Source organism: Lycium ferocissimum, chromosome 2 (genome assembly GCF_029784015.1).
Source record: "Lycium ferocissimum isolate CSIRO_LF1 chromosome 2, AGI_CSIRO_Lferr_CH_V1, whole genome shotgun sequence".
NCBI lineage: Eukaryota > Viridiplantae > Streptophyta > Magnoliopsida > Solanales > Solanaceae > Lycium > Lycium ferocissimum.
Window position 1 is genome coordinate 54378365 of NC_081343.1, and position 144179 is coordinate 54522543.

Sequence of the window (144179 nt, forward strand, 5' to 3'; positions counted from 1 at the left end):
GGGTTTAGTTATGCAGGATTTAGTTATGTATAAATTATTTCTTTGGATGTTGGTTTGTTATATTATTAGTTAATAAATATTATATATTTCTTAAAATTAAAATATTTGTTTAGAATTAAAATTAAAATAGTATTTATTTAAAAAAAATGTAAAGATTATATTAAAAATTATATAAAATATAGTTTAGAAAAGGAAAGTATTTAAGTGGAAGCGATAAGGGTTTATTGTCATTTTAACTTTTTATTCATGTATTAGTTATTTCATCTTCTACCCCGCATAAAATAATACATAGATTTCATAATAACTTATACATTGTTAGCTTTCAGAGTAATATTTTGTATGTTTTAATGATGACATATTTACGTGTAGGAAACTCAAAAAGGAAGATGATGAAAACAAGTAAAACCCCTCGGAGTCACAGGGTGCAAATCAACTATAAAAGGAAACAAGTTGGTATTAACCCTACAACAGAATAAGAAGACCGCTAGGATTTTCTCTACAAGGAAAGACGATTGATCAAGTATACAAAGCAATTAATCAAGCCTTTCCACAAGAAAAGCAGATCAATCAAGTTCAACTCAAATTACACAGCGATAAATCAGAGCTCCACAAGGAAAGAAAGTAAAATACAACAGAAGATACAAACAGAGTAAAATACAATGGAAGATACAAACAGACAGCCAAGCAGATTCGTACATCTTCCACAGCAAAGGAAAGAAGATACAACAAAGTCCAGCACACCGAAGTTAAGACCATGAAGTAACGAAGAATCAAGATCAATCAGTGGTTACTCACAAGATTCCTGATTGAGACAAACTCCCTTGGATTTGCTTAGAGCAAGCAAATCAGAATCAATCAAATGGAACAATTGATTCCGCAGCATTTGTCAAGATCACAAAGCAGGACTGACACAAGTATAAATATAGTCCTCACAAGCCAGTGACACTTACAACTTCACTTGAGCAAAATAGCTATTTACTCTTCATCTTGTAAAAGCATTATAGTCTGAGTATTATAGTGTTAAAAAAAGAGAAGAGAGAATAGTTAGCTATACAGGTCGAGGCTGTCATCAGAACAAAGATTGGAAACTGTCATAGTTGAAGTCACGGTTCACATTGAACCATCCTTGTAATCAAGTTACAACAAGAGCTTTAAGGAAACCCTTGTAACCCAAGGGGACTGGATTAGGCACCGCACCGGTGACCCGAACCAGTATAAAAACTCTCTGTGTTCATTTACTTTTTGCATTACATTTACTTGGGGCATTTAATTATTAGTCACTCTTTAGTTTTTTTATTTTAGGATAGGTGACTCAAGTTTTAATTATTAGGTAGAGGTGATAATTTTCTATTAGTGATTAAGGGGTTTTGAAGTTGCCCAAAAGTTTCTATTTTGACACTTTAACCCTTAATTTTATTTTTAACACTTTGCACTCAAGTTTTATTTTTAACACTTTGACCCACCCTCGCCCGGACCCCGCCCCCGACCCCGTGCCCCCACCCCCTCCCCCGCCCCCACCCCCACTTTAAATTTTTTTTTTTTTTTCTTTATTTTTTTTCACCCCCCCTCTTCCTCCCAACCCCTAACCCCCCACCCCCCCAAAAAAAAAAAAAAAAAAAAAAAAAAAAAAAAAAAATAATTAATTTTTTTAATTTTCTTTATTTATTTTTTCACCCCTCCTCCTCCTCCTCCTCGCAACCCCTCGCCCCACCCCCTCCCCCCGCCCCCCGTCCCCACCCCACTTTGACCGCCCAATTTTTTTTTTTAATTTTCTATATTTTTTTCACCCTCCTCCTCCCAACCCCCTAACCCCCCCCCCGCCCCCCCCCCCAAAAAAATAATTAATTTTTTTTAATTTTCTTTATTTATTTTTTCACCCCCCCTCATATCCTCCTCGCAACCCCTCACCCCCACCCCCACCCCTCCAAAAAAAATTAATTTTTTTTTATTTTCTTTATTTATTTTTTCACCCCCCCTCCTCCCCTCACTCTCCTCCCCCACCCCAAAAAAAAATTTAAAAAAAAAATTAATTTTTTCTTACTAGTCTCCCTCCTCCTCTTCCCATCCCCCCCCCCCCTCCACCCCCCCCAAATATTTAAAAAATTTGATATTTTTTTTTTAATTTTTTGACCCCCCTCCTCCTACCACCCCTCACTACCCCCCCCCCCCCCCCCCCAATTGCTTTTTTTAAAAAAGTTTTGAATTTTTTTTTTTTTGCACCACCCCTCTCCTTCACTCAAAAAGAATATTGAAAATAAGTTTTGATTTTTTTTTTTTTTTTTTGGGTTTAGAAAAAGTTTGGATAAAATTCAGGTTGTTGTTGTAGTGTGTTTGTAGTGAAATAGATGGTTTTTCTGTTGTTGTCCTGATATGGTTCAGGGTTTAGGAAAAGATATCCAATAGATGTTTTTTTTGTTCTTGTCCTGGTATTTATTTGGTTATGTTTATAGAAGATATCCAACAGATTTGTAGTTGTTGCAACAAGTTCTTCACTTATGGAAACAAGTAGACAATGCATTACAACAACTACAAATCTGTTGGATATAGCTTCGATTATTTGGTTAAACGTTTGTAGAAAATATCCAACATTTGTAGTTATTGTCCAAGCCGAAATGCTCCATAGTTGTTAATTGCACCGTGTTGTAATAACGGTTATTTGTTGGAACTTTATGACATTTTAATGTTATTCTTTTTAGAATGTTAATTTACATTTCTTGGTGCTTGTGAACTTGGTTTATATGATATGTTGATTGTGTTCAAATCACAACGTGTGTGTGTTAATAAATTTGCCGGTTTCAACAAGCAATGAATGCATTTGCAACGGCAGAACATGTTGGGTTTTATCAACAAGTAACGGACTTGTTGCAACAGCTAAGTAACTTGTGTTTTATCCAATTTGCTAAAGATTTTCAACAAATAAATCTGTTGCAACAGCGGACAGGTCTTGTTGTTAACTAAGTTACATGTTGGGGTTTTCCAACAAGTGGAGTGACTTGTTGCGAGAAAGTTGGTAACTTGTTATTTTTTATCCGACAAGAGAGTAAGGACTTGTTCAACAACTATGTCTTTTGCGCAGTCTGATACTACGGTTGTTGCGACGAATACTACACTTGTTGCAACGAATATTACGGTTATTAACGACGGATCTTACTTGATTCGCCGTATTTAGTGATCAACAAAGGGAATCAATTATATTTAGTGATAAACAAAGAAAATCAATGATAAGTAGTGATCAATATATAATACTTAATCAATTTGATGGTAATTTGAGTCGGGAATATGCCTTAAATCCAATGATCATTAGAGTGAATTGATGTGAACTACTTGATTCTATTTAGTGATAAGCAAATGAAATCAAACGATATTTAGTGATCAATATATAATACTTAATCAATTTGATAGTATTTTGAGTCGGGGAAAAATGATCTACTAAGATCGGTATGCACTAAATCGAGTGATTATTATAGTGAATTGATGTGAACTACTTGATTCACTCCATATTTAGTGATAAACAAATGAAATCAAAAGATATTTAGTAATCAATATATAATACTTAATCAATTTGATAGTATTTTGAGTCAGGAAAGATGATCTACTAAGTCGATATGCCTTAAAACGAGTGATTATTAGAGTGAATTGATGTGAACTACTTGATTCACCCATATCTAGTGTTAAACAAATGAAATCAACGATATTTAGTGATGAATATATATATATATATATATATATATATATATATATATATATATATATATATATATACACACGCTAACATCCTTAATGGATTAGATAGTAATTGTGCCGGATTAGATGGGCAATTCTAAGTGTATTCTTAGAACGGATATTACGATTCTTTTGCCAACGGATACCACCAGTTGTTACAAAGGATACTACGCTGTTCCAATAGATACTACGCTTGTTTCAACGGTATACTACACTTATTACGACGATACTACACTTTTATAACAGATACTACTGTACTTTACCCATATTTAGTGATCAGAAGAAATCCATATTTAGTGATAAATAATGGAAATCAACCATATTTAGTGATAAACAATGGAGATCAACCATATTTATTGATCAATATATATGTAAACAATTTGATGGTGTTTTGGGTGGGATAGATGATCAACTAAGTCCGTATGCACTAAACGGAGTGATCATGGAGTGAATTGATGGAACTACTTGATTCACCCATATTTAGTGATAAACAACGGAAATCAACCATATTTATTGATCAATATATATACTTAAGCGATTTGATGGTGTTTTGGGTCGGGATGGTAGATCAACTAAGTCCAATTCGCACTAAACGGAGTGATCATAGGAGTGAATTGATGGGAACTACTTGATTCACCCATATTTAGTGATAAACAATGGAAATCAACCATATTTATTGATCAATATATATACTTAAACAATTTGATGGTGTTTTGAGTCAGGATAGATAATCAACTAAGTCCAATACGCATTAAACGGAGTGATCATGGGAGTGAATCGGTGTGAACTACTTGATTCACCCATATTTAGTGATAAACAATGGAAATCAACCATATTTAGTGATCAATATATATATCTACTAAAATCATTAGTAATTTGTTGCAACTTATTCCCTGTTGTGTGATCTTGCGGCCAGTTAGTAACTTGTTTAAGCAGTTAGTTACTTGTTGGAGCGGATTGGTAACTTGTTCAAATGCATTAGTAATTTTTGCAACTTCTTCCACCCCAGTACTATCTGTTCTTGTATTGATTAATGCTTGTTTAAATAGATTAGTTACTTGTTGGAGCAGATTAGTAACTTGTTGAAGCAGTTAGTAATTTGTTGCAACTTCTTCCACAAGCTTGTACTATTTGTTGCAACAGATTAATAACTTGTTTAAGCAGATTAGTTACTTGTTGGAGCGATTAGTAACTTGTTGAAGCAGTTAGTGATTTGTTGCAACTTCTTCAACAATTGTGTGATCTGTTGCAATCATTTAGGCAATTTGTCTAAGCAGATTAGTAACTTGTTTAAATAGATTAGCAATATCGTGAATATGTTGCAATAATAGAGTTGTTGCAACGTTGTTGCTGAATATATGAGTAAGTTGTTGGAATACGTGAGATCTTTGTTACAACATATGAGTAAGTTGTTGCAATAATTCAAACAAGGTGATTAATGTTTTTCAACAATTAGTCAACTTGCTTAAACAAGCCGATCCATCTGTTGAAGCAGTTAGTAACTTGTTGCCACTTCTTCAACAAGTGTATGATCTGTTGCAACAATTAACTTATCACGATCGCGACATATTTTTTAGTTTTTACAATAATTTAAGCAATTTTTTGATTTTTTCCAACAAGGTGAGTAATTTGTTGTAACAACTAAGCAACCAAGCAATTCTACTATATCATCTATTGCAACAATTAGTAAGCAAAATAAATAAGTTCATAAAGCAGAAATTGTTCAATGACCACCTTGGCTCTAAATACCATAACTAATCAAAATAAATAAGTTCATAAACATCATTCACAAATAACATAAAGGACAAAATATTTATAATTATTTATGAAAAACTACTATTATACATATAAATAATTATAAAATTTATGTATATAATTTATTGGTTTGGTTCGGTTATTTATTCGGTTATTTTTTAATAGAACCATAACCAAACCAAATATTATCGGTTTTAAAATTTAAAACCAAACCAAACCAAACAAATGTCTTGTTTTTTTATTTGGTTTAGTTAAATTTTCGATTTGGTTTTGGTTTTAACCAAAAGAAACCGTGAACAACTCTAGTTGCAACAACTAAAAATGTTTGTTGGATATTTTCTACAAGCATGAATCAAATAGCGAAGCTATGTCCAACGATTTGTAGTTGTTGCAACGGATTGTCTACTTGTTGCAACAAGTGTAGAACTTGTTGCAACAACTATGAAAATACGCTGATATCTTTATAAAACGAGTAACCAAATAAGCTGGCCCCTATGTCCAACGGTTGTAGTTGTTGTCACAGACATTGTCTACTTGTTGCAACAAGTGTAAACTTGTTGCAACAACTATAAATACTGTGGATATCTTCTACAAGTGTAAACAAATAGTCAAGTTATGTCCAACGGATTAATAGTTGTTCTGTAATTGTCTTCTTGTTACAACAAGTGTAGAACTTGTTGCAACAACTTAAAAATCATTGATATTTTCTACAAAACGAGAATTAAATAATGAAGCTATGTCCAACAGAGATTTGTAGTTGTTGCAGCAATGCATTATCTACTTGTTGCCACGAAGTGTAGAACTTGTTGCAACAACTACAAATCGCTTTGGATATCTTATGAAACGTATTTAGACGAGATAAATACCAGGACAAAAACAAAAAAACTATTTGTTGGATATATTTTTCTAAACCCTGAACCATACCAGGACAACAATAGAAAAACCATCTATTTCACTACAAACACACAACAACAACAACCTGGATTTTATCTAAAATTTTCCTAAACCCAAAAAAAAAGAAAAAATTCAAAACTTCCTTTCAAGATTTTATTTTGGAGTGGGGGGGGGGGGGGGGATTCGCAAAAATCAAAAATAAAAACTTTTCAAAATTTTTTGTTTAAAAAAACAAAATTAATTTTTTCCGGATGGGTGGGGGAAGTAAGAAACCAAAAACAAAAAAAATTCAAAGCTTCTTTTCAAGAAAAATCATTTATTTTTAGGGAGGCGAGGGGGGAGGGTGGTGCAAAAAATTTTTTTTTTGAAAAACTTCCTTTTTTGGAAGGGTGGGGGCTGGTAAAAAAAAAAAATCAATTTTTTTTTGGTGGGTGGGGGGGGGGGGGGGGGTTGGCGGGAGGAGAAAGGGGGTAAAAATAAATAAAAAAAATAAATAAAAAATTTAAAAATTTGGTGGTGGAGGGGTGGGGGCTGGTAAAAAAAAAAATCAATTTTTTTTGGGGGGGGGGGGTGTGTGTGAAAAAACAAATTTAATCCCAAATTATAAAAGATTAAGAAGTTTTAAAAAATACACTTTCAACCTCAATTATCTTAATCCCAAATTTAAATGGGTTTTGAAATGAAATGGTCCCCACAAGTCACCTACACTAATTTCGTAACTAAAAAGTCACCTTTAGTTAATTCTTCCCATTTACTTACTCTTATATGTTTGCTGACCAATTTTTGAGAATTGTAAGGGAGTCGACTACGTCGCATTAACAGTCGACTTACACCTTAAATTTACAATTCACCACAACCCCCCCCCCCCCCCTTGTTTCATACATGTATTAGTTATGCGGGTTTCTAAATTGCAAACCAAACGTCGTACAAATTTTATACATGAATAACTTTCTCCCTAACTAGCTACCAAACGCGGTATAAGTATGCAGAAATTAATACACGAATAAGGTGATTTTTTACTAGCTACCAAACATGGTATAAGTTAATGCAAAAATTAATACATGAATAACTAGTCTCTTGCCACCTACCAAACAACCCCTTAGTGTAATAAAAAGTAAACTTAGGGCCCGTTTGGCCACAAGAATTTTTCACTTTTTTCCGGAATACGTTTTCACTTTATTTGAAAATCAACATTTGGCCATGAAAATTCCGAATAGAACTTCAAGTTGTATTTAGAATTTGAAAAACACCTAAAAACCTGTTTTCACTTTTTTCACTTTCAATACATTCAAATACTCTTTGCCAAAACTATAACCAAACAGAACTCCAACTTCAAAATTCCAAATAAAGTGAAAAATATTTTGTTTTCATGGCCAAACGCCTACTGAGTGACCATGGACAAAATTTAACTTGAAAATCATGTTACGCTGCTAATATTCCTAGCTGGCTTAAATTTATCCAAGAGAGAAATGAAAAAAGGTCGAAGAGCACAAAATAAATGTAAATGCCACATTAATTCTTTCTTTGACCTATAGCTCTCACATACTACAAAGAGTGTAAGATCACTCTCCCTGCCGGATTTTAGATAGAAAATATTCTCATAGTTGTTGTTTCATAGTTTAGGTATGAAACTTGAATACCAAATAGCTCAGGGGAGTTTTGAGGTATAACTCTTTTTCAATCATTAGCTTTGGCCTGATTGGGGAATCTAGATTGAACTCTTGCTCTTCGAACAGGTGAACTTGGTATATATGCAATGAACAGCCAGTTCATATGTAGTTCGTACATAGTAGCATCCCTTAAAGATGTACATGTGCATTGACATGAAAGGCCACAGCAAAATCTGAAGAAGAAAATCTGGGACTAAGAAGAAAAACTTCACATTCCATTCATCAATTAACAGTTACTACATGGTGTCGTTTAATCAAAGCTAACAAAAAGGGTGCGAGTAATATACAATGTTCTTTCTATCCCTCCATGGTCTCTGTGTGTATTCTAATGATAGGATAAATTGTATGCAACACCATTTGAACTAAGCTTCTGTGCCCAATATACACATCTTCCAGTTACAAAGCATTTGGCAGTCTTGTTACTAATCAGTCAGGTAAGCAAGGGAGGTCCATTCTCAGCAGCTGTTCGAGTATGCTCGTGACTATAGCTTCTTGACATTTGTACATCTCGATTGAGTGAGGTCCTTGCCTTTGCATACGGAGCCTCTCTCGCTGGATAAAAATGGAAAAGCAATTTAAGAACGGAATGATCCATCTATAAGCAAGCAAAAGTTAGAGGGAAAAAAGTTGGATTTGAGGGTGGCATTAAGTGATTGGGGGTTAAGAGTATATTAAATAAACAATCCAGAGTTGACAAACATTTGAAATGAGAATTTTACCAGCAATTCTTTGAGCTCAAAAATAATACGGATAATTTTCCAAAAAAATATAAAAATAAGGATATTCTGAAAAAAAAATTCGGGTCGGATTGAGTTATTTTAGTGAGTAAAAATTATTTGAGGGTAAAATAATTTGAAAGGCCGGGATATGCCACGTGGTCTTCAAGCAGACGTAAGGGTATAATTGACCCCATAGTCTAAGTGGCATAATTCTTCCACCAGCATGTTATGCAGGTAGCAATAAGCAGGACAGCCACACACACCCCTAAAGCAATTCCAATTTTTGCTCCAACTGTGAGATGCGTTCCGCATGTTGGCAATCCCGGAATACCACAAAGACCTGCATTATCAGTGAAACTGGAACCATCCACTGTAAGTATTTTCTTGTCATAACATACAGAAACAAAATACATTTTTCAACTTTTTAATTCGACCACATAGTTATACACGTGACATACAAGATGCTGATTGCAGCTTGTAGACTTACTTCAAAGGCTAGATCGAGGCCATCATATTTTGGATAAAACCGGTACATGCTAATGCAAATAGTATTGCCCAAGGAATTTGTCAACTCCTAAGCACGGCAATGTTCTTAAGGCATAAGGATCATCATGCTACGCAGTGCAATTAGTTGGCACCACAAAATCGGAAAATAAGAGCAACTACAACAGATTCACAGAAGCAAACACCTTCACATGCTATATATATATGATATAATATTAAAAGGATGTTTCACCAAGAACAAGCCCTACACCAAATAATATGATGATTATAGGAAATATACTTGAAGCTAGCTCTGTGCAAGAGCCTTCCACCTAATGCTGCAGGAATCCTTCCAGAGAGTGAGTTGCCATTGAGATTCCTGTAACAGAACAGTATATTAGCTCTCTTTATCGATCAAATTCTTGTCTTCCAACTGGTCAAAAGTTTAAGTATCTTACAGAGTACGTAATGAGGTCAATTGCCCAAGGCTTTCAGGAATTGATCCATTGAAGAAATTGTACGACAGATCCCTGTGGAGCAAATCTTTGTTAGATACTCATCAGGTAAGATCCACCCCTTTTTTCTTGACTAGTAGAATATCCTTCACTATCTTGCTAAAATATGGAATGAGTTGATCTTGTATCGTTTCTAGTTGAAAGGAAATGTCTAGAGCAATCCGAGAAGTGTAATACTGTTTGTTTTAATACCACAAATATAACATTCTTTTCACTTTGCTAATATAAGAGTTGTAACCGTAAGAAATTCTTATGTTTCTCGGAATGAGCATAATCTTCTTATCCTTTATAAATTATCCTACCCTATTTAGGTCTACCAATTTCAATTAAAACATAAAGATACATCCAAAATTTTAAAGAACAGTATAAGGAGATGTCTAGAGCAATCCGAGAAGTGTAATACTGTTTGTTTTAATACACAAATATAACATTCTTTTCACTTTGCTTATATAAGAGTTGTACCCGTAAGAAATTCTTATGTCTCTCGGAATGAGTATAATCCTCTTATCCTCCATAGATTATCCTACCCTATTTAGGTCTATCAATTTCAATTAAAACATAAGGATACATCCAAAATTTTAAAGAACAGTATATACAATATAATATATACTACCATAAAGATAACAAGGATGGGCAATATGACTTGTATTTCACAATCCACAAAACTAACAAAATCAAGAGTCTTCCCTTTGTATCATTATTAGCAAAGTGAAAACGAGATATCATCTCTTATTCCTTCTTCCATCCTAATCTTAAAGCTCTTTCCTAATGAATACCCATGCTGCAGCATAAAACCAGCACCGTTTTTAAGAAGAGTGGGCTATGATATTAATGAAAGAGGACAGTTGTATGACTCAATACTACTCAAAATAGTATAGTTAAGAAACCACTTAATTTCAAATTTGATTATCCATTACTCTGACAGAATAAAAAAAGAAATTAATTCTGAAAAGCACATGAAGTCCCTGAAAGCTTTACTCACAAGGTCTCCAGACTAGTTACTGTTCCCAATGCCGCAGGAATAGGCCCATGAATGCTGTTCCCACTTAGATTTCTGTAAAAACGCACACAAGGAAAGCAGGGTCAAAGCAGATCATATTTAGAAATGGTTGTTTCCACTACCACATACAGGAATGGGACGTTAAGAATAGAGAGATGCTTAGAAGAATTGAAAAGGGTGCAGTGCCAAAAGATGTTTTGGGAAGTGTCATGTATTGCTTCTGTATTTGTCTTTGGCAGCACATATTCCCCAAAGATAAAAAGCATTTGCAAGCTGTGTTTCTAACTTACATGCTCTGAAGATGACGCAATCGAGAAATTTCATTTGGTAAGAAGCCTCTTAAACCTTGGTTGTCCAAGCCACTGACCTTACAGGAAAACCAGTTGGAAAAAGAAGAAGAGTTAAAGATGATGCAAAAACATTCAATGCATTCACATAGTGTCAAGAAAAGCAATATAGATGGTAGAAAATGATAAGATTTGGTCAAAAACCAGTAAAAGGGAACATTTACAGACAGAGCAGTTACATTACAAGAGGTAACATGTTATCTAGCAAATAGCAACAAAGCTAATGTACATTTTCATAAAAATACAATTAATATGAACCAACTTATAGAGAGTTAGAGACTATGCATTAGAAAAGAAGAAATACAGACACCATGTTTTGCTATTCTAATAACAGAAACTAACTAGGACAAATATGTTAAAGAATTTGCTACACAAAGCTTGCAAGAAAAAACACACACATGGAAGCGTAGGCATGCTAACATGCAGATTTGAAGAATGAGGACACCAAACAGGAAAGGCATCTTGATAAGAAAATACATTATTATACTGGCATAGTGGGACCAAGAACTGAGATCAGAAGTATATGAACTATGAGAATTGTAACTTTGAAGGTTTAATAACAAACACTTCATTTCACTTTTTAAAAACTGGCCAATTTTTTAAGTTAGAAGTTAAAGTAAAGAGCTATTGAACTATCAGAATCACATCAATAAGTTTAAATTTCGAAAAGACCTAACAGACATAAAATAATTTGATGCTCAAAGATAAATTTGACATGCACAGCTGGGGATGGTAAATTTTGGAAAGTTGGAGTAGTTTATACTGTCTGATTAAAGTAAATCACTTAAATTCCAAGAAAAGAAGAAATTCCTGACGAATTCAACTGCTACTCTCTTCCAAATGCCAGATGGGCTTTCTGGTCTACTTAGAACAAGATCTGCACCTCCAAAACAATCAGCTCATGCGATCTGATAGGTACTCCTTTTGCCTTAAAAGTGGAGATCTTGAGATAATAAACCTGGCCATCCTAGTGTGCTAATGAAGTGGCTGTGGAAGTATAGTAGTGACTATGAGGCTTACTGGAGGACTTTATAAAAAAAAAAATGGGCCTTACTGGAGGAGCATGATCATAGCTGAACAAGGTGAACAATCACTGTCACAAAGATAGCTTAATCTCCATATGGTGTTGGACCTTGGAAGTATATCAGCAAGCTGCAGGAGGAGTTCAGCTCAAATGTCTACTTTGAAACGGGTAATGGTGAAAATAGCAGCGTTTTGCATGAAGTGGGTTGGAAGCAGCCCACTAAAAGAGTTCATTGAATTATTCCGGCTTGTGATACAATGTAGAGACGGTAATTCTTGAATAAAGTATTGAGGAGTAATTGTCGAGACTGGGAGCTGAGTAGCTTAACGGAATTGATGACCAATTTGGAACAAGAGACAATAAACCCTCAGAGGTAAGACATGATGAAGTGCTGCAGTTGTGATACTGGACTGTTCACTGTGAAAGCATGGTATAACATTCAATAAAACACAACATGAGGAGTGACCTTGAAGTTGATGGAGCAAAGGTACCAACAAAGATAGTTTTAAAAAAAAGAAGGATAGCACTCCAGAAGCCTGCCTAACTTGAGATAACCACAGCAAAAGAGGATATATCTCGAGTCAGAGATGCTATATGTACATGGAAGACTCTGAAGATGTGTCATCTTCTGCTTCTCAACACTGTTGCAAAGGATGCTCGGAACATATTCTTGAATCTTTTTGGGGTATACTGGGTGATGCCCTACACTGGTTGGGACAATGAAGAGTTGGAAGGTCCATCCAAAGGATGTAACAGATGGTTCCACCCTGCATTTTTTGGTGTATATGGAAAGATCAAAACCAGAGATATTTTGCTAGGATTTCAACTTCCAGCCACTCTCTAAAAAGGCTAGATACTTGCTAAAATCTATTTTGTTGATGTAAGCTGAGCAATGGAAATAAATTACTGTAGATCAATTTATGGATTTCCTTAGCTCCTAAATTTTATTTAGGACTTAAAGTATAATTGTCCAGGAGCTAATCATCTTTTTGTACTCTGATCACCATTTGAACTTCTTTGCATCTTCTGGATGCTTCTCCATAAAACATTACATCATAAACAGGAAAGCACAAACCAACCCACCCCTACTCCATCTAATCAATAATTATAAGAAATATGAGAAGTTGGATTGAAGTTTTAACAAACAAACACTAGCTCCAACCTTTAGGTGGCCCAAGTTGACTTCATTTAGTAACAAGCAAAATTATAAAATTAAAAAGGTACAGAAAGGAGCTTTCAACTATCACTATCACATAATAAAGTTTACTTTTAACACCCAATAGATAAACTAATTAGATACTCAAATAACAAAGTTCAACCATGATGGGAGATGGGGATGGTTACTTTGGCAGTGGAGAAATTGATACTATGCCTGGTTACCAGTAAACCAGAATTTCCTGACTAATTCACTGCTTCCCTGTTCGCCAATTCCACACGGGCTTTCTGGTGTAGTTAGATAAATACGCCCTTCATCTCCACAGTCCATTAGCCTAGTCCTCTTCCTCATTCCATCATACAAAACATTCTTTCTTTTTTGTTGTTTTTGGTAAAGCATACATTAACATTCTTTCATAAACCCAATCCTTCCCTCATTGCCGCAACTTCCCTTTTGGGCCATTGCCACCATTCTCTCTCACTTTCCCCTTCATAGCCTCCTTCCTGGCCTCCCCCTAGTCCTCGGCCTTTGCTATTCACAGTCCCAATATTCCACCTCATAGCTGCAATACCTTTCACACACTCAACTTGGCTTTAACCACTTTATGCGTAATGAACCATGTTAATTGGTGAATCACACAAAACACAGAAAGCCCAGCTGTTCAGCAATTCACCACCAGACCCATGTTAGATTGAGATGTGTAACTTAAGAAAAGAATATAAAGAAATAAGTGTTTAAGTATGGGGGCGCGAGCATATGTTTCTAAGATGAAAATTTTCTACATCAGCAAGATTCTCTAATTGAGCTAAGTGTTTAAAGCTGCCCATTTTTTCCGACTTCCTTTGGAAGGGAGCAAGGCCATTTATCTTGGTTTGGTTCATGATTGTGTTATTCAGACAATTCACACACGGTGGAGACCAAGTTGTCCAGAAACTTGTCAACCAAAAACCTATAGATTGAGGTGGGGAACTTGACTGAAGAATACATGCAAAATACATGGGCGTACGTAATTGATATTTGAATATGCCATGCATACGTACACTACATGCCCGACCACACAAACGTACATATAGATACAAACTTCTGTATCTAAGAGTAAGTTCAATGACGTACATCCCGTCGATGACCCATTTATTGCTAGTTTTGTCAAATTGACAATCTGCTCCATTCCAGGGATGTTGTTGGGGCACACATGGATCACCATTCCATCCAAGCCGAAGGGGAAGTCCAAGTGCATTCTTTAGCGACTGCAAACCCCGGACTGCAGAAGTAAAGCAGGATAAATTAGTATCAATAATAGTTCAAATAACTTCCATAATCAGAGCAGTAAAATATTACTGGCACAAGCTAGACCCATGAGTCAAAAAAAGAATAAACTACTACTTTTGGCTACTCTCTATAGCATAACAAAGCGTAAAACGGAGAAAGCTATCCCAGGCATAAAACTTGTACAAACTTTTGACTACATATTGCTTTCCCACTTTAAACTCTGAACAAGCATCCAAGAAATGTTAGCGGAAATCTTTTAACTCATGTACCTTCGTCAAGTAACGTTTTAGATTCAGCTACAATAACCTCAAAGATTTCAATAGCACTAATTATGGCGTGAGTTCCTTTTGTTGGATGCAATGTGATTGTTAAAGTCCTGCCACTGACTACAACTGTTGTGTTCAGCACGAGAGCACTGTTAATACCCCCAGTCATCTTCACAATGTCAACATCTGAAAATACAGTGTCACCATTGATCAAAATGTCCATGACCCTCTGACCCACGGATGTAACTGAAGGGTCAATTTCCGCAAAGTGTAACCAAACAGAGTATTTTTTATTGGGATCGACATCCATTGTGTATGTTAATTCTGGCTCATTGTCAGTGCTAAGAAGAGCAGTTTGATAAATAGATCCGGGGTAGAAGTTTGGTGCTTTGGAAGTTGACTTTGTACTGTTTTTGGTAGAAATGAGGCGATCAGAATTCTGGCCAAAGGTCTTGATTGAATTCCAAAACCGGTCACCACCCCAATGATCACCACTGTAGTCCACATCAAACTTTGATTTCTGAGCACCACAGTTGAGTCTTCTGACAGTTCTAATAATTGTCCCTTTACCAAAGTCAGGACCAGTATAGTATGCTCTGTCATCTACTTGGAGAATTTCAATTGCAAGTATAGCTGGATCTCCATGACCCGTGCTGTGGAAGCAAAGAGAGGCAGTACCATCATCAAGAAAAATAAGTGTTTCAACAAATGCTCGTTCATCGTCGTGATTGCTCCAACCAGATGGCAAAGTATAAACCAAGGTGCCTTCAACAGAAACATCAAACAGTGGTTCATTATCAAAGCTTGGTTCTTTAACCAATCCAAAGAAAATCCTCACTGAATAGTGGCCATGGGGGACTCTCTTGATATTGTAACAATTCTCAGGTCCCTCTGATAACGGGAAATACCGAAGAGTAGAGAGTTGAGGTGTAATGAAACTTGGCCATGTTCCATTGGTAGGTATCCCTCCAGTATATGCAAAATCCTTATGCCAGCGGGTATTTGTAGGGGCACTATGAACATCCTGTCGAGCTCCACAGCTTATTCGCATTACATACGGCTCTGCAGTGAATAAACAGCATACTGAACAAAATACCCACTTGGAGGCTAATGAATAAAAGCCAAGAAGCAAGTTTTCGAGTATGACAGAATAAAAGCACTAGACATCCAGAAATGACAGAACAGTGTAAAGAGGAAGCAAGTCCACCTTGAACATCACCGGGCGGGCGGGGTGGGGGGGTAGAATGTAGTCCTAAATGTACTTCACAAGTTCATCAAACTCTACACTTAAGAGGAAGTGGGAGCAGTTTGAATATTTGAGGTGGAATAATGTTTATTTATCACTAATGTTACATTGATTTGATGCACTTAAAAGCTTATGTTAATGAGTACCAGGTAGACCTAAAGAGGCTCAGCAGATTTGTGAGTCTACTCTTATTTGCTCCTCCTTTGATTCATCAAACCACAACCAGAAAAATATGCCCAAACCAGACTTTCAAGTTCAACCCCATAACCAAAAAAAGAGCCAGGGAACAGGTGACCTAAAACAACTAAGTGCAAGTGTGCAACAACAAAAACATTACAAAAAGTTTTACTCATTTAGAGAACAGTAATGCATGTAGGGATATGTGTGACATTTGAAGACCCCTTAAGTTGACTTAAAAGGCATAAGATCTAGTACGGAAATGAAATGGACCCGAGTAGAGTGGAAATGAATATAAAAGATTCATATAGCTAACCGCAACTGTTCCAAGCTGATTCGGGGGATTGAACCGCAATTATAGACTCATTTCTTGTCTTGCATTGTGTGAGCACCCGACACACTACCTTAACTTCTTTTAAAGATTACTAAAGCTTAGAAAAGTCAAAACCAGTACAGATTTGAGACTGTAGATAACCATCAATGCAGCTGTTAACGTGATAATTCCAACTATATTGATTATCATACATGTCACCAATTATAGTATGAATCTTAGCCCCTAAATCCATTATTCAGATAACTATAAAATGAACTTTCCAGTTCACTAAAAGAATAACGATCCAAAGTATTTCAATCCAGGAATAAAACAGCAGAACTAGCTAAAATAAGTATATTCAAGCTACTAAAAACTCATTAACAACAAAACAAAAGCAAAAACAAGTCCATTGCAAAATCCCAATCAATGAAAACACAACCATTACTACATCTAAAACAAATCCACACAAGTAGATTTTTGTTAATAAAATGGCCACTACTTGCAAATAAGACAAGTAGATCACAAAAGGCAAGCCTTTATTACTAAAGAAACCCAGTAAAATTTCTTGAACCATTTCACATTACAAGCAAAAGAAAAAGGGCTGACCACGGCGAGAGCAGACAAGCTGAAGAACAATGCAGAAGCAGAAACAAGAAAAGATAACCATAAAAAAGAACTTTCTAGTTCACTCAGAAAAGAATAACAATCCAAAGTATTCAACTCAGGAACAAAACAGCAGTATATTCAAGCTATTAAAAAACTATTCCACAACTATTCGAGTTTCACTCATTTAGAGAACAGTAATGCATGTAGGGTCATATGCCTAACATTTAAAGACCCCTTAAGTTGAAGGCATAAGATCTATTATTGGAATGAATATAGAAGATTCATATAGCTAGCCACAACTGTTCCGAGCTAACTCGGGGGATTGAATTGAACCACAGTTATAGACTCATTTTCTTGTCTTGCATTGTGAGAGCACCCGACACACTACCTTAACTTCTTTTAAAGATCACTAAAGCTTATAAAGTCAAACACTGTTTACTGTCTTTAAGACTGAAGATAACCATCAATGCAACTGTTATTGTCATTATCATACATGTAAGAATTATAGTAGGGATATTCGCCCCTAAATCCATTATTCAGATAACTCGAGTTTCGATATAACTACTAACGATCCAGAGTATTCAACTCAGGAACAAAACAGCAGAAACTAGCTAAAATCACTACATTTAAGCTATTAAAAAAAATCATTAACAACAAAGCAAGTCCAATGCAAAATCCCAATCAATGAACAACACAATTCCATTACTACATGTAAAACAAATCCAGAGAAAGGTCACCACTTGAAAGTATAAGATAAGTAGATCCCAAATCCCAACAAGCAAGTGTTCATATAAACGCAGTAAAAATTAGTTGACACATTATAAGTAAAGTTAAAAGGGCTAACCATGGCGAGAGCAAACAAGCTGAAGAATCACGCAGTAGCAAAGAAACAAGAAAGAATAATGGAATCTCAGCATTTTGGCTCCAAATGCAACTTGGGTTTACTCCAATTTCTTGTTTTCTTCTACAAAATCATTCTGTTCATACTTAAATCTTGTACTTACCATAATAATCAGTAGCGTGATATTCTGTGCAGGTAAAGAGAGAGAGTAAAGGAAAGTCCAATAATTAATTCCTTTTCATTTATATTCTTGTTTGATATGACCCGTGGATGGGCATTGTTATTATGCATTTAAGGTCCACCGCTTACAGTGAAGCCTCCCTAATGAATCGTAACTCACTCTGATTTTGGAATCATTGGATTGCTTCCCTCTTCATTTTCTTTTTTCACTTTAACTAATTAGATTAATTATTTCATGAAAGAGTTAAGTTTTATGTATTATTAGTGGAAAGTTTATTTACACAATCAAGTCATGTAAAAGGCAACCTTATAACATTATAATGATAATGATGTTTAACGTATTAAAAGTGTAGAACCTAAGGATAGAACTTAAATCCTTAAATGAAAACTCAGAATAATATCAAAAAAGAGTAATGATGAAAACCTTTTAGAGGAACATAATGACCAGAAACCCATGTGTAAGAGAACTTTTTAAATGTTGATATTAATTTTTCTAAAAGCATTTGATAATTATAACTCTAATTTCAACGTAAGGGATGAGTGTTTGTATATAATAAGTAATTATTGTATGATTATATAATTAAATGTCAATATTACATTTTTATGAATCGAGTTGTTGATGGACTTGATAAGACAAAGCATGTGAATCAACAAATGAAATAAACAAAATTGACCTTAACTGCTTTCTTACATATTCTCCTAGTCAATTACTAGAAGACACAAGCTACCGACGTGGAATACTGGAACGAATATATATATATATATAAAAAAAGTGAGTTTGGCCCCGTGATTTTGCAATAATTACATCATTGACCACAATAAAGAATAAAATAAATTTGACATTTGGGACTTCAAAATGCCTCGACTATTGCAATTTAGACCCTTCCATTGTAATCAAAGCGCCAAGCTTGCATGAATCACTCCCATTTCCCCTCTAATTGAGTCTTAAATTGTGCCCTGAAAGGAGATTTGATTAAGTAGTTAATTTGTTAATTACACCTTAAAAGTCGCTTTATGTTCCTATCTTTACCTTTTATATTTTCTTAAGGGAGAATTACACATTTCTCATTGAGATTTTTGACTTGTAATGCATGTCTTTTTTGCGTGGAGCTAAAAAAACAGATCTTTATAATTTGGAAAACATGGATATATAGACTTGTATCAGGAGACGGACAAGAACTTTTGGTATTTGGGAGACATGATACTGACTGTAGATTTTTCATTTTTATATAACAATAAATCCAGAATTTACTACCAAAATAATCCCCCCAGTATGATTTGGTCAGTTTAGCAATAATTACACGAGAATTTGGCATGATCCGCTGTGAAGCTACTCATGTTAGGTTTTATTGTCATATCGTTTTAAATATGTGCATTTATACGGTGGTTTATGTTATCGTAGGGATGACATTACTAAGTTGAAAATAAACTCTTTCGACATGTGCAACCCAAGGATTTAATTTGCAACCTCTGAAGGGTTCGAATAATACAACCACGATCTGCTGATGCAAATGAACCTTGGACACACTGAATAGGAAAAATCTGATGCCAGTTTATCTGAGAAATGAATCTGGTATGATCGAAAATATTCCGGAAAGTAAGTGATGTTTTGATATTTATTGGTTAGCAAAAGGTGTTTTCCAAGAAAACATGTTCACAGCGAAATGACTCTCACTGAAATCGTTTTCCTTCGCAACTATTGCGATTTCTAGCATCACTATCACTGCTCCAACCAATAAGTAATACATTATTACCAATCTTTAATACTAAAAGATTATATCAAGACATTATCTGATTTGCTAACATTATTATCAATCTTAACTAAACATTTTGATTACCATCTTACCAAACACAAAGTGTCATGTGTAACTATATTGTGCTTGATCATCTTAGTGCTTGTGGCTTTGTAGATGGAATTGTTTCAGTCACATGGCAATCTCTGCAAGGGGCTGCAAGCCGTAAAATTTTCTGACCAAATGATTGCCCTCCACTTGCCTCCTTTTTATTCGCGCTGCTCTTGCTGTTGTTTCTGACTGTTGGAAAATCCTTTTCTAAATTGGATTGCTTGAGCACTTGAGCTTGATTTGGCTGTGGTAATTGAATAGCTTGTGGTAAGAGCTGACCCTTGTAGAACAAAATATCAGCAGGGCAATTGTTACTATTTGGATTCTTAGTGGTTATGTTGTGACTTACATGACCAAATTCAAACTCTGTTTCTTTTTTGTCTCCAGTACTTGAGGGGATTTTGCTCTGTGCCTGAACCGCGGAAACATCCTGAATACACACCAGGCCTGCAAAGGAGAGCGAATCGCCTGATAAAGAATCTCTGGCATGAATTGGTGACTTTTTCTTTGTCATGCTACTTGATATAGTTTTAATTAATGAACAACTATGTTACCAGAATATGGCCTTATATGCACGCATTGGCCTCTGGATATATAGTACAATCCTTGTGTTTAATATTTTTTTTTGGTTTGAGTACAAAAATTGAAAATCCAACATTGATAGATTTTTATATTTCCTGCACTGACAGAAATTATTGGAGTAGTTCGGAACCAACATTGAAATTGACTTCAAAGTTTGGGACTTTTTCAGTTGTACGTTTCTTGATAGTCACTTTCTCAGTTGAATCACTGTGATGTTCCAATGTGGAGTTATGAGTTGGTGGATATTACAAAGTAAAACTAAAATGTAAGAATGATGGGGTCACTCTTGGCGTAGCCTTTGGTTTTGTATTTTGTGACAACTTGAATCATTTGTTTGGCCGTCCTTGAAGGAACTAAGATACTAATGAAACTTTGAAAATGTAGGTATCTTCAGCTGATTATCACACAAGGTCACAACGAACCTTAACATATATGAATAACTTATGGTTTACCTACAAATAGGGGTGGAATGATATTTAAGTGGGTTAAGTTTGTCAGATAGATTTGAATAGATAGATGAGAATATTGTCTTAAAAAAGTGTATTTGGTGAGAATGAAGTTTGAGTCAAGATGCATTAAATAATGGTAAGCCAACATCCAAAGTTGATTGATTCTTTACGATATTCATAACTTTTAAACAAATCAAAAATCCATATTTTTTTAAAAACAAATTATAAATTTATTTTTTCAAGCTATACTCAAATTTTGACACAATGCATCCTCAATTTTTCATATACAAAATTTTGACAGATTTTTTTAAGCATTAAGCAAAAAAATTAAAAAAAAATTAAAAATAAAAAAAAAGTTTTTTTAAAAAAAATAAAACATAAAAAAATTAAATTTTAATTTTTTTTTAAAATAAAAAATAATTAAAAAAATGATAAATGAAGATTCTTATATTTTGTAGTGTTAGGTTTTGTAAATAAGAAAAAATATAGTTATGTATTGTAATAAAGAGTCTTAAGTAGGTAGTTTATGTCATTTTCTCAATAATGAATGGTCAATTTGGGCTAAAGTAATGGGCTGCTTTGGGCTACCTTAGACAAATGGGTTAAGTTGGGCTAACCTAAACTTAGCCCATCATTATTGTATGTCATGCCCAAACCTATAAAAATTTGGGCGGGTCAATTGGGTCTGGGCCAAAATTGGCACCCCTACCCCCAAAAGAAAAACTTATGTTTCGTCTCTTCTGTTTTTTTTGGTCTCCCACCGACTCTGTGTTTCCGCAGGGACCTGACTATAGATATGACAACATTGAAACTTACGAGTTTGCATTATCCATATTTTTCTCAAGTCTTGCTTTAAATGCTAGTTTGACATGGTATAAATGATTTCTATGTTATTCCAGGCGTTGAACTGAAGGTTCTTATTGAAAATGATTCCATGCATGTTATCAATTCCATATGAGTTACTCCCTCCGGTCACTTTTACTTATCCAGTTTAGATTTTGCACTTTCTTTAAGAAACAAAAATTAATATGAAATTTTATCACAATACCTATATTAATTGATATTTAGTCTTAAATTTTGGAAAATGAATTGGGGAATAAGTAATTAATGCTAAGGGTAAAACATGAAAAATATACGTTTTTTTCTTGACATGCTAAAAGTGACAAGTAAAAGTGAAGACGTATTTTTAATATAGTGCATAAATGTTATGTTTGAAACACTTATGTTTTCCGAACTAAATGATGCCTTAATGAAGGTTAAGTTTTTAGCACCGGGCTGCTTTTTTCAAAAAATTATGTGGATTCCCCTTCATATGGACTGGTCTTCAATTTTTGTCCCTCAAATCGCTGGTCTTTAAATTTTACTCATAATTCTCATTTAATGAAAATTTGTGGGTCAAAGTATCCTTATTCGCTGGTCTATAAATTTAGAGATTCTGGGTTCGAACCCAGCAGAGTGAAAAAGAAAAAAAAAACAATTTCACAAGGTAAGATTTTGATAGAAACTATGAATATTCAGGGCAAAGTTATGCCTTAAGGTTCCGTAGTATCCTCCGGAACTATAGTTTGTATGTAGTTACTACAGAACTATTCTTTAAGGCACAACTTTGCCCGAATAGGTATAGTTTCTATGAAAATCTTGTCTTGCGGATTTTTTTTTTTATTCTGCTGGGGATCGAACCCAGAATGTCAGAAGTATTTTCGGCCAATTTTAATTACTTGAAGTGTCGAAGGGAAAAAATTAAAGACCAGCGATTTGAGGGACAAAAATTAAAGACCACCCCGAAATAAGGCATTTGTGCTAATGACCCTTTTTTTTTTTTTTTTTTTTTTTTTTTTTTTAGAAAGAATGAAATGTTGGGCTATTAAGGCCATTTCAAAATAGGGAAAATTAAAGTACATGGTGTGACTATCAGGGAAAAAAGGTCTCATTTTAAGCAAATGACCCGAGTTGGCCGTTTGACCCAAATTAATGTCAAGCGCTAGCCCAGCTCATTCACTACAAAAAAAAAAAGAAGACATTTTGTAGCAACTTTAATCGCCACAAAAGAGCGAAAATCGTCACTAAATATCGACAAAAAAAAATTCATATTGAGCCTTCAAAAAAACCCAAAACATGTATAATTAGTAATTATACATTAATTATATATTTATTAAACATAAATTATATACCAATGATACATTTTCTAATTATACATTTATTATATACAAATTATACAAGAGAAAATAGTCAAATATCCCCTCAATGTTTACTCGGATTAATTATGACGCACCCAACCTTTGCGGGCGACCTATTACCCCCCCAGTCTTATTTTTCAGTATTTTAGTGACCTTTAAGTGGGTATTATTTAGTGACCCCCATTTTTTTTAACTCATGTGTAGTACATGCGTCTTTTAAAATTCCAAATCAGCATTTTAACTCCTTTTTCCGTTTACCCCCTTCAACTTAAACCAAAAATAATTTCACTCCTGTCTCTCTGTCATCGATTTTCACTGCATTTTCACTATTTACCTTGATAATTTTCAAGCGATCTTCCACTAGATACACTAATTCGCATAATACTTAGTGATTTCTAGGGTCGTTTTTGCATTCTCAAGTTTGGTGAAGTTTGTTTTGCTGAAGAAAGGTATCATTCGTGATTTTGCAGGTTTTTTTTTTTTGTTTTGTGTATTTTGTAGTGTATTTCTCTACTGATATAGTTTGCTTGTTAGGGTTTTGACACATTAAATTATTTGCTTGCATTCGAGGGTTTTGAATCGGGTTGTTTGTTAATTTAGGGTTCTTTTAGTAGAATAACTTAAATGAACGAGTAACTTTAGGGGTTTGTTACTAATTCTTCTCGATTTTGTTAAAAATCATATCTTTCCCTTTGATGTTGCTTGTGTTAAGTATTGTTGCTTTGTAACTTTCAGGTATGGATGACTTTATTTATGTTACTTTGAGATGGCTTTATGGTGGGGTATTTGATTTAAGTAGTGGTGTGCCAAGATATGAGGGTGGTAATTGTACAGAATTCTTAGATGTTGATGTTGATAGGTTGTCATAATTTGAGCTTAAGGACTACATAAAGGAATTAGGATATAGTCCAAGTTGTGGTTTTAAGGTGAAGTCCCTTAATAGTGACATTCTTGTAGATATACTTACTGACAAGGATATTTTTTACCTTTCCCTAAGTTTGAAAGATGGGACATTGTGGAGATTTTTATCTACCACATAGTAGATGAACCAGATGTGCCCCCATTTGGAATATATTGTTCCGAACAACCAAACAAATAGTGATGCTTTTAATAAAATTGGTGAAGGTATCCAATGTGAAATAAATGGTTCTCAAAGTAACCCTAATGAGAACCCAGCCACTGAAAATACACCACTTGAAACTGCAGCCACTACTACTTCACCCTCTCAATTTCCCACTAATTCTTTGTTACACCTCGAAAAATTTTACGTTGATACACAGTGAATAGACTAACGAAGGGAACGAAGCATACGATGTTTCAATAAGTAAGAAATGGTGTTTCATGGTTCTAATTGATATTTCAAAGACATTCGAGGTAAGAGAAGAAAGTTCGTTAAGAAGGGTGAGGTATGCGTTGTGTATCGGAAAGGATTTGCAAAGTACCAAGTTAATGATGTCTTAGAGAAGAATGATAACGTCCCTTAGATTGTTAATGAGGTGTTAAACAAGTGTTAAGGAGGTTCCATAAGGATTGGAGATCAAACGAGTCAACGAGAACGAGTTTAGAAAAGCTGGGCATTATACGATCCAACATACGGACCGTATAAAATAGACTGGCCATATGTTACGCCATATATTCTGCCCAAAATGGAAACCTTCACTGGACCAAAGATACGGCCAGACATACGGTCCATATAAAAGATACGGACCGTATGTTGGCCTGTAAAACTGAGTCGGGACAGATTTTAAAACTAATATAAGGGACCCTAACCTCATTCAATTCATTCCATTTCTCACTCTACACCTCAAGAACTCTCTAGAAAACCCTCCACACTTCTTCCACAAGTCAAGAGAAATCCATGATCAACTTCATTAAACCAAGAGAGTCAAGTGTAAGAAACTCACTAGGGTTCATCCAAGACAAGAAATCTCTTTGGAAGTGGAACTAGGGTTTTGCTCAAGTGAAGTGTTTCCACCCAAAGCTCATTCCTACACTATCAAAGGTAAGTTTTATGATCCTTTCATGTTGTTTAGGGTATTAAGGGGTTGAAAGACTTAGATTATGAAAGGAGGTGGAAGATCGGTCATAAAAATGAGAATAATGGTATTTTTTAGTAGTAGCTTAGAATGACTCATGATTCTTGACATGTTGTGATTGTCAAAAATGTTATAAATGACATTAAGGACATGGGATAAACATTATATATAAGTGAATGTAAAAGTGTGCTAAGACCATGGTTATGGATGATTTGAAGTGAAATTGGGAAATGTGGATAATGTAGGTGAATGGAGATTATTCTTTGTGACATTGTGAATGCTATCATAGATGTTTGGGAGTTGATGTATGATATGGAGGAAGTTGTATAAACAAAGGAAATGCTGCCCAATTTTCTCTAGCTTTAGTTAAGCATGTTCATGTGATTGATTAGCTAATGTTAATACGAACTCTCTTGAAGGTAGAAACGTGAGCATTGGAGGAGAACGTTCAAGTTATAGAGTAGCTAAACGAAAAGGTGTGTAAGGCTAGTCCCTTCTTTTCTAAGGCATGAATCCTATGACGTGATTTTCTCTACCTTCCATGATCTTCTTATATTCCGGAAAATATGAGCCTATGTTATAAAGAGCTTCTCTTGAGATAAAGTTAAGAGACATGTGATGAATATGATAACGATGACGATGAGTTCGAGTCTAGAGATCCTAAGGCTCATGATACGATATTGTTAAGAAGTTAATGATTCTTATATGATTCTTTGACGTCATTCATTGCTGCTAGACTCACCTTATGATGCTAGTCCCTTTTCTTCCTAAGGCATGACCCCCGTATTGTATCCCCTACGTATTCCATGATTATTAAGAGTTGTCCTATGAGACAGAGATAAGATATGCTCAATGATAATGATGATGATTCTATAGTGGTCAAACTACATACGACACTCACAACGCTCCCAAACCCAGCACAACTAGGGACCCACAACTTCCATGAATCTTGCGGTATAAATAATAGTGCTCTTTATAATGGTAATTCCTATGTGGCGACCCCACACTTATTTTCCATATGGTCCTTACTCCTAAAATGTTAGGCTTTCCTGATTCTTAAGGTCACCATGACAATGTTGAAGAATGTTCTTCATGACAACGACTAGGATGGTAATTCCCTTCCCAGGACATGTCCTCACGGGATGATTGAGCTTACCGTGTGAGTCTCCGTTACACAGTGTGTGTGTGTGATGTGTGTGTGTGTTGTGTGTGTGTGTGTATCATCTCCTTTAAAAGTGAGACACACTAACGAAGACATGAGAGAGAGAGAAATGATTGTGCTTTCCAGGGAATATAGAAGCATAATTCCCTTATTACGAATTCAGTTAAAATGTCTAAAATGTCCTACTCCTAAGAAAAGCTAGAATTTGCGATTTCCAAGACTCTTAAGATGTTATTGATAAGAGATTTTGTAGTGATGACAATGATGATAATGAGATATACCGAGCCTTGTTATGGCCTGGTACGGATGACATGTATGTGAATTTGTCGAGCCACTATGTGGCCAAATACGGATAATGTTTAATGTGTATGAGCGATAATGTTTATACGGTTCTATGATATGTATATGTATGTGCATTCCACGATTCTTGAGAAAAGGTAAAGTAAGCATGACGAACATTTAAAAAGGTATTTGGTCTTTTATTTTATGCTGTCCTTCACGATTTGCTTATGTTAGTACTCATGCCTTACATATTCAGTACATCTTTCGTACTAATGTCCTTTTTCTTTGGACGCTGTGTTCATGCCCATAGGTAGGTAGGGAGGTGATCCAGATTCGTAGGAGCTATTCACAGACTTTGAGAGCACTTCATTGTTCTGGAGGTGCCATTGATTATTATTTTGTGTACACATATTTTGGGCACGACGGGGTCCTGTCCCGTCCATATGTCTAGTACTCTAGTAGAGGCTCGTAGATACGTATGTGTGGGTAGTATGGTCTCACGATTTCCCATTTGTATATATGTATTATTTTGATAGCCAAGGGGCTTATGTATATAAAGGTAATTATGTTTCAAAGTGAAAATGGTTTCCCTAGGAATAGAAGCATGAGATTAATGAATGAACGTGGGATGAGTATGATGAATAGTAGTATGAGCGGTGCTCGGTGGTTGGCCCCGGGTACCCGTCATAGCCCCTAGTCGGGTCGTGACATTCTTCAACCCCACAAACAGAAGTTGCTGAAAATTCACCCAACAAACTGAACCTACCGATGGTGAAAATGCAAAGCAAGTAAGTAGTGACTATGTTGACTCTCACTCAACAGATTTTGATGTTGAATCTGACTATGTGGCAGTATTTGATGGTCCAGATAGTGATGATGGATCTGATGTACATGAGGAAGTTAAAACATTTAGAGCTGAAAGGAGGGCTTATAAAAGAAGGACTAAAAGAGAGAAAAAGGGGCAACCTAACCACGATGATGTACCTACCAATGAAGTTGAACAAGAAATAGGATTTGATGAAACGAACCCTACTTTATAGAGGTTTGGAAGGAAGGGTAAGTGGTGATGAACCCTTTTACTTTAGTTCTGATACATATAGTTATACATCTGATGAGGATGATGTTGAGAAGGTGGTAACCTTGAAACCTAGAAGGGAAAGTAAATACATATGGTTTGACCCTACATGTAAGAAGGTAGTATGGCAGATTGGTATGATTTTTCAGAGTGTTAATGAGTTTAGAAATGTTGTGACTAGATATTCACCGAAGCATATTCGGTTAGATAAGTTTGTCAACGAGCCTTCAAGGTGAATGTCGCGTAGGGATGATTGTCCTTGGTTAATTTATGCTAAACTCGACAATTCAACCAAAATTTTCAAATCAAAATATACTATCCTAAACACAAATATGTTCGTACAACAATGAACTATATGTGCAATTCTAAGTACCTAGCTTACCACTACAAAGATAGAATTATCGAACAACCAAACATCGAATTTGCAAACTTCAAGAGGCAATTAGGAAGGAACTTGGTGTACATGTTGGCAGGTCCACTGTTAGGAGAGCTAAAGCTAAGGTTTTACTAGAGATCATGGGTGATCAAGTAAAAGAGTTTGGAAGAATACTTGATTATAGAGATGAAGTGTTGAGAACAAATCCTGGAAGTACTTATGTGGTGAAAGTGTCTACTACATAATTTGCCGAAGATGGTAGGCCTTGCTTCTTAGGTTTCTACATCTGTTTTGATGCCTTGAAAAGGTCATTTTTGAGTGGTTGTAGAAAATGCATTGGGTTAGATGGTTGTTTCTTAAAGAGTTGTAGCAAGGGTGAACTGCTAGTTGATGTGGCTAAGGATGGCAACAACCAGATGTTGCCAATTGCTTGGGTTGTTGTGGAGTATGAAAACAAAATCACATGGACTTGGTTTATGAAAATATTGATTGAAGACTTGAACTTAGGGGATGGGACTGGTTACACAGTCATTTTCAGATATATAGAAGGTACTAAACTCTTGATTTATATTGTTTATGTTGTTACACTTTGTTGATTTAAACTGTTCCTTTTTCAGGGGCTTCTTGCCACTATAAAAGAGCTGCTACCAGAAATGAAGCAGAGGCAATATACTAGACACATCCTTGCAAACTGGTCAAAAGATTGGGGAGGCCTTGAAAAAAGGCTGATTTTCTGGAGATGTGCTAGAAGCACATTTGAGGCAGATTTGAGGAGAAATTTGGACAAATTGGAGTTGCTTGGTGGTGAGAAGATTGTTGAGGATTTACTCTGCTACAAGGAACACACTTTTTGTAAGGATACTTTAATACTGAAATTAAGTGTCACGACCCAACCGGAGGGCCACGACGGGTACCCAGTGCTAACCCACCCGGGCACCTCTTATCATACTTTCACATATACATCTAGGTGAGCCACATAGCTAAATCATACTTTCCATCCATTATTCACACTAATTCCATTGGCAACAATTCATTTATATATCATCGACAACTATGCCCATAACAATGTACATAAACCGATGAGGCCAACAAAATGATATCCAAAATATAGGCCAAGGCCAAATACATCTAACCATATACACATGTCTACGAGCCTCTAAGGAGAGTATGTCATATCATATAGGCGGGAAAGGACCCCGCCATGCCCATAAATATGTACACAAAAGAATAAATACCAAAAGTTGTAGCTCCGAATGAAATGGAGCTCCGCTATGTAGTCCCTAAGTAATAAAGCTATGGATCGCCCTCGTCTCCCCGGCCACCGCGGCTTGACGCAGCGTCCACAAATAAAAGGACGTCAATACGAAGCATAATAGGTGTTTGTAAAAGACCTCATTACACCTATACTGAGTATGTAAAGCATGATCAACATCATTATAGAAGCATAATAGGCAACATAAGAAATAGCATAAGATGGGAGGTAGTCGAACCATAGTCATAAACACTTACTTGCTCTTCATAGGGACTTTCCATTTCTAATGCGTGATCGTGTACATACATCCATATCCGTATCTGCATTCATATCCGTACTCATTTACATTTCGTATCCATTTTCGTATTCCTAGCATATTCGTATTTATAACCATATTCATATCGTATATATATATCCATATCATGTACATAGCATACCCGACCATGAAGGCTCGGTATTTCACATACCCGGCCATGGCAAGGCTCGGTGAGTATACATACCGGCCCTACCAAGGCTCGGGGTTATCCGTACCGATCGATGGTGCGTGCGCAATACATACATACTATATATATATATATATATATATATATATATATTCTACCCGCCATATATAAGCTCGGGGTTTCATACTAGCCATACATAGACACATATACATAAAAGCTCATAAGCATCTTTAGCATCATTACTATCGTCGTTCATTACATCTATCCCTAGAGGATTCTCATCATAGAGAATTTAGTACAATCGTATCATATCGAGAATCGTGAGCTTAGTAGCTTTTAAAGATAGAATCATTTTGAGGACACATAGGCTTATAGAAGAATAGATATTTGGCCAAGGAAACATGCCTTATGAAAGAAGGGTTAGCCTTACATACCTTTCCGTTCAACTATTATATCACTTGCACGTTCTCCTTCAATGCTCACGTTTTCTACCTTTATTAGAGTTATACTATCGTTAGAAAATCGACAAAGCCTTAGCATACATGACTAAAGCTAGAGAAAATTGGACAACATCTCCTTTATGTATACGACTCCCTCCATATCAATATATCAACTCCCAAATATCGATAATAACATTCACAACATCATAACAATAGTCTTAACATGCACCTACATTATCCTTACTTCTCAATTCACTTCCAATCATCCATATCCATGGTCATAGCACACGATACATTCATTCATATACAATGTCTATCCCATGTTCTTAACATCATTTATAACATAACCATAATCGCAACATATCAAGAATCATGACTCAATCCAAACTATTACTCAAAAATGACACTATTCCCACATTCATGACCTATTTTCTATATCCTTCTACAATCCAAATGTTTCAACTTTTCAATACTTTAAACAACATGGATATACCATAAAACTTACCTTAAATGGTTTAGGAATAAGCCTTGGGTGGAAATACTTCACTTGAGCCAAAACCCTAGTTCACCTCCAATGAAATTTCTTGACTTGGATGATCTCTAATGAGTTTCTTACACTTGGTTTTCTTAGTTTGATGAAGTTGATCATAAACTTCTCTTGAGTTCTTATGGATGAAGAGTGGAGAGGTTTCTAGAGAGTTCTTGAAGTGTTGGGTGAAAAATGAAATGAAATAATGAACTTGGTCCCCTTTTTAATGACTTAAAAATCGATCCGTCGGAAAATATACGTACACTTATACGGTGAACTTATACGTCCGTATAAGTGACCGTGAAATCCCCTTCAACATCTCGCTTCGTGACCATTATACGGCACATTATACGATCCGTACAATTTTATACGGTTCGTATAAGTGACCGTATAATCCCATCGATGAGAGGGACCTTCCGTGATGATTACGGACCATTATACAGACCGTATAATCGTCCGTATAACCCATCTTTTCTCTGATCTTGTTCTCGTCACTTCATTTGATCTCTAATCCTTATGGAACCTTCTTGATACTTGTTTAAAACCTCATTAACAATCTAAGGGACGTTATCACTTTTCTCCAAGACACTATTAAATCATCATTAACTTGTTACTCGTAAATCTCTTCCGATACTTGACGTATACCTTGCCTTCCTTGACAGACTCTCTTCTCTTACCTCGAATGTCTTTGGAATCTTAATTAGGGTCATCAAATGCTATCTCTTACTTATTGAAATATCGAATACTTCGTGTCCTTCGTTAGTCTATTCACTGTGCATCAACGGGGAATTTTTCGAGGTGTAACATTAAGTGTGACATCATTGACAATAATATAGCTGAGAGCTTTAATGCTTGGATCTTAGCTGCAAGACACAAGACTATCATAACCATGCTAGAAGAGATTAGGGTGAAGGTAATGACTAGGATAGGTGTGATGAGGTCTTTTACAAACACTTGGGTGATAAGAATATCTCCAACAGCATTAAGGACATTAGAAGAAAACATGGGGAAGACAATGAACTGTAATATTGTGTTTAATGGTGAGCATGGGTTTGAGATTAGTGATGGTCCATACCAGCACACTGTTGATATTGTCAATGAGAAATATCGTTGTAGGTCATAGAAGCTCAAAGGAATACCATGTTCACATGCCATTTGTGCCATGTTGTACAAGAAGTATGAACATGTTGACTATGTCCATGACTACTACAGCAAGAAGAACTGGTTGAAAACATATTGTCACTACATTGACGATGACAAATATGGTAATGTGGCCTAGGTCGCCAATCCTACTATTGCACCACCAATCATAAAAAAAATGCCAGGCAGGCCCTCAAAAGCAAGAAGGAAAGAAGCTAGTGAAACAAAGAAATCTGAAAAAATGCCAAGAACAGGCATGCTGATGACTTGTAGCCAATGTGGAGGTAAAAACCACAATAAAAGAGCCTGTCAGAGGGTATGTCCATCCTACAATTTTCTTATCTTTGCACTGCACTATTGCATTTTTATAACTTTGCATTTTACTTGTAAAATGGAACATAAGCTGGTTTCTTTGCTTCTCAAACCTTCTTGCGTCTCAAATATTTGATGCTTCTCAAACCTTTGATGCCTCTCAAACCTTTGCTGCTTCTCAAACAACTGCTGCTTCAAACAATGATGGACCAAGTACTGTTGCCTCTCAACCTGGACAAGCTGTTGCACCAAGGGCTGCTTCAAACAATGCCACAAGGCCAAGGGGGAGACCAAGAAAAGCACCCGTGGTACCTGAAACTTCTCCAAGACCAAGGGGTAGGCCAAAAAAGGAAAAAAATGTGCCTAGTGCTCCTCCAAGACCAAGGGGAAGGCTAAGAAAAGAACCTGCAGTTGCTGCTAGTCCAAAGCCTAGATAAAGGCCAAGAAAGGTAACAAAGGTTGCTACTAGTCCTGCCCCTTCTGTTCTCAAAAGAGTTGATTCTGAGAGTCCCCCTATTTACCCAAATAAAAGATTAAAAACAGTTGGTATGGGAGTCTTTGTTCTTTGAAAGTGGTTATACATCCCTGAATGTAAGTTTAATATTTTCTTTACAATAGCATTGGTATGTGAAGTTGTGAAGTGACTAATTTTCAAATATATTTTGTTACATCCCGTATTCTCTTGCGTTGAGTTGCATCATAGGTTAGTCACATAAGCTCAAAGGACAGGATTATGTTTGAAGTTATAAGTGTTTATGTTATGTTCAACAAGTGATAAGTAAGTGCCGCGAAGGTTGGAGGTTAAACGAATAGGAAAAAAAATAAAAAAAAAAATAAAAAATAAGTTTTGCTAAGTTTGGGATGTTGAACAAGTTATACAGACTGTATGGAGTTTTGGACATATCCAAGTATGCAAATAAAGAGATCGATGTATAAAAGTTTTAGGTCTCGAAATAATTTCCGAGATGAACGATGGCACACAAAGTAAGTCGGTGAACGATCAAGCCCGGTGACTTGAACAACTATATAAAGGGTTTAACCCTCATTTTCAAACCAAGAATCAGCCCAAAAATATTTCCCAAAAATTCTAGAGAATTCTCCAACCTTCCCTCCATTAAATTTCAACGCGAGTTAAGTAAAAATCTTCGGATTCGGGTTCCGCGTATGGCGTATAGTTACGATTATAATATTGTGTTGCGGTGAATTTGTGGCTTGGGAGTAAGGCAAGTATTGGAGATATCGCGGTATTAGCGGAAGTAAGGTATGAATCTTTCTCTTTTGGTATCATTTAAGGCTTATTTACGGAGATAAATTTATGGAATAATTATGTAGCGAATTCGTTTATGGAGGAGTTGGAGAAAATATCATATGGTATATTTGATGGAATATTTTGGTAGTAATGAGGTTGTTGTTGTTTCTGTTGTTGTTATTGGTTGTTGATTGTTGGTATTGAGAATTCGGACTAGGCATATAAATAGGGGAGATGTTGCCCGATTTTCGGTAGAGTATAGAGTAGTTTGACTTGAAAGTTTAGTATAAGTATACTATGATGAGTGTAATGATAGTGTGAATCCTCTTAAATGTAGACTCGCGAATTCGGATGAATAAGTGTGGATAACTGGAGGTTGAACAGGTATGTTAAGGCTAGTCCCTTTCTTCTAAAGGCATGATTCCTTTCTTATGAATCCAATAGGTGTTTTTCAAATGTCCCATGATCCCTTTACGTGAATCCATAAATGTTTTCCAAGAATATTTTTATTCTCAAAAGCTAGAAATTCATGATTCATAGAGTTCATGATTCAAAGGCATGACTTCTTTCTTGATAACCCATAAATATATTTTCCAAAATTTTCGAGTCAAAGATTTATGATTCTATAAGCTTTTATGACAACAACAACGGACATGTTTTTACAATATGAATGACAATGTTAAAGATGAGAATGTTTCTATGATGATGATGATTTTAAATTCTAGAAATTCCAAAGCTTATGATGTTAATACTATTATGAGATTATTTCATGATTTTCTCGATTTTATTCATTGTTGTTGATCTCGCCTTATAATAATTGTTCCTTGGTGAGATAGAGCGATGATGATTATTCCATAATATAATCGGAGGCTACCGACCTTACGTCACTTCGATATAATTGTGGCTTTTGATTGGGCTCTCATGCATGCTTTATATATATGTATGTATTTTCTCACACCGCGCAATGCTATAGTCGGCCGGGCATGGCACGTAGATGTGCACACTTGCGGTGGGCATGTTATGATATTGCCCGGACGCGGGAGGCCGGACTCGGGCTAATGATGATAACAGGAGCCTTAATGGCGGGCATAATACTATATATATGACACCGAGCCTTAATGGCCGGGCATAGTACTATGTATATGTATAGAAATATTTTTTTTTAAAGGCTAAGCATGCATGACATCCGCCTTATGAGGCATCCAGATGTACATGTTATCTCTTTTATTCCATGTTACCTTCCATATCTATATTATGTTGTTATTCATGCCTTACATACTCGACATTATTCGTACGACGTCCCTTCTTGTGACATTGCGTTTCGTGCCACGCAGTGTATACGGATGAGTAGATGATATTAGTAGAAGATGTTCACTGGATTGGCGAGCTCCGTTTTCCTTCGAGTCTTTTGTATAGTATCTATGTTATGGTATCTTGATTTATGTTAGAGACTTTGCGACGAGTCACGTATATAACATGTCGGTCTTGTAAGCGGCTCGTAAGCCGATGTATCATTATGCATTATGTTACAAATTTCATATGATTCTGATTTTATTTGATTTGAGAAAGGCAAAAGCATGTTTTTTTTTAAAAGCTTACATTATGCACTCATTTCATGATTTAAGAGTCCAGTAAGATTATGAGTATCACGAGAATCAGCGGGTTTGCTCGGCCCTAAGTGAGGGTCGGGTGCCCATCATGCCCTATCAAAAGTTGGGGTGTGACATATTTATTGCAGCATGGCATGCCTACTAGCAGAGTCTTTGAATTTTGGTGGTAAACATCAAGCCAGCCAACCTATAAGATCTGCTGAAGTCACAGGAGACATTGGTCACAAGGTTAGGCAAGAGATGAGGTACAAAGGCAAACCATGCTACTCAAGAAGCATGCTTGATGAGATTATAAGGGACAAACTCAACAAGGCCACTAGCAGCAAAGGAAAGGAGCCATGGAAGTGATGACCATTATTTGGATGACTAGAATTAAGTTGTTTTTGGATATTAAACACTTTGTATTATTTGGATTACTTGAATTAGGTTGTTTGAAAGACTTGAATTAATGTTTTCTGCTCAATTAAGTGTTAGAATGGCTTATGAATCATACTTGTTAGTGTCCATTGTTTGTGCTCAATTAGCTGTGGTACTGCATACTGCATTTTGGTAAACATATTTGAGCAGTGTTTGGATGACTTATTAATCATACTTGTTAGTTCCATTTGTGCAGTGTGTCACTTGATCAGTAATTTATGATTTGGGCAGTGTGTACATTGAGCAGTGAAGTTAAATGTGCAGTGTGTGTACATATAAATGTGGGCAGATTTCTGTGCCAGCTTGAATTCATGTACATTGACTTAAATGAATTCAATCAGCCTTCATTGGACAATTCAATTCAATGTAATTGAATTCAGGTACATTGACCGGTAGTTAGGAAGAATAATGGGAATTGTAACCGTTCAATATCATCAGCCTATAAAAAGGCTATTAACCTGTCCATTTCAATTCATCCCTACAACATTCTTCCTCAATCAAATTTCAAATTTCATAGCAAAATGCCTCTTGGTGAAGATGAACTGGTTTACTCCGAGAAGAAACTAACCAAATCATATGTTGACAACGATGACTTTGTAAGTGTTATTTTTCAAACTTATTTCAATTGACGTGTTTCATTATTCATAATGCCTCATGTATTTTGTGCAGATCCTACCTTCTGACATACAGGATTTTCTTCCAAACACAAATAAACAAGTTGTTGTTTTCTATGAGGAGCGTGAATACAATATGATGTATAAGGTTGGCTTGCATACCCGCCTCTGCCAAGGGTGGAAGGATTTCATTGATGCAAAGCTTCTAAGGGAGGGACATGTCTTATGCTTTAATGGTTGTAAACATAATGAGAAAGTAACCTTCTTTGTTAATATCAAGATGGAGGTTATTGAAATAGATTAGGTCTCTCCCTATTATGTAAAGTTTATGAATGAGCAATGAAATCTATATCTATGAACTTTATCTTTATCTATGCTTTTTGTTCTCAAATTGAATGAAGACAAATTTTTGATTGAACATCCATGACAAGAAACTCCTTCAACTTACATACATAAAGTGAATAACAATCACTTAAACATCCTTCAACATACAAACATGTAATCCTACTATGGCAATCGACATTGGTAATGCTTGTTCAAGACCACCCAATAAATCAAATAACAACACCAAAGAACATACACAAAAACAAAAACTTGTTAATAGTAAAGCATCTACCCTTCTTCTCTTCTTCAAGCTTCATCACTTTCATCTCTTCTTCAAGCTTTGACACTTTCATCTCTTCTTCAAGGTTTGACACTTTCATCTCTTCATTTGTAATGACATTCTCATTACCGATGGCCATTTCACTATTGTCATTACCAATATCTCCATCAATGCACGAAGACTCTCCTTCTTCCATTTCCTTTGTTAAACCAACTTCTTCCGCCATTTCTTCTTCAATTCCTTCGCTTGCTTTCTTCCATTTTCTTAATCAATTTGTGAATAACAAACTTAGACCTTTCATCAATAGGATCATCCCTCCATTCAAAGAACTTACATTTCTTAGCCTACAAAAAAAATTCAACTCACGTTAGGCACACTATAATGTGTGGCAAAAATAAGACACGAAACATAAAAATATATATATATATATATATATATATATATATATATATATAAATTCGTACCCCATAGAATGGGCATGTCCAAAAATCCTCTTCGGGATTATTACGAGACCAAGAAACGTATTTTTAATAATACTGCATGGCCGGCATCGCACTTGACGCTTCATCTTTGGATCGTCATTTTCGTACAAAGATTGTTCAACTCCGATTTGAACTCTTTCCTTAAGAACTCTAGAAAATAAAATTAAGTGAAATTACAAGAAATCATTGAAATATAACATATAAATAAAAGATGAGAATAATAATTTAGAGAAAATATAATACTTACCACTACAATCCATCGCACAAATTTCAACTTTTTTTTTCTTCAAGCTATGGCAACAATGGAGTCAATTTTTGAAAATGAAGAAAGAGAGAGAGAGAGAGAAGGAAGAGAAAATAAGGGGGGGGGGGGGGGGGGTTACGTTATTTTTTATCCACGTGGCCAAAAATAACACGTCAAATCCCCCTCACGCGCTGCTTGGTCGTGTAGTCACGCACAGTGCCACATCAACACTTAAAGGTCACTAAAATACTGAAAAAATAAGACTGGGGGGTAATAGGTCGCCCGCAAAGGTTGGGTGCATCATATTTAATCTGAGTATACGTTGAGGGGGCATTTAACTATTTTCTCAATTATACAACAATGATATATTTTCTATACATATACTTTAGGGATACATATTCTATACGATAATGATACACTTTCTATACATATGATACATTTTATATATACAGTATTAATACAATAGTGATACATATACAATAGTAATACAATTTTTATACATATGCTGAAATTAGTTGAAAAATGGCTAGAAAATGAAATAAGTTTGAAAAAGAATAAAAAATAACTTTTAAGATTCTTGAGCCGACCGAATGTCAATAGTTTCACCCGGACGACTATTCGTGTCTTTTCCCTTCAAAATACTATGGGCCTAAGGTGGGAAATGATAAGGAAAACATTTTGGGCCTAGATTCTAGATCCTAAATATAATGTTTCGTCTCTCGGCAATTGAAATTAGGGCAATTTGCACGATTGTCCTTATTCGGGGATGGTCTTTAATTTTTGCCCTTCGCATAAAACTCCTGAATTCCGGGTTCGAACTCTCGCTCAGTCAAATTTTTAAAAAAAAATCGCAATACAGAGTTTCAAACTTTACTTTAAGGCAAAGTTTGCCTCAAACTCTACCCATGCATAAGGCAAACTCTACTTAAGGCAGAGTTTTGCCTTAAGGGGTAGAGTTTGCCTTAAGGCATAAGACAAAATTTTACCTTAAGGCATAAGACAAAATTTTACCTTAAGGTAGAGGTTTGTATTAAGGCAATTTCTTTTTTCACTCAACTGAAATTTTGCAAAACTCTATATTACGGCCTAATTTTTGCCCGAATAGACCTATTTTCGCTACGAAATTCCGTCTTGCTATTTTTTTTAACTGAGTCGAAGTTCGAACCCCAAATCTCATGATATTAGGCGAAGGGAAACATTAAGGACCAGCAATTTGAGGGATAAAAATTAATGACTAGTGCCTTTGAAGGTCAATCCGCGCAAAAAATGAGAGTCAGATCACCAACTTCAGTGTAAATCAAAACATAATGTTCTGTATACCTCGCTCACAGAATCGGATCCCAAAACTAAATCTAAAATGATACGTAGTGTCTCATTATTGTAAGACCAAAATTAATCCCATCATGGTCCCCACTCTACATTTTCCTTATTCTTTATAACCAAAAGAAAAGAATAGGATAGGACAATACATAATTTAGAAAAAAGAGACACTTGGATAGCAATCCACAACCTACTCAACCTCCTTGGTCCCACTTTGTTTGTTTAATCTTCATCCTTATCCACATCCACATCCACTCCCCATTTTTTTTTGTCCAATCCTTTTTGTTCTTCACCCCCTAAAAGTTACTGAAACACAGTAATCCTGATATTGCACACAAAGAAGTATGTTCCGCAAAAAGATAACAGTAATAACTCAGATTAATGTAATGAACTTTTGGTATGAATTTAATCATTAATGTTTATATAAAAAATTAAATATCTGAAACTAAACAAAACTGCGAATTACTATGTATCTAAAGGGGTAATGGGTAATCTCCTTTTTTACAGTAACATTTTTACACTAACTTATTATAATTGGATTATTGAGGGGAGAAATGATGGTGATGATGTTATGGCGGGGCCTCACCCCACGAAGGGAATTAGAAATGCTCCATTAAAACTTATGGTAATCTTTGTTTTTACCCTTCTTATTCTAAAAGCAAATATGTTCATTTGCAAAATGAAAAAAGAAGAAGCTCCAATTCATTATTTTAAAATTAAACAAAATATTAGAAAGTCTCTTATGTGTTGTCGTTTGATATCCAAAAATTAAACTTTAAAGTTCAACCCCAGCTTTCTGTGAATATTTTCCTTCCCTGGCTTGGATTTATACCTAGTAAATAGATAAACGAATTAGAAACCCATGTAAAATAGCAATGATCACAAGATTGTAGGATTTTAAACTTGTAACATATGGTCAGCTATCTTTTTGTGTAAATTTTTTGTAGCCCACAAAAATACATTGGTAACTATATATGGCACTTTCCAGAAACAAAAAAACTGTGGGCACTTTCCTTGATTGTAGATTAGTCAGTCAGAGACACAAAATTCGCCACGGACAGAAATAATGTCAATTACATTAGAATATTTTGATATACCTACCTTCCAATTTAATATTTGTAGTAGTACAATCTCTGAAATTATCCATACACTAGGCGTTATCTAGTGGTTAAATTCGAAAAAATTGTTACTCCTGTTTCAATATATGTTACCGTTCCATATTTTGAGAGTGCAGGAAATTTTAATTTAAAAAAATAAAATTTATATATTTAACAATTATGTAAAAGAATATATTATAAACTATAATTTATTTGACACTCAAAATTTAAAATAAATTGGAACAGATGCATAGATAATTTCTTCTCTATCTATTCTAGCCTTAACGAACAAAATAATTATACTGATGGAAGATCGTTTGTGACAGGAAATTACACTAAATATAATACAGATTAATTTTTTATTTTTTTTATGTATTTATGTATCTTAAATTTTCACAGTGTTTTTTCTTTCGCATTTTGAACTGGCTTTGGGAGGGGTGGAGCTATTTAAATGCGAGTGATAATCATGAAATCCCCTTTGAGATTTTAAAAAAATATAAAGAAAATTACACATACATTTATAAATATAATACAGATTAAAACTATTTTTTAATATATTTATACTATCTTAAATTTTCTTAACTTGTTCGTGTTCGCTGCTTAGTGAAAATTTTATTTTTGAACATCGTGATTTTTTTTTTAAACAAAAAAAGATAAAACTGTAGTTGAACTGTAGGCCCTAAAGATTTGAGTAGAAGATATTTTTGACTGCCAAAAAACTCTATATAATATACCAAGCAGCCATCTAACATTTACACTACAGACTAGAAAAGTCTAGTGTACCTAGAAGAGAAAAAAAGAAGAGGAATATAGGGAGAGGGTAAAAGAAGGAAGAGTAGTAAGGAGAGAAGATGGTGTTGATTGATAAACTTTGGGATGATGTTATGGCTGGTCCCAGCCCTGATAAAGGCCTAGGCAAACTCCGAAAGAGCCTGACTGTTCAAACTGGTACTCCTTATTCCCCAAAACTAATATACATATGTTAATCGATTCATTTGTTATGTTCCATGCATGATCAGGGATGGAGCTAGAGGGGCGTAATCTGATTCCATCCGATTAAAAAATCATTTTGTATATATAAAGTTAAATCTATACATGTATGATGAAAATGATATTTGTCCCTAAAAAATACTGTGTTCTAAGATCCTCATAAATATATGCAAAGGAAAACTAAAACTAGTGTGTACACAAACACAGTTGAAGATCCGCTAACTAAAAATACTGAATTTCCTGATGTTGCTTTTTCCTATGGTTTTTGGGGGTAGGTGGGGAATCAGGAGAAGGATCTAGCAAGTACCAGAGGTCTCTGTCCATGCCTGCCAGTCCTGCGACTCCTGGTACGCCGGTGACGCCAACAAATACGTCCCCAACGGTACCTAAGGACAATGTATGGAGGAGTGTTTTCAACCCAGGAAGCAATCTTGCCTCCAGGAAAATGGGTGCTGCTGTCTTTGACAAACCCACTCACCCTAACTCTCCCTCTGTTTATGACTGGTACGTACGTTACACCATACACATCATCACATAACTGTGCTTATTAATTTGTTTAATTTTTTATTAATTTCTCAGAAGTATTTTGAATTTGTTTTCGGGGTTTCTTGATGATCGAAATTATTTTGATGATGTGTGATTTGATCTAAAGTTATTTTACACTATAGTATATATCGATTTTAACTTGATAGTGTAAGAAATTGTATACACCGTTAGTTTTAGAGCATCTAACTCATTCGTTTTTTAATGGCAGGCTGTACAGTGGGAACACCAGATCTAAGCATCACGAGAAGTGCTGAGAGCTTTTGGGTGGCAAAAGCAGTTTAAACCTGCATCTGCATGTATATAGTGTTTTTTCTCTACGAGGTTGCTTTGCTAATGAAAGCACGGATTACTGGAAGCTTATCTTTATTTGTCTTTATGGTTTTCTGTTGGGAATTAAGTATTAAAGTACTCCAATAGCATGTTGTAATTAGGTTTTCCGAGATGACTTATAAGCTTTAATGGCCATTAGTGGCTTTCCAGCTCCAAACGAAGTTGCTACTATTACTGTACTGTTGCTGGTAGACCAGTTGTTCTATGTTTGTTTACTATTCCTAATATTAAATATCTGAAATAAATATTGTGACGTTTTTGTTTTGTTGCCATTTGGTCAAGTGTGATTATCGCTTTGCAAGTTCATGTTTATCTGGTTTCAATTAAAAATTAATTCAATGAAACTTGGCAGCAGCTGATCGTCCACTCTAGGTAGTGGTAAGATATGTGGGCCTGTCTTGAATGTCACCTGAGATGACGTGTTGCAAAATAAGAGATTGAATCAAGTAAATGTCAAGGCTGTAGTTGTGTTGAAAAATAATGGAGATTGCATTGTCAAACAATTGAAGGCTCGAGATATTTTCTTCACTCAACCGGGGAAAACAATAAACAATTTTGTTGAGGTCCATCATTCCACGAAAAACCACTCCCATCTACCTTTCCCCTTTTAACTTATTCACAGCGGGAAAAGAAATCTAAGAGAATTTCCTTTCCCTTCACCAAAGTTAAAAAAGGAAAAACTAGAAACCTGACTGATCTACAGCGACATCTATTCATCATCATCTCCTACGTGCACGAGATGGAAATCTTACATACCCCAAGATTATCCTAAAATGAGACGCCCATTTTTCAACAAACACCAATGCTTTACCAAGGGTAGATACCCAAACAAAAGTCGGTCTCAATAAGCATCTTCCTCCCAAAGCATGACACTATGAATAATCTTTTAGAAATAAATCGGCGACGTTTTTGCATTTGTAATGCCTTTAAGCAAGCAACAGAAGGTTAATAACATGCTAGTTGTAATTTGCAAAGGAAAGGTTCAGATCCTTTTCATGATTAGTCGTAGGTCTATTACCAAGAAAAGTCGTGATTGGTTAAATGTCACAGAAGCAAACCATTCTTTTCTTAAAAATTGATGCATCAGGCCAACGTCTTGGCTAGTTAACGCTATATTAATCACTTGGATCACACTACATGAAACAAGTCCATAAAAAGGTAAATAAACCATTACACGAGTGTGTTCATAACCACTTCAAGGTGAATAAACGCTGAGTCAAAATAGTTGAGGGGATTATCTTTCCTGAATAATGAACTACATGTGTATGATACCACTTACTAAACTACTTACTTTCTATATGGATTTACAGAGAACTCCAAACCCCAGTTGAAATTACACTTCTTGTCGAGTATTATATTCTGTATATAGCCAAAACTACATGGTCACCTTCCCTTCATCATGATCTGTCCTATTCTTTGATTTTCGTCGGTATGCCAAGATCTGAAAGACAGCAAGCTAGTTAGATACGGTCAAGATAAATCCAAGGAAAGATGAGTAATAATGGAAGAATGTGGAAATCTTTCAGGACCAGTGTGCCTAAAGGAGAGCTCAACATAATGCAGCAATTCAAGTATCAAATAATAAGATTGTCGACATGTTTCTGGAATAGTGCATGTTATCTTAAAGAGAGCTCACCAAATTACGCTGGTTAAAACCACATGTATCTTGGATTTCCCCCAAAGTCTGATGCTCTTTCACCATATGGATTTCAATTTTAGAAGGATCTCCAACAATGGGTTTGGAAATGGTCATGATATCAGAACTTGAAGGGTTGTCAGTGGCGTTTATCTCTTTTATCAGCACTATGTCGATTTCACCAACCTCTATGGAAGTCTGCTGAGCTACATACTGCATATATACATTCAAATGAAGCATGCAGACATAAATTTATCTATTTCCAATTCAGGTTTATAAAGTGTGAAAAGGGTTTATGCCGGTAAGCTTACCTGGCTCAAATGTTTAACTTCCATAGTTGGCCGGCAGCAAAGGTAAGGTCGTTGCAAACTTGGTATATCCTCTTCGGACAAGGAAACAAGCATAAGTCTGACATCCAACTGAAAGGAAAAAGAATCCATTTAGATCCTCAATCATAGAAAGCAACAAGCAAATAGCAACAGCGAATATCAGATTATCACAAATGTTAAAAACTAATCGCAAAATGATACCCTTCAGCCTCAACCACAGATAGGAAGTAAAAGGAAAGCATCTAATCAGTACATAGGGTTGATTTGCTGTACCTGCCCTTCATTTTCATCCGAAGGACATAGATGATCAATTAGCTTTGAGACTCGGCTGTTCCTGAAGAACTTGCCAGTGCCTCCACCAAGACCCCCATGCCTGGTGTTACTTCGCATGCCACCTTTTCCCCAGGCAAGAATCTCTGAACAGCGAATAAGTCCATTACATGCGCCTAATGATTCTTGGTTTGTTTCTGCATCATTTTCGTCACTGGCTGCTGAAGCATGAGAAGGCCGTCCTACCCTCTTTTTGCACCGTTTTGGTTTGACTTCTACTGAGCGCTCATCAGCAGAGGAAGAATCCTTGCCAACATCATGATTACCATCTTCGTCCTCATCAGATATATGGTGTTCAGCACCCTGAAAGTTTCTTCTTCCCCTTAAATTCCGATAGCTTCCCTGAGATCTCCTTGCAAAAGCGGCTGCTGTAGCTCTGGCAGTCCGTTTCCTTCCCAGTGCTTCGGATTGTCGCCGTATTGTCTGTGCAATTGAAGCTTGTATCTGTTCAAAGAGTAAGAAAACTATGAATTGGTGAGAAAGGAAAAGGAAATTCGAGTAGGCACGTGATTTGGATGCCCACAGGCATTTAGAGGTGATTGGGGCCAGATCAATGAGTTCTAAAGATAAAAACTACCTAATTATCCACATCAGAATAACCTGAAGTCCCCTCGAGGAGAGGATTAACTTCACCCATATCTAACTTTGCTATAGATATAACATCACTAATATATACTAAGAGAAATGTGCCATATATTTCCACACTTCCCATTGACATTGCACGTGGAATCAGCCGCACATCCATTACTAGGATGAACTGATAAAATTTTACAGGAACGAAAAATATCTGCTATTGAAAATAATCTGTATGGAATACATCTTTGCCATGGAACTTGGATTGGCTCACCAGCTTATTTCGAGTTTTCTCCTCTTCATGAAAAGCCAATTCCTGAGTGATACATAGAAGAGTAAGTCCATTTGTCTGAAACAGGTCAATGATAGACCTTTGCCATGAGACATTCAAGAGTGAAGCATAATGGTACCTCCTCTTCGTATTTATCAATATCTGGGTATAGAAGTGCAATTAGAGCATCATAGTTCGGATCATCTCTCAGAGAACGGCGACTAGCACAGTGGGTACGACAAGCAGGACACTCATTGCTCCTAAGATATAGTTGTCATACTGAACCGGATAAGCAAACACATGTTACTTCTCAAGTCTCAACTAATGAAAGATAAGTTTAGCAGGTACCCCATTCGCATAGACTTGTCAATGCATTCTCTGCAAAAGCGATGCAAGCACTCCATAACTGTTCTGGTCTTTCGTATAATGCCTGCCCGTTTCACAGTGGTAAACTGGTAAGCAACACTAGGAATACATTACAAAAACAGAGCTTTATCACTATGTTCTAAAAGAGATCCCTGTATATAGCTACAACCATAGTTAAATAGCTCCTCAAACAAGTTCATCAGGAATTAATGTAGATCTCCTTTTCTGAGTGAATATGTGTCAGTGCCAATTCTGTTTTCTCAGATAAGTGATACCTTTCCGTGATTGGAATTGTGTGCTCCTTAATCAACAGGAAAGAAACATGCACCGAATCCACATAGTAAATCTCAATGTCGGGAAAACCAAAATCTCAATCATAATTTGAACAATAGGAAATGTCGGCAACAAAACAATAATTCACCTATATCAGTTACTGACAGGAAAGAGAGGTCCCAATTAGCATAATTTCAAGCAGAGATCACAAAAAATGAAGCAGAGAAACTGCAAATTGGGTTACTACTTACTAGAGATTATTTAGAGAACATTTATTAGATAATACAGAGCTGGAAATGCTGTTTCATTAAGTACAAAAAAGGTAGCACGGATAATGCCTTGCTTCCCACCAAATCTCCATTTATTCATAATACCTATCAAAATCAGATACGGAACAGGGATTTTTTAACATAGAGAACCCCACATTCGCAGTCTCAATGATGCCATGTTTCTAATTTCACCAACTAACAAATATAGAAATTAACATGAAAAAATAATTTTAACAGTTGAACCTGATGTTTTCTTAGAATCTCAAATTGGGTTGGGAGGGGGAGGTGGGGGTCATTCATTAGTAATCCCGGTGCATACTGTCATAACATTGACACATAACTCTAGCTAAGAGGAGGTTTCACCTTCTCCTGCTCCCAATCTCTGCCATGCGCACAGGACAATGAAGGCAGCATAATGTGCATCATGACTTCCAAAAATCACATAAAGCTGACATGCATTTTGATGGTTCTTTGAAATGCAGTATTTAATAAGGTCACATCTTGCTATGACATACTCTCTTCAAGCATATCCAATTCCATAAAATAAAATAACAAAAACAATGAAGAAAGAGCAGAGACTCATACCTAAACATATAGGACACTGTACTTCTTTGCGAACTTCTGAAAGTCTCAGAGTGATAAATCTGCAAGAAAAGCAAAAGTAAACACAATAGGCAAAGTCCAGGATACCCCATATTTCAAGAAATTAATATTCAAAAAAATTCTCTCCATTTGGCACAGAAGTGGAGGTTCAACAGTTCAGAAAGAAGATGGAGTATGGTCCCAGCTTGCATATGATGGATTATATGGAGGGAGAGAAATTTAAGATGTTTTCAAGGCAAGAGCAACTCAATCCAGAAGATAAAACTAAGTTGTATTTTACAGTTCCATTTTTGGTGTAAACAGGAGCACATAGAAGATACTGAGTCTCTATTAGAAGTTCAAGAGTCTTTATAAGGCAGTAGATACTTTGGTAGTTTATTTCTTTTTGCTTCATACACTCTGTAAATATGGCCTACACAGCCTTTTGTGTTTTTAATATAAAGCTTGTTACCATCTCAAAGAAAAATATTCAAAAAATTTCCGCAATAAAATAGTTCAGTGTAAGATAAAATAAAACTATTAGCGATAAAGTTATTCTTTGGACATATGGAAAGGAAGGTAGTAGAAAAGAAGGCAAGGTCAGGTGCAGGTGCAAAAGACAATTTTAGTGTTAGTAATTAATTACTTAGATGTTCTGCAAACTATCATATATACTAATAATAACAGTAGAGTGCTAAACAATATACTACCAAAGAGGAAAGAAGAAAACCACAGTTTGCCTTATATGGATGCGCAACCAAATACAAGTAACATAGCCAAGAAGTCAAAGAACATACCATATCTTTAAATCTACAATATAAGAGTACTGGCAAAACCTTTGCAAAGTCAAAACGGAACTTTACTTATCAAAAAAATCCTCGGGATGAAAGGGAGGGCCTGATTGCGGATACTATATATCCTGATATATACGATTTAAAAGACAATGATGTCATGAAATTAGGATCAAGTAGACATCATATATATTTAAAAGTATTATAACCAGAAACAAACACCGGTTTAATTTGTAACACGAATAAAACATGATTAGGACTAGGTTTAGCCTGGATATCTGTATGCTAAGTTGCTCAGACTCTTCACTTTTGGTACCACACCTGTGTCGACACAACGTGGGTGGGGGTGAGATCCGTACCCGATTTGGTCAAACGGTTTTGGGTACTTTGACCAAAACTGATAGAGAAATTTGAGACGGACAATGATTTTTGAAATCAAAACAAAAGCTAGAGCTATTGCAATAGCCATGTTACACCTTTATCATTTGCAATGGCCATGTTACAGCAAAAAACAGTAAGGAGATGCATCTGTACTTAATAATAATTACAGATTCATACTTGCTCTCAAAAATTTGAGCATTCATTTCCTTCTAAATAGTCCACTATAATTTGGGCAGATTGTTATAACTCCATTTTTAGATATTTGAATTATTCTTAGCCGAATCCCAGCACCAATATCCAAAACTGAATCCGTAACCCCGAATCTTAAAATTTAGATCATGAAGGATCTATAATCTGCACCCGCGTCGGACACCCGCACCCAAGTCCGAGCAACTTAGTCTGTATGCATATGTAACTATTGTCAATTGAATGAAAACCTAGACTAACGAGTTGCCTCTTCCAACTAGCTTAGGCACATAGATCATCAATCTAGCAAGATGTGCCTACATTCATCACTATATCGATGATGTTCTTCTAATCCTAGATACTAAATGCGTAACAGTCAACCTATGGTATGGATCTAACAGATTAATATCTTCTATTTTAACATTAACCATACTTAAATGTATCAAATGGAAACAATTATCTGGACACATTCAAAGGCTTAATTCTTCTGTAGCGTAACAAGAAAGTACTTGAATTCGTAATCAAACCTTTCTATCTAAAGTACTTGAATTCGTAATCAAACCTTTCTATCTTTTCTCAGAGCATTTAATTTTTCCCAATCCTTTTTTGAGAAACTATTCTTATGCTTTTTAAAACTTCTTTACATTGAATGAAATATCTAATGTCTCCACTGAGGGCATGTTGTGTTAATAAACATGGAGCAAGACCATAACTGTACGAACTTTCCTGTTTCTATTAGAGTGCAGCTCCCACAGCACTTGAATGTTTCTATTAGCAGCTATTCTAGTATCTTAGATTGTTATTTGTTAGTAATAGAAACTTAATTACTCGCGCTTATTCAAGTCTAATGACAGTTTATATTATGGAGCACAGAAGACTATGTACACTTCCTTTTAAAGAAAAGACTGCCACATTCTTCTTCATTTGTTCTCCAAAAGCATGTATTTTACAGGTTAATGAGACCAGTTAGACACTTACTGATGTATAAAAGAACTCAAAGAAAAAGTCAAATTTAATTACCTCTCTAGGCTTCCCCTACTTTATATGAAATTATGCACTTTCAACTCTTAGCTGGTGTTAAGGAGTGCTCTTCTATGTTGCTCGGACTCTCCAAAAATGATGCCGCACCCGTGTCAGATCCTTCAAAAATGCACTACTTTTGGAGGATCCGACACGCACCCATGTCCATTTTTGAAGAGTCCGATTAACATAGGTGCTCTTTATTTATTTATTTTTTTCCTCTGGAAATTTTGTAATGTATTTGTCTGATCTGTTTTTCAAAAAGTATTATAGAAATTAAAAATAACCTTGAGGCACTTTTCTAAAGTTTCCTTTGGGAAGATACACGAGAGAAACAATCAACGTATTGATATTGGAAAACCAATGGATTCTTCCAATGTATCATTTCTGGGTCCAATGGAATTCATACGTATAGGAAGAAGCCCTTCCTTTTTATTTCCCAGGAAATGTACACGATAAGAAACAAAAATATAAGGAAAAATAAGGACATGATTTTCTGAAATTAAATAAAAATAAGTAACGTGAATAGATTTTCTCTAGAATAGCTAAAAGTACGCACATAACATAATTGTTAAGCAAGTGACTTTGAAAGATTAGCGAAAAGAAGCTTATTGGGAGAAATTAAAACTCCATTTTCAGGGTTCATTATTAAGTAACTATGGCGAGCTAGATACTCAAAATTTATTAAGTTTCAAGAACAAAACAACTTGGTCAAATTATAGAATCACAGCTATAACCAGGTTTCTGTTTTGGAGGAATAATTTTCATCTATGCTAAGCAATCCTAAAAAGGGATGTGTAGAAGAAGGTCTCTCGCTAACACTGAGCCCTTGGTTTTGCTCAAAGCAATGGAGTCAATTCCAGTTCTATCATGATATGGTTCCAGAACCAAGACGATGCTTACTATTTGGAGGTGCCTTCTGTCTATTTAACCATGAGGTCGATGACAAAGATGGTAGTAATAGCTTGGGTCCAGAGAAAAATGCCATTTCGGAGTCCAGTCAATAATCTGCTCATGGAAGAAGGAGTCTATATTTTCTGAGTTCATGTATAAGGAATCACAAAGTAAATTCTTTCAACAAATGTACGAATTAAGAAAGAGAGTAGATTAATCAAGAGACACGGAAGTGAATTTTGTGAAGGGCAGATTACGGATGGAAGTAGGACAACATGAATGGACAGTTCTAGATTATGGCAAATTGGATCTAAAAATTGAGTTCACGGGTTAGAAGAACCCAATGTTTCAAGAAATCTTATTACCAAAACAAGTGTGTGTGTGTTGGGGGGGGGGGCGGAAACTTGATTAATTTTGAGCTCATTGATTTCGTTGAGGCTTTGACATTCATGATCTTCATTGGTATGATACAACAACAAAACTTCCTAGTCTCATCGACTTAACCAAAACAATTGTCAAAGTAAATACACGAAACAGAACTTAAATTCATACAAGTTCATGACTGTAATAACTCAATCAGCACGATTCCCCATAATCATATCCAATCAAAGTTGGCCTTCCCTAACAAATTATAGATTCGACGCGCATCTGGACATGCCACATGCAAGCAAACAAACAGATGCATAAAATAGAGCTGATCAAAATTCAAATTTCCTGACCGGTCTTCCGTCATTTCAGACAAATCTTACTAATTACTCCCAAAAAATCAAAAAAGAAGAACAAATCAAACTACTGAAGCTCCTTATAGCAATGTTCATAATTAGAAGCAAAATACAAACTCAATTACAGAAAGAAAAAAAAAAACTAGTAGATCTCAAGCTATACACCATTTCTAACATTCCACACAGTCCCAAATCACATCATTCACTTCAAAACTACAACAGAAACACTCATACACACATCGCGTCGTACGTATATAAAAATGCATCATTCCATCTAAACACACATAAACCAATTCAAACAGAAAAAGATAAGTGCATTACTCATCTTTCTCCACGCCGCTCGAACAAGTAGTTCCATCCGAATCTGAAAGTCAAACACAGACCAAAACATCAAAAATAAAAAATAAAAAATAAAAAATCACGTTATGTTGAGTGAAACTCGAGTCACCGCTTTATATACACAAAATAAAATGTAAACATACAAATCTAAGACGTGTATGTACAACGAATCTCTATGTATAATACACGTACCGTCATCGGGTTGTTCCTCGTCGTGATTTTGATTATTATTAGTTTGTAAGGAATCATCGTCGTCTTTTTCGTCGTCAGGTGGAGGAGTAGGAGAAGTATCGTATGGACGTTTTTGAGCAGGCATTGACTATTCAAATATGAGGAGACGTGAGTGGTGAGGTTGTATGCGACGGTGGTGGCGTTGGTGTATGGTGGTCGAGACTGGGAAAGACAAGTGAACAAAAGAAAAATAGCTTCCTCCGCGCTGTTTATGTACTGTGTTTATGAAGGACATATGTACAAGTGTTTAGGCACGTGGTACACGATTCCATATTCGGCAATTTTGATTTACTCCCACAGTCTCAAATTATACGCAGTAATTTTAACAAATGGTTGTCTTAAACAGCATTAATTATGTTTTTGACATTTCACTTTTGCAGTTATTTGAAGTAAGGGTAAAAAAAATACACCTCAAGTATCACTATTTTTTTGAGTTTTCTAATTAAACTATCAGGTGTGAGAGTTTCTTACCTAAACTATCATCGATCAGTTTGCGAAACACACCTCAATTATCAATTGTGAGAGTTTTATACCTAAATTATTACCAACTACTTTGTAAAACACACCTCAAAATTAATAGTTGAGGTGTATTTTGTAAACTAGTTAGTGATAGTTCAGATAGGAAAAGTGAACAAGTAATAGTTGAGGTGTGCTTTACAAACTGGTTGATGATAGTTTAGGTAGCAAACTCTCGTACCTAATAGTTCAGGTAGGAAACTAAAAAAAAAAAAATAGATACTTGAGGTGTTTTTTTTAACCCTTAACCCCTACTGTTTTTGAAGACTATAAACACCTCATTTATGAACTGATGTTTATGATTGTCCAATACCCAATGAAGGATAAAATAGTTAAAAACCTCTCTTGATTAATGTTTCTCAAGGGGTGCATAACAGCCAGATAATTTGAGACGGAGGGAGGACAGTATTATCAAAGAGAAAGGTATGAGTGTTTAAGCAAGAGGTACAGGATTCTTTGTTCCGCAATTATTTGTTTGGGTCCAGTTTCCGCAGTTTCCTTCTTTTTTTTTTTGGTCAAAGTTTCCGCAATTTCCTTGGTACTCTGATGTTCACTATAAAGCGGAGAAGACAAGAAATTAAACCTGGAAACTTGGAATTGTTTATGATTGTTGATCCAAAGGCCTATTAGTATACAATTTGGATCTTTGGAATTTTAAAATTTACCTTTTAAAAGATCTTATTGATCCTCCATAAATAATCTAACACTACTATGTTGGTATAAACTTCAGGTCTCTTTAATAGTCAATCAAAACAAGATAAAAACAGTCCCTTATAGTATTTGAATCAAACTATATGATTTGGTGATACATCGAGTGCTAAAGGAAATTTAACAAAAGGACACTACATTGTCATAGTTTGTAATCAAGAACTGAAAATCTCCACTATCTTTTGTGCAAAATAACACATCATATCTAACAGAAATATAAATTGAATTTACTAATGTTTCATTTAGTTTTGTGCCTTGGAACCTTTATAGAAACTTACAGATGTCTTATCTGTACCCATAAAGGAATGCAACACTAATATTTACTCCCTCCATTTCAAAATAGTGGAGTAGTAGAAAAGAAAATGGCATTAGATTCTTACTAGATTCTGTATTTTGTATTTTGATATTTTTAATTTCAAAAAAAAATTATCCATTACATCATAAAATCAAATAAGATAGGTTTTGACTACAAATATTACGTCATAGTAGTTTACGCTAAAAGCAAACAAAAATTAACGGATAATTATTCAAATGTATTTTTTTTGTTCAAGACAATGCAACATTTCAAAACAAATATGATGAATTTGATTTGTTGATTTCTAATCTATTTATTTTGAGTTAATAGTTGAAATTACAATATTAATGAAACAGATACTAACTACCGTGTTTGTTTTGCTTTCAATAAATAAAGGTACTACATAAAAGAGATTTTATTTACTCACATAAATGTTAATTTATCTACTTCTCTCATATATATATGGTGAAAATCATTTGCATCCCCCAACTATACATTAAAAATAAAACTTCCCCTCAACTTTAAACAATGAACATAATCTCTTCTTTATCCTAATTGACTTTTTAAAATGCCTATTAAGGTTACTGTAGATAGTAGTCACGTTGACATATCGGTTACAATAGCTGACATGTTGCTTGATGTCGTGTGGAATATAACATTTGTAGTTCTGTTGCTTGACCCTATTGAAATAATACTATTTTATCTCATTTGACATCTTATAATGTTTTTTTAGGTAAACTCATCTGGAATGGAATAAGTAATGAAATTTTTTAGCACTAAGTCGGCGTATGAGATAGCATGTATTGATAATTATGCTAGTCCAAACGAGAAGAGTTGGATGGGTATCACATTCCTGAAAAGCTTAAAAATTTAGATAGCTTGTAAAGACATAATCGACTTATGTCAAATGTGCTTTCATTCACCCCAAAACTAATTGAGTTGCCAAATTGCGAATAATTGTGTAGAAGTGGAAGACCCAAAGCATATGGTAGTCCACTATCAAAATGGATATGAAATAAGTTTATGTCATTGAATGAGATTAAATTTTTGAATGAGAAGACAATACTGGAATGACTAGAGGAGATCATAAACAATTTGGGGTAACAATTTCGGGTGATGCTTTGATAATGTTATACTTATATTTTCATTTATGTGACACATACGAAAGAGCGAAACATAAATTTTGTTGAATAAAAGTTCTTGCCTGTTGAACTTCTATGCAAGCAAGCCGAAGATTATGCTAAGGAAATTTATGAAGCATGTCCTTTGCCAATATCGATATCTAAATAAGTTAAACTATTAGGTTGGTCGCTTCTTTGTGCAGGAAAGTTGAAGCTTAATACTAATGGCAATATGAAAACGCAAACTGGAGATCTTTGCTTTTGGAGGCACTACAAGAAAGTATAGAAATGGCAAAAAATTTAATATTTGGCAACAACTTAGTTTTAATGTTGCCAAAGAACTTTTTTGTTGCCAAAGAATTTAATTTTGTTGTCATAGCATTGATTATTGTTGCAAAAAGTACTTTTGATAATAAATAAAAAATAAAAAAAATTGGTGCACATTGTTGCAATAACAGCCGTTGGGAAAGGTCTATGCAACAAAAAAAAAAAAGTTGTCAAAAGTACTTTTTACAACAATAATCAATATATGACAACAAAAATAATTGTGTTGCCAAATATATTTTTTCTTGTAGTGAGGGTTCTTTAGGGATGACTGAGAACAATGGATGTCGGGGGGTATTCAGATACTATAACAAATCTCATTACAAAGCTATGAGCATCAGATAAGGTCTGAAATTATCAAAAGAAAAAGATTACAAACAATTAGAAGTAAAGACAAACTGCTTACCTGCTGCTGGCAAATTAATCAAAGAGGAGGACATACAATGTCATCCTACATCCTCCTCTTAGGACAATTATTGAAGATTGTCGTTATTTGTTGGAAGTGAGCAAAGCCACTATCATATACATTTGGAGAGAGACGAATAAATGCACATATTTTTTGGGTCAACAAACACAAACATGAAGAGAATTTATTACTTTGGGAATATACATTTAAGAAAATGAAATTTATTTTACCACCAGATTTAAGACATATAGCTTATGAAAATATTAAGAAGTTTATTTAATTTACCATTGTACCAAAAAATAATAGGTCAAGACATGACATTATTGAAAAATAAATATTGGAGCAGCTTATTTTTTATTTTTTATTTTTTTGGGGTAGAACGGCAGCTTAGTGCTATTAGTATTGGAAATTACTCTAATTTATGCTTGCTGCAATCCAAATTCCTTGGCAGTAATGGGTGCTCGAGCACCACAAATTAACACATGGGCCCGACCTTGGTCACAGGAAAAGTTAGATGAAACGGATTAAAAGAAAAGTATGCCTTGGACAACTATTTAGTAGATGATCATCTTTTATTTTACCTTGCAATTTATGAACCTAAAATTTTGTTAGTTATTAGAAATGTCAGAGGATAGCCTAATGTGTGTTGTAAGTTTGAGAGATATATGAACAAATATTATATTAGATTTGTGTTTAATGGAGGGTTGAGTTAAATGAATTGAATGAGTTAAGCAATTTTTTTTAAAAATAGAATATTATGTGACATGATGTGTCAACTAGAATCGAAGAAGGATTTTATGTGTTTTAGCATATCTTGAGTACGGCAAAGGCTCAAATATGCCCCTAACGTTTGCCAAATTGTACACATTTGCCCGTCGTTAAAAGATTGGTGCAAAGATGCCCTTAACATTTTTTTTTTTTTTTGGCCATACATGCCCTGAGTTAACGGAAAATATTTGAGGGCATATTTGTTCAGTTTCGCATAGTATAAGGGTATATTTGATCCATTGAAATTCCTGAATATTATAGCACAAATAGTTCTCAGATTTTTTTTGTAGTGCACTTTATGCTAGCCAATGATTTATTGCAACTGCATTTTGAAACTCCACACTTATCGTACAACCCCTCACTTTTCTCTCTTATTCTTTCACTTGTTTATGAAATGTCGGAAGCTTCGAGTTCTTCAAATAGCTGTGGAAGGGTTTGTGGATGTGGAGTTGTGGAAGGGTTTGTGGACGTGGAGTTACTGCACTCCATCTCACTTATGGACTTCAAATAATTCTACTAAATTTCGGTTATGCGTGAAATTCGCGAAAGGGCCAAACCACATTGAATGTTATGTAAGAAACCGTATAAATACTTAAAATGTGATACTCTTTCTATTATTATTATTATCAAAATGTTGAGCACTGTGGGAGACATTTTTTCATGTGTCATAAGTCTAATGTAAGTAATATTCTTTTTTATGTTTATGTTTTATTGCTGCAATTGTTGCATCCATTATCGTGTAGATATTGGGACTGAGCAGACGAAAAATATCTAGAAAGAACTGTCTAGATCATCAACAAATTGAAAAATAAAAATGGTATTATCATTAGTAAAAAAAATCTTTTGAAAAGGGGAAATGGTGCTCTTGTTTGTGAAAAACAGTCTTTAAAAGATCGTTGTAATTGCATCTGCTCTTTTAGTTGTATAAGTTTATTGTAATGGTGGATGGATTGTAATTACAAATGTTTTTTTATGTTTTGGAATGTGATGATATTTTGTGCCATAATATTCAGGAATTTCAATATATCAAATATGCCCCTATACTATGCGAAACTGAACAAATATGCCCTCTAATATTTTTTGTTAACTCAAGGGCATGTATGGCAAAAAAAAAAATGTTAGGGGCATCTTTGCATCAACCTTTTAACGATGGGTAAATGTGTATAATTTCACCAACATTAAAGGCATATTTGAGCCTTTGCTGTCTTGAGTATAATAGTGATAGTTTGGATGATAATCTAATCCTAGTTATATTAAAAGACAATTCTAAATACCTTCTAGAAATTTACTCCCTGTTGTTGCCGCTCTAGGCAACGTGATAGATACCAAAAAAAAAAAAAAAAAAAAAAAAAACTGAAAAAGGACAAATAGTATATATAAATGTTTAATTGAAAAAGAGTGGATAGTCTCGATTGCCTTGAACCGCAATCCAGCTGCCATTGTCAGCCCATAGGTTCCCTATAAGGCTGTAACGATGTTTCTATTCTCCAAATTATTGCCATAACACAACTCTGATTCTTTAAGCTCCCACTGGGGGCAGACAGACTTAACAGACCCCCAAATTATCACTCTTCTTCTTCTTCTAATGGGTCTTCCTGAAGTCGTCGATGTTGCTCGCAATTATGCCGTCATGGTTAGAATTCAAGGCCCTGTAAGTCCCTTTTCCAATCCAAAATTCATATAATTTTATCTTATTTTACTGTTTGGTTTTGAATTTTCTTTTATTGTTCTTCAAGGACCCAAAAGGCCTGAAGATGCGAAAACATGCTTTTCACCTCTACAAGTGAGTAAATTTTGCATTGATGTATTTGTATTACAGAGTTAAATGATCAAAAACATACCTGAACTATAGCTATTTCGCGGGTTTCACACCCTAACTATCAGTTGTTACCTTTTCTACTAGGAAAACGGAACAACTAATAGTTGATGTGTGCTCTAACACATACACGGTGATACGAAAAGGGAACATGTGAAAGTTGGGGTGTGAAACACGCGAAAAAGCGATAGTTCAGGGGCGTTTTTGACCATTATCTCTTGTTTATATTTATGTACTGAAGTGGACGTTGTTAAATTGGGTGTGATTTTTTGGGTAGTTCTGGGAAGACGACACTATCAGCATCTGGGATGCTTTTGCCCAGTTCCTTTGTTAATGCTTCGGTGTCTAAGCAGATTCTGGGTGAAAACAAGTTGCAGTCTATTGGAGGTCACTTTTTGGTTTTAACTGTTGCTTCTGTTATTGAGCCATTTGTCATACAACAGGATAGAGGGAGCATATCAAAGGTTGGATTTTTAATCTTCTTTCATTGATAAGTACTCCTCAGACTCATTTTATATGATGATCTTTGATTGGAGAAGCAATTTAATAAAGAAAGAACCATATATGTATACTATATTAGAGGTCATCTACTTGTCCTTAACATGACATGTCAATTCCTAAAAGAGCATGTAGATAGGTAATTGTTGAATGGTTGAAAATGGAAAGGGTCTGAATTGTAAAATGGAACATCAGGAGTATTCTCCTTTTCCCGAGGGGCCTTTGCAAAAGATTTTCCTGGTGTTTTTTCATAATTTTTTTTGTTTTACCATCTTGCAGGATAAGCCCAAGCTGATTCCTGGTGCTCAAATTGATATACTGCGGGAGGTATTAATATGAGCCTACCACGAAAAGAAATCTGTAGTATAAGTTCTGATAGGTTCGTTGATCTTAAGTTGATATTGGATGTCCTTGCCCATGATTCACAGGGAGAAAATAGATTGCAGAATGATCTCAAAGTGACTAACAAGGACGGTTTGAATTGGCTACCTGCGGAACTCCTAAGAGTGGTACGACATTGAGAAGGATTTTGTAATCTGAATGATGATTATCATAAAACCCGTTATTTTATCTTATGTATGGCTTTTATTTGGATTATTGAATGGATAAGTTGCTCTCGTTTTGATGCATGCATATATATTCTAATCTGATGTCATTTGGTATTTTGTGCCAGTGAACTTGCCTTGTCTGTGGTAATGACAAAGTTAATACTCCCTTCATTTCATATTATGTGGCGGTATTTGACTAGGTATTGAGTAAAAAAAAAAAAAAAAAAAAAAAAAAAGAGAGAGAGAGAAGATTTTGACACATACCAAAAGTACCTGTAGAAGTGGTGGTCTTAAACATATCATGACATTTCTATGACTATAAGAGCATATGCCATCAAGGGTAAAATGGGATGTCTAATGTTAAAGAGTTTTCAAATATGGAACGGTTCATTCTTTTTGGAATAAACTAAAAATGAAAAGTGTTGTATAAAATAGAATTGAGGGAGTACCTAGTTTTGAACCACTTAATCCTAATTTTTGCCATGGGTTCACTGATCACTTTTATAGCTGGTGTTTTTCGTTGTCACTATGTTATTATTGATGAAACATGAAAAGGCGTTTGATACTGTCTGTATGGTGTTCTCGCTGAAGGTTGACATCCCTGTGTCATCTGCTGCTGTCCAATCCCTAATTGAAGGTTCTTCTAGTTCAATTGAACATGGGTGGGAGGTTGGTTGGTCCCTAGCTGCCTATGGAAATGCCCATCAATCATTTACTAACACTAAGCGCAGACAGGTATGTTGTTTCCCTTGTTTGTCACTTGCACACAGTAATTGTGTAACCATAAAAATCTCTGCACCTTTATGTATAAATGAGTAAATATGTAACTATAATCTTTATACCTTTATCTATAGATGATTAGTACAACCAAATCATTAGATGTGGTAGAGCCACTCACCGGGCCTTGTCAATACTTCAAACCATTATCTAGGTGTGTTATTAATGAATCTGATTTGTGTAATGAAAGTTATCTGCATACTTGATCTGTCTGGAATATAGGTAGAGTAAGCTAAAATTTGGTTTCGTAGAATGTAGTTTGTGTGCGCTCTTAGATATCTAATGACATATTCTTGGCGATGCTCGTTTTCCACCTGCAACTGAGCTCCAAGCAGACTCTTACCATGTTGAAGGAGGTGATTTTTTCATTAATGCATAACATAGTCATAAATAGGATTAACATGACAATACCTTTTTTTTTTTGGGGTCAAATAATAGGATTAAAATGATAATACTTTCAAAAAAAAAAAATGATAATACTTTCATTCAAAGATGAAAGTTTAATGTCGATCAGACCATGATAAGCTAAATTCTCTTGCAGGCATATTTTGATTGGCTGCTATAGATCCTTTGTCATTTTTCATGAGTTAATTTCTGCTATGATCATACTTTATGGTTCAAAATTCAAAAATACCTCATAAGATAACTAGTTATATCAACACATAGCAATTTTTTTTTCATTCTTAAATACTAAATAAATCATGAACCTATTTCTTTCGAGCAGTATCAGAAATTCCATTATACTTTTTGTCCTACGTCTAAAATCATGACCACCTTAGGAGTTGTGTCTTCTCTTTTCTCTTTCCTGGCATAACGCAGTATGGCTTTGAACTAATCTGTGCTGCACACCGCTTACTTCTTCAAGTTGCAGAACATGGCTTCCTCCATATATTTAGCATTAGCTGCATTGTCGATTGTGTTTCTTCTGAATAGAACCCTTTAGATGTTCTACTACCTCTTCAGGCTCTTCTCATAAAAGACTGAAAGAAATTCATGTAACGAGTTCCTTATTTCATGCTCCGATAGACTGATATGAATTGTTTCATGTCTACTCATGCCAAAATTGTTTCCGCCTTATCATCATGGAGTGTATCACCCACCTATTTACAATTGAAAGTTATAATGGTCTGGTATCGCCTCCCAATATCTGGATACAAGGTAGTCCACTTCCTATAACATGGGGGCATTTTTCCAAACATAAATTTTACATTTGGAACTCTAATTCAGTAAGCTACTCTGGTCACATTTATTTTTTGTATAAGCATTCAACAGTGTTGTTGGAAAGGAGCTCAATTGAGTCTCCGGATATCAAGTGCAAAATGGCATGAGAAATGGAATTCTCTTCCACGAGTCTTTTGACTGTCCTTCTTAATCTAGCACTACCTTCAGGATGGTCTAAACAATATTTGCACTGAATATTCTAGTCTTTTTTTTGTTTTCTTTTGGATAAAGACACTTAATGTTCTAGTCTTTATAGGCAAAGGTCTATCAAGATTCTTGTCTCAAAGGACCTTCTAGCTTGTTTGGCCAAGCTACCAAAATCTGCTTATTTTGAAAAGTGCTTTTGCAAACAGGTTTGTGTTTGGTTAATCAATTTGAAAATCACTTTTGCAGTGAGTTGTGTTTGGCCAAGTTCCAAAAGTGCTTTTGGGGGGGCAAAATCTACTTTTTTTTTTTAGCTTTTGAAGAACAACTTTTGCTATTACTGAAAAACACTTATTTCTTTCCTAAAAGCTTGGCCAAACAACTCAACTCTTTAAATAAGGACCTTCTAAAAAAATAAACACTTTTGGCTTCTCAGAAGCTTTGCAAACAAGCTATTAAAACTGATTTTGTAGATTGATTATCGTGTAACAGGAACTCTCAACTGATAATTTCAGGTTGAGCAAATTTCCTTCCCAAGTCAAACTCCAATGGTGGAGGCGCAGTCCAGCCTTCCCAGTGTGATAGGAACATCGACTACAAGAATTGCTCTTCTCAGAGTTCCCTCAAATCCATATGAGGTCTCAGGCTTTTACTGCACTAAGTGGCATCAAACTTGTGAATGAAGCATGGCATTGCATTTGGCTGAATGAGCTTGCTTTTTTGCTGGTAATTTTTGAAAGCTCCATTTAGTAGGTTTTTGATGATAATGACTGGCATAGGTATTTCCTTTCAGGACCTGCCTACATTAAAAGTCTCCCCCTGGAGTAGGAGAGGCGATCTTCTTCTGGCTATGGGTTCTCCTTTTGGCATCTTGTCTCCCAGCCACTTTTCCAATAGGTAGTTGCTTTGGTATTGTTTCTACTATATGTTGTAATTACAACTTTTGTAATATTTCCATCCTCGGTTTTCAGCATCACAATGTATGATAACTGAATTTTCATGCTGTGCATCTTTAATCGACTCTTAAAATCAAAGCACTGGTGTGTTTCTTGTTGCTAGTGCTAAAAATGTTTAGCTCATCTTTCCTTGAGTAACCTGTACCTGTTGCAGTCTCGAGGGTCTGGATCTTTCTGGACTTGATAGACATGTTGTTGGATGATTATTTGTCTGCCAAGTTCTGATCATGCTAAGGATTAGTTTCCCCTTTGTTCTTGTTACATCTCCTTGTGTAAGCTCTAATTTGGTCTTTTTGTTGCTATACAGCATATCAGTTGGATCCGTTGCAAACAGCTACCCACCTAGTGCGCTGAATAAAGCTCTGTTGATTGCTGACATCCGTTGTCTCCCTGGTTTGAGCTTTTACCTTGCAGTTTTAGTTAATTAATCCTTTCCATTTTTGGGTACTTTTATTAGGTACGGTGCTTTATGTTTCAGGAATGGAAGGAAGCCCAGTGTTAGGGGAACATGCAGAGCTTATCGGTGTTCTGTCTCGGCCACTCAGACAAAGGGCTACTGCTGCTGAAATTCAGGCAAACATTTAATACTGAGCTCTATATTCTTGCTGAGCTCTATCTTCACTTATACTGCCTTAATTTGATATTGAAGCATTGGGTGGCAGATGGTGATTCCATGGGAAGCTATTACATCTGCTTGTGGTAGCCTGCTTCAAGAAGAGCCAAAAACTAGGAGAGAGATCCATCTTAATAATGCAAACTTAGTCAGTGTTGAAAAGGAGTCACCCTCCAATACTATTCAGGATGGACCCACCAATGATACTCAAGAGCATCTCCTAACAGGTCCTGTTCCCCCATCCTTGATTGAGAAGGCAATGGCATCTATCTGTCTTATCACTGTTGATGATGGAGCTTGGGCTTCTGGAGTTTTGCTCAACAAGCAGGGTCTTCTTCTTACGAACGCTCATCTTCTAGAGCCGTGGAGATTTGGGAAAACATCTGTAAACGGTTCTGGATATAACACCAAATCTGATGTAGTTTTCACACCGTCTAATCATCAGCATCCAGGAGATGAGAAATTTGACATTCACCATAGGAATAAACATTTGTTTCAAAAGGAACTAAAAACTCCAATGTTCTTTGTTGACAATGAGCGAGGTAGCTTTAGAGTTAACTTGGCAAACACAAGCAGTAGGACCATTCGTGTTCGCTTGGATTTTATGGATCCTTGGGTATGGACAAATGCAAAGGTAGTTCATGTCTCCAGAGGACCTCTGGATGTTGCACTACTACAACTTCAGCTAGTTCCAGATGAGCTCTGTCCCATTACTGTGGACTTCACGTGCCCGTCCCCTGGATCAAAAGCATACATTCTTGGACATGGGCTATTTGGACCACGATGTGGTAAATCTTGCTTACCTAGCTGTGGCTGGATATGTTCTTGTCTAAATAAATTTTGGGCCGTTACTTTTATTTGGACACACGCGGCATGGCAATCTGAAATTTTAGAATGATCAACAAAGACTTTGTTCATCTTGGATTTCTCTCTCCACCTCTCTCTTCTCTTGTGTTAAAAATTTGTCCGGGAGTGTCGTTATAATCAATTGCAGGATTGGGTCATAATATATCAGTTTCACACTCTTGCTACTGCTGAGATGCATGATGTTTCTCCTCTCGAAATGATGATCATTTGATGACTGATTGAGTAGTTATGAGGTGGTAGCTGTCGTTAAGAAATTTGTGATGAAGCTTCGACAAGGGGATCGTTATGTGTCCTTTAATGGAGAAATAGTAATCAGTTAAGAGGGCTCAAAACTGGTTAATCATTTAGTTAAAGACAAGGGTTCTTCGGGATTGTTTACTGATACTTATTTTAATTTGTAGTCCAGGTTACTGGTCAATGAAGTGGGTTGAAAACCATGAGGTCTCAGGTTCAAATCCATACTAGGTGATTTCTTCCCATCTGTCCAAGCCTTGGTGGACAGAGAAACCCGGTACTTGTGCTGGTGGGAGGTAGCAGGTACCCCGTGGAATTAGGCAAGGTGCACGCAAGCTGCCCGGACACCGCTGTTATTAAAAAAATTTGGACATGTCAGATGAAAAAATAGGAAGGCTGTTTTGGGGCTCAAACAGGGCTAGTAGAACAAGGAGAGAGGTATAAGACATAGAAAGGTGTTTTTCTATCTTGGGTTTATAAAAGCCATAGGCACTAAGTCAGACCATCCAGAAGAATGGTCATATACACAGTGCTTACAAATTGGAACTGGGGAATTAAATCCGAGTGTTGAAGTCACTTATCCGAAAAAAGGGGAAAATTCTTGAGTGTTAAGTTATTGTTAATTTTCTAATGTGAAAGCAAGTAAAAATTGAATGGCTTTAAAGAATGGAGTTTTGAAGTAGGAAATGTCTGCTAAACTCACTTACTCGAGTCAAGCTGGGGCTCAAGGATATTTTAGTCCTAGCCAGGTTGTTTGTTATAAATGCTGCTCTTGTTTATTGAAACTAGTGTGTTCCATCTTTTCTTCATAAGGTTAACTTGTCTGTTACATAGAATTTGCTGAACCTTATTTTCTGAAATTGACTATCTTTGTGTGTGTGTGTGTGTGATGGTGACATGAGTTGAGAGCTTAAATGGACTAGTGAGGATTCATATAGCGACCCCAACTTGTTTGGCACTGAGGCATAGTAGTTGTTTTTTTGACCATCTTTGTGCACCAAATAGTACTAAATCATGTTGCCCGGAGGTTAAATTGCTTTTCTTGTAAATAATTTTGTTAAGCCCTTTCATTTGGAACATGATGATATGCCATATATTGTTGAGAATATGATTATTTAAATAAAGTGTGGTGCTCTCTCTAACAGGTTAAACTTTTAGATGAGATGATCACACACTTCAACATATATGTATTTCATATGAAATATGGACTTTCTTTTGTTGTTTTTTGTAATTTATCTTTCTTTTTCCTATAATATAGACTTCCTTCCATCTGCTTGTGTGGGTGCAATAGCTAAAGTAGTTGAAGCAAATAGGCCTCTGCTCGATCAATCATGTTTAGGAGGACATTTTCCGGCAATGCTTGAAACAACGGCTGCTGTACACCCTGGTGGTAGCGGTGGGGCTGTTGTTAATTCAGAAGGACACATGATTGCCCTTGTAACAAGGTAACTGACTTTTGGATGACTACTGAGGATGCTTATAAATTGTGGATATTTCTTTTCCAGCTTATGTACATTTTACTTGTGATTGTTCTTGAAGTTCAATATAATGATATTGTGGTTCACAGCATCCTGGAGTACTTTGAAAAGTCCTTGAAGAAAAATATTCCTGTTTGTATGTTAACTGTACTTACCCAAAAAATGTATATTAATTGTATGATTGGCACACAACGGTGTCCAATTTAAGTGATCTGATATTGGAAGGTTGTTTAGTCCTCTCATTTATGTTAATCTTCCCATGTCATGGTCTTTCAATACTTTTCACCATCCGTTGAAGTATTGAAGTATTTCATGTTGAAACTTCATGTCTTCATAGTTTTATTTTTGATGCAGTAATGCTAGACATGGTGGAGGGACAGTCATTCCCCATTTGAACTTCAGCATTCCATGTGGAGCTTTAAAGCCCATCTTCAAGTTTGCTAAAGGTAATTTATTCGACTGTTCCTGAATCTTGATACTTCCATTCTCAGATAACGGACATAGCTGTTCACAGTATGAAGAACCAAAGCAGTAACTTTTGATCCTTAATGCTCTTAATAAGTTTTGCAACTTAATCTCGAGATATCTGTTCTGCGATTTGTTTTCTGGATATGCTTGATAGGCACAATACCAATGTCTGATATTTACTGTGTTTTTCTGGCAGATATGCAGGATCTATCACCCTTAGAATATCTTGACAAACCAGATGAACAGCTATCTTCTGTGTGGGCATTAACTCCACCTTTATCTTCTAAGCAAAGTCCCTCTCTGCTTCATCTACCAATGCTTCCTCGAGGAGATAGTAACGATGATGCAAAGGGTTCTAAGTTTGCAAAGTTTATAGCTGACCAGGAGGCCATGCTAAAGAGTGCAACTCAGCTTGGCAAGGTTGAACGTCTTTCTAATAAACTCGTGCAAAGTAAGTTATGACAGTGTACCATTAGTCTCACAAACAAGTCAGACATAGCAACGAGGCACGGCTGTGCTGATGCCTCAACGACCACGACAACAAAGATTCACCAAAGAGACTGAGTCATGTGTGTATCATAGAAGCGTCATCCAAAGATGGATTATATACCATGATTGGTTGTTGTTACAAATGTTGGTTGCCTGAATGTGCAACCTGGGGTGAAGAGGTAAAAGACACGAGCTTGTGATGAATAATTGTAATAGATTATAGCCCGACTTGTATAATAAACGTCAATGCGTATGATGTTGATGATTTATTCTTTTTTTGTAATTTTTTTTTGGTGAAGGGGTGTATTTGCAATGGTTACGAGATGGAGTCTTCTATAGCTGCTCGTCTTTGAGGAGTGGTTGGACATTGTTTTCCACAAGAAATTAACGCAATTTGGGATACAAGAGTACTTTCTGATAACTAAACTAGTCAAACATAAATAGAATTAAAGACATAGATATTCCATTAGGTATTAAAGATTCAAATAGTTTTTACTGGAAATGTGTAATATCACTGTCAAAATGTTCTTTTGACTCCTTTTTTTTTTTTTCCTCCGTTTTTGACTCCTTTTTCAAGTCAGGCTAAAACTCTCATAACATATAATGCTAGGAACTGCAAGCTTCTATTTATAGAATGTCGTTTAAAGAATTGGGTTGTTGGACAATGTGAAAAAGATACCACAAGTCCACAATGGCATGTTTAATTTGCTAGAAGGATCAAACCTCTCGCTAATAGCAGCATTTGTCCGAAAATTTTATGGCCGCTATAATTTGTATACTAACTTTTAATGTTTAGATCTCATTTAGATGCTATATATAAAAGTACACAAATAATTATTTTTCTATACTTTTATGTTATAAACGGAGCAATATAGAATCTCAATTGATTTTCATATCTCATTAATTAAAAATTAAAAACACTAAATAATTACTAATAAATTTATAACTAGTTGTACCATACCGATAAAGAATTAAAATCTAAGGAACATATGCAGTTAGAATTAATTGAGAATCTAAATATTTCAAGTTTAACGTAAGAATTCTGCAATTGTAGGTTTTTACGTAGATTCCAGTCTCTCAGTGATAATATAACGCTTGAAATGACGAACAATTTTGTCCAAACTTTCAGCAAAAGGGAATTCAATAACTTTCCCTTAAAGGATGTCTAAGAGTTTAACAGTTGATTTCTATCTCCCCCAAGTAGCAGTATGTTGAGGCTCTTAATCAACACTTTCGTTGTCATCTTCTGCATTGTTATCTCTTAAAATTTACTAGTATGTACATGACATTAATGATGATTACCATAAATATTTTAATATTTTATTTTTATACATAATGTATTTCTTATAAAATATTATTACACAATATTTGAGTGTGACTGTTATAGAGAGGGTAATTTTACCTAAAATGTATCGCTATAATGAATGTCATTGTTGTTATAGAGAAATAAAATATAACATGAAAAATTAGTTTCAGAGAAAATCAGACAGCTATAATAAAATACTGTTATAACGAATGACCATTAAAGAGAGGTTTGACTGTACTGCTATAGTTGAATATTTCACATAAAACAAAGTTGGAAACAAAAAATGTAACCAACCTATTTCTGAATCAAATAACGTCTCATTATTAATTAACATTACAAATTAACAACTAAACTAACTATGCTCTATTCCAGGGATCAGTGTCTAAATCCTCACTATTCATATTGCTCCGTTTAAGCTTACCGCGGTTTAATATTATTGAAAATTACTTTCTTTAGTATTAGTGATTCTTAAAATGTCCTAACATAAAACTTAATCGCAAGTAATTGTTAATTGCGTATACGCCTGCTGGAGCCAGAATTAATTCCAAGAGATTGAAATAGAAAAGGTTTCGTCCGTAATAAATGAAAGAAAATAAACATAAAATTTAATTTACATAATTTTGCGATTAATGTTCTTTCTAGTTCATGTAGATTTAAGAGAAGTAACAATTGATTGAGTTGGAAATGGAGGCGTATAAGGACTATGTAGCAGGTCTTATGGCCGGAATTGCAACTGTCATTACTGGTCACCCTTTTGATACCGTCAAGGTGCAATCTTCAACCCCACCACTATTTTTTTCGATGCTGCTTCTACTTTTTAATTGAAAATCTGTTTCCAATTGCTGTGTAAATTTTGGCAAATTGAGAAAAAAAAAAAAAAAAACTTAAGTCTAATACTCAAAAACTATGCTATGTAATATAGGTGCACAATGTTATTCTTACTTTTACGTTTTGTAATCAAGTTGTTAATCCTTACTACCGAATATGCTTAAATTGGGTAACAAATAGGTGCTTTGTTCGTCTTTTCGTTTCTTTTTTCTAAATACGCAAGATATTTTGCTGGGAAAAGCATAGTCATCTTCTGTTTTTTAAAGCTTGATAGTTGATGATTTATGACGTAAAGCTTTGACAAGTTTTTGAGTAAAGCTTTTAGGAAAACTGATTATAGTTATGTAGGGAAGTGCACCACATAAAGCATTTGTGGTGGATGGTAGACTTCATTTATGCACTAAGAAGACATCTGTCCCAAATCAAATTTCCAACTACCTGTATCAGTTTTGTCCCAAATTTGGTGTCTGCTTTCCTAATAAGGACTGTACTGCTTTCTCTTGTACCATTCAATATTTTCCTGAAGAGGCAGTTATAAAAAGAGTATTGGACCGACTTACTTTGATAATGTAAAAAAATTCAATCTGTATTTAGAATTGACACTATTTTCACTTTTTGGACCCACTTCTTGTACGTGCGTAAATCTTCTAATCTTGTTTTACCCATATAAAATATGATACTTGAGACCGTGGGAATATCATATAGGTTATACTTGATTAGGTGTTAGCAGTGGTTGCAATTCTGTTTGTCCACCTATTGAGATGAAGTTAAGCGAATTTGACAGCTTGAACATCTATGAGTTTTGAAATATTTTAGCATGTATTTGTCAGGTGAAGCTCCAGAAGTACAACACTGAAGCAGGTGGAGTGAAGTACAAGAATGGTTTGCATTGTGCTACTAGGATATTACAGACGGAAGGAGTATTACTCTTAACTTTTTCCAATATTGCTGTCTACCATTATCTATCCTGTTTGTCCAATGTTGTTTAGCTAGGAAGTTCTGATCTCTTTATGTGGATGTTTTGCTTGTAGAACATGGGATTCAAAAGTACATGTTATATTTTTCTGTTGTCTGCAATCCAATGCCCTATGTTGGATAATCCTTTCTTTCTTGTATATATTTATGTTTGGGGAGATGAATGCATGCATTATGCACGGCTGCACGCACACACACACACACTTGCGTGCTGCAACAAAATTTCTGGTTAACAAACTCGTATGAAGAAAACCAATTTGAGGAAACATCTTCTTTGTTGGCATCGCCCAGAGGGCCTGGTGTGCTAATCTACATTTGATTTGGCAGGTTAAAGGGCTTTATCGAGGAGCTACATCTTCCTTTGTCGGCATGGCCTTTGAAAGCTCACTTTCTTTTGGCATTTATTCCCAAACAAAACGGTTTCTGCAGGTTCATTACGCTTTAATTCACATTATAATTTGCTGCTGATAAATTCTAATAGTTGCACCTTTTTATGTTGAAAATAAGCTGGTTTCACAACCAATAAACTAGCATCTGCTGTTTAGATGATTTTGCAATTACATGTTGCAGGTAATGACTATTTTTATGAACATCTGTTTTTGCTTTTAAAGGGAGAAGTAGATGGTGGTAAGCCCCAGCCTCATGCAATAGTCCCTTCAGCAGCTTTTGGAGGAGCTATTATCAGCTTCATACTATGCCCGTCAGAACTGGTGAAGGTAAGTGATGCTAGAATTCTTAGCTTCCCGCTTTACTTGGAGTACAATCTTTGTAATGTTGTTTTCCAGTGTAGGATGCAAGTTCAGGGCACTGATTTTATGGTACCGAAGTCCACTAGATTCACCGGGCCCCTTGAGTGTGCCCTCAAAACAGTTCAACAAGAAGGGGTGAGAAATTTCTTGATCAATGCCTCTTAGGCTTAATCAAGCTGTGCCTTCAAACTGACAACCTCTCCAGCTTACAGGTATGTTTCGAGGAGGCTTCGCAACCTTGCTGAGAGAATCTGTGGGCAATGCTGTCTTCTTTAGTACATATGAATATACACGATATTTCATGCATCTACAACTAAAAGGTGCTTCATCTGATTCGAACCAATTGATTGATGTTGGAGTTGGAATAATGAGTGGTGGTCTTGGTGGTATAGCAGTGAGTATTATTGGTTGAAGTTAATTCCTTATGGCTTCTGCTTACTTATTCTTTGATAAGATACTGTTTGTACTCTCAATGTGGAAGTACCATATGTAATTTCATTCGTGCTTCTGATTTTTCTTCAGTTCTGGTCTGCTGTTCTGCCAGTGGATGTAGCAAAGACGATAATTCAAACTACCCCAGAGAACAACCACCCGAGGAATCCCTTCTCGGTTCTAAAATTGGTATTTATCATAATCTCTTATACTTTGAAAGTAGAAATACTAGAGAGAATGCATGATTCAGTTCATTATGGTAGATTTACAGGAGATCTGGACTTAGAGGATGCTATACAGGTTTAGGTCCTACACTGGTAAAGAGCTTTTCCTGCTAATGCAGCAGCTATTGTCGCATGGGAGCTGTCTGCCAAGCTGTTGGGGATCAGGCGTGACCAATAATTATTTTTTGATGCTGCTTATTGTTCTGCTTGCTGCTGTTTTAAAGCTTTAGTGGCTCTTGACAAGGTTATCACATGATTCTTTTGTCATGACATTGCTGCACTACTAATACTCTGGCGCAACACTTCTGATTTCTTTTAGTGATTAATTTATTTTTATCAGTCTTTTAGTGATATTCATTTATCATCTGTAATTCTGAGATTTATGGTTCTGTCTGTGGTGTTCCTCTCTTCAAAGAATCAAACAATTAGTTTCTTAGCTAGATTTGTGGTTAGCATTGTTCAAACATGTTAACAGAAATTGGAGTGATTTTCTCAAGACTTCATTGAGATGATTAGCTGCAGATATTATTGATGTTTCCTATGGTTAGAAATTAATATCGAAGGAACTAACTGATAGCCTTATGCACAAGCGGGAACACTTGATGAAAGAAACCTGTCTGGAACAGTTGTATCTTATTAAAAGCAGTTACTACATCTTATCAGGGGGAAAACAGTTATATCTTACTCATAAAAAAGAAAGAACCGTTATGTCTTACACATTTTCAGTTATGAAAGATGGCCTTACTAATATGTAATTCTCCTTGTCATTACACTTATTATTTCTCAAAAAAGGAAGGTAATTTTCCTTCCTATTACATGCTGCATAAATTGGATATTATGAATATTCTGTGGTGGTTACAAATGTAATGCAAACTAGCATATAGGGAATTTGTTGGTCATCATCAGCCTTCCTTCTGCAAGGAAAGATCTGATATGTGGAGCTTGGTGCATGTTTTCCTCTAATTATGATCTTCCTCTGTATAAATATCTTAAGAAATGATTGGGCTTTTAAATTTAGAGGATTTAACTCCTTTCCTCAAGATTTTGCAGTCTGAATGCGGATATCCAGCTAACATGTGCCTCAATTTGAATATTAGACAATCTTGCACCAGCAAGCAGCAGCAAAGAGAATATTTAATACTTGGAGACAAAGTTTAACGTTTAGGCACTGGAAACCAATATTACACGACTCTGCAGTAATTCTTTTATGTAGGACAATTTGTTATGCACTAGAAGAACTTGGCCCTTGTGAGCTTTCAGCGTATTTTGGGCACCTTCAGGTATATCGTTCGGTAGATGTTAGGGTAGCTTGTGATACAAAGTATATGCAGGTGTGATACTTTGACACACTGTGTTTTTTTTTTTTTTGGGGCCTGGCACAAGCCATTTTACGGGCTAAATATCAATAAGGAGAACTCCAAAAGATGTCAACCTAGTTCTGAAGATATCTGGTACATGCCTTCTCCTATAATTTTCTCTGTTTTTCCATTGATGGCCAATTTGAAGTTTGTTTGTTACTGCTTTAAAAGGAATCGTGATCATTTGACATTTGTGTCTTATTGTTTAAGTTCCACTCACCTTTGTTTGGTATGTTAGCTGTCTCATTTATATTTGATGATCTACATTACATAAAAATGGTAAACTGTAATACTTTTAGCTTATAACCCCTTGTATCATACATTGATCTCAACCGAACACATTTTTTGCCAACTCAAATATAACTGAGATTAGTAAAAAGCTGAAAGATGCCTCGATTTAACAGGGCATGTATACCTATTTATCTCGTAGAATTTATGTGTACAATGCCAATCGAGATCTGTTCTGTTGCCATAAGGCAAGAAGCATCTCAAAACATAGAACCTAACAATGCCCATTGGGAGTTGTTCTGTTACCATAAGGCAAAAAGCATCTCAAAACATAAAACCTAACTTAAGTACAGGGCCCCAAGGCTTTGGTCTAGTGGGGTGGATGTGTGGGTAGGCGCACGTCTTTGAACTCTGTTGCAAACAAAAGCCTCGTATTTAAATGGAGAAAAGTACAGGGCGGACCCATTATCTACCAGTTTCGAATTGTGGGCCACTTGTCAAAAAAAGAACTTTATGGAAGTGCAGGTATTATAACTACAAGAGAAAAATTAAAATAGAAACCTTGTAAAGTGAGTTGGAATGTCAACATGGAAGACTTTCCAGCACCATGTGATACGCATACAGACTATAAATATTTCATTTTACGAATACTAGAAGACAATGCCAGCGGCTTATTCATTTTGTCCTTCCCTTTTCATAAGGAAATGAAAGCACTACTAGCTAGATTCTTGAAGGTCACAAATAACAATTTGCTTAGAAATCCATAATTGACAGAAGATAGAGAGCATGCTTCAACCACATTTTTTATGTAATTTGCTTCAGAAAGTAGGCGATTGCGCTGCCATTGATGCTGATGCTGCTTCAGCTCGAACTTTCTCCATGAGAATCATATGAAATTTTACGGCGGCGCTCATTGTGGCCTGCCAAACGCCTCCGGCAACTCTTTTTAGCTTCATCAAATTCTCCTAACAGATGAAATCTGCACCTCATCACACGAACAATTGAAAATTCACATTAAAAGCTCTGTTTTGTCCCTGTTCATTAGAAAATGATATACTCCTAGACTTTGGAATCTGAAAGCAGCTCATTAGAAAATACATGAGATAGCTGTGGCTGCAGCTAGAGTTTCTTGTCTGATTAGATACACTACAGATTTTCATAGGAAGTAGAATCTTATCTAGAATACCTTGTCGTCAGTTGGATGACTTCGGAATAAAGAATTGTCTGAAGGATAATCTCTGTTTGCATGTGCAGAAGTTAATTGTTTCCCGTATCAGTTACCAGTACTTGTTTTTCCCTTTAAAGGAAACAAAAGAATCTTTTGTATGCCAATTTCAGTTGGAATAAAGTTCATCTTCTACTACCTAAAGAAGGGACGAGCAAGAGGCCCTACCCCAGACCATAGGAATCAAATAATATTTATTCGCATTTTGTTGTTCAATTTGAAGAAGCACTTAGGACAGTGAAATTCTTTCAAAGAAGAAGTCATCATCATTGCTTGATTTGGCTTTGGTTCCATAACAAGGAAACCTAGAGGTTATCAACTCTCTCTTAATTAGATGCAACCATGGTCTTATTAAGCACATTGCAAAGTTATAGTCTAAGAATGTCCATGGTTTATTTAGAAGGTCCAGTAGTGTCCTGGATTCACTGCTACATCACGATTTAGAGCCCGTTTGGATTGGCTTATAAGTTGCTTATAAGCTGTTTTTAGCTTTTTTGAGTGTTTAGCTGGTCAGCTTAAAGTCATTTTGTGCTTAAAATAAGCTCAAAAAAATATAATTCGTTGTTTGACTTTTATCTAAAGCGCTTATAAAAGTTTTTTATAAGCTGCTTAAAATAAGCCCGTAGCTCAACTTATTTTTTTTTTAGCTTATAAGTTGTTTGCAGCTTATAAGCTGCTTAAAATAAGTCCATCCAAACAGGCTCTTAAAAGACCGAGTTTTGCTTTTACACCTCAGTCTAAGGTTAAATAAATGCTGTGTGTAGCATATGTATGCAATGGATTGTTAGCCTTGCACTTTCGTCTCCATGTGTGTGTTAGTTCTTGCCTATGTTATTGGTATTGGTTCTTGATATAAGAGGATTCCAATATGTTGCATAACATGAATCAGCACTCAAGCTTAAATTACCTTCTTCTTTGTTTATTGGCTAATTGATGTGTTGGTTACTGTTCCTCGTGACTTTCAGCTAAGAAAGAACTTTTTGGGGTGCACATTAATTTCTAAGATATTGCCACTATACAACTCGGAAGGCACAGATAAAATTAGAGATGTTCATAAAAAAAGTAGGGGTTACTTACCTGCTACATTGCTGACAGAATCGCTGCTGGAGTCCATTAATAAGTACTACTGGAGACTTTGAATGGAACTCGCACACCTTGTGGCGGCGATGGTATGGCCTTGCATCTGCCATATCGGCAGTGCACTGCTCGATCTGGCAACAAGGCTGTGCTGGCCCTCCACCAGATACCTTCCTTCCAGAGGGGGTCATTATCCTCTTCCTTTTGTTATCTTCTTCAGCATTTTCTTGTTCCTCCTCTTCTTCTTCTGCTTCATTCATGCTTCTCTTCCCTTCCCATTTGTTAGCTTCCATCTCTGTGAGGAGAAACTAGTTGGACCAAAATGAAGCCAGATGAAAGAGTGTGAAACTTGAACCAAGGTAAAAAAAAGAAAGAAAAGTACGTGTGAGGACCACATGTTACATATTTTTCCTCCTATGTGAAGTCTAGTAAGTGGAGTTGATTTGGTGTTGATGAGCTAAAATACTGATAGGTGTTCCGTACAGAAGGGGCCACAAAGAAGGGTTGGGGGGGGGGGGGGGGGGGAGGGAGGGGTGGAATTATATTGAAAGTTGCAACTACTCTTACTGGCCTCAACTTTCCACACATCAACTTTTAACATGATCTAGCTTTAATGTAAAGAAAAATGTGACCAGTCCATACATAGTACAGGAGATGTGAAGAGCATTTATGATGACTTTCCTAGCATTTGATTTCACTCCTAGTTAGTTACCTCACTACTTTTTGTCAAGTTTTTTATTAGCCGAGTCATCAAGCTTCTCAGAGCAATCAATATTCACTGTTTTAGGATGTGGAGAAGCTGATGGAAAATCCAATTTGGTGCTTAGTGGTTACAAAAGTTATTTTGGTCAATTAGTCAACTAGCTGTGTCAATCATGGACAAAAGCCAGTGGTTTGTAGTGAACTCACCCACACTTTTCCTTAAGTTTTGGAAAGGATCAAACGAGTTGGTGTCACCCGATGGCACATTTACTCTTTTGCCCTTCATATTTTCTGCAGGACCAGAGTTAGGGAGTTCCTTTTCCCCTTTTCCAACCTGGGCAAACGCAACCATTCTGCAAAGGCATTTATATGTGTATTCATGAACTATGTTACATGAGCTCGTTTAGTAGACGTTCCAATAAGGGTATGTATTAGTAATTGGTTGCAGTTTTTTCTTTCTTTTTCAGAAAATTTTGAATGGAATACTCTGAACAGCCATTTAACATAGTTTATGAATAGGTAGTTAATTATGTAGTAGTTTGGAAGGGAGCCAACTAGGCTATTATTTGCACTATCAAGCCAACTAAGCTATTTTTTTGCACTATCAAACTGCAAGTTGGTCTCTCAGTTGTCAGTATCGGCCCATTAGAGTGCTTATTGCATCTCTTGAGTGCTTAATTGTTGCACTGGCGGCGTTTCCATTATCACTAGATCCCTAATTTATCTACCTAAAGCCATCATTATCTTGCACACTTTCGGTAGTCAAAATAAATTAATAAATGTGTGCAGTATGCCAATTTGGTAGTCTTTTATTTAAAACATACGCTCAAAAATTGCATCATCCGGTGAATCAATGAACTAGTCCTGTATGGTTTTGCCGTGTGCTATTATCTTTCTAGTTTTTGTGATATGGACTTTGTTAATGGTTTCATATCACAATTACTTTTTTTTTCTTGAGGTTGATCTACTTTGGCTTAATATTATCTAGAAGTGGGCACCTAAGCTTTTTTGGTGATACTGCTTCATCATAGCTATAGGCCCTAGTTATTAAATTGATAGTGCACTGGTACTAGGACAGCTGTGTAGCTATTAGCCATATAAATTATTGAATTATTAAGTTCCAAATTAGATTGTCGAAACTACAGCCCGAGGGAAATTGATCATTAATTATTATTTCCTAATTCCTATTAAATTTCCAATTCTCATAGATATGGTGGTAATGCTGAAGTGGTAGTATTATGTTATAGCTTAATGGTTGACTAGTATAACGAGAATATTAGGCTTGGGCAAAGTTCACCTGATTTTAATTTGAAAAGATGAGTGTCCTTTAATTACCTCTGTGTGGATGATTAGTCGTGAAGTTCGACAATCTTTCTGAGGGAAGATAACAAATTGACTGATAAGGAGACTCGATGATAGGAAGAAACAAACACAATTAGTGTTAGGGTTTTGCCCTGATTTTTTTACTATATTTGAGTTTTACTTTTTTCTGGAAGGAAAGTCAAAGTATAGCCATAATTGCTTTACTTTTCCTGAAAGGAAAATATAATTCTCTTCCATATTTAGCTAGTCCTTTTTCTTGGAGGAAAAGGTTTTGGACCTCTATATATTGAAGAATCCCTCTCATACATCAATGACACACACAATAGCATCCACAATGTAGTCGTTTAAAGAGTCTTGTTTAGGGAGAGATTTTTCTCTCAATAGATTTTATGCTTTTTTATATTAGTTTTTCAATTGACCAAACCCTATTAGAATATTATGTCTTTTTTGTATACTTTTCTTTGTCGTCTTATTTATTGTCGTTCAAGGTTTGCAATTGATAGCTTCCGCATGACGCCCTGATTATTTCGATCCCAACAATTAGGACTTGGCTAAAAAAGAAGCGAGGTTATAAGTGTCAACCATCATCGGTAGAGAAGAATCTTTCTAAATCACTTCATATAAGTGGGCAAATGCGGAGCTACTTGAAATTTCTTTATTTAAAGTTTTTAGTTATAACTTTTTTTATCATCTTCGTTAACACCCTCAATTCTTTTAATAGATAAACAATTAATTTTAACTAATTACAGTATTTATTGAATAACTTGAGATTTTATTTTTCTCTAAATGATAAATGCATGTAACTACTTATACCATGCCTGGTGGTTTTGCAGGATTTGGTTGTGTGCAATAAAGTAACCAAAGTGCGATAAGTTGTGAATTTATGATGATTAAACTTGCAAAGAACAGTGAACAGCAAACACGAAATATATAAATAACTGTTACTAGTGTGAGAACACTACTAGGACATGGAAAGGAGTTTTTCATAACTGTGTGTTTACATCAAGGATCGTCATTGAGCCATTATTTGTTTATCTTAGTTATGGATGAAATAATGAACACGGTATAAGATGAGGCTCATGCTGCATGCGATTTGCCAATGATGTTTTGTGTTGTCAACTGAAAACTTAAAACTGTGAAATTTCACCACAGAGAATAAGTAGAAGCTAGATCAAATACCACGGTTATCTTAGTTGAAGAGGGAAGTTAAGGTGAGATCAGACTAATTTACAGTGCCTGAATGCAAAATAATGAATATCTAGGCTTAATGTTTCAAGAGAATTGTATGACAGATGGAGAATATCAGAATAGATAAAATATGAAGCTCGATAAGCTCAAACTTTCTTGGAGGCAATATAAGCACGTGATTATGGGCACCATTCTGTACTTCCAATCATTTTTTTGAGCGGATTACTCTTCTTTTGGGGTGGTCTTTAATATTTTCCCCTCAAATTGGTAGTCTCTAATTTTTGCCCTTCGCCTAATATTCATAGGTTCTGTGTTCGAACCCCAGCTCTGTACAAAAAAGAAGGAATTTTGCAAGGCAGAGGTTTGGATTCGCAAGGCAGAATTTTGGACAAATTTTTTTTTAAAATTTTTGACTGAGATGGAGTTCGAACCCGAAACCAAAAAAATTTTAGCGAAGGACAAAAGGTAAAGACCACTAATTTGAGGGACAAAAATTAAAGGCCACCCGAGCGAAGGACCATCCTGCAAATTGCCCACTTCCAATCAGCAACATAATAAAGACCACTAAAATTCCTGTTGGAGCCCAGTTCGTCAGCCCAATACCAACCATTAGCTAGTTCAGGCACAAGAAAGAACAAGGACGGCCCATTTAGATAAGCTCGTCATTATTGCAGCTGTTGACGGTTTAATGAAGCTGTAGTTAGTAGTTGTAACTCCATTCTACATCGTTGAAGTGCAATGTCTGAAAATCCGTTATTCTTTGGTCTTCTCTTCCTTTCCTTTTTCCATCTGAAAATCCGTTATTCTTTGGTCTTCTCTTCCTTTCCTTTTTCCATGCTCATGGGTTCAGCCTATCTAAAAAAAAAAAAAAAATTAAGGGCAAGAGAAAACAACATTTCATTGAGTTTAATGATAAGACATATTTGAACGGATCAATGGGTGATTAACAATGCCTATTAGCGCCCGCTTAATGTCACGTCCAACAAAAATATAAAATGTGTCTCAAGTCTAACTCAACCTAAATATCTAATTAATGGGGTGAGAATTGTGAAAGACCACATAAGTAGATCAAAATCTATTTCACAATCAATGTGTGACAAACTCAACACCTTCCGCCAGACCTGCCAACTAGGACGTGAGCAATATAATATGAGGGTCCAACATTGAGTAAAACAAAAATTGGGATGGGATGATGCCATAGTAAGAAAATAAACTTTGAGCTTAACTCAACCTAAAAACTAGTAATTCATATGGTGAAGATTGCCTAAGATGAAACCATTTATCAAACTTGACCGAACTTTAGCTGTTTTTTTACCCTTAGTACCCCTAATTTTTCACGACATACTAACAAAAGCAAAATTTAAAATCCCTACTTCTATCCCAACCATGGTTTGATTAATATAGGGAATTATAATATTATCAAAATAATTTTTTTCAAGTTGAGAGAAGCGTAAAAATTATTCAATCAAACAAGATTTGGAGGACCACAAATCCAAGTTAGGGACTTGATGTCACAGCATGGTCCCATAATGTGCAACATGTGGCAGGATTATTGGATTTAGTACCATCATTAATTCTCTCCACAAATCTTAAAGTATTATGGAAGTTGACTGTCATGACCTGTGATTGTGATTCTTGTGGTGTAAGATTATATATATAAACTGTGGTCCAACTTCCACTCTATGTATTAGTATATATTTAAACTGAAATTTTACCTAATACCTAGGTTTTCGCGCTCATCTAATTATGGCCCCTCCAATTATTCTTCACTTACCAATTAAATTGGGTTGCTTTTTCCCGTCTAAATCCCATCAAGTCTCCCATCTTTTGTTTCAAGTGAATAATTTGAACTTATTCTAATTTGCTAATACCATTTTCTTCCAAATGGAAAAAAATAAAATGGTGATGCCAAAATACTACTGTTGTTGGTTGATAAGCATATTCTGGATAAAAATGTCATGATTGTTTTTGGTAGTAGAAGTAATGAGTATAATATAATTAAAATAACCCCCCTAACTGTTGCTTAATGAATGTTCTTTAACTTGTTTATCAATTTAAATAGTACTACTTAGTATTTATTTGTTGTCTTGGACTTGTGCTCGTCTTCAGAAAGATAAAAGTGTCTTACTTCATGCTTAAGGCCTGCTAATTTATAATATAGTGTTCACACCGTTTTGACGATAAGAATTTTGTGAAATGAAAAACAAATCAATTAATGCATGTAAATTGTTGTGTGAATGATATACATTTGGCGACAAACAATTCAATGAAGTCAACAGGAACGGTTGATAGCTTATTTGAAAATGACCCTTTCTCACTAGCACTATCTATTAATTCTATTACTCTATTATTATATCATACAGTACATATTATTATAATTTCTAAGTTTATTAAATCGATTTAGAATGTTATTAATATTACTGAAAAGTGCGGGAATCTATATTTCTGTCCTTGTCAAGCCTTAATGCACTTCCTTTTCATCATTAAAGATAATTACCTATGTAAATTAGCGTTTTATATTTCATGAAGACGACTAGCTACGTGCCAAACCTTTGGAAATGATACAAACTTAGCTTCTCCTCTAATCTAATATTACTGTATATTTTAAATTAAATAAGTCGTATATCTATATATGCTATTTAATTTATTAGTGTGGTTACATTTTCATGAAAAATACGAAAACTCAATAGACAGTGGGATGCTTTTCTTTTTCTTTCTGCAGCGAATGGATAATAAATCGTTGGTAGGGAAAAGTGTAGTTTACAACATTACCTGCATAAAGAGAGAACGAAATACTAGTAATTAGTTTTAGTAGGCGTTTGGACATGCGATTTCATTTTATGAGATGAAACTTCAAATCATCCAAAAAGACATGATTTGAAATTTCAAATATTTTAAATGTAAAAGTTGACCCATAAGTTTATATTTTTAAAAATAGATACATAAGTTGGTAGATATACTTACCAATCATGTTTACCAACCATTTATATCAAATATTAAAAGATCTACAAGTTGGTAATATATTTATAACAAATTTACCAACTATGTGGGAGGATTATATTAAAGAGTAGTTACACTATAACTCATATTCAATTTTTCATTTTATTGAACTAAAGTTTGATCAATTGATGTTGTATTTTTTAGAAAGGCCTTCTAGTAGCGTATTAATTTTGTTATGAATTATGACTTGCTCATTTGGTAATATTGTATAAGAATTGAGAATTTTTTTGATGATTTTCACAACTTGTGGGGTTTTTATGTCTATAAGAAAAAATACAACTTAAGAAATTCAAATTGCATGGCTAAACAAAACTTCAACTTCAAATCATCATGATTTCAAATCATGTCCAAATGGCCAAATTTGTGGAAATCCAAACGAGGTCATGGCACCTAAATGGCAAAAATTATTTGCAAAAGGATTATATTTTTTCTGGAAATAGCATTGTCTTCCGAGTAATACTCCCTCCGTCCCTTATTACTTGCCCACTTTTCTTTTTACACGTCTTTAACAAACAATTAATAAAAGTACACTTTTACAATATTACCCTTATCTCTCTCCATAAATTGTACTCTAGTCAATATTTGTTACTTTAAAAAACAATTAATTTCAAGGTCAAAATAGGAAAACTTTAATTAATTCTATCTTGGTTTTGTAAAATTGACAAGTATTCTAGGACGAATATTTTTAGTAATGTGGACAACTAATATGGGACTGAGAGAGTAGGATTTCAACTTCTCTTTCTACGTGTCTTTTCTTTTTTCTTTCACACTCCCTCCGTCATTTTTACTTGTCATGTGGAGTATTAAGTTGGCACACCCCTTAAGGAACCATAAATAGAATGACAATTTTACTATATTACTTCTAATTATTACTAAATCATCTAATGATTGAAACCAATCAAACACACTTTAAAAGCTGTGCAGCCACTAACAATTCCTTGAAGTTTAAACTATAATAAGGGTAAAATATCTAAAATAGTAAATTACCTATTGGTCTTCCAAACTAAACAAGTAAAAGTGAACATTTATTTTTAGTATATACTAGACAAAAATGGATGGAGGGAGTATCAAACCATATTAAAGAGTACTACATGTTACTCCCTTCGTCCATTTTTACTTGGCCAATATACTAAAAATAGATGTCCACTTTCACTTGTCAAGTTTGGAAAATCAAGGGATAATTGGGTTGGAAACTTCAAGAAATTATTAGTGGCTGCACAACTTTTAAAGTATGTTTTATTAGTTTAAATTATTTAGATAATTTATAATATTAGGGGTGATAATTATCATTTTATTTATTGCTCAGAAGTGTGTCAAATTAAATCTGGACAAGTAAAAATTAGACGGAGGGAGTAACTGTCAAACAGTTAGCATAAAATCCACCAACCGAATAAATTCAACGACAGTTTCCTGGCGACATTCTTTTCATTTGGAATCATCTTCAAATTAAATGATGTGCACAATTCAAATTGTTGGACTTGCATATATACCTAACAACATTGCCCTTAATTAAAGAAACTCTAATGTCAGAAATTGGAGTTTACTACTCCCTCCGTCCCATATTAGTTCTTCATATTATTAAAAATAGTCGTCCCAAAGTATTTGTTAATTTACAAAACCAAAATAAAATTAATTAAATTTTTCCTATTTTGTCGTTAACATTTATTGTTTTTGAAAGTAATCAATATTGATTAGAATGCAATTTATTAGAAAGAGACAAGGATAATGTAGTAAATTTACAATTTTTTTTATGATTTCTTAAGGGACGTGTAAAGATTAAAGTGGACAAATAATATGAGACGGAGGGAGTAGTAGATTATGTATATAGGCGAATTTTTTTTGTTCATATCAGGTATTTACACCAAGCAAATGAATGAAAGATATGCATCTTGCATATAAATTTTTTCATTTAATTATTAAGTTATTATATTATCACTCCAATTTGTGACTCTTATAGTTAAATTACTTGATTTTATATAAACATCCACCGCAGATAAATATTTTCCGTATATAGCGTGTATAATCATCTAGTGAACTGAAACCAGGAGAAAGAGAGCAAATCAGACAAGATCTCAAAAGCAAGTCGAACAAGAAAATCAGTGACTTGGACTAACACCAAACTTATGAATATTAACTTATCTACGATTTCAACAATAGGAAAGAAAAATGACAAATGCTTAGGAATCATTCCTACAATTAAGTTTCCCCAAATTAAGTGTGCACATGATCACTTCTTTGTTAAGCAATCTAAACTAGGATTTTGATTGATAAAAAAGTATATTGACATAGTATTATCGTCCAAAAATGGGAAAATCTTTGTGTCTGAGAACATCAATTAGTTATTCATATTTTTTTGTTTTCTAAAGAATATTAAGTGGTAGGTTCAACGTCTCGATCTCACTTTAAACTATTGGCCAGTCATACTGATCTAGTCTATTTGATTAATGTGTCATTAGGATGGGGACACATGTTAAAATATTGAGGTTATAAACTCTTTATTCACCCTTTTAATTAAGCTTAATTCATCTCCATCGCAAGTTCACAACTATATTTTGAGTTGTTTGCTTCATACACTCCAAAGAAGGCCTCGTGTTGTTCTATAATTAAAATTTGGTGACTTGGAATATTATTTTGTACATATGTTATTATGCATGATAATTAATTAAATGAAATTTTATACTTTTTAATTTATACAGTTATTAATATATACGATTAGATAAGTTTAGATTTTTTTTTTTTACCCATTTTAATTTTGTTTAAAGTATTATATTAATTCATTGAATTTCACCTTTCTTTGTCTCTGTCTTTTAAAACACTAGGGACGCCAACTTGAAGTAATTGAAGCACATCCCTCGGACATTAACAAAATATATTTTTACTTAAAAAATGAATAGGATAAATTACAGTGAACACTCTTATAATATGACTTAATTGCATTCACATTCCTTGTATTTTAAAATCAAACACTTGCCACTTTATAGTATGGAAATCCTACACTAAAACACCCTGGAATATTGATCGAAAGTATAGTATTTCTTTCATAGAGTAATTATAACAACGAAATGAGAAAGGATCAATTGAACAAGGGTGACCTCTTATTTGAATTCTTGATACTTCAGTTCAAATTACGACCTCTAATTTACCATTAGACCGTTCTCTTGAAAACATTAAAAGTATATAAAATTATCTATAAGAATTTTGGACAAATTTCAACGAAATTATAAAAAATAATGCAAAGTAAGTATTAATCCGTGAACAAAAGTAAAATCTTAAAACCTTCACTGGCCGCTATATGTAACCTCAAACTTAAGTCTAAACATAAGCTGGTTGTGACAATATATCGACAAAGTTCGAGCAAAATACACCACAGGTTAGAGGACGTTATTGTCAAGCAAATAAAAGTGAGCAACATGGGATTGGGGAGGAATATGCAGGAGTGAATTTACCATGTTGGTTACGGGATCAAAAAAATTCAATAATTGTTACTCAGACTTTGTGTGTGTGTATATATATATTGAAAACATTTACTAAATATTTATAAAAATTTGGTTAGGAATTTAATTCTTATTTATTAAATTAATTTGAAATCGCTGTAAACATTCATATACTTCAAATTCTGAATCAGCCTTTATAAATAGAGTGAACTATATAACGGGTATTTGGATAATAAAACTCACACAGAACAAGTTGGGTAGAAATCTATGTCTGCAAATTGTTAGTGCAATGTGATCAGCTAGTCCTTTGTTTGATCATATCTATTGTTTGATCATATATACAGTTGGGTTTGATTTGATGCTTTTGGTCCCCCAATTTTCCAATATTGTTTAATCACGCACTTGCCTTAGTGGCCTAGTCTTCAGTCTTCTTCTTCATCCATATTTTCCATCAGTACCCTATGGCCCTACAAACCAGAGACTCCCCTTTAACGTGCTCCTTGGGTTTCTTTCATGCTCGCCATTATGGAATCTCTTGTTCTTTTTGCAGCTTAATTGGTTAACGGTTGTTGGAGGGGTTTGTTGAGTGTGAATGACTGAATTGTGTTTTTCCTTATTTTTATATCTTATGTATATATTGTTCGATACTCATTGATTTGACCGATTGAATAGGACTATTAAAGAGGTAAAGCATTCTTAGTAATAATAAAAAATTATATTTTTATAACGGAAAAGATTCAAAATTGTCTCTGAACTACTAGAAATAAAACAAAAATAACATTGTTTGGTTTTTAATTAAAAAATGCTCCTAAACTAATAGAAATTGGACAAAGATGCCCTCACTATTAGCAAACTGGCAAAATTTCAAGGACATTTTTGGAAAAAAAAAAAACAAACAAAGGACATTTTTATTTTATTTTCAATTGTTTGAAGATATTTTAAACTTTTACCATTTCAAAAATTCTAATACGATACTATGGTCCAGAGTGGAAGGATCTACTCTCCACACCCTTGTCCCTTGGTGATTAGATAAGAGTGGTATGTTATGTGCCAAAGTTGTTGATTTGACTGATGCTATACTCTATTTTTTCCTTTTATGTTACTCTTATTTGACTGATGCTATACTCTATTTTTTCCTTTTATGTTACTTTGTTTTAATTTATTATACGACCCGACATGATTTGTGATCAATCGTCGGTCATTAACATAACTAGTATTCGTACCCGCGCGATGCGCGACGGGTATCAAATGAAATTAATCATTAAAATTATCATATCTAGTTTATATTATGATTATGACAAATGTAATTACTTATAAATTGTCATTCTTCTAGAGATTTGGAGATCATTTGATTTCTCTTTATAGGTCAATTTCTAATACTCCTAAACGTGAAAAATAAATTAAAGGATGTCCAAATATTCTTTAACATGTTTTTTTGTAAAAGAAAAGAAAAAAGAAGGAAGCTTTGATATCTAAGTTTTATTATTATACCACACATATATTATTTTTAATCTCCCCCCCCCCCTCCCCAACCCCCCGCTCCCTTCGTTTTCTTTCTTTTAATTCATTGAAAAAACCTATATTAGTATTTAAATTTTTCTAAATTTTACTCCTATCTTAATTCCTCTTAATACAAAAAATGATTTCCTTATCTTTCATCTAAACAGATTAACAACACTAAGTTTAAAAAGATTTATTGTTCAAATCAAATTCGAAATATAAGCGCACTCAATTCAAAAATTAACTACACTCAATTTTATTGTACGTCTTATAAACATGCCAAATTTTTCCGATTTTCTAATAATTTACGACTTGGCTAAATATTATTGCCCGCTACATATATATATATACTATCCGAGCATGAGTTCAATATTGGATAATAACAGAAATAGCAAAGATGGTGAGAATATTAAAAAGGCCCAATCATACATAGTATATTGATTTAACAAAAAAATAACGGTCACCTTGTTTCTCAATACAATGTACCAGTGACAAATACTTTATAAAATCAACAAAAACAAATCATACAAATACAAATCATCAAATAGCTTTTTGAGGAAACTCAATATCATAATTATATAATTTGACTCATATGAAAGTTGATCGTACCAAGAAAAAACAACAACAAAAAAAAAGATAGCAATTTTCTTAGAATATTTATCTTTCAATTCAATTTTCTTTTTATCTTTTATTTAAATTAAAAAAAACTAATTAATCAAAGTTTAATCTAACAATTTGAATTCAAAATTAACATATCAATTACATCATACATTTATATTTTTCTAAATTAGTCGGCTTTTTCTTAAAGCGTCAGCGTGCATATATCACAATTGACTACCTTTCTTTTATGGTCAATTCTTATTACCCCCTCCCCAGCCCCTCTTATATTGGATTATATCAATTTTATTTTATAATATTTTTTAGCTTTATTTACTACTTCAATTCTGTGTTCTTATCAATACACAATAGATAGAGTTCTTTTTTCATATATTGAACTTTTTGTATAAAATTTCTCCTCTCAAATTCAAATAGTAGATCTACCCTTCGTTTTTTTATTTTGTTTTTTTTGTAAATTTTAGGTTTTTTTTTTTTTTACTTTTTATTTTTTGTATTTTACGATAACATATTTTAAAAACATTTTCATGTGGCATTTTATGATCTTTCCACTTGATTTAGTGCAGTGTATTCAATAAAACACCTCCATAAAAATTTAAGAAAAATGAATTTTAGTCATCAAATAAATATTATTTTCCTTGTTTTCTTAATGAAATGAACTCAATAAGAAAAAATCTATGGGATTCAATAAAAAAAAAAAATCATGTGAATTTTCATTAAATTAACATGATTTAATATCTTTTCCCATTCATCAAATACTATTTAGTTTTTAACTTTATTCTATGGATGAAATTCTATGATAAACAATATTTTTTTTAGCACTATTTAGTATTTCAGTTTTATTTTATTGCTTGGTACTCTTCGCTTGATTAATCGTTATATTGCTTTTTTAATAAAAAAATTGAACTTTCTCACCTAAAATTTCAAATAAATCTGATCCTTGTATATTTTTATAAAGTTCTTTTTATTTGTATGTTTCTTTTGTCTTTTTGTTCTTTGTATTAGCTATTAGTACTAAGTTATTATTACTTGCAACTTGACTTAACTACATTGAAATATTCTCCTATTAAAAATGTTATTAATTTTGTTATTGGAAAGTCCAATAAAAGATATTTTTGCCTTCAAACTACAATAAAATTTGGTGCGTTAAGATGACAAATCACTGCAAGAAAAGATTAATAAATGTTTTGAAAGGAAAATGCGATAGCAAAATTTTGAGATTACAATTATTTATATGTATCCATCAAGATATAATGTTTGAAATTTTTTTAATGTCTAATAGCTAGATAACTACTCATGTAAAACATGTTGATAATTTAAATTTTAATTAAGTGGTCTTTAAAATGGATTAGGATTTCAAATAACATTCTAAATTCTCGTCTTAAAATGCATTTAGACATTGAAACGTCAATTAAAAAACTTGTAATTTAGTATCAATTTGATACACAGTCTTTCTAGCTTCCTTAAAGGTAGAGGCGCCTTGAATAATTTTTTTAAAAATATGTAAAAGTATAAACTTCAAACTTCCTCATTTTATCGCCGCCGCCCAATGAGATATCCAACAAAATCTTCTAAAATAATAAACTATGAAATACTACAATCACAAGTTATTCTTTATAAGAGAGTGAGACGTAACCACACTTATATTGATATAGAATTAAAATCATACCGGTAGAAGCAAGGTTGATAAGGCACAACACCTAATAATACATTACATAAAATAAAGTTTTAATTCGATATTTGAACATAAAACAAAACAACAATTACCAATCAACTTCTTCAAAATCCTGTGTCATGAATACTTCGAAAACAAAAATCAAGAAAAAGGGGATAGAGAACATCTTAACAACAAAGATTTTAAACATCATAAATTTAACAATTAGAAATTTAAGACCTTCAATATTTGATGCTAGCTAATGAGACAATTTCCAACTCATCGAAATGTTGTCGCCAAATTTGTGTAGCTTGAATATCTTGAAATTATAAAGTTAAAAAAAGTTCGAAGCAAAATAACATTGCTAATAAACTCAAAATATCATGTATCGTGCAATGAAAAAGTGCTAATAACAACCATTTTATATAGTCTATTTGATTTAGAAATCAAACAAAAAAATATTAAATTTTAAAAGCATAAAATATTTAAATATAATGTACTTACGTCGTAAGTTTCATACGTTGCTTTATCATAACCTTATGAATCTGCAATTGATGAAGATATAATAGTCAGTATTGATAGTCTCGCGTGCTATAAACAGAAAAATTAATAACAGAGACACAATGAATTAATTGATCAATAAATAAATAAAAAATCATTGTATATACACATATTTAAAATATATTAAAAAAAAAAAACTCATTGTAGAATTGCAAATCAAGCAAACAAATAATTCCTATAATTTATAAAGTAACCAAAAATGCACAATTTACCATGAACTTATAAAATTCTGATACTAAAAGTTTTACATTTTAACTACTCAAAAGAACACCAAAATAGGGACGACTTTTGCTCATGTAAACCACATTTCAGATGAGAGAAACTCAATTTTTCATAGTCAGAACTTGCTTCTGAAAATTTTTAATTGAGAATTTTACATCCTATCATGAAAACATAGCAACAACTTCCACAAAACCATGCTTTGCAAGTGATTGTGGAATATTTTTTGAAAGACTCAAGAATGTGAGGTGTAGAATACTCATACTTTATAATTCAAGAAAATGGATTGTATGGCTTCTTCGGATCTTGATGTTGCTATAATCGCAAAAACGAACCTTCAAATTCAATGACATCTTAATAATGAATATTTCGTTGATGACATCAGTTTTCATAGCTATATTTTGCAATATATGTTTGATCTGGTGTGCACTTCAATATTTTCAACTTGATCTAACTATATATACATGGGCTTCTAATTGATAATTATCCGTGATAAGGGTGAAGTTAAATATTTTGAATTCAAACTCAGTTTATTTGAATACGTCTTTTGCTATTTTCAAGTGGCAAAGACTCCTATATGGCCGGTGTTGTAGTTTTCCAGCTTTTAATTTGAATTTCAGTTGCTATTTTCAAGTGGGTAAGACTCCTAGCCTTACCAACTTTACTTATTTGAATTTTGTTCTTTTACTCTTTATTAAAAGGTATACAGAAAACAAATAAGTATAAACAATTTTTTTTTTCCAGTTTCATGTATATATGTTCCTTTTTTTTTTTTTTTTTTTTTTTTTTTTTTTAACACTATGTTAGAATTCAAATCCAAAAATATTTAATAGATAGAATCAAATTAGAAAATTTTATCTTTCAATATAATTTTAAGAAAACATGCTCTATGTTTTTTTTTATCTCAATTTGAAAAATCTTTATCTTTCATTTAATTGAAATATTTTTAATCTTAGTTCTATTATGTTTATCTATTAACTCTTTTTTTTTTTAATCCAAATTCAAAAATTTTATTGAGTTTTTCCTAATTTTTGAAAATAAAAATTCTCATTAATTTAATTTTTAAAATACATTTCACCCTCACGGGTAAATATTTTTTAATGCTTAGGTTCAAATTTCAAATCACGTAAGCTCAAATAACAACATAAATAGCTTTTATCCTTCCTAAGATACTTATCTTCAAATTCAATTTAGTTTGAAAACTTATTTTATTTCTTTCTATTCAACCTAAATATACGTTCTTAGTGCTTATCTCCTAATTCAAATTTAAAACTTTAACTTTTAAATTTGCTTTGTCCTAATTCCCATTAACTTTGTCTTAAATTGGCCAAGTGGCTTATTATTAGCTTACCACTTGGCTTAACCGCATTGCTTATACAACTCTTATTTTATATATATAGATAATATAATATATATTATAAGTACACCTGAAATAAATTATGTTATGTTTAAACTTCTATTTATTGCTCAAATTCTTTCCTTATTATTAAAATTTAGCATTAAAATATCTAAGTATTTTATTTACTTTATTCATTTCAAAATGTAGATACCTCATATCTTCTCTATGTTATTTTCATTATTACATATTTTTTGTCCGTATATATATATATATATATATATATATATATATATATATATATATATATATATATATATATATATATATATATATATATATATATATATATATATATATATATATATATATATATTCATTATCGATTACTTAGTATTATTACATTGCTAATATGACCCTCATTTAGCTTGTCATTAAACTCCTTCCTATTTCACCGATTTTATATATATATAAAAAAAAAATCAATCTCCTTTTCATTTTCCTTTGTTTCAAATTTAGAAAGTTTCGTAGTAAATCACTAATATAATTAATTATGATAAAGAGACCATTAAAATGTTAATTTGGGTAATGCCTCAATAGCAAACAATTGCCTTAATAAATTTATATGTGCTCTAGATAAAACTGTGTCATGTCTTTCCTTCTTTTTAAAAAGAAAATTGCTCACACAGTCCTTCATTTGTGCCCGAAAGAAAAAATCTACACCTAAAAATATTAATAGGTTACTCAACAATTACCATCACAAAATATATGAGGAAACTTAGGATGTATTGATTAAACTATATTCTATCCGCATGAAAAGAATATCCTTGTATCTTCTACTTAAAAGTGAAATCCTAAATTCTTAATCAAACTTAATCTCAAATAAACTAAAAAATTGCATCAAGAAGTACGACACAATCTTCCATTGTTCCGAAACAATAGTCAATATGAGATGTCTCTCCATTTTATCTCTAAATGATCCCCTATGCCTTACTCTTTCGTAACATACAAAAAAAGAAAGCAAAATACCTTATTACAGAAATAAAAAAAATTAATAAGAAAATTTAAATATTTATTTGATTCATCTAGCTTGTCAAATAGTGCGATTTTATAGTTAATAGAACAATCAGAAAACTCTAATTTATATGCATATCTTTGGGTTGTTTAGTCTTCACCTTCACATACTTTACGAAATGCCACATAAATATGAACATTTTTGTGTATCAAATATTATTTTTGTTCTCTTTTTGATTTCTCATTTACCTTGTGCCATACTAAATTGAAAATCTGACAAAAGTAAGAAATATGAATACAAAAACCCGTGCATAAGTAGAACAATCTATAAATTCCTTAAAGTATATTACCATGATGATGATTCATTATGAGAAAATGATATATACTTGGAATTTCACATATAAAATTTTAGTCTTTGATATTTCGTACCTTTCCGCATTCTGTCCTCTCGTTATTCTCTCCACCATAATAGCATCCCGAGAATGTAAGCATATCAAATTTAAACCTGTTAACAATACACGATTAACAACTTTTTCTTCACTAAAATTTACAAAACTGCAACGAATAATTTATTCTTAACATCCAAAATTAATATGTCTAAAAAAAAAACAGAATAAAGCAAGAAAACAATTTTATTGAAGAAAAAAAATGAAGAGCTTGTATAATGGAGTTTTAGAGCAGTGTACGGATATAAAAAAAACTAACTTTAGTTAGATAACAATATAAAGAGGAGGAGGAAACCTAATATTTATTTATGCTTTGCTAAAAGGGTATATATATGAGGTTAAGAAGTTACTTCATGTCAACTCAAATTTCTTTTAAATTTCAAATTCAAATATCATATCAGCGGGTTAAGAATAACCTTTTTAGATAGGATCGTTCTAACGTATCCTTATCTTATATAATATATAAATTTTAGTTGAAAAAATATATATTTGAAATAGATGAGACTCTTCAAAGTTTTTTAAATTGAATGAAAGTCCATTATCATTGGGTATCCATGTTTTTTACCTTTTCCATACGTTATTTCTCTCTCTTTTATCTTCTTTTCTCTCTCTCTCTCTCTCTCTCTCTCTCTCTCTATATATATATATATATATATATATATATATATATATATATATATATATATATATATATATATATATATATATTGAATTCACCTATAGGTAAACAATTTTTAAAATTGTTATTTCAATTTCAATTTAGTTCATAATTATCGGGGAAAGATAAAACATGTACCCAAAAGGCCTTATCAAATTATTTAAAAAGAAAATTTAATAAATTCTGTTACACACCATTTTTTACTCAATTTAAATTTTCTTTTATCCGAAAGGTGCATGGTTTATCTTTCCATGATAAGCTTCATTTTATATAAAAAAATTATTAACGAAGCTACGACGGATAATCACCAAAACTAAGAAATATCATGTTCAAATCTAATTGATATCATTTCTCAAGAATCAAAACAATGTACTGAGTAAAATTTTCAATATCATATAGGAATATTACAGCCCATAAAACAATACTATTATACTACGACAGTAGCTTAACATATTTTTCAGGATTCATATGCAAATCATGTGAAAAAGATCTAGTCATTTAATTATTATTAGTATTAGTATTATTGATATTAGATTTGAAACAAAAGATAATGGAAAAAAGGGATAAACATCCGATTTGATTTTGTTTAGAGTTGAAAACTACTCTACGTTAAAGATTCAATTTTATCTTTATATTAGATAATTTAAATTATTAATCTTTTATTCAAATTCAAAAGTGTTAGTATACAATTCATATTAACCTTGTCTTAAAATTGCCAAGTGGCTTGTTATTAGCTTGCCACTTGGCTTAACCACATTGCTTGTACCTCTCCTATTATATATATATAGAAGATTATCCATTCTCAACAACTCTAATTAATGAACGACTGTATATTCCAATTTTTATGTGTCTGTATTCTATATTGGTCTTTGTTCACGTCAACTTTAATATCTTAATCTAAGAAAGTGCCGTGTTATTACGCTAATGTATATGTACATATATATTCATGTTACAAAGGAAAATTTAGGTATAAGATCACACAATGACACAAATAATACAACATTAAAAATATTTTTGCGTTGTCGGTCAATTAAGTAGTTCCTAATTTACACTTTTAACATATACTGTTACCATCAAAGTTAATATATCGGTAAACATGTTCTATTACGGTCTTACCATTTATTTAAACTTGAAATGAAATGCTGATATTTTTTTAATCTATATGCCAGTTAGGTGATATGTGTAACAACGACAAACCCATTACTTGGTACCAATTAAATATGATTAATTCATTAAACAACTTGGATTGATTAAAGATTTCAAATGGTGGTCCATTGTGAAATTGAATTTAAAATTAATTTTCTTTTGCTAATCGGATGTGGATGGGTAAAAGTAAGAACTAAAAAGCCGTTTTGGTAGCTGTAATATTAAAATGAGAATAAGATCCCAAATGTAGAGAAGAGGGAGTGAGTAAATAGGAGCATAGAAGAATCGTAATGATGGGATGTTTGGAGAATTGAGAAAATCCCTTGGGACACTACAAAAGCTGTTTGTTCTCCTTAACCATTTGCTTATTCCTTTTTATCCTTAGCTCAGCTTAGCTGCCACCACATGGTTTTCGAGCATTTGTCACTCTAAAAAGGTTTGGTGAAGAAACAGAGAAGAGGAAAAAAATAAAGTAAAAGAAAAACTTGAAATATACATTAGATTGGAATTTATTTCATGACTGATACCATTAACAGTTCAATACATATGCATATACAGAGAATAAATTCCAATCTAGAGGGGGTGTTTAGTATGGACAAAAATATTTTATATCTATTTTCTTTTTTTATGTTTAGTTGGTCAAAATGTTTTGAAAAATATTATTTTGGTAAGATAATAAGCTCTTTAAAATCAGAAAAATAACTTCTCTTGTAAAAGTAGAAACAAACAAATTTCATAAATAGCATTCCACGCTAATTTTCTCCCCCCCACATCCACTTCGACCCCCCACACTCCAACCTCCATACCCCCCCTCCCCACCTCCACTATTTGGCTAATTATATATATAAATATAAATATATTTGGGATAATATTTTTTGTTTATTTATCAAAAATAAAAAATAAGTAAGTAAATCACTTATTTTTTAATTGTTTTTCATGGAGAACATTTTCCTTCATGCCAAACACACCCCTAATGTATATTTAGCATTGCTTCTAATAAACTGAAGTCGACTTTTGACAAATATATAAAAGAGTAAGACGTAGCCTGTTGAGTATGCTTTTAATGATGATAAATAAAATATGCTTATCCTGAAGTTATGTTTTATTTATAGATTGTCAAGAAATAATAAAGATAAGAAAAAAAAAATTAGCAATAAATTATTGAATATTATTTGGTGCTGGAAAAGAGTTTGAGTTGACTTCTACTTGATATCCCTCTTCAACTTGGACTCTAATAGATTGTATAAGCTAATACATCTATAAAAAGAATCCATCCACATTCTGAGAGGATACATAGTCACATATACTTCAACAGCCAGTTTGTCTCTGAGTTCCAAACAAAGAAATCTGAAGTACGAAATAGAGTTGTCGGACCAGTGTCTACGTCTGTTCCATAGGTCGAAGCAGATTCTCTTTTGTGTAACTCTAGTGAATATAATAGGTTTGTGTTATAATCTCTTATCAGCTTTCTTAGAAGCATTTGTTGAGGTTAGAAACACTATCTGAGTTTGTTGTTTTTGTTTCAAGCTAAGGGTAGCTCGAAAGGGTAGCAACGGTTTAGGATTGTTGTAACTTGCCTAGGGATAGATCCTCTGAATTGCGGGGGTAATACACTCTGGCTCAGTGTGTTTAGTGAATTTTAGTAGCAATCCTACATGGGTGTAGGACGTGATTGTTACATCCATTCAAGCCTAGATGATTTTCCATGTATGAATCTCTTGTGCAATGTTTTTTTTTCTTACAAATTTTAAATCTGAAAAACTAAGTTGGAACACACTTGTGAAATAGAGTCTACTAATATTCCATATAATCAGAATACTTAGTTAAGTTAGGCTCATCGTCCTTAATAAAGTGTGTAAAGAGAATTCAGAACATATTGGAGTAATTTATACATTTTCCCTATATAGTAGAAGGAAATATAGTAAACGTCCAAGTCTTAGAAGGAATATATGACTAATAAAGACTTTTGGTATGTGTAATGTGATGTGATACGAAACAAAAAAAGATCAGTGTAGCTGTAGTGGAGGAGTTTGCATCAGAAATGCTTTCCAGTGAAGCATTCCAACGAAGACACTCGTAATCAATTAATTGAGGTCTTCTTCCATCCTATTGGACTGACGGCTAACACGTTATTTTGGCTGTTAAGCTATTTCATTCTATTCGTTTTGTTAAAATGTCGATCTGATTTTTGGTCAAAGTCGATGATAGAGCCTAAGAAAATTCAATATCTTAGATCCTTCGAGTTAATTTTAAAAATATAAGAGAAAATCGTTATAAATTAAATTAATTCTTGGACCATCAAGGACTATAGAGAGATTGAGTTCGAGTCTTGAAAATAGAAAATTTCTTCACATAAAGACATGACGTCAACTCTTTAGTGAATCGATTTTACATGAATTTAAATTAATCGGATTAATAATTTCTGAATGCCGAATGCCTAAAAGAAAAAGTTAAATTAACCTTTGGAATAAAGCGTGGGCTGAACCCAAAATCATGTATAATAGGGACTGAGAATGAGATGTGGACATCCACATGCAGGCGCTTGTCCCTTTCTCTTGGAATTTTTCAGTATCTTAGGATATGTGTAATTGTTTAATACTATACAATTTTCTGCAAACAACAAAATTTGCTTCTTTTCTATTTATCATATTCATCAGCTATCATCTATTACCGCTCCCAATTTTTTTGTCGGATTTATCAAGAATATCACAGACCATTTAAGATATACAGAGAAAAAACCGAGAGTGTACACACATCGCATTCAAACCCGCCAACACAAACTAGTGCAATTGCGGGGTAACTTCAGAAATGATATTTTGTCCATTCTTAGAATCTAGATTGAGTTTGCCAGAGCTACATATTTGGCTATCCACTACTCTCCAATCCTTTTGTTATCCCACAAATTTTGCATAATAATATAAACATTATTTCATTCGTTAAGTCTGATCAGAGTTTGCATTCAGAGGCGGATCTAAGATTTGAAGTTTATGAATTCTTATAGTAGCCTCAAATTAATCTATACTAATAATTAGGGTTACAATCAAATATTGGTAAATATTTAAATATAAATTTCTTAGATATATATCTGATAAAGAAAATTTATTAGGTTAGCGTAAGCTCGTAATCAACTTCTAGATCTATTTTTTCGTTTGCATATGGATAAGTTTCAACTTTCAGAATTTTATTTTTCATCGTAGGAGAAACATTTAAGACCACTTAATTAGATGATTGGCAAGGGGTGGACTAAATATTTTTAAGTATTCAAAAGTTAAAGAAAATTTATTTTGGCGTTCTTGTCATTTTGAAGAACTTTTCCAAATCCCCTAACTCAAAATTGTGATGTCAACAAATTGGGAATAAACATTTAAAGGAAAAAAGAAAGTACACAGTGTACTGTATTGATGCATTGGACACACAGGCTCAGTAATGATATTATGCCACAGAATTGGATGACAACCCACCAAGTAATAGACTACACTAGATCATAAGATGAGGTGACATTTTCCATATAGGATTCCATACTATATTATCATCTACATACCTTATTTCATTAATTAGGAGCGCATATCTTATAACCTTATCACGACATAGTTTAATTTAATTAATTAAGCTATAGTTACATTCCACACAACTTTTATAATTAATCTATAGTAGCCAGTAAGGAATGTAATAAACAAATTAAAGTGGAGTGGGATTTGCTGTATCGTGTTTGTGCCTCGGATATTGAACTCTAGGGATTCCCTCCTATCCATCTATGACTACTATCAATATTTGAACAAAGAATGTATATGGGGAGTCTTAGTTAACTTAGTGATGTTGATGTTGGGTTTCTGCTTTATTAAACTAGTAAGTACTAGAGAATATTTTCTTTCTTTCTTGAACCTCTCGAGATTCATCTACCATATGCCGCTTACTTTATCTCTCTGTCCTCTTCTTAGACTAAGAATGTCTCTCCCTATATTTTAATGTTTTCCTTTGTATAAATTACTTTCTCGGTTTCAATTTATATGACATACTTTTTTTTTTCTATTATGTCTACTTTATTTTTAAAAATATTTTTAATTTCTAATATTTTCTTTTGCTATTAATAAAATAATTTATAATCACACAAGTATTTATTTCTTGTTTTTAGATCATAAATCTTGAAAATATATATATTTTTAAAAAAAAAAAAAAAAATTATGCTCAATCAATTACTGCCACATAAATTGAGACCGAGTGAATATTAAAATAATCGACGACAGAAGTTTATTCGAGACCTTACCGTTCACGTGAAATTAGCAAAAAAGAATGATTTAAACAAAGAAAAATATTTGTTTAATTAATAGTAGTACTACTTTATATCTTAGTTTCTCTAAATATTTGTTTCAAACCGTCAACAAAGAAGACTCACGTCGACACCTAGCTAACTTTGTCTGCTTACTCTTTGTTTCAAAACGATTCCTTTTGGGAGAGAAGAAGAAGAAAGAAAGAAGAAAAATGGTGGAAGAGTGTGAGAAGATGGTACTCATCCCTTCTTCCACTACTAATGAATGGCCACAGGTTCTTTCCTTTCTCTTTCTCAATTATTTGACTTAAAATCCACTATGACCCCATCTTTGTCTTTTAGCTTTTGGAAGAGAATAACTAATCTTTTGTTGTTATTTTTACCCTAAACCTACCACTCATCCACTCTTCTTCTTCTTTGATTAATTTCTCTTTGTTTTTTTCTTCAGATAGATGAGAAAAATAACTTGATGATGGCCTCAAATGGTTGTACTAGAGATATGGAGAAACCAATTTTAGATCCGCAACAACAGCAGCAGCAGCAACAACAACAACCACCACCACCACATCTTAAATGTCCTCGTTGTGATTCGTCGAATACTAAGTTTTGTTACTACAATAATTACAGTTTGTCTCAGCCAAGGCACTTTTGCAAGGCTTGTAAAAGGTATTGGACTAGAGGAGGGACCTTGAGGAATGTACCAGTGGGAGGTGGCTGTAGGAAGAACAAGAGAATCAAGAGACCATCAGTTAATTCTTCATCTTCTACTCATGATATTACTACTTCATCAGCTCACAATACTGGTCTTACTACTAATACTACTACAAACCCTAGCCATCATCATCATCTTCATGGAGCCCATAATATTGATCTATCTTCTACAACCTCATCAAATCATCTTAATCCTTTATTTTATGGGTTAAACACTGATCAGAGGTCTGATCTCAACATTCCATTTGCAAGGCTTTTCAATTCTAGGGTTTCGACTCATGCTGCAGCCGATGAGGGACAAGTGTATTCTCTAGCAGACAGTATTCCTGGATTAATGGATCGTCGTATCGGGCCAGGGTTTTCTTCTACTGGGGGGCTTATGGGTGAGAATAATTATGGGCATGGGTTCAATCCCATTAAGCAAATCCAAGATGTTGTTATGGCTAGTAATTCTACAACTTCAAGTTCACTTCTTTCAAGCTACCCCATGTTTGGATCTTCATCAACTTCAAGTAATTCAACTTCAACTATGGCTTCTCTTATAGCTTCCAGCCTTCAGCAACAGAAGTTCATGTCCAATGGTAACAATTTTCACAACTTGGCTCCTAATTATGAGGAATTTCAAATGTCAAGGGACAATAATAATAATGTTCATGAAGGTGGAAATAGGAATATTACAATCTTGAAAGAAGAGAAAATGGAAGGTGATGGCCAAAACAGGTTGAACTGGAATAATCTTTCAAACCATCATCAGAATCATCAGATTCATGAACAAATCATTAATTCCAATGACCCTTCACTTTCTTGGAATGGTGCTTGGCTTGATCCTTCAAATATGGGGTCTAATTCAGTCCCTTCTCTCATCTAGGACAAGTACATTATTTGTGTTTTTCCTTGATCTGCCTCTCCTTTTTATTAACATGTGTCTTTCCTAGCTAGGTAGGTACTTTTCATCCATGTTGCTCGGATCCTCCGAGAATGTCGCTGTACTTGTGTCTGATACACATATCCAGCGGAATTTTTGGAGTATCCAAGCAACATAACTTCTTATTTATCTTCTTTTTCTCCCTTCTACTAAAATGTCAAGACTATAGAGAAAAAGAAGGCAACTTGACTTCATATTGATGGGAAGAGTTGGATCGGAGTGATCATGTCAGCTGCAAGAAAATTTTCAGCCCTACTAATTTTTACAGTCAAAAAGTTGAAGAATTCTCTCATTTTGCGCTGAGAGGAACCTCGGATCCTATTCATCTCGCCACAAAATCATGTTTTCTTTATCATGAAGAGTCCAACATTAAGAGTTGAAGAAGAAGCTGAGTACCATTTCTAGTTCTAGTGAGTTAGTTTTAATTTTAATCTTAATCTTATTTTGTATGTATATAGATGCATGACGATTCCATTTTTCTTGATGTAATTTTTTCAGAATGTGTATTAGGTTTGGGGTGGGGGTTTACAATGTTGGAGTCCTCATACAAGAGGAATTAACCAACAATGACAATTTTCTTAATTTGAGTTTTTCTTTTCTTTTTTCCATTTTCTGAGAAATTCTTCCTCCTTGTAGTTTAGGGGAAAATTGTTGGGGTATATTTGGGTATAGAAGAGAGGGAGACGTTGTTGTTTTAATATGATTATCATTTTACTAAGTTGGCCATGCCATTTTCTTGTTTATTTCGTTCCTCATTGTTTGCTGCTTTGATTTTCCCATAGCATTCTTGTTTTCCTATGTGAATTTGACCCTAAATGAACTGATATCCATGCTAATTGACGAAGTAGTTCATCTTAAGCTTGGTCGATCTTGGCCTGAAAATCTAATGAATATGCCGAAAGTTGGACCAGTGATTTTCTGATATATATTAAATTTTGTTAAATAGAAAGAATATTTATGGTGTGAATTGATTCTACAATTTTAAATAATTTTTTATATATTTAGAAACTACATAAACTACCTTTTATAAATCAAATTCAATTTAAACCTATTTTGGAACTTCTGAAAACGTGTTTTCTAAATCCTCAAATAATAATTTCTCTTTATTATGGGAAAAGGGAATATACTATTCAAGGATAAAACTAAAGACAGTTAGATTCCCTCTAAATAAATCACACATGGGTAACATTAATAATGTCGCATTTTAACTGTTAGAATGTTAATGTATGAATTAACCAAATGTGGTGGAGTAATTGTAATTGATTGGTAAAAAGGCCTAAATTGATCTTAGAGATTATGGCAAGTAATTAGATGTGGTGACCACAAAGATCGGGTGAGACAGAGAAAAAAAAAAGATTCTTGATGTCAGTATATATCCATGAAAAATAATGGAGTACTGGCTTACAAAGCTGAAAATTATTGGGAAGCATGCTAGCTCATGTCGATTCAATATATGTGTGGGGATATTCTTCTTTACCTGACAGTTTGCTTTTTTCCCTTCAAACAACACATACCACATTCTAAAAAGCTTGTTCATGTCACGTTATTTCAACTTTATCATATGACATTGTACCAGCCACCACTAACCTCCACCCCTATTATCGTGGCTTTAGCAGAATTAATTTTATGTACGTGATATCAATATATTGTCCCAGTTCAATTTGTATGCGGTTTTAGGTTTTAGTTCTCTACCCAAATTGATGTTTATTTTTCGTTTTTCTCTAAGCAGTCGACCTACTGCTTACACAATTTTTCGACAGAACCAGTTCATTCAGTGTGTCTCTGCCACTACCCTATCAGACACTAAAAAGTTGAGCATTTGGGACGGAATTTGTCGAAAATTTGATACGTTGAAAACGGTTTTGACCGATTTTCCGTCGGAAATTTCATATTTCCAGATGGGATTCTGACTGAAATATCTATTAGAAATTTGCATTTTTTAAGTAGTGACGGCCTCCAAATCTCCGACATCAACTTTTATGAAATGGTATATATAATTTGATTATATATATATATCGGGGTCGAGGAAACAACCTTTCTACCCCACAAAGATAGAGATAATGTTTGCATACACTCCACTCTCTTCAGATCCACTTGTGAGACTACACTCGGTATGTTATTGTTGTTGTGAGTAACTTGTTATAACCATATTCTGTTACTAGCGTAAAAAAATATTGCAATGTGTAAACTAGTTATAAATTAATAGTTTTTTTTATATTGAACCCGTCGATTTTAGCAAGCTTTCCCTTTTAATTAGTACTCCACTGTTTGTTTGTCAAAGCCTCAAATTAAGGTGAAATAATTGTTTTGGAAGTATCATTAGTTTCTTTATGACGTGCATGAGTCAAAGACATAAATTAAAAACTTGGTACAGTACTAATTATGTACAGGTGGTACCATGCCACTTCAGATGTGGCATCATTTGACTGTTGACTAAAATGCTTCCGTTTATATTCTATTCTGATTTTTGCCTCCATTAAGTGAAGGACTTTTCGTTTATCCCCATGTTTTTTTCCTCCACTAACACAGAATCTAGTCAAATTGCAAATTTCCATAGTAGACTACAGTTTTTGTTCTTTTTCATGTTTTTTTTACTTTTGAAATCCATCCATTATCATCGATCATATTCGATGAACCTTAGCTTGCCTGCGGCAACGTGATTGACGGGATGATTCATAATTAATTTGAATATTCACTTTCACAAGAAAAGTATGTATATTTTCTTGCTTTCAATTCTATTGAACCGATAATGCTACATGCTAGAAATTTAATACATTTTGATAATTTCTTTTGGTGATGGAAGAGGCGTGTGGGTGAAGATATATAGGAAAGAGAAGCAAAGAAGTATCATAGTAGGCTTTGTGACTATCACACCGATTTAATTATGGGCCTCAGACTAAGTATCTTGGGTTTGGACGAAAGCCCAAAAACCTTTCTACTTTTTCGGCAAGAAATTACATGCAATGACTTTTAACCTCCGCTTGCTCCGTGGAAAACATTTCAAGGTCAAAAGTCAAGACTTGTTAAATTTGAAATTTTATCCATGAAGACTGAAGTAAGTAAAAGTCAAAAATTCAAAATTACTCACTTCGAAGATCATTCTTGTAAAACACCCATAAAAGTGAAATATTATTAGTCTGCTTTTAATAAAAAATTCAGGAGTATCGAAACAACATATTTAAAAAGTACAATAAAACACAAACTTATTGTTGAAAAAATATCCGAAAAAGGTCCTCAGAGTTTCTTTCGACACACTAAATATCGAATAGGCGATTCAATTTAAAATTCTACAAATAATGTTCGTATCATACTAATTAATTTTTTTAATAATTGTGGTATTAAGACCAATTTATGTGCATTCTGATTAATACATCAAATACTTCCACCAGAGATAGATTCATGAATTTAACTTTAAGGATTGAGATGTCACTGAATCCACTAACTATTTGAGTTACTAAATTTGAAAATTTAATTTATACACGTTCAAGTAAATTTCTTAACAGATATATACGAGGTGAACCAGATCTACTGTGTTTCATTGTATCCATATCTCATAATCTCCACCCCTGCTTGTTATCTCCCCCTAATATAAGTAAGGAGTAATGATATCCACTAGATTTTAGCCAAATGGGAATATTCACCTAGTCTTGTCTCCTTTGGAATTTATGCATATTGCATGTATTAGTTCTCAACCGCTAGGTCACTTGGAAGGGCACAGAACATAAATTATTGAAATCTTCTATAACAAGTCAAGAATGTTGGTTCGTTTGATATTTGTCTGATATCAACCATTCTACCAAGTAAATTAAATTAAACATTAGATAACATTTTGTTGGATACCTTTCTTTTGAGTCGAGGGCCGGGTCTACCGGAAATAACCTTTCTACCCCACAAAGGTAGGGGTAAGGTCTACGTACATATATCCCATCCTCTCCAAACCCCACTTGTAGAATTACACTGGGTATATTGTTGTATTAGATAACATTTTAAAACTTGAGGCAAAGATAACGAGAAACTTCCAAAGGTTCAAAATGCTTCCTGGAGAAACTATATATTTTTAGAATAGCTAGGGAAAAGCTGAGGTCTTCCTGGATTAATAGTGATAGAAATATGAAAAAATGGATATGAAAAAGTGATATTCACATAAGAAAGGACCAGCTGAAAATTAATTATTCACATGAGGAACAGCTGAAGAATTAAATTGAAAGAAAACCAAAGAATTCTGAGGGCAGAACAAAAAATTCCAAGGACTTATGGTCATTTTAGCTTAAAGGGAGGAAACTTAAAAAAAGAAGCCAATGATTATAGAGAACAAAAAGTCCCAGAATAACCAAAGAATCTGAGGGTCGGAACAAAAGTTCCAAAAATATTATGGTCATAAGTTTATTAAAGGGTAACTTGAAAGCAAAACTAATGATATTAGAGGCCAACAAGTTTCAGAGAACCATCAAATCCGTTGTACATGTACAAAAAAGTAGCCAAATATTATTTGTTTTCACTTTGCTCATGGCAAAGTCATAGCTCCAAAAAAGCCACTTAGAAGAAGACTGGTGGTCCATTTATGTATTTTTAGAAATGATATATTGGAATTTTCCTTCAAGACGTGAGCAGTTAATATTTTTTAATATTAAACCGTCATGACATATATTTAATGGCGTGGTTCAAGCCTTCTGGTGATTTTATATAACGACGGGCCACTGCTTCTCTTCCTCCATAAACGGGGAAATAAGATTTCTTGGCCGCTTACAATTTGAATAGAGAAAAATGATTTTTTTAGATCTTTTATGTGTTTTTTTGAAATCTCTTATGTATAAAAAATGAAAATCTCGAAAATAGGAGATAAATTAATAAACAAAATGATTTTGGGCTTACCTCAACCCAAAGTGAAGATTGCTCAAGAATCAAGATCATATAAAAGGTCCAATTCCTTTATCTCAAATCCATGCGGGACTTCCAACACCATCTTGTATGCCCAAGCCGACCAAATGAATCGTGAACAATATTAGAAAATTCTTCGAAACGAATAGTATCTTGGGTAGTATTTGTACTGGGGATCTAAATGACTGCACAATAAGCTATGTTGTTTCAAAATAAAAATGGTATACATCCTGATAAAAAATTTAGTCCTCTTTTTTTATTTTCTTGTATTAACTAATTGGTAGCAAGTTCTGAAGTTGAAACTTCAGCTGAATAACGGAGCTTTAAGAGCAATTAAGAAATAAAAAGGGGAAAATGACACCCATTTTACCTATATATGTACTCATTAGAAAATATAATAAAAAACATTTCCCCTTTTGTTGAATTGTGGAGAGGTCAAATTATGTAATTCTTAGAAACATGCTTCTCCTGATTTGGGGATCCAAGAATTCCAACAATGGCACTTGGGAGACACCCAAATTTGGTATGATCATCATCTTCAAGTAGTACTCAATTGTCAATAAGCCAGATGTAAACGTGCATATGGATGAGCATCCTAAAAGATACTATCCTTCAATTATTCCAATAAAATAATAGGGCATTTTTTTTTACATTTTCCTTAGCTTTTTTATGATGAAAAATGAAACTTATGGTTGAAGAGAGAAAAATTAGAGAACCAATACACGTGGGTTTCAATAGGTTAAGTTTTTTGTAAAGAAAGCTACTAATTTATTTCGTATAATAATTCAACAGTACCCATCATTAGAACAATTCATAACATTGTAGGAAAAGCAACAATAGTTGATTTTCAAACTTAAAAAGATGGTTCTCTCTAATTGGCCAATCCAATCTTAATCATTAAGGTCCATCCTATGTACTCCAATCACTCCTTTCAGTTTCATCATTTCTTCTTAAGTACTCGAACCAATAATTAATAAATGTAAAAATGAACAAGGTATGGCAGTAATAAGTATGTTGACAAAATGTTTCCAAATGGCTCTGGCGCTTACGCCTACGAGTACGTTTGGTACAAAGAAAGTTATTTTCGAGAAAACACATTTTTTTATGGAGAATTCATTTTCTGATGTTTAATATGACTTTTCATCAAAAATGAAAATGATATTATTATTTTTTCTTATTTATTGCTCCAACTAACACTTAGAATATTGTTAATTTTTAATACTCAAATTTTTTTATCAAAATATGCTCTTACTAATATTATTAATACTCTCTAATATGTATATAATACCTACTAAATATTGAAATACATCTTCAAAAAAAATATTTTTTGGACAAAATTTTATTTTTGAACTCACTCTAAGAATAGACTGAGCTCGAAGAATTTAGTAGCGTTGAAAAATGAGGGAAAGTGATATTCGAGTTCAAGGTCACCAAATTTAGAACTAGAACTTTTATCATTCACTTAATCAAAGGGCTTAATTAACTATAGTAAGGAATTCGGATTTTACATCCATACCTATCATAATTAATTTAATCAAACATTTACTTTCAATTGATTTTGTAATCCTTTACCAATTTATTTTGAGTTTTAACTTTTTTACAGAACATCTTTATCTTCATAAAGTATCTAAAAATTACACAAAAGAAAATTATTTCATCTATTCAGATAGATAAGGATAATGTTCACCCATATCGTCGTAGGGGTGCTAATGGACAGACCAGACTACTGTCTACGCATAAGGGATTAAAATGGGTCAAACTAATTTATAGATTGGGTTATAACTCGTCCACTATTGACTAAAACAACAGATGTGTTTATTTGAGTTAAGACTGAATCATCTTATTTATTATTTTATAATTTTATGTAAATTTAAAACTATTTTCTCTTTTTTATCATGAATATCACGAACCGAACTTAAAATGAACCTTTTTTTTTTTTTGCAAGTTTTTGTATGGATCAAAATGAGCTACATATGCAATCTAAAATAGCCCCGACTTTAAGATGAATCAACTTGAGTTATGTCTAAAGTGGCCCGTTACACTACCCAACTGTCCAAAGTGGCGGTCTTATAAAACAGTCATAATCTTTAGTTTTATAAAAGTAAACCATTATAAACACAGTATAACAAGTGTGTAACTGTGTATACTGAAAAAGCTAGTATATGCTATTATACTATTATTATATACACGATATGCGCAGAATATATATTTGCAGCGGCTACAAATAATTGCGGCTAGGCGCATGTAAATATTTTTAGCCACTTGGATAAAACTGTAAACTTTATTATGAATATATACCTAGCCAATCTGCTAAGTCAGAGCAGATTGAACGAGTTTATTTCCGTCAGCTAAATTTAACATTGTTAATTTTAATATCTGCTTTCATTTTATTTATGTGACATTATTTCCTTGTTAATTTGTTCTAGATTTTTTTTATGTGTAAAAATATTTAGATTCAACTTTGATATATAATAATTTTGTGTTTTCTCTTGGTAGGGTTTTTCGGAAACGGCCTCCCTATCTTCCGAAATAGAGGTAAGGTTTGCGTATACTTTACCCTCCCCAGACCCCACATTGTGGGATTTCACTGAGTATGTTGTTGTTGTTGTTGTTGTTGTTGTTGTTTGATATATAATAATTAATGACATGTTTTTATAGTCACATAAAAATCACAACATATTTGAAATTATAAGCTTTTAAGAGCCTTTTTTCTTCTTTTTAATTTTTATACCAAATTAGTACCATCACATAAATTGAAACACAGAAAGTATTGAGGCCATAGTTCCACCAAATTTTTTAAAGTACAAATAAAAAAAATAAAAAAAGGAGTAGGTTGTTCAACCAAAGACTGGCTGACCAAATGATGGTGTGGTAGGTCCCAAGTCCATAGCCATGGGGGTTGTTCGAAGGATAATTGTTAAAGTGGATTAAAATGCCGGGATGATATGATGAGGAAAAATTGTCCCACACTAGAAAATCATCTACTTATGAATGTGGTGATAAAGCCACACACTGGATTATTCCTTGCATGCATCTGTCACTTGATCCTTTACACTGGTGTTCAAACTGGAGGTGTAATATTTTTTCTGATAGAATAAAAAGAAGAAGATGATTTGATTTTCCCCCCTACACACATCTCATGATTATCATGCATTATCTTCTTTTTTTCATGGACCCCTTAAGCCTCACACCATACCCTTTCACCCCTAAATTAATTTCCACTCAAGATCGATAGATTCTTTAGACTCGAGGGTCCTTGTCGCTCTCACGTCTCTTCAATTTCCCCCTCTTGTATTTTCTGTTTCTTTTGCAGAAATTCTATCTCTAACATATAGAAATTAATGGCAATTTTTTTATGTAGCTGAGCAAGAAAAACATCGTTTACAAACGTAAAGACATTCAACGTGATTCGAAAAGTGTACGTTTCAGTTAAATTAGTTTGTCGTCTACCAATAGGAAGTCCACAAAATTTTCAGAAGGGCAAAGGTGCAAATATACCCTTAATTTTGTGATTTAGAGCAGATATACCCCTCGTTACAAAAGTGGTGTATATATACCCCTGCCGTTACAAAATGGTGCAAGTATACCCCTGCCGTTATAAAATGGTGCAAATATACCCTTTTCGCTAATGGGGAAAAAAATGTCACGTGACTTTAAAAAAAAAAAAAGTCTAACTATTTTTTTTTAGTAGACATACTTTTCTAAAGCCACATAGTAATTTTTTTCCTGGTCGGTTGGGTCTGGTTTGTTTTAAAAAATGGGTAGACTTATTTTTTTAAAGTCACGGAAATATTTTTTTTAAAACGAACCAGACCCGACCCATCGTAAAAAAAAATTACTATCTTCTTTAACTAAATTTTAATTAAACGATTATTTTTATGTTTCATTCTACGACTACGACAGAGAAGTAGCATCTATAAATGTTTTCTCTTTTAGAAATCTTATTTATAGTTGCATTAAGACTTTAGAACTCGTAGCCATCAATTTTGTGACTTTTGAATATTAATATACCATTTTGAACATTTTGTTTTCCAGAAACCACTTTCAGAACTAATTAGTCCGTAATAAAACCTAACCAAAAGAGCAAATTTAAAATTTAAAATTTAAAGTTTCTGGATTCTGAATTTTATTATATGTACATATACAATGAATATATCAACAAATATATTGAGTTTGAATTAAAGTTTCTGAGTTCTACCTGCAAGTTATAGCATCCAGTCGGGCAAAATTGGCTTTTAATTCAGACACGTCCGATCGACGTAATTTTGAGCCCTCTGATTCGCCAAATTTGTTTATTCCTACAAATATCTATCTAACAATAATCCGAACTTTTTGTTAAACCAAATTTAATAGATGGTGGAGTATTTCCTGTAATACCATCATCTAGTTTAATTATAGCATCTGGAAATAGAGGAGAATTTTCTAATTCTTATTAAACAAAAAATTAGTATCCACACTAGATTACGCGTACCTCGAATAATTTCACGAGTAATCTGTTATCTCTTACCAATACAGTTACGGAATAATTTTGTCCACCAAAACTTGGACAAATTAATGAAAATAAATCATCTAATATTACTCCCTCCGTTCAGTTTTAACCGCTGGTTTTGATGTTTTTAATGCAACAACAACAACATACCACTAAGGTGTAATCGCACAATGTGTCTCGGGAGAATTACGCATACCTTATCCCGGAGGTTGTTTTAGAAAGCCGCCAGAGAGAAAGCATGACAAAAAGTTAGACAAGGATTGGAGAAAGTAAAGAAGTCATGGCAAAATAGTATAGATAAGCACTATGATGAAAAGTAACAGTAAATGAGTAAACTAATACGATAATCGAAGTACCAGAGGTTGAGTTTAACAAATACAAGATATAGTTTAACAAACTATCTCTATTTATTAGATGTGTTGTTAGATTGAGCAATATTAAAAAGGACTATTTTAATGTTGAATTTCTAAAGTGATACTTATTTTGGAATAATTTTTAAGCTAAATCGACTGTTAAAATAAGACGGAGGGAATAATATGTTTCCTATTTCCTATAATACCACGTCTACTTTTACCGCATTAAAAAGTACGGAGTAGTAGAAATAGCCAAGTATATATAATCATCCTCCAACGAGGAAACCATAGTGGTTAGTCAGAGAAATCTTTTTTGCTTTAATATTTTCGTAAAACTAAAAGCATAAAATTATTCCACAGGGTTATTCTCCCAACAGATTGATCATCCCATAGGGAAGAGTCTAAGACCCGAGAGATTTCATTTCCAACCTGCCAATATTCTCTGAGGAAGATCTAAACCCATGGCAGACCAAAGATATGTCTTTGCTCGAAAACCGCAACCCTAAACAACTTTATTTTATTACTTTATCTTTGTTTATTTATCATGTACCCTGAACTAACTTTATTAATTTAACCTAATGTGCTTTTTAATACTACTACTTAAAAAAAAAAAAAAAAAAAAAAGGTGCATATCTGACGTGTCCAACTTTAATTTTGGTTCAGGTATGCCCACCCCTTCCCCATCTAACAAATCCATTTGATGATTTCAAAAGGGAATGTGTGCGTGTTGCTTTCAATATTCATCATGCCATTATGAAAATAGTACAAATTAAATATTCAAACCAGTACCACTGCTCCTTAACTACTGTTTATAACTAGCTAGGGCATGCCAATATGACAAATTCATGCAGAATATATAGTAGCCTAAGCTAAAGGACTTTAGGAATTGAAACTTGCCAGTTGCCACAATAACTCGAATCACTTCATTCAAAGCCACTAATTATTGTAATATCTCAACTAATTAAATGATCATGCATGCAAGTTCATTTATGTCCATCTAATTCTACTTCCACTTGCTAAAAAAGTCTATTTGAGTTATCTAGAGGGAATTAACAACATACCCCTCTCCAGCTTCTACATAAGAGAGGAGTTTTATGGTGCAGTTGAGGTATGGGGGAGAAGCTAATTTTCAAGAAAATAAGTTCTTAAATCTAACTATGTTTATACTTATTTTTAGGTACACATATAATTCGATGTAAATGCCGTTGAGTTTGGGCACATTCAAATAAAGAAGAAAGGAACCAACTTGTCTATCACTTTTTGCCATGGAGATGAGCTCACCACCAATCTCTCATCTCCATGCAATAACATTCTTTCTTTACATATGGTAGTTCCCTTTAGTAGACTTATTCACACTCTACATCCCTAAATATAGGAAAGGGATAACAAAGCGAAAAAGCAAGTGTTTTTTTTTTTTTGCTTTTTAACTACGTAAGTGATAGTGTAAGCAGAATTAAAGCAACAAAAAAAGAGGAGAAAAAGATAAGCTCTAAGCCTCTAACATACAAATACATTTAACTTTTGAGATCAAAAGTTTCAAAAATACAAACCTAACCCAATCCAGAAATTCTCTATAAGAAGGTAAACATCATACAACAATTTTAGCTAGCTAATTAAGCTAACCCCCTTTTCCCCTTCATGTCTATATGTATTATATTGTCTGCGATTTACAAGAAAGAAAAAACGCAGAAACTAAATACCATACCGTTGAAAAACTTCTTCCATTCATTTCCTCATGATGAAGATTGATCAAAGTTTAGATGTCAAGCAGGAAAATCTCATGGATGAAACATTAGTAATTCAGTATGTAAAAAAAAGCCAAGAAACCCTAAATTCTCATGTTGATGGGCCAAAGCCCGGAAGATCGGGCCACTGATTCGGGCTGAGAGATGCACTAGCAGCGGTGGTGCTATTAGTAGCACCTCCACTGCTGCTGGCTGAGCTATTTGGCCAAATATTGTTGTTGTTGTTGATGAACCTTTGTGTCCAAGAACCCAAAGGCCTTGTAGCTTGAACTTGCAAAGTTTGATCAGATGGGTAAAAAGATGATTCCATGGACTTTTCTCTATTGACCAATTGATAAAATCCACTTTGTGAAGGTTCCATTTGTTGGTTTTGATCAACCTTAGGAGTAGTACTTGGAATATGGAAATTACCAAATTGGTTATTTACCCCAAACTGGGATTGATGATTATTGACACCTTGTGATAATTGAGTCATTGATTGCATGGCAGCTAAAGAAGACAAAAACCCACCACCACCACCAGAATACAAAGAACTCATCGATGGAAGTGGTGGCGGTTGAGTTCTTGAAGTACTGTTACCTGAGAAAAAAGCAGCTGCTGCTGACAAATTCGTTATTTGTGGCTGTTGTTGATGATGATGAGATCTTGGTGGACTATCACCGCCAGCTGATGATGATGAACCGCCAGCCTTCATCGTGCGTTTACCTTTACGGCAACCGCCACCAACAGGGACGTTCCTTAGGGTTCCACCTTGAGTCCAGTACCTCCTACATGTCTTGCAGAAATACCGTGGCTGAGTCAAACTGTAGTTGTTGTAGTAGCAAAACTTGGTGTTGTTTGAATCACAACGAGGGCATTTTTGCGGCGGTGGTTGTGGTGGTTGTGCAGCTGATGAGACGTTTTCTGTCATCTTCATTCTCCTTTGTTGCTGATTTCGATCACTCTCTCCTGATGATCTTCCACCTTGCTCCATATCACTTCTCTCTTTTTATTGTATCACCAACTTGTTCTGTAGTGATAAAAAGAGGCTTTCAAGGGGCTTTTATACAAGTCTTCTGAAATCACTTCTCTTCTTCTTCTTCTTCAATTCAAATCTCACTACAGATCACAAAATCAGATTTTTTTCGGATGTAAGATTTAGCTAGTGCATGCAAGTCAACACTGTCAACTGTTTCAACCCTAGAGATATGCTTGAAATTAAAGCTCAAACATTTATATGGTCAATGCTTCATTTGGGATCATCTCATCATAAACATCTCTATACAAATCCCACAAAATCAACAAAATCTTGGTAGATTATTACACCCTTGTAAATGAGGCAAAAAGATTTAAAGACATATACAAGGAAACTAATAACAGCTGCCTGCCTGCCTTTTTCTGGTTCTTTAGTTTTAATTGAGGGAAGACCTGAAGAAAAATAATAATATAGAGATGGACTTTGTGTACGGAGGCAAAGTCTAGGCAAAGTTTTACTAATCTTTTATCTTTACATAAGCCAAGTAGGAAAAAAAAAAAAAAAAAAAACAAGGGGATGGGGTAGGGTGTAGTGGGGTGGGGGGAGACGCGTGCGTGTCTACATATGAATGTTCAGTTAAAGTGAAGAGAATACTGAGATGGGACCGAGGAGGTAAGGTTTATGTTCTGTTCTGCTATGTTCAATCTCGTCTCAACAAATAAAGCAAAGAAGCCATAATTTTCAGTTCAACAAACTCTGAGCAGACAAGAAATAGGGAATACGGACAAATAAACTTTGCTTCTCAAAAGTAAACACATAAGAGAGAGAATTTATATATGGACAGGTGATATACATAACACTTTGAAGTACAGTTAAGGGTGTCTATATATCATAGGTGTTGTTTTATGTGGACCACTAGCACACTAGGGGGGAATTCAGGAACAAGAGAAGGCGGCGGCGGCGGAGGGCTGCCGGCTGGAGGTGGAGGGTGGCGGTTGTCAAATTGGTTGTGTCATCTTATTAGTCATTCTTTTATTCTCTTTCTGATCTTAACTTTAATTTTTTTATTCTAGTAATATATTCTCTCTAAAACATTGATATTCTCTCTAAAACATTGTAACTCTGACATGTTCATGCTTTATCAAAAAGTAAAAGACTGGTAAGCCCACATCCATGGTTCATAACATTATAGACACCGAAATTGGCAACTCAATTGACTCGACATTTGATTACCCATCAGAGAAAAAAAGAAAAGGAAATCGGAACACATATTCCTTTTAGATTTATTAATCACTTAGGTAAAAGTTCCCTCTTATCTCATTTATGAAGAGTTCCTTGCTAGTTCCCCCGTCACATTTTACATGACATTTTTGTTGACTAAAAAAGATTATATCTTTTTATATTTAGAATCAATTTAAATTTATAAAATGATTTATCGACACAAAAATATCTACTTGTTAATTTGGACCACAAATTTCAAAAGTCTTTCTTTCTTAAATTTCGTGTCCAGTCAAACACCCTTATATAAAATGGGACAAATGGACAATTATTGATGTTTTAATAAAATTGGTGACTTAAAATTGAATTTTGCTAAAAAAACATTGAATTTATTTGATACAGACAGTTCATTCTTCTAACTTTTTAAGTTATAAAGCGTAATCGTAAAATAATATACTCCTATTACAATTCATATATTTTTTATTTACAATTATTGAGGAAAATCGCGTGAAATCTGAAAACGAAACTCTGTTAAACAGAAAAAACTGAATCTATATAGAGGAACTTTTAAAAAAATAAAGATAGATAAAAACAGGATCATAATTTCTCATTCATCTGAACAACCTCAATCAAATTCCAAAAATAAAAATATTAAATTTTAAAACTTATATATTGCTATATGTAATAGTAATATTGAAAATTGGACGCCTTTGATATCTGGGGGGCTAAAGCAATGGCCTTAGTGCTGCTCCTGATCAGTGGAGGAGCGTTGCTTCCACTCGATCAACTTGCTTATGCCGGCCTGTTGTTACCTATATCGTAGGACCTCCGTCCCCGATACGAAGAAAGAGAAGCAGGAACAAGAGAGTACTTTTGCAACTACTACCGCGGCTATTGCCAATGAAATCCCCTATTCCAAAAGGTTACTAGGCCGGTTTTACCAGGAAGCCGTCTCTGCATATAAATGTTCAATATTCGATAGCATGATGTTGTTACTTATATTTATTTTGTCGTTTCAAATTATGTCTCTTACTTTTCTTTTTAATTTGTTTCAAATAAATATTAGTATTTCTATATTTATGAAAGTTTTTACTCCATCATCTTTTATTTTCAATGACACTGCCTTATAAAAATAATATAACAGGTTAATGATCAAAGGTTTAAATATTTTAATATGTTATACATATCTATAGTTTAAATTCATAAAATTTAAAAGTTTTTTGCTATTCTTAGATTTGTATACAATTAAATTAACGCATATAAGTGAGACGGAGGAAGTAATAGTAAAGTAAATACGCATTAGAGTTGACTAGAGTCTATGCTAACTACTCTCTTCGTTCCATAATAAGTGATTTTTTAGGCTTTTCAATTTTTGCAAAATAAGTAGTGATTTAAGATTTCAAGAAGATTTTGGACAGATTTTCAAGATTACCTTTATTTAAATAGTTAAGATTCATTAACTACCTTTTTTCTTCTTTTAGAAAGTAGTAAAACTTGATTAAGGGTATGTTAGTAAAACCACTCATAATTTTCTAGGAGTGAACAATTCCTTAAGAGGTATGCATAAGCCTAAAAAAACTGAACGGAGAGAGTGTAACACACACTGTGCCGAATTTAGCCAACTGTGCCATAAAAGTTGATGAGTAAAGGACCGTTCTCGAAACAATATAAGGGCGAGGCACGTGATATGGCACGTGAGATGATGCATGGCGTTATATTCTTGGAGGACCCGGACCTTGTGGATCATGGATGTGCTAGAAACCAATGGAAGTTACATGTTACAACTGCTCCCTGACCAGTGACCACACACCCATACTCCTATTTAATTAGATTGTGACCCTATATGTTGAGACTATGACTCCAAAATATTGAGATAAACCTACTGTTTCTGCTTAATACCTACCGCGTATCTTCAATGAATCATATATACAGGCTCAGAGTAGCCATAGTTTCATTTAGTCATTGCTAATTATAGTTGCTATACTATTCCTACATGTGGATATACGGGGCTATTTCTAGAGGTTGCTAATTGAATATATAATAAACTTCTGCTTGGATGGTGCCGGGGGGTTAAATTTGAAGTCTAATTTGTTTTGGTGTGACAAAAATTAATTTTCATTTAAACGAGTTTGGCTACCAGATCAAAAATAAAGAAATAATTTCTCCAACTTCGGAAATAAAAAACGAATTTCCTTACTACTATTTTCTTTTGAAAATTTTACACTATTCCAGCCAAAATAATAGCCAGCAAAAATAAACTTCCTATGTTACCTCTACACACACACATAATTAGTAATTTTTTTTGTATTTTCAGCTAGCCATTTGCAATTATTCTGGTCGAGCAGCCAAACGCGTTAAAACCCCTATATCTTAGCCCTTGCTTCACCAACACTCAACTTTAATATCAAGATTACATGCTCAAAAGTTTTCATTAGAATATCTTCAATCTTTCGCCTTATTGTTGCTCCGTTCTTCCATAAAATAATTCTATTCACCAACCACATAGTGGTAAATATTTTGCTGGAAAGATGCCATCTGTGAAAAGTGTATTGACTTAAAACATTTTATTAGACAATTCAATTTATATTTTTAGAAAATTACCACACACAGATGATGTTACCTCAACATTTATTGTGGCACGAGTTAAGGCCCAACAGTACTGTTGGGCCTATTTTCATTCTTTTGAAAGATGCTAGTTCTTACCAATACATCGACCTGGCGTTAATAGCCTAAAAGCTACAAATTCGTCTGAATTTTACTTGGAGAGAAGGTGATTAAACCAATAAAAATTATTCCAACGAACCACTCCTTAAGAAAACAATCTTAAACCAATAAAAATTATTCCAACGAACCACTCCTTAAGAAAACAATCTTAATGTCGATTTTCCTCTTCCATAATCTTTCCTCTCCTATTTCACCTTTAGGAAATAATCTTGATGTTTATTTCCTCTTCCGTAATCTTTCCTTTCTTGTTTCTAATCTTAATGTCCATTGTCCTCTTATATGATCTTCCCTTTCCTATTTCACCTTCATTTTAATAACGTTATTGCCATTCCTAGTCCACTCTACTGCTCTACACCCCTTTTCTGCTGACGTCTTCATTGCAATCTCTTACTAAATTTTAATTTTAAAAAAAATCTTGCTAAAGTTTAATTTAAGAAAATTTGTGCATCAGGCTGCAAATGATTATACAAGAAAAAATCATGGACCGAGCCACCAATTTGTTATCGCAACCTTGCTAGCCCAAGCCCAGAAAGAATCACGAAAGCTACAAAGTAGGCCCTGCCAGTTTATCCTACCGAATTTTGCCCAACAACGTCTTATTAATATGGCAGGCCCAGGTGCTGCTACCTACCTAACCTAATTCTTTTTTTTTTTTTTTTTTTTTTTTTTTGCGCGGATTGGCCTTCATTTGGGGTGGTCTTTAATTTTTGGCCTTCAAATTGGTGGTCTTTAAGTTTTTTCCTTCGCCTAATATTCTGAGGCTGTGGGTTCGAACCCCAACTTAGAGAAAAAAAAAATTCCAAGAATTTGCAAACGGCAATTTGCATAAAAAAAAATTGAGAAAGTTGCAAATTCTACCCATGTATAAATTCTGCCTGAAGGAAAAAAGCTAAAGACCACCATTTTGAGGGACAAAAATTAAAGATCACCCCCAGCGAAGGTTAATCTTGCAAATTGCCCAACCTAATTTACTCGTGTTTGTGCAAGACTGCACTATTCCAATGGGGGGTAGATCTAAATTAAATGGACAGACATTGAGCCCGTTTGGATTGGCTTATAAGTTGACTTATAAGCTATTTTTTTTTTTGTTTAAAAAAATTTAAAGTCATTTTGTGCTTAAAATAAGCTCAAAAAATAAGGCCCATTTGAATTATCTAAAAGCGAATAAATGTAAAACAGCCTTTATAAGCCAAAAAAAATTTAGACTCAACTTATTTTTTTCCAACTGGGGGTAGATCTAAATAGGCATAAGCCCATCCATGGACAGCTCATTGTATACAAATTTCACGAGGAAATGAGATCTATTATCCTTTTATAATTTGAATTGAAGAAAATAACCTTTTTAAATTTCTGATTTTTTCAGATCTCTTGTAAAAAATGAAGAGCTCTTGTAAAGAGGTCATAAAACTACAAAAAGTTGGTAAAGGGCTAAGAAAATTATTTCTCCCCAAATTTCAATGAAATGACATCTCTTGCCCTTTATAATTTAAATAGAAGTAATTATCTTATGTGTAAAAAATAAAGATCTTGTAAAAGAATCATAAAACTAAAAAAAAAAATGATAAAGGACCAAAAAATCATTTCTCCGCCAAATTTCACCCCTTATTAGAAATTTTACCTTTTATTAGGAGGTCATTTCAAGATTTGCAATTAAGGATCAAGGTTCGTATGTAGAATTACCTGCTTAGAGATAAAAAAAATTCACAACGTTAGTGTATAAAAACTTATACGTCATTAGATATTGAGTCTCTCCCAACGAATTAATCTGACTTGCCGAATGAACAAGCCTGGTAATGAGTAAAAATTCTGTCTGACGACAAACTCCCAGTTAATGGTGTAAGGAATCAAAGTATATACTACACACTTAGTAGTATGGTAATAAAATTGATTCAACTGTGGTGTGGTACTTGAGGTTAAATAAGTCGAACGCTTACCACGGCCTAATTAACGTTCCAAAAGGAGTGAAAAGGACTTCAAATTCCATCAAATTGCCACTGGGGTTTGGGATTCATCAACTGCCTTTTTCGGAGAGAAGCAAACCCAAAAACAGACATTAAGACACTAGAAGAGATTGTGTCCGTGTATACAAAGGAATTAAGTTCAAACATATTAGCAAAAGACCTTCACTAAATCATTCAAATAAAATTTCCACTACCCGTCTCATTAATGTTTCTTGTGATCACCAGAACTCGCCACATCTTCATCCAAGGTTTTCTCCCTCGTATCTTCCTTCTGCTTACCCGTATGATCTTCAATGTAATCAACGGACTTCTTATCATCATCCACTGAAGTAACAACGGTTTCTTTAATCTTCTGAGTCGTCTCCTTTGCCGCTCCCATAGCATTTTGCATTGCGTGCTTAGCTTTATCAGCCATTGCCTGTGCTGTGTCCGCGACTTTGCTTACCCCTTCTTTCGTATCGTGCATGTTTTCTTTAGTCTTGTCAGCCATGGACTCTGCAGTGTCTTTAGTCTTTTCCTTCATGTCGTGTGCCACATCGGTTGCCTTGTCTTTCCCTTCTTTTGCCTTATCTGCTGCCTTTCCGGCCATGTCACTTGTCTTTTCCTTCATGCTCTCTGCGCTTTCCTTTGCTTTATCCTTCATGTCTTTGGCTGCCTGTTTAGTTTTGTCCATCCCATCCCTCATATTCTCCTCCATTTTTCCAGCCATCTCCATCTCTGGCGTTTTCTCGTCTTTAACACCTCTGTCAAAGTCTTGTCTCCTTTTGAAATCCTCTGATGCATGGAATCCCTTCAACATGAAAAGCATTGAGTTCTAATTAGTAATTACATAATCTAGAGCTGTTAACTAACTTTGTAACAAGTCGGCAGTCAGCAAAGACACTAATAAGCAAAATCAGTAGTCCCTTAAAAAAGAGAGACAGCCTGCTGCGAACATGCTAAAATAAGTTAATGTACTCTCTTTATTCCTTTTTTTAATCTAATCCCAATTTTTTTTTTTAATTATATTCCCCTGTTTACAAAGAATTTGATTTAAACTTCCCATTGCACGATGGTTGATAGCTAGCTACAGAAACGTATATGACTTGTCTTAAACCTCAAATTTCATAAATCTTTTTTTCTTCTTTTTTATACTCTTCTTGAAAATCTACATACTTTATGGTTGAAGGAATTCCCAGAGTCTCATAAGAAAAAAAGGGTGTAATGTTGAATTACACTATTGATGGATTTCAATGCCATAAACATATCAATAATTTTCTATTTAAACTCCCTGCCCAATCAAACGTAAATTGAAATGGATGGAGTAACAACTATAATTCATTGAGATAAGTGAAGTGAATTCATCTATGCTTTGTTTATGTTTTAAATCAATTAGAAACATGTGCATTTAATTATTTCAATTTCCTTAACACTCTCCAGCCGCTGGAGTCCAGCGTATATAAATAATATCCAAGAAAAAAGAAGCATAGAAACAAATATAGTACCTCGGAGGAAAAGCAGACACGAGAGACTTTGTTGCGAATGAAAAGAGAAGGGAATTGAGGAAGAGTTTTTGAGAGGTTTAAAATGGCATTTTTGGTGATTGACATGGCTGCAATTGTTGTAAACAATTGATGAGCATCTCTTGTAGCTCCTGTGTTACAATTTGAAGTTGGAGAGAGTTACTGCTTTCATTTGGCAATGGGCTTTGATGTTATAGTGAAAAAACTGCAAGAGATGAGGAATTGGTGTCGTCGTGGGAGTAAGACACGTTTGGTTTTAAATGCCACGTATAGAACGCTTTGGTCAGTGCTTCTCGTAAGTTGTAAACCAACGCGGTATTGTTACAAGATTGAACATTGTTACACAACGTACAAGTTTAGAACAAGGTTATTGGTGTTTCAGAGGGGTACAATTGACCCTCTGTTTTTTACTTTTTTTTTTTTTTTTGAAATTTTCACGACTGTACTTTCTCCTAACGAATTTTGTCCAACAACATTAATTGAAAAGACAGGCCAAGGGCAGGATGGCTCCCTTGCCTAATTTACTTGTGTTTGTGTAAGAATGCAACATATCATGAAAGACTGGTTTATGTATTAATATTATAGACAATTTTACTGACAAATTTATATGTTCTGATATAGTATTGTGTAATTTTACAATCAGTGTATTTTAACCATTTATAGGAAATCCTTTTATTGGTATACTCCTCATATACTCATTAGATGTTGAGTCTCTTTGTTGGTATAGCCTTATCCAACAAATCTGATTTGCCGAACAAGCGTGGTGACGGCCGTACATTCTCTTGACAGAAATTGAGAAATTGATGATCCAACCTCCCGTTGAGGATGAAAGGAAACCAATTATCCACTAGAAATGTTAGTGTAGTAGTTAAAATCAAGTCGGAAGCCTACCACGGCCTAAACGTTTCAAAATCCGAAATTACTTCAAATTCCATCAAATTGATTGGAAAAGGGGTTAACGCGACTACATCCACCAAGTGGAATTCAAAAACAAACATTAGAAAATGACCGTGTATACAATATGCATAACAGCATATAAGGTAATAAGATCAAACATATTAGCAAAAAGCCTTCACTAAATTATTCCAAATTAGACTTCCACTTCTCTTCCTAATGTTTCTTGTGATCACCAGACCCCCCTGCACGCCTTCTCTGCTCCACCACATCTTCATCCATGGTTTTCTCTCTCGTATCTTCCCTACTCTTACCTGTATGATCTTCAATGTAATCATCAACAGACTTCTTATCATCATCCGCCGAACCAACAACAGTTTCTTTAATCTTCTGTGTCGTCTCCTTAGCCGCTCCCACAGCATCCTGCATTGCCTGCTTAGCTTTATCAGCTATTGCCTGTGCTGTCTCCGCAACTTTGCTCGACCCTTCCTTCGTGGCCTCTTTCGTATCGTGCGTGTATTCTTTCGTCTTGTCAGCCATGGACCCTGCGGTGTCCTTAGTCTTTTCCTTCATGTCATGTGCGCTCTCTTTTGCTCTCTCTTTAGTGTCGTGTGCCATTTCAGCTGCTTTGTCTTTCCCTTCTTTTGCCTTATCTGCTGCCTTTCCGGCCATGTCACTTGTCTTGTCCTTCATGCTCTCTGCACTTTGCTTTGTTTTCTCTTTCATGTCTTTGGCTGAACGCTTAGTTTCGTCCATGGACTCTTTCACATCATCCTTCGTTTTATCAGCCATCTCCCTCATAGGAGATCTCTCTTCGTGTCTTCTTTTGAAGTCCTGTCATACATGAAGCCCTTCAACGTTATTTTATTCAAAAAACATTGAGTTCTAACATAATCTAAAGCCTTTAACTTTATAACAAGTTAGCAAAACATACAACAAAAAGAACATCCAACCTCCTGGCATTGTAATTTTTTCCTTTACACTATTAGAGCCCTTGAGTTAACTACAATTCTACTACTGAAGCAAGTTAAAAGGAGTTACATGTTACAAGACCTGATTTAAAGTAGTTGCAGGTAACTAGATCTATTTTATAGAATTAATTTTTAACAAAGAATAAATGTTACTCCCTCCGTCACAATTTGTTTGAAGGTTGACCAGTACGGGGAGTCAAATAACTCTTTCTTTCACTATAATTTTCTCCAATTCTTTTAGTATATATATAAATCAGTAATTGTGCAAGCTTATAGTACTTTAGTTTTCAAATACGTAAATTTTATTCTAAAATAATGAAAGAATCTATGTTTAAAATTAAATTAAAAAAATACTATTTGACTCCCCAAACTGTTAACCTTCAAACAAATAGTAGTAATATGCTATTGTTAAATTATATCGATGGAGGGTATGTAACTTAAATCCAAGTTGAAAAATCTAAAAAGCAACCTGCTACAATAAGCTATTACAATAAATTAATGATACGAACAAATATAATTTAGTTTTATTTTATATTTTAAATTAACTTGAACATGTGCATTTTTTTTTAATTTCCTCCTTTAAACGGTCAACGGGATGAAACTTAAATCCAACAAGAAATAAACGAAACAAATAATAGTAGTACCTCCGAGTGATTAGGGGAAGAGGAGAAGCAGACACGGGAGATTTTGTGACGAATAACAAGAGATGGTGTTTGAGGAATAGTCTTCGAGGCGTTGAAGAAGGAGACATTGCGGCGAAGCAAAAGAGAAGAGTTTCGAGGAAGAACTTTTGAGAGGTTGAAAATGGCGTTTTTACTGATTGACATGGCTGCCATTGTTGTTGAAAAAACAATTGATGAGCACTTTTGTTTGATTTCTTGCAGTTTCTGTGTTACAGTTTGCAGAAGGTTGTAGAGTTACTATTTTGATTTGGCAATAGATTAGATGTTATAGTGGCAAAGTTGCAAGAGATGAAGAATTGGTGTCTTCGTGGGAGTATGACACGTTTGGGTGTAAACGCCACGTATAAAATGCTTCGTTCAGTGCGTCTCGTAAGTTTTAAATCAACACGTATTATGAAAAGATTCAAAATTGTTACACGACTTAGAAGTGTAGAAGAAGTTGTGATTGGTGTTACAGAGAGGTACATGTGACCCTCGTTTTTCTTTTTTCCTTTTCTCATTTTCACACTTTTAGTCACTTAGATATAGTAATTTATTTAAAAGTGAAATTAATAATTTATGATAGAAAACATATGATATGTTACAATAGATTAAAAAGAAAAATAAAGAATTGTTTACCTATCAATTGTATCAAGAAATTGATAAACATAATTCTATATAATTTTAATAGGAGAAAGGATCCTATAAAAAAAAATTGTATATTTTTTAGAATAGATTAAAATACTGGACCTTGGATACATTCTGCATAATCCTTGACTTCAGCTAGATTGATTGGGCTCCCACATAGTCTGTCTTGTGGACGTAGAACAGAGTTGAAGTCACCACCAATTAGTCAAGGTCTAGTGATCCCTTGCGCAAACTCAGGACAAATTTTGCCATAAACTTTGTGTTTGCTCCACAGTATTGTAGCCATAGACCACTGATAAGAAGCAAGTCTAATTAACTACCCTAGTTACCTCTAATTGTGCAGTGAATAAGCTGAGCCTCTGCCTATGTAAGATTAACTGCATAGTGATTAGTATTTCATATCAATCATATTCTTTCATTAATTGCACAGTTATAATTATTTAGGATCCCTCAACCAAGATCAATATTGTTGCTAATTTTTCTCACATTATGCTCCTCAACTCTAGTTTCAATAATTCCTCATCATGGTTCTCAAGTTAATTCCTTAGCTCCTGCTGTTTGTACCACTTATTCACACCTTTGCACTCCAAAATAATAATATCACTAATTATTGCTAGTACCCCCTCCTTTGTCATGAGGCAGAGGAGGATTAACATTATTCCTCAATTGCAAGCATTGGCGGAGCCACATAGAGCGGGTGTTCATCCGAATCCCCTCGGCGGAAAAAACACTATTTTTATAAAATTAAAATTATTTTTTATGTATATATAATAGATGTTAAACCTCTTTAGACTTCTTCGTATGTTTACTTTTTATATTTTAAATCCCTCGGCGAAAAAAACCACTAATTGCAACGTCACATATCTTGGTGCAAGCGATAAGTCGATAACATAGGAAAGTTAACTATATCGTTTGGATTTTATAAGTTGCTTATAAATTGTTTTTCGCAAACTTAAAGTCATTTTGTCTTAAAATAAAGCCAAAAAAAATAATTCTTGGTTTGCAAGCGATATAAGTTGAAAACGAACATAAATAAAAAAAATAAGTTAGGCTACTATAAGTTATTATAAGTTATTTTCGAACTTTATCTCTTTTTAGCAGGCTCTATGTTATTGGATTAGCTGTTTCTCTCTCTTTATTAGCTTAACCTGGGAATAGCATTCTGTCCTGTACTTGTCCATTTCCCTAAGATACCTCGAAATGTAGTCTGATAATGTTGGTATGTAGTAGGTGCTGGCACATTGTATCTTCATTCCTGTGTAACCTTTATGACTTCCTTTCTTCTTCTCGGTTTTGATTAGCCCGCTGTACTCTAGGTTATCCTTGAGCAACACGTGTGTTGAACGGTTCAACATTTATCATAGCATGCTGGCTTACATTCATATACGAAATCCTGTTGAATTTGCTTTCCCCTTGTATCCATGACAGTAATTTATCATCGTATGGTCGATAAAACACAGTAATTTATCGGTGGCTAAATTTAATCCACCAACATAGTGAAATTTTCTTCATTTACATTACTTTTTTATTACTTGATACGATCCAAACTTGCGGTCGACAATACAGAGGAAAAAAAAAAAAAAGATAAATTTTGCAAATTTACACCTTTTTTGCAAGTTGGAATGCACTGTCGTCTCTCATTATTCAATCTATGCTAGTGGATCGCAAACTTCAAGCTAAGCTGCCACTACTAATTAACAAGTCCATTGTGCTTTATTATTCTCAGACAAAAAATAATACTAATAAAAAGGCCTAAGAACTGGAAAGAAAATGGTTTCAAGAGGGTTGTGGCTTCTTCTCAACAATGGGTCTCCAATTAACATCCAAACCTTTATCTTCATCCAGAGGCTTCCCTCCTGGTTCTTTAGCCAACTTCTTCTTAAGTTCTTCCTCATTCTCCACCACAATTTCGTCTTGAACATTCTCTGGATCTACATCTCCCACCACCTTTTCTTTCAACTTTTCAGCAGTATCCTCAATAGCTTTCCAAGCATCTTGAGTTGTCTCTGTGGCTTTATCCTTCACTTCTTTCGCCTTATCAGCCATTTCAGATACTTTACTGCCCGTTTGATCAGTATTGCTGGTCCCGTAGAACTTCTTGTCGTCGTACCTGCTCTGTTGTTCCGACGACTCCTCTGTTCCAACATATCCTCCCTTTAATATATATTCATACATCACAAGATATATAAGCAAGTAATGATGTAGCTCAAAAAATAGGGTAATTTCATAGATGATCATTCAACCTTATATTTCCAGGCAACTTCTTTTTTTCCTTTCTATATCATGTTATACAGAAGGGTAATTTGAGTTATTTTCTGTTACAATAATTAGTTTTATGACTAGGGTGCTGCAACTAACCAGAAGTTGTACGACCATACGTGAAATCAATCCTACAAAACATCTTTCGAACCTTGGTAGGCTTGTAAATAGATACGGTAATCCACTTTTTCATGTTTCGGCATAAATGGATTCAGAATTTAATAAACAACTGATGAACACGCTAAACATTATACTTGAATGTGTTTAAAAATGTTACAACAGTGGATGGATGTGTACAAATTGTTTAGTATATGCTAGATTCGCCTCTAAATATCCACGAGGCACCATGGTTCAGTACTTTGTGCTACATCAAGCCAGTATATGTAGGAAGACTTACTTTCCATATTTGACGACCGATGAAGACAGAGGAGGCTCGATGTGGGAAGGCTTTAGAGAGGTTAAACATGGATTTTTTGCTTAAGGACGCCATTATTGATGCTTCTTTACTTTGCTACTATTTCTTGGACACTTCTTTTTTTCCCTTTTTTTGTTGTGTAATAGCGAAAATGATTCTGAGGCATCAGCTCCTTAATTTCGTCACAGTACTCTCGAGAGTTGCTGCATAAAGCGAGAGGTTGGGGTCTCTTCAAAGTGCCACGTTTAGAGGTCTATGTGCCACGAAGTTGCTAGATTAGACACGTGTACAGTTGCATGTTTATTTTGGGCAAATTGACACCATTTTGCAGGATTACACTTACTGCTTTTTCATCATCCCATTTCGTTAGATCAACTATTTTTAGTCTATTCGATAAAATTAATCTCTCAATATTAAAATGCTTACGGTAACTTTAAAAAATCAAACTAACATATGATGACGCAATGTTAATTTTGCACCATAATTTTGGCGTGAAACGGAATGTAAGTGCTGAAAGTACCTGAGTAGTAACTATTCACCACCATATTTACGCCCGCTACCAATGACATTGATCCAGGAGAGATTTAGGTGGTAGGCCGAAATGAAATTATAGAAACATCCTGTTTGAGAAGGCTGCATTTTGAAATTTACACAAAATTAACAAATAATCACTTGCAGACAAAAATTAAATGGTGCATCTGCAGCTATCCCAGTCGAAACATTTTTTTTTCTACAACAATCAAAGCAACAGAAAGTCTTCATTTCCAGAGTTCTTCCATGGGAATGCCACGTTCTTGAGCAACTTCACTGAACTGCCTCATTTTCTGAACAGCAACAACAGTGGCTCTTGCATTATTGAGGGCATTGTTACTTCCAAGCTGCTTCCCCAAGGCATTCTCAACACCAGCCATTTCAAGAACGATCCGGACAGCACCACCAGCAATCACTCCAGTACCAGGAGCTGCAGGTCTAAGCATCACCCTTGCTGCTCCAAAGTCTCCATCAGCTCTGCAATTTAGTTGTTCAGCAGTTTAGATCCCCAAGTTATAAGCAATTGACAAGATTATTTTTCTCTGATAACATGCCAACTTGCGTGCACCTCATCTATTTCACTAGCTATTGCTGCCTCCCACCGGTACAAATATTAGATAATTCTAACCAGCAAGGCTTATAAACTGATGGAACAAATTCACCTAGCATTTTTGTCCATTTGAACTCTAGCATCCCATGGTTTTCACTCATTACATTGATTGCCAGACCACACCCGGTGCCAATAGCGAGATAATTCTTTCACAATGCGTTGCATAATGCAATTAATTTTTTTCGGAACTACATACATGTAAGTGAAAATATACCAGAAACCTTCCTCAAGGCAAGATGTCGCGGAATTTTTAGACAAGTCAGTTTTTTTCTCATAAAAGGCAGCAAATATGTGCCCTCATCCAGGATGACAATTGTCAATCAATTAAAGAGGAACGGAAACTAAAAGACTGACTTCTTATATAATGTATTCCATCCCCTCCAGGCGTCTCATTTCATTCCTCCAGATTTAGCAACAGATGTGCTGGGATAATCACGACAAGAAACCAACTTCAGCTCTATAGTTAATACACATCCTAACATATATAGCCCGTCTTCATGCTAAGACATAACTTTAATTAACATGTTTCTCAATTCCTCGCGAACAGAATTTCCAGAAACAAACACCACCCAAACAAAAGGAAAAGGACTTGAAAAGAAAGTAACTCCCCATCATCCTCCCCTCGAACAAAAGAAACTCAAAAAAGGACACTGACAGCTAATGGTGCACAACCAGGGAATAAAAGTGAGGATAGATCAAGTTAGTCTTTTTCAGATGCATAGGACTGACCAACTTATTCATTTATCAGAATGAAGCTAGCAAAAAATCTATAGAATTTCCTTCAACTTACAAAACTTATTAGTTTTCCATGCTAACCTATGTTGCTCGGACTCTTCAAAAATGTTGTGGGGTGCATGTCCTATCCTCCAAAGTAGTGCATTTTTCAAAGATCCGACACGGGTGCAACAACATCTTGTGGAAAGTCCGAGCAACATAGCTGCTAACATATCCGTCTAAATACTCGCACATATGCACCAAAATCTTTTTTTAAGAATTCACAGTTTTGACCCCTCGTAAGAAAGTACAGAAACGTGTAAAGAGAGAAAATTCGTGTAAGGGAAAAGTTACTACTTTAAAACTTTTTCATTGAATATCCTTTCTTAAAGTTGAAGAGGAGACGCAATCATTTGTGACAAATACTTCAGACAGATGAAATAGTGGGTTACATCTACTCTACATCTTTTCTTACCTATTAAATCAATGAAAACAAACACATGAACACAATAACACACACTTCTGCACATCTCATTTGACATACAATCAACAATATGAGAGGTTCGTCATAATACAATTACGTTAGATTAAGTTAAGATGCTTAAAATAGAGCTTATTAAGCATCCCAGTCTACACCCCAGGGGTGTTTTCTAGCGGTAGTGAAGTGGGTGAAAATCGTGGGAGACCGGGGTCATATCCTACCAATGGCTGAGGTGTGCACGAATTGGCCCAATACATAGGAGTAGAGAAAGTGAAATTCCACAGGTGATCACAGGTAAACGAAAATTTTATATTGGTTGTCATTGGCTCGGTCCACAAAGGTTGAACCACATAAACTTCGCTTTGTATTAAAGCCTTTGCATAGAGGAAACATCAATCAAGTATATCCATGATTATATCCATGACAACAACCATATACTACTAATCCAGAAAATCCTTTATAATTAAATTTATTGGTTATATTTAAGGTCAAGAGGTACAACTAAAATTGGTGACTTTGTCTGAGTGAAAATCTGCGATCATGCCAACTTTTGGTTACACAAGAAAATTATGGCAAAATGAAAAATCTATGCAAAAATTACTTCAGAAAATTAGAAAGAAAAAAAAAGAAAAAAAAAATGTCCAGCATCATCAATATATGGAAGCAGAGTTACTCTATTTTTTTAACTGAAAAATCCGTCGTTTTGCATCTTCGAACTCAACAGATAATGTTTCCTCCCCCTACGCCTCTATCCTTTTCCACACAGGATTCTATCTCATCCCGCAATATACTACCTTTTCCATTTAAGCAAAGCTATGGAGCTGGAAGTAGACCTATTCTAGCAACAATTTGACCCTAAGAAGCAACTCAAATGGCAAAGGAAGCAGAAAAGAAACTTATCAGCCACATCCTCAACCGTACAGGAGTGTAACTTCAGTAGCTCTCACTGCCCTCCTCAACCGGACAGGAGTGTAACTTCAGTAGCTCTCACTGCCCTTGCTGAATTGCTTCAAATGCATAAATTGGGCCTCAAATCTCAAAATTTTTAATGACAGTGATATAGGTCTACAATTCCTATACCTCAACTAATTCATTGGCACCTGCTACAATCCAAGTTCCAGCAAATATGCCTACCAAATGCAACATCTAGCTCAATTTAGGAATGGACTTTCAAGCCTCCAAACTAGCTTATAACTATACAAAAATCCTAACATTTATGTCAAAACTCAAACAAGTTAAAGCACATAAGAAGTTAGAAAACCACACAATTTACCATTTTACCTGTGGGGGAAAGTCAAGTACTTAGTCATAGGCACAGTAATAAGATTCCTCCTAGCATTAACAGCAGACTTTTGCACAGCAGCAATAACCTCTTTAGCTTTACCAACTCCAACACCAACATTCCCTTTCTTGTCACCCACAACAACAACAGCTCTAAAATGCAATTGCTTTCCACCTTTAACAACCTTAGTAACTCTCCTAACTTGCACAACTCTCTCATCAAACCCATCTTTAGACTTCTCCTTCTTTGTTTTCCCAAAAGCAGTAGTCTTTTTCACTTTAGAATCCATTGCATATATGTCATTACCAAGAAAAGTCTCTCCACTATAAGCTGCCCCATATAGCTCTTCATAAGCTTTAGCAATATCTTCTTCAGACTCCATTGGACCATCATCGAAAGATGGTGGTTCAAGAAAGTCATCAGGGCGTTCTGGTGGGTCATAAGTGGAGATTTCTTCAGGGTCAGTGTTGTCAAAGAAAGTGGTTTCTGCTGGTGTGGCATTGACGGGGTTGAGTTTTGTTGTTGGGTTTAAGAGGAGATAAAATGGTGGGTGGGTTGGTTTTGGGATGAAGAATGTGTGGTTGGGTTGTTGGGACTGAAAGGTAGAAAAACGAGATGATGGGTTGTTGCGTAGAGAAAGGGAAGAGAAGGTGGAGAGAGAAGAAGCTGCCATTGTTGTTGTGTTTAATCAATGGCCAATTGACGGGGAAGAAGCTGTAGAGTGTGATCTTATCCTTTGGATAAACAAGGAAGATGGGCCGAGTTGAGATACGATTAGCTCACTAACGCTATGGGCCTTATTTTGGGCCTCATGTCATGAATGTAAACTTGTAAGGCATTCGATCGAAAAAAAAAAAAAAAAGGAAAAGGACACCGTATGTCCACTGCCCAAACTAATCCCACATTTAATCACTATTTGGGCTTAATTCTACTAGGTGTCCGGTCAGCCCAAATTAATGCCAAAAAATGAGCGGTCGGCCCAAAATAATGCGTTTTGGCCTGTTCTTAAAAAAAAAAAAAAAAAAAAAAGCTTTTTTGCACCGCCTTCTTTTGGGGTGGTCTTTAAATTTTGCCCCTCATATTTGTGTTCTATTAAGTTTTGCAAGAATTATTAGTTTATACCGAGGTTGCTGGGTTCGAACCCCATACATTTATAAAATAAAAAAATAATTTACACAATACAATAATGGGGGATAGTGTATTTTTGATCAGTGATACATATTAGGAAAACCAAAGATACGGTTTCTATACAAGACTTTGCCTTGAGACATTTTTTTTTTTTTTTTTTTTACTTATTCAACGGCACATTTTCTTTTAGTTAAGGATACTTTTGGTTATGCCTTAATTAAAATGATACATATTGCCCCATAATGCATACCTTAGGATTTAAAATTTTGCCATTGTGAAGGCAAAAACTAAATTATGCCTTATATATAAGTTATGCCCCTTTGATAACTTTAGTTTTTCTTAAGGAAGTTATAAGTTTTGGCTAATGGAGACTTTGCCTTGAGACTTTTTTTTTTTTTTTTTTTTTTTTTAACTTTTCAGAGGCACACTTTTAGTTAAGGCATACTTTTGGTTATCAAACGCACCGGTCTTTAATTAAAAGTCGGTCGCCCCTAAATAAGGCATAATTCCTTAAGGAAAAAGTTTTGCCCAATAAGGCAAAAAAAAAAACTAAATTATGCTCAAATAAAAGTTATGCCCCCCTCCGCATAACTTTAGTTTTTCGTGAAGTAAAAAAAAATATACCCGAGATGACTTTTGCCTGAGACATTTTTTTTTAAAAAAAAACTTTTCAAGGCACACTTTTAGTTAAGGATACAACATGGTTATACCTTAATTAAAAGTACGCCTTCTCATAAGGCATAATTCCATCATGGAAAAATTTTGCGTATTATGAAGGCAAAACTGAAATTATGCCTTGAGGAAAACTTATGATACCATCATCTTAGATAAATTTAGTTTTTCCTTAAGGAAGTTATCCAAGGGGGACGACTTTGCCTTGAGACTTTTTTTTTCAAAACTTTTCAAGGCACACTTTGATATATAAGGCATATGGTTATGATTAATTAAAAGTCCGCCCCAGGAAGCATAGTTCCTTAAGGAAAATTTTTCATTCCATAAGGCATAACTAAATTATGTCTTGAGGAAAAAGTTATGCCCCCTGGGGGCATAACTTTAGTTTTTCCTTAAGGAAGTTATGCCGAGGGGGCAGATACTCCCTCCGAAACCCCCGCCTTGCGAAATTATTTCTTTATTTTATGCTTGGGAGCGGGGTTCGAACCCAAAACCTCGGGTATCCAAGCTAAGGGTAAAAACTTAAAGACCACAAATATGAGGGCAAAATTTAAAGACCGCAAATATGAGGGCAAAATTTAAAGACCACCCATTCAAAAAAAAGAAGAGGCAATTCGCGAATTGCCTTAGCTGTGCGCTTAAAAATAAAAAATAAAAAAAGACTTTTCGTCGCCACTAAAGTGGTCGATCTACAAAGATATATACATATGTTGGAATTATATATACACTTTATATACAAGAATTATATAGTTTATATACATATGCTGGAATTAATCATACATTTATTATACATAAATTATACATTAATTATACACATATTATACAATAATGATATGATATTTATTTTTAACATATACAATAGTGATACATATTATATACCACAATGATACGGTTTCTATACAAGACTGATACAGTTTATATACATATGCCAGAATTATATATACACTTTTCATACAAAAATAATACTTATTATATACAAAAATGATATAATTTTCTATTCTATACGGGCGTTTAAAAGTCTTGTCTTTACCCGTTACACATTATATACACAAATGATACATATTATATACAAAAATGTTACATACCTTAGTGATTCATATTTTATACGGTTTCTATACATTGAACGCTATGTACAAGAAGTCGATACATATTTTATACACAAATGACACATATTATATATAAAAATCGCCTCAAACATTTTGATTTTTGAGTTTTTATTTGAAAATTGTCTTATTTAAGTTTTGGCTAATGGATGGCATTTGTTTAATTGCTACATTTTGGGTTTGGGAAAAATTGGGCTAGAGGATGGGATTAATTATGGCCGAACGACCATATATGTCCTTTTCCCCAAAAAAAAATGTGGGGATTGACCTTCAAACGCACCGGTCTTTAATTTTTGTCTGTCAAATTGCTGGTCTTTAATTTTTGTCCTCCGCTTAAATAAGTGGCTGAAAATACCTCAAGGTTATGAGTTCGAATTCCTGCTCAGTAAAAAAAAAAGGGGGAAAGATCACGGATGCCCTATCAAATAAAAAAAATTACTTGCGCATACCCTCATTTTTTAGTAAAGAGAAAAAAAAAATTGTAGGAGATGCCCCTTGGATTATGATACTAACATGGCATATAAATATCGAGATGGTAAGATGATGTCCTTCTCTTAGTCCACCAGATACCACCATGGTATATAAATAGAATGGGGATGGTATCACGAAAGACACTTAATTCTTCTCTTAGTCCTCCATGATACCATCATGGTATATAAATATACCGAGACGGTATTATGAATGATTATGTTCATTTATCAAAAATGACACACTTTTTTTGAAAAAAAAAAAAAACTCTATGATACCATCATCTTATATACATATACCATAATGATATCATGAAGGACTGCTTCAGTCCTTCAACGAGACACTCCTCAGGACCATGGTACCATCATGGTATATAAATATACAGAGATGTTATTATGGAGGATTAAATCCTTCTCTTAATCCTCCATGATACCATTGTGATATATAAATATACTGTGATGGAATATACCATGATACTGCGATGGTATCAGGAGAGGAAGGGGTTTGGCCGAGGGGTATGTCGAGTAAATATTTTCAGTCGGTAGGGGTAGAAGCAAGAATAGTTTGGGAGGGGGCATGGGCGGGTAAATATTTTGTATTTTGGGGGCAATTAGTGATGTTTTCTCAAAAAAGAAAAAAAATAATTTCGCAAGGCAAGGCTTTCGCGAAACCTCTGCCTTAAGGCCTAATTTTGCTAAGAAACTCTGTCTTGTGATTTTTTGTTTTTTGGGACTGAGCCGGAGTTTGAACTCAAAACCTCGGGGTATTAGGCGAAGGGTAAAAATTAAAGACAACAATTTGAGGGGCAAAAATTAAAGATCAACCCCGAATAAGGGCAATCGTACAGATTGCCCATTCAAAAAATATAGTTAATTTTTGCCCCTCAATTCGCTGGTCTTTAATTTTTGCCCCTACTTCTCATTTAATGAAAATTTGTGAGCTAAAGTACCCTTTTCGCACTAGAAATTATGAGTTCGATCTCCAGCAAAGTCGAAAATAATAATAATTTCGCAAGGCATAGGTTTCTATGAACCTAGGCCTATTCGGGCAAAGTTACATAGAACCTATGTCTTATCTGGCAAAGGTTCGTGAAAATGAAGTTCTGTCTTAATTTCGCAATTATGCCTATAGGCATAAGTTCTATGTAGTTTCATAGAAGCCTTTGTCGTATCCGGCATAGTTTCTAAGTAACTATATAGCGAATAAGCATGGTTTCATATGAACTTATGCCTTGCGATTTTTTTATTATTATTGAGTGTCGGTTCGAACCTAGAACATCGTGGTATTTTCAGCCACCTTTTTGAGCAAAAGGTAAAAATTAAAGACTAGTGCCTTTGAAGGGAAATCGTGCAAACTGCCCTAAGGTATTCGCACCAATTTTTTGCGCGGATTGTCCTTCATAGGGTCTGGTCTTTAATTTTTGCCTCTTAGATCGATGGTCTTTAATTTTTATCCATGCTTCTCATTTAATAAAATTTTGTGGGTCAAGGTATTTTTATTCGATGGTCTACAAAATCAGAGATTTTGGGTCGATCCCCAGCAGAGTAAAAAAAAAAAAATTGCAAGGAAAAGTTCCGTGGAAACTATGTCTTGTCCGGCATAGTTATGTAAAAATTAAGTTATCCGACATAAGTTGTATAGTAACTAATTCGTTTGCCATAAGTTTGTAGAAATTTTGCCTTGTGCGTCATAAGTTTTGCCTTATTCAGCGTGAGTTCTGCAGAAATGAAGTTAGGATAACCTAGTTTCTATAGAATTATGCCGGACACGACATAATTTCTATGTAACTTTGCCCGACAAGACATAGTTTCTATGAAACTTTTTCATGCAAAATTAGATCATACATTCGAATTTCTTTTTTTGATGTCAAGGGTATTTTTGTCACTTTTTTGTTACTTAAAGTGCATAAGGGTAAAAATTAAAGACCACCGATTTGAGGGGTAAAAACTAAAGACCACCCCAAGATAGGGACATCCGTGCGAATTTCCCTATTCGCACAAATGCCCTTATTTTGGGGTGGTCTTTAATTTTTGCTGGCACTTTTCGCGCGGCGTACATAATATCCCACAAGTTATGTCGGACAAGACAATACTTTCAAAACTCAATATAAAAATTGTCAAAAATACATCAAACTCCATAAAAACAGGCACGTTATTCAACTCAAAAAGGATAAAGAACATATGCTCCAAAAGCGTAACTCCAGTTTCTGAACACTAACAAATTCTGAAAAAGACTACACAACTTGTGCCGCATAACTTAATTCCCATAAAACTTATGTCGAGCTAAGTAGAAATTCATTTTTCAAAATAAATGTTGCAAAACTTATATCAAGCAAAGCAGATCTGAATATTTTCCTTAATTGAGCAGCAGAGGTGAAATTAAAGACCGCAGATACGCAGGACAAAAGTTAAAAGGGAAATTTGTACGTTTTCCCTTCATACGGACTGGTCTTTAATTTTTGTCCCTCAATTGGCTGGTCTTTAATTTTTATCCTTCACTTAAAAAGGTACCTGAAAATATCCGAAGTTCTGGTTTGAAATTCCGAGGTAACCTATACTGCATAAGACAAACTCTTTCCAAAGCTATTTTTTTTTTTTTATTATGCGGGGGTTCGAATGCAGAACATGGATATATTTTTGATCACTTTTTTAAGCGAAAACAAAAATTAAAGACCATCCCAAAAGAAGGCTAATCCGGGAAAAAAAAATGGGTAATTCCCATCGTGATTCCTAGATCTTCTTCATTATTTCCTTCTTGATTTTGGAGGTCAAAACTTAAAATCACAACCAAATCCCAACACTCTCAATTAACAAATCACAAAAATGGAATCGAAAGAATCAAGAAGAGAAGAATTATCATCAGCAGAAGCAGTTCTTGTTGGAGCTTTGGCTCCAGGAGTCAACGTGTGTACAATTTTCTCCTTTACCATTCATGTTTCAACTTTATATTTATTGATTCAACTAAGTTTATTTTTTGTCTTTGGATCCAGGCTCCTACTTGGAATACACTAAAGATTGCATTTTTAATGCTGGTCTTGTGTCTTGCTGTTATGTTGGGCTTGGCTTTTTCCTCAAGTGACTTTTCGTTGACTCTCCATGTTGCTTTCCTCTTTTTAATAACTGGAACCCTCTTCATACTCCTTAGCAGGTATGTTTCAACTTTTGTTATTCCATTGTTGAAGATTTCACTAGTATAGTTATTTTTGCCCGCCTATGAATGTACTTGAAAAATGTCAAGTAAGCTTGTATAATTGGATTACTAGATTTGGATAAATAAGTGAGGTGAATTGACTAGATTCCCAATTCAAATAAATCTTTGATTTTGTAGTACCCTGAGTAAGTGATAAATTGTAGAATTCCAGGACCATATGACTAGTTGACACATTCGTTGAATTATTTCCTTGGAATGGAAAGTTGATCTCTAGGAAAAAGAAGGGGTTTTTGTAGACTTATTAGAACTAGTGGGCTAATGATCTGCCTTAAGGCGTTCCATTCCCTCCGTGCATCATCTTAAAAAATCCATTTTCCTGGAGATAAAGAGTACTGTAGACAAACTAAACACAATTGCCAGCTTATTGGATTCTTCCCTATTAGGTGTTTAACCTTCTTGTTGCGTAGTATAGTACAAAAAAGATGGACTAGGAAATTTTTTCTCACTTGATGTTCTTTTTGTGTAAATTTAATGTTCTGTAATTAAAATTTTCAATTTTGAAATCTAAGAGTCTTCCGATCAATGCTTTGGTTATGAGAACGGGAGATAATTTGCTTTTGTTGAGATATTGGACATGAATTTGATGAGGGAGTATGAGGTAAAAATGCAATCTGATCATTGTAAATGGTAAAAGGACAAACCTCTAATTATAGGTGGAATAGATGTTTGACTTTCAGCTCTTAGTTTACAAATCTAAGTCAGTAGTGATCAAGTAGCTAATTTACATTCTGCCGTATTGAAGTTTGTTGAATGAAAATCATTCATGCAGTCACAAGTCGTCAAAGAAAATAGATGTGAAGCTTGTGCTAGGCTCACAATCTCTTTTGTGTGCAGTTTGAGCGGTCTGATATCATGTACATAAAATAGTGTTTTGCTTCATCTAGTTCTGTGAGTTATTTTTTTTTTGATAAGTAACTCATTGAGTCATTATTGAAAAGCTGTTTATCATTATGTGATGGTTTTGCCTATGAATCAACTGCCAACTTTTTCATAATAGCTTGAAGTCAGAGAGACCGCTCTCTCTCCTTTCCCCCCTTTCCAGCAGGCCTGCTCTACAGTCTGTAAAATGCTACTCATTCAACATAGCGTCCAGCTTTTTGCATTGTTACTCAAGTTTCACTTAATCTTTTTTTATAAGTTAAAATTTTATTAGCAAACAGTACCAAGATAATACTGCAGCAAATACAAAAGATAGGACTTGTTCTACATTACGTATTCAGGGATTCTAACAAATCCAGCTCCAGCATATCATGCAAATTCGAAACTACTAACGAACCCAGCTCCAGCATATCATGCAAATTCAAAACTAACTTCCCTTTCTCCAGAAGAACAAATTCTGCATATGGATATACTTAACCATATACTTAACAACAGACATCATCTCCTTTTTATCTTCAAAACGTCTCCTATTTCTTTTTTTTTTTTTTTGATTAAGCACCGGGTGTCCGAGTCTCTTTGAGCCCCGACTAATCCCGGGGGTACACAGGCCCTCGGCAAGGAGTTTCCCGCAAGTGCACCACGGGTAATTCGGGGTTTTCCCCAGTCCGATGGCCCTCGTAAATTGTTTGCACCCAGCGGGTTTCGAACTTGAGACCTTGAAAGGGAGCACCCCAAGGCTCAAGTCAATTGCCACCAGGCCAACCCCTGAGGGTTAAACGTCTCCTATTTCTTTCACTCCATATGGTCCACAGAATGCACAGAGGGATTGTCATCCATATCTTTTTGTGAAATTTGCCAGGATAATATGTCTTCCAACAGCATAACAAACTTTTAAAGCTCTGCGGTGCTGCTCAATAAACTCGAAAAGTTATTAAAGTTACCAGTTTAAAAAAAATTAAACTCCAAAAGTTATCAAGAACACAGTCCAGAGGGGACAAGTAAAGCTGCACTGTACGAAAAGATGATCAGCAGGTTCAGTGGACCTTTCACATACATAAATACCTGCTGCAAAGCTTATACCCTGCAACAACAACATACCCAGTGTAATCCCACAAATGGGGTCTGGGGAGGGTAGTGTGTACGTAGACTTATCCCTACCTCGGGAGGTAGAGAGGCTGTTTCCGCAAATCTTATGCCCTCTTTTTTGCAAATTCTCATGGGTTAGACAAGCCCCATGAGCTACCAACCACCCAAAACAAGCCACATTAGGAGGGGCCCCAAATCATCTTCCATGGCCGAGAATCAACATTTTCTATAGAATTTTCCTGAAGCAATCTGTAGAAGGAGTTCACAGAGTATTCTCTGTCTTTGCTTGCCTTCCAAAACATAGCATCATCTTTATGCCTGTCTAACACTACAGATTGCATTTTACATAGAAAAGCCCCAACATCTTCCCACTCTCATTCATTGAAGTTCCTTCAAAAGTGAAAATTCTATCCTGTAATACTAAGACAATTGGCCAGCAGTATATCAGAAAATCTCGCCAGCCTATATAAGGCTGGAAGTTGATCCTTAAGCAGCCTTTCTCCAACCCAATTAGCTGCCCATAACATAATTCTTTTTCCATCTCCCACCATCAAGAAAATATGCTTAGCAAAGTCTTCCCATAGTTTTGAAATTTGTTTCCAAATAGACCCTCCAGAAGTTGTTTTAACTACATTCACACTTCAAATAAATCTTAGGTTTTGTAGTACCCTGAGAAAGTGATAAACTGTAGAATTCCAAGATCATATGACTAGTTGAGGCATTGTTGAATTATTTCTTTGGAGGGGAAAGTTGATCTCTAGGGAAAAAAAAAAAAAGGATTTTGTAGAGTTATTAGGACTAGTGGATGAATGATCTGCCTTAACTAACGCTTTTCATCTCCTCGTGTATCATCTTCTTCTAGTGGATGCAGAGATACAAATATTCCATTTTTCTGGAGGCATAAACTAGAAATGGCAAGAGTGCTGTAGACAAACTAAACATTAGTTAGATGACATGGCCTTTTGGCACTTGGCAGCTTATTTAGATTGTTCATTACTGCTCGTCTGGATCTTCTTGCTGCCTAGGACAGTAGTTGTGACACCCCAGCTTAGGAGGAAAGTCCCATATGGCCAAACACAGGAGAGGTGATGGGTATACAAGTAAGCATGCCTGGCCTCCTAGTGATGCGTTTTAAAGCCGTGCGGGCCTACGCCTAAAGCGGACAATATCACTAGTGGGCTGGGTTGTTACAGAGGGTATCAGAGCCACTCCCGTGTCAGCTTTGTCGATGATGGGCTAGATTTCAACTGAGTTTAGGCAAATGCCTGGTAGGCGGGGCAAAACCTCAGTGCTGAGTCTAGGAAAATCCCATACGGTAGGGCAAACCTCAGCGAGGACGCTGAGTTCATAAGAGGGGGTGTATGTGACACCCTAGCTTAGGAGGAAAGTCCCCGATCGGCAAAACACAGGAGAGGTGCTTGGTATATAAGTAAGTATGCCTAACCTCCTAGTGACGTGTTTTAAAGCCTTGCGGGTCTAGGCCCAAAGCGGACAATATCACTAGTGGGTTGGGCTGTTACAGTAGTAAAAAAGTTAGACTAGAAAACATTTTCTCACTTGATTTTCTTTTGTAGAAACTTTAATATTAACTACACTAAACGGTAAACACCACTGGACTATGACTCAATTACGGATAGACCCACATGTATTTTAAGATCAAACACTTACAAGTTACACCCCTTATGATGTTATCCCTTTTCTTAAAAAATTTAAACCTTTTATATAACACTATAACAGAAATCCTACACAAATGAAACTTCATCTAACAAAGTATATTTAAGATAATTTTGAAGCAAAAGAATAAATAAAAACTAAAATTAAAAAAGATAAATTTCTATATAATAAGTATTATAATTAAATAAATTACAAATAACTTAGATAATTAAAGTGCAAGAAAGTTATTACTAATATTTGGTATATCTTACTAAATAATTTGTGTTCATTTTCCTATTTATGAGTTTCGAAAGATAAATGTTTCAAAAAGTATTTATTATTTGTTTAATCAAAGGCAAGAATAAATTTTTTGTTAAACTTTTTATCTTCGTTTTAAAATTTCATAAAAGTAACTCCCAAAAAATGTCTTAGTTATAGTTTTAGTTTGTCTTTTAATAATTATATTTTAATACATTTAGTTACGGATATAAGTCATATGGGGTGTAAGTGTAGGATTTCATAGTATAGGGGGCGTAAGTGTTTTGAATTTAAAATGCAGGGGGTTTATCTGTAATTGAGTCATAGATATAGGGGTGTTTAGTGTTGTTAACCCTTAAAATCGTCAATGGTGAAATCTAAGAGTCTTCTGATCAATCCTTTAGTAAATGGTTAGAAGGGGAGATAATGTACTTTTTGTTGAGAAATTGGACATGAATTTAATATGTTGATTGATTTTGACGTGAAATTGCATTCTTATCGCTGTGAATTAAAGTAAAGGACCTCTAAGTTGTAGATTGAATACATGTTTGACTTTCAGCTCTTACCTTACAATTCTGGGTTAGTAGCTGATTAAGTAGCTAAGTTTACATTCTGCCATCTTGTAGTTTGCTGAATCCAAATTATCTCATGCTCTCACAACTCATCAAAGAAAATCGTCGTGAAGCTTGTGCTAGCCTTATAATCTTTCTCATGCTAGCAGTCTGAAAGCATGTATAAAGTGGTATTTTGCTTCATTCAGTTCTGCAACTCATTTTGGTCCCTTGGGGGTTTAATCTAGTGGTAAGAATGCAACATGTGACGTGTGAGTTCACATCACGAGTTCAAGCCCTACAATAGACAAGAGCCTGGTATTTAACTTGAGAAGGGTAAGAGGGGGGCATCATCAACCGAGTTCCTTGCCATGCTCCACCGGCTCTCAGGGATTTCTCGATTATCAAAAACAAAGTTATGGAACCCATTTGGTCATTACTTTCTTTTTTATAAGTAACTCATTGGATCATTACAGAAAAACTGTTCATCATTATGTTATGGTTTTGCCTGTGAATCAACTTTCAACTTTTCATAGTAGTTTGGAGTCAGAAAAACCGCTATCTTCTCTCTTCCTCCCGTTTCCCTCTGGTGTTGGATGGCAGGCCTGCTTTTGTCTATATTCTGTCAAGCTGCTACTTATTCAACATAGCATCCAGCTTTTTGTGTTGTTACCAATTCAAGTTTCACTTAATCTTATGAACTATATATTCTGATTACATGACAATAGTTGAATTTACTGCAAAGATGTAATGCATAGCTTTTGTTTGTCCGTTAGGTTTCTAGCAGAGACTGGGTTTGTTTCCGTGGAACATCAAATGGAGGAAATAGGCTTAGCAACCAGAGATGAAGATACAAGCAAGAAGACCAGTTGAAGCTTTTAAAATCAGTTTTATCATTACATGCGATGACTTTTCCCTTAAGATTACATTTTACACGGTACAATCATGATGATTGAAAGCTCAACCTTGAGCTATCTTGTCAGAAAAGCAAAAGAAGGGGCGGCGTAGATCCTTTGCTCAATCCTTGCCATCCTCAAGGTCGTGTAAAGTGTGCCTGAACTGAACAGCTCTTTCAATGTTCCTCCGGTTCTTTCTCCTTCGACTTCCCTTTTTTCTGCTCAATGAAGCAGAAACACGAACAACAGGGTAGCTGCAACAAGAATTTTATTTTTCTCTTCTTTAGTCTTCACAAATGTTACTAAAAATCGTTATGTATATACAGGGGGCTTCGTGCTCTTGATCTGTATTCTCTCTTTTATTTGTTTGTCCTGTGATTCTATTCCCTATTCCGGTATTCCCTACAGATACGAAGATGCCTTTTCTCAAGAGCCATAAGCTTAACCAAGTTGATGTATGCCCGAGGAAAAGTGGTTCCTTTTGCTTTCCTTTCTTTGAAGGTAAGATTTCTTAGTGCTAACCAAAATTTATTTTGAACAATGCAAAAGCTCCACTTCCCTTGTTACCTACTTTCCTGCTCCAAGAATTTTGTTCTCATTTCCCATCTAATGAAAAAGGAACAGATGGGGGGGGGGGGGTAGAGCCATTTTAAATGAATGCAAATGTATTGGTTTTTTTTTTTTGGCGGGAATATGTTTGGGCCTCCACGTACATGGTTACTTTCGGGCAATTTGCACGATTATCCTTCTTTGGGGTGGGGGCTTTTAATTTTTTGACTCAAATTGTTTGTCTTTAATTTTTGTTCAATACCCCGAGGTGCTGAGTTCGAACTCGGGTTTAGTCATAAAAATAAAAAAAATTCGCAAGGCAAGGTTTCGCGAAAAGTTTGCCTTATGCGGCAGATTTTGCATTAAGGCATAACTAAAAAGCTGCCGACTGAGATAGATTTTTAGTTATGCCTTAAGGAAAAGTCTGCTTTAATGCGGCAGACTTTTAGTTATGCCTTAAGGCAACGTCCGCCATAAATGGAACTTTAGTTATGCCCTCGAGGCAACTACGTTTGCCTTGCAATTTTTTTTTTTAAGTGAGGTTTGAGGTTTGAACTTGAGGTATTTGCGTATTTTACGCCACCTTTTTTAAGCGAAGAGTAAAAATTAAATACCTATAATTTGAGGGACAAAAATTAAAGACCGGTGCCTTTGAAGGGCAATCCACGCAAAAAATTGGTTACTTTCGTCATTCCAAGTATGCAGGACCAAGGAGACACCTATTGCACATATGGAAAGACAATTTTTTGCACGGATTGCCCTTCTTTTGGGGTGGTCTTTTAAATTTTCTTTTTCATGTTGTGTTCTTTAAGTTTTCGTAACCTTGTGCAGATCTGAGGTTCTAGGTTAGAACCGTTCGTGCATAAAATAAAAAAATAATTTCGCAAGACGAGCTGGGAGAGTGTATCTCGGATCGCATACAATCCTTAAGGAAAAAAAAGCAAAGTTATGCGGAGGGCTTGAGTGCTTGAGACATTTTTTTAACTTTTCAAGGCACACTTTTAGTTAAGGCATACTTTTGGTTATGCCTTAATTAAAAGTATACCACCGTAAGGCATAGTTCCTTAAGGAAAAATTTTGCCCCATAAGGCAAAACTAAGAGTATGCCTTGAGGAGAAGGATATGCCCCCCTCCGCATAACTTTAGTTTTTCCGAAGGAAGTTATGGGAGGGGGGACTTTCTTGTCGAGACATTTTTTTTTTTTTTTTAACTTTTAAAGGCACACTTTTAGTTAAGCGCATCTTTTGGTTATCGCCCAATTAAAAGTATCTTATATAAAGCATAATTTCTTAAGGAAAAATTTTGGCTCATAAGGCAAAACTAAATTATACCTTGAGGAAAAGTTATGCCCCCTCCGCATAACTTTAGTTTTCCTTAAGGAAGTTATGCGGAGGGGCGGACTTGCACTTGAGACATTTTTTTTTTTTTTTTTTTTTTAAACTTTCAAGGCACACTTTTTAGTTAAGGCATACTTTTGGTTATGCGCTTAATTAAAAATCTGCCTCATAAGGCATAATTCCTTAAGGAAAAAATTTTGCTCTATAAGGCAAAACTAAATTATGCTCCTCCGCATAACTTTAGTTTTTCCTTAAGGAAGTTATGCGGAGAAGACGTACCTGCCTTGAGACATTTTTTTTTTAACTTTTCAAGGCACGAAGGCACATCTTTTAAGGCATAAGATACTTTTGGTTATGCGTAATTAAATACGTCTATAAGCGCATAGTTCTTAAGGAAAGTTTTGCTCCATAAGGCATAACTAAACTATGTCTTGAGGAAAAGTTATCTTACTCCCATACTTTAGTTTTTCCTTAAGGAATTATCGAGAGACGGATACTCCTCCTGTACCTGCGCTTAACAAATTATTTCTTTATTTTATCTTGAGCGGGGTATTCGAACCCAAAACCTCGGGTATCCAAGCTAAGGGCAAAACTTAAAGGACAAATATGAAGGGCAAAATTTAAAGACCGCAAATATGAGGGACAAAATTTAAAGACCACCCCAAAAGAAGGGCAATTCTGCGAATTGCCCATGGAAAGACAGCCCGCCTCTATTGCACGTATAAATAACCAGTCTAGAGAAGCAGTTACTAGAATAAGGAGATAACTAAGATAATCTAGAAAAATACTAGTTGAATTTCGCATTTCAAACTTCAAGATACTGACCTGAAGCTAGAGTTACAAGAACTAGAGTTCGAACTTCTTAGTTTTAATTCAGGACACGGGTCTGAAGTTCGAAGTGCAAGAACGGAACTTCACTGGCACCCAAGGTGTGACCTAGTGGTCAATGAAGTGGGTTGAGAACCATGAAGTCTCAGGTTCAAGTCCCAATAGAGACAAAACACTGGGTGATTTCTTCCCATATCTTCCACTTTGTCCACTAGACATAGTTACCTGATATTTGTTCTTTGGCAGGAGGTGATCCCGTGAATTATTTGAGGTACGCGCAAATTGATTTGGACACCAAAGTTCTCAAAAAGAAAAAAGAGAGGAACTTCACTGCAATAATTGAATAGTTGAACTTTTCAGGGCAATGTCCCATAATTTGAAGAGGCGGGTTTCTGCACCACGATTATGGTTTGAGTACTTTGCAAATGTTGGATAAGTTTTAAATAGTAGAGCGAAAGTGGTTACTAACGCAGTTAGCACATCTTTTTTTAATTTAACCATCAGGTATCCAGAATTCACTGGCCCAACTATTTCGGGTTCAAATCGGATGGGCCAACCAATAAGGTAAAACACCCATTACCAGAAAGTTTTCCAAAGGTGAAACGCTTCCTACCAAAAAATTATCCATTCTAAAGGGCTTAAATCGAGATTTAATTAAGCGTGGATGGATCCCAACCAGGGGCAAATTTATGTAGAAAAAATGGTCATGTGAACACATGGTCACCTAACTAAACTCCGTATATTATGTATATAATTATTAAAATATATGTAATATTAACGAAGGAATATAAGATCAAACAAGACCGAGTGGAGCATTGGTTAAGTATACCGAGTGGAGTATTGGTTAAGTATTGTGTTTAATCCCTTAAGGTCGTGGGATTGACCCCAACTAAATGCACTTTTGCATCTTTTTTTTTCTTTAAAAATTTCTAAGCAGGCTTTAATATTTTGCTCGCCAAGATGATGTCACTATAAAGTATTATATCTTATCTTAAAAGCAATGATGTTTCTTGTTTCTTTAAAAATTTCTAAGTAGCCTTTAATGTTTAGATGATGTCACTATAAAGTTTTATATATTATCTTAAAAGCAATGGTGAACTCATTCTCTTGAAATCCTGAATTCGCCTCTGATCTAAATCCTGCGGTTTCTATAGAAATCTGTGTACTTAATGCGTATTGTAGCCTCTATGGAAAATTAAAATAAAGAATTATGCTTGCATTCCTGTTTCAGTTGAAGTAACCTTCAACTGGCGTCCTACCAAAAAAAAAAAAAATTAAAAAAAAAAAAATCAAAGATGACTTCGAGCCAAACTTATAAACTTCTTCTCTAAATTCAGACATATTATGTTTTTAATCTTTACAAAACAAACTTTTCGGATTTAGAAATTTAAATATACTTCCCAAATCATATATGTGTTGGAAAAATATAAAGAATAAATAAATAAAATAAAATAATTTGTGCTGTATTATGGATATTTTTTATTTTCCAACTAGTAATTTGGCCATTTCATTGAGACGGGCTAGGAAGTAAACCCTTCGAGTAGTTCTTAATTTAAAGAAAAATACAGTACAACAATTTTTCTTCCTGGTAATGAAAAGGAGAAAAAACAGGCTGCACTTAAAAAAAGAAAATATGCATGTGACAAAATCATTAGAATTACCTATCTATTTAAATTAAAAAAGGTCGCCCCAAGGTAATCCGTTATCTGATACTTCATTTGATTTTGTTTTACGGCGTAGTTTAACAATTAATAAAGTAGGAAGGAAGACGATAGAGATTAGAGTTTGAATTCTAATAAAAGAAGTAAAACAATTTTAAATATTTTCTTTTCATATGTCTAAAGCTTTGGTGGACAAAAGTTATCACGTACTTGTCTTTGATGGAAGGATGCTGGTGTTGGAATAGCCAAGGGATGTGCAAGTTAGTCCTTCACCACCATTA

General features: G+C 34.4%; 12 protein-coding genes across 17 annotated transcripts; 5 read left to right on the forward strand and 7 right to left on the reverse strand.

Moving 5' to 3' along the window:
* Nucleotides 1-11517: 11517 nt before the first annotated feature.
* LOC132044977 (receptor-like protein 4) lies at nt 11518-18265 on the reverse strand. Its single transcript, XM_059435514.1, has 4 exons — nt 18008-18265; nt 14825-15883; nt 14400-14547; nt 11518-12897 (listed from the first exon to the last, which is right to left on the reverse strand). The coding sequence occupies exons 1-4, from the start codon at nt 18078-18080 to the stop codon at nt 12636-12638; spliced, it is 1542 nt and encodes a 513-aa protein (XP_059291497.1). The 5' UTR covers nt 18081-18265; the 3' UTR covers nt 11518-12635.
* Nucleotides 18266-40671: 22406 nt separating this feature from the next.
* Nucleotides 40672-42058, forward strand: LOC132044996 (auxin-repressed 12.5 kDa protein-like). Its single transcript, XM_059435530.1, has 3 exons — nt 40672-40868; nt 41186-41414; nt 41665-42058. Exons 1-3 carry the CDS (start codon nt 40772-40774, stop codon nt 41708-41710), a joined length of 372 nt encoding a protein of 123 aa, XP_059291513.1. The 5' UTR covers nt 40672-40771; the 3' UTR covers nt 41711-42058.
* Nucleotides 42059-42920: 862 nt separating this feature from the next.
* LOC132044987 (putative E3 ubiquitin-protein ligase RING1a) lies at nt 42921-51164 on the reverse strand. Its single transcript, XM_059435521.1, has 10 exons — nt 50941-51164; nt 50731-50773; nt 46419-46477; nt 45274-45355; nt 45065-45185; nt 44929-44970; nt 44025-44525; nt 43734-43841; nt 43423-43635; nt 42921-43227 (listed from the first exon to the last, which is right to left on the reverse strand). The coding sequence occupies exons 1-10, from the start codon at nt 51062-51064 to the stop codon at nt 43162-43164; spliced, it is 1359 nt and encodes a 452-aa protein (XP_059291504.1). The 5' UTR covers nt 51065-51164; the 3' UTR covers nt 42921-43161.
* A 5377-nt stretch (nt 51165-56541) lies between these two features.
* On the forward strand, nt 56542-65576 carry LOC132045004 (glyoxysomal processing protease, glyoxysomal). 2 transcript variants are annotated; one of them, XM_059435540.1, is made up of 15 exons: nt 56542-56768; nt 56854-56900; nt 57211-57397; nt 57711-57758; nt 57860-57940; nt 58571-58714; nt 60637-60759; nt 60915-61018; nt 61385-61470; nt 61556-61650; nt 61740-62232; nt 62263-62478; nt 64050-64236; nt 64624-64715; nt 64934-65576. In XM_059435540.1, the coding sequence occupies exons 1-15, from the start codon at nt 56703-56705 to the stop codon at nt 65197-65199; spliced, it is 2235 nt and encodes a 744-aa protein (XP_059291523.1). In that variant the 5' UTR covers nt 56542-56702; the 3' UTR covers nt 65200-65576. The 2 variants fall into 2 exon arrangements, with proteins under 2 accessions (XP_059291523.1, XP_059291521.1); XM_059435538.1 differs by having other exon boundaries at nt 61740-62478.
* Nucleotides 65577-66792: 1216 nt separating this feature from the next.
* On the forward strand, nt 66793-70180 carry LOC132045017 (mitochondrial arginine transporter BAC1-like). Of its 3 annotated transcripts, none has more exons than XM_059435557.1 (8): nt 66795-67300; nt 68191-68280; nt 68663-68764; nt 68947-69051; nt 69121-69219; nt 69290-69478; nt 69607-69705; nt 69817-70180. In XM_059435557.1, exons 1-8 carry the CDS (start codon nt 67217-67219, stop codon nt 69820-69822), a joined length of 774 nt encoding a protein of 257 aa, XP_059291540.1. In that variant the 5' UTR covers nt 66795-67216; the 3' UTR covers nt 69823-70180. The 3 variants fall into 3 exon arrangements, with proteins under 3 accessions (XP_059291530.1, XP_059291540.1, XP_059291536.1); XM_059435553.1 differs by having other exon boundaries at nt 66796-67300; nt 69780-70180; XM_059435547.1 differs by having other exon boundaries at nt 66793-67300; nt 68947-69219; nt 69780-70180.
* A 1768-nt stretch (nt 70181-71948) lies between these two features.
* On the reverse strand, nt 71949-74142 carry LOC132045039 (squamosa promoter-binding protein 1). The gene is made up of 2 exons (XM_059435564.1): nt 73629-74142; nt 71949-72305 (listed from the first exon to the last, which is right to left on the reverse strand). The coding sequence occupies exons 1-2, from the start codon at nt 73919-73921 to the stop codon at nt 72188-72190; spliced, it is 411 nt and encodes a 136-aa protein (XP_059291547.1). The 5' UTR covers nt 73922-74142; the 3' UTR covers nt 71949-72187.
* A 22639-nt stretch (nt 74143-96781) lies between these two features.
* On the forward strand, nt 96782-99070 carry LOC132045049 (dof zinc finger protein DOF1.4-like). The gene is made up of 2 exons (XM_059435574.1): nt 96782-96966; nt 97140-99070. The coding sequence occupies exons 1-2, from the start codon at nt 96904-96906 to the stop codon at nt 98268-98270; spliced, it is 1194 nt and encodes a 397-aa protein (XP_059291557.1). The 5' UTR covers nt 96782-96903; the 3' UTR covers nt 98271-99070.
* Nucleotides 99071-109530: 10460 nt separating this feature from the next.
* Nucleotides 109531-110943, reverse strand: LOC132045058 (dof zinc finger protein DOF3.2-like). Its single transcript, XM_059435580.1, has one exon. It carries the CDS (start codon nt 110763-110765, stop codon nt 109884-109886), a length of 882 nt encoding a protein of 293 aa, XP_059291563.1. The 5' UTR covers nt 110766-110943; the 3' UTR covers nt 109531-109883.
* A 5909-nt stretch (nt 110944-116852) lies between these two features.
* Nucleotides 116853-120875, reverse strand: LOC132047759 (late embryogenesis abundant protein At3g53040-like). The gene is made up of 4 exons (XM_059438757.1): nt 120662-120875; nt 119269-119880; nt 118135-118293; nt 116853-117440 (listed from the first exon to the last, which is right to left on the reverse strand). Exons 1-4 carry the CDS (start codon nt 120851-120853, stop codon nt 116853-116855), a joined length of 1551 nt encoding a protein of 516 aa, XP_059294740.1. The 5' UTR covers nt 120854-120875.
* A 2185-nt stretch (nt 120876-123060) lies between these two features.
* On the reverse strand, nt 123061-124662 carry LOC132045078 (uncharacterized). 3 transcript variants are annotated; one of them, XM_059435608.1, is made up of 2 exons: nt 124522-124662; nt 123061-123462 (listed from the first exon to the last, which is right to left on the reverse strand). In XM_059435608.1, the coding sequence occupies exons 1-2, from the start codon at nt 124568-124570 to the stop codon at nt 123104-123106; spliced, it is 408 nt and encodes a 135-aa protein (XP_059291591.1). In that variant the 5' UTR covers nt 124571-124662; the 3' UTR covers nt 123061-123103. The 3 variants fall into 3 exon arrangements, with proteins under 3 accessions (XP_059291591.1, XP_059291583.1, XP_059291599.1); XM_059435600.1 differs by lacking the exon at nt 124522-124662 and adding an exon at nt 123984-124213 and having other exon boundaries at nt 123061-123481; XM_059435616.1 differs by lacking the exon at nt 124522-124662 and adding an exon at nt 123984-124137.
* LOC132045068 (small ribosomal subunit protein uS5c) lies at nt 124570-128333 on the reverse strand. The gene is made up of 2 exons (XM_059435590.1): nt 127619-128333; nt 124570-125009 (listed from the first exon to the last, which is right to left on the reverse strand). Exons 1-2 carry the CDS (start codon nt 128290-128292, stop codon nt 124760-124762), a joined length of 924 nt encoding a protein of 307 aa, XP_059291573.1. The 5' UTR covers nt 128293-128333; the 3' UTR covers nt 124570-124759.
* Nucleotides 128334-133646: 5313 nt separating this feature from the next.
* LOC132045097 (uncharacterized) lies at nt 133647-139883 on the forward strand. Its single transcript, XM_059435628.1, has 3 exons — nt 133647-133893; nt 133980-134137; nt 139404-139883. The coding sequence occupies exons 1-3, from the start codon at nt 133813-133815 to the stop codon at nt 139498-139500; spliced, it is 336 nt and encodes a 111-aa protein (XP_059291611.1). The 5' UTR covers nt 133647-133812; the 3' UTR covers nt 139501-139883.
* The last annotated feature ends 4296 nt before the right edge of the window (nt 139884-144179 follow it).

What these genes read in the sequence shown, in the direction of transcription:
- LOC132044977 (XM_059435514.1), bottom strand. Translation starts at nt 18,080, where the DNA reads ATGCTGAGATTCCATTATTCTTTCTTGTTTCTTTGCTACTGCGTGATT. An exon ending in TAAAACGTTACTTGACGAAG is followed by an intron (nt 14,548 to 14,824) that starts GTACATGAGTTA and finishes TTACTTCTGCAG; the next exon opens with TCCGGGGTTTGCAGTCGCTA. An exon ending in AAATGGGTCATCGACGGGAT is followed by an intron (nt 12,898 to 14,399) that starts GTACGTCATTGA and finishes CAAAAAATGCAG; the next exon opens with GGTGGAACCATCTGTTACAT.
- LOC132044996 (XM_059435530.1), top strand. Translation starts at nt 40,772, where the DNA reads ATGGTGTTGATTGATAAACTTTGGGATGATGTTATGGCTGGTCCCAGC. An exon ending in GAGCCTGACTGTTCAAACTG is followed by an intron (nt 40,869 to 41,185) that starts GTACTCCTTATT and finishes TTTTGGGGGTAG; the next exon opens with GTGGGGAATCAGGAGAAGGA. An exon ending in TCTCCCTCTGTTTATGACTG is followed by an intron (nt 41,415 to 41,664) that starts GTACGTACGTTA and finishes TTTTAATGGCAG; the next exon opens with GCTGTACAGTGGGAACACCA.
- LOC132044987 (XM_059435521.1), bottom strand. Translation starts at nt 51,064, where the DNA reads ATGCCTGCTCAAAAACGTCCATACGATACTTCTCCTACTCCTCCACCT. An exon ending in GACAAGTCTATGCGAATGGG is followed by an intron (nt 45,186 to 45,273) that starts GTACCTGCTAAA and finishes ACTATATCTTAG; the next exon opens with GAGCAATGAGTGTCCTGCTT. An exon ending in AAGTTAAACATTTGAGCCAG is followed by an intron (nt 43,636 to 43,733) that starts GTAAGCTTACCG and finishes GTATATATGCAG; the next exon opens with TATGTAGCTCAGCAGACTTC.
- LOC132045004 (XM_059435538.1), top strand. Translation starts at nt 56,703, where the DNA reads ATGGGTCTTCCTGAAGTCGTCGATGTTGCTCGCAATTATGCCGTCATG. An exon ending in CTGCGGAACTCCTAAGAGTG is followed by an intron (nt 57,941 to 58,570) that starts GTACGACATTGA and finishes TTCTCGCTGAAG; the next exon opens with GTTGACATCCCTGTGTCATC. An exon ending in ATGATTGCCCTTGTAACAAG is followed by an intron (nt 64,237 to 64,623) that starts GTAACTGACTTT and finishes TTTTTGATGCAG; the next exon opens with TAATGCTAGACATGGTGGAG.
- LOC132045017 (XM_059435547.1), top strand. Translation starts at nt 67,217, where the DNA reads ATGGAGGCGTATAAGGACTATGTAGCAGGTCTTATGGCCGGAATTGCA. An exon ending in GGATATTACAGACGGAAGGA is followed by an intron (nt 68,281 to 68,662) that starts GTATTACTCTTA and finishes TTGATTTGGCAG; the next exon opens with GTTAAAGGGCTTTATCGAGG. An exon ending in AAACAGTTCAACAAGAAGGG is followed by an intron (nt 69,220 to 69,289) that starts GTGAGAAATTTC and finishes CAACCTCTCCAG; the next exon opens with CTTACAGGTATGTTTCGAGG.
- LOC132045039 (XM_059435564.1), bottom strand. Translation starts at nt 73,921, where the DNA reads ATGGAAGCTAACAAATGGGAAGGGAAGAGAAGCATGAATGAAGCAGAA. An exon ending in TTCTGTCAGCAATGTAGCAG is followed by an intron (nt 72,306 to 73,628) that starts GTAAGTAACCCC and finishes GATGAGGTGCAG; the next exon opens with ATTTCATCTGTTAGGAGAAT.
- LOC132045049 (XM_059435574.1), top strand. Translation starts at nt 96,904, where the DNA reads ATGGTGGAAGAGTGTGAGAAGATGGTACTCATCCCTTCTTCCACTACT. An exon ending in CTACTAATGAATGGCCACAG is followed by an intron (nt 96,967 to 97,139) that starts GTTCTTTCCTTT and finishes TTTTTTCTTCAG; the next exon opens with ATAGATGAGAAAAATAACTT.
- LOC132045058 (XM_059435580.1), bottom strand. Translation starts at nt 110,765, where the DNA reads ATGGAGCAAGGTGGAAGATCATCAGGAGAGAGTGATCGAAATCAGCAA.
- LOC132047759 (XM_059438757.1), bottom strand. Translation starts at nt 120,853, where the DNA reads ATGGCAGCCATGTCAATCAGTAAAAACGCCATTTTCAACCTCTCAAAA. An exon ending in CTTCCCCTAATCACTCGGAG is followed by an intron (nt 119,881 to 120,661) that starts GTACTACTATTA and finishes CATGTATGACAG; the next exon opens with GACTTCAAAAGAAGACACGA. An exon ending in GGTCTGGTGATCACAAGAAA is followed by an intron (nt 118,294 to 119,268) that starts CATTAGGAAGAG and finishes CCAACTTCAAAT; the next exon opens with TGTAACACAGGAGCTACAAG.
- LOC132045078 (XM_059435600.1), bottom strand. Translation starts at nt 124,076, where the DNA reads ATGGCGTCCTTAAGCAAAAAATCCATGTTTAACCTCTCTAAAGCCTTC. An exon ending in TCGGTCGTCAAATATGGAAA is followed by an intron (nt 123,482 to 123,983) that starts GTAAGTCTTCCT and finishes TATATATTAAAG; the next exon opens with GGAGGATATGTTGGAACAGA.
- LOC132045068 (XM_059435590.1), bottom strand. Translation starts at nt 128,292, where the DNA reads ATGGCAGCTTCTTCTCTCTCCACCTTCTCTTCCCTTTCTCTACGCAAC. An exon ending in TACTTGACTTTCCCCCACAG is followed by an intron (nt 125,010 to 127,618) that starts GTAAAATGGTAA and finishes ACTAAATTGCAG; the next exon opens with AGCTGATGGAGACTTTGGAG.
- LOC132045097 (XM_059435628.1), top strand. Translation starts at nt 133,813, where the DNA reads ATGGAATCGAAAGAATCAAGAAGAGAAGAATTATCATCAGCAGAAGCA. An exon ending in CTTTGGCTCCAGGAGTCAAC is followed by an intron (nt 133,894 to 133,979) that starts GTGTGTACAATT and finishes CTTTGGATCCAG; the next exon opens with GCTCCTACTTGGAATACACT. An exon ending in CTCTTCATACTCCTTAGCAG is followed by an intron (nt 134,138 to 139,403) that starts GTATGTTTCAAC and finishes TTTGTCCGTTAG; the next exon opens with GTTTCTAGCAGAGACTGGGT.